General features: G+C 43.3%; 9 protein-coding genes and 1 long non-coding RNA gene across 32 annotated transcripts; 6 read left to right on the top strand and 4 right to left on the bottom strand.

Annotated features, from left to right (window-relative positions):
- Positions 1-23,618: 23,618 nt before the first annotated feature.
- Positions 23,619-65,208, bottom strand: LOC130457324 (uncharacterized). The gene is made up of 5 exons (XR_008916503.1): positions 65,082-65,208; positions 51,744-51,862; positions 51,385-51,467; positions 27,534-28,230; positions 23,619-25,038 (listed from the first exon to the last, which is right to left on the bottom strand). It is a non-coding gene; the product is annotated as an uncharacterized LOC130457324 (long non-coding RNA).
- NOTCH4 (notch receptor 4) lies at positions 35,260-66,136 on the top strand. Of its 4 annotated transcripts, none has more exons than XM_001376521.5 (30): positions 35,260-35,489; positions 36,364-36,445; positions 36,780-37,060; positions 39,025-39,369; positions 39,476-39,598; positions 39,745-39,981; positions 41,639-41,794; positions 42,779-42,973; positions 47,642-47,755; positions 48,365-48,478; positions 48,610-48,732; positions 49,014-49,164; positions 50,652-50,797; positions 51,079-51,231; positions 51,446-51,563; positions 51,742-51,829; positions 52,262-52,415; positions 53,507-53,691; positions 54,345-54,594; positions 54,918-55,030; positions 56,084-56,616; positions 57,233-57,616; positions 57,703-57,878; positions 58,221-58,446; positions 58,696-58,777; positions 58,889-59,027; positions 59,373-59,674; positions 60,998-61,145; positions 64,476-64,573; positions 64,811-66,136. In XM_001376521.5, exons 1-30 carry the CDS (start codon positions 35,429-35,431, stop codon positions 65,459-65,461), a joined length of 5,928 nt encoding a protein of 1,975 aa, XP_001376558.3. In that variant the 5' UTR covers positions 35,260-35,428; the 3' UTR covers positions 65,462-66,136. The 4 variants fall into 4 exon arrangements, 3 of the variants coding, with proteins under 3 accessions (XP_001376558.3, XP_056673927.1, XP_007483686.2); XR_462410.3 differs by having other exon boundaries at positions 35,276-35,489; positions 64,476-64,668; positions 64,811-64,946; XM_056817949.1 differs by lacking the exon at positions 57,233-57,616 and having other exon boundaries at positions 35,279-35,489.
- A 1,943-nt stretch (positions 66,137-68,079) lies between these two features.
- On the top strand, positions 68,080-70,553 carry GPSM3 (G protein signaling modulator 3). Its single transcript, XM_001369119.4, has 4 exons — positions 68,080-68,544; positions 68,705-68,801; positions 69,099-69,298; positions 69,594-70,553. The coding sequence occupies exons 1-4, from the start codon at positions 68,500-68,502 to the stop codon at positions 69,729-69,731; spliced, it is 480 nt and encodes a 159-aa protein (XP_001369156.1). The 5' UTR covers positions 68,080-68,499; the 3' UTR covers positions 69,732-70,553.
- A 564-nt stretch (positions 70,554-71,117) lies between these two features.
- Positions 71,118-76,978, top strand: PBX2 (PBX homeobox 2). 2 transcript variants are annotated; one of them, XM_003340363.3, is made up of 9 exons: positions 71,119-71,640; positions 72,655-72,728; positions 73,072-73,319; positions 73,420-73,610; positions 73,976-74,111; positions 74,284-74,437; positions 74,838-74,926; positions 75,133-75,219; positions 75,355-76,978. In XM_003340363.3, the coding sequence occupies exons 1-9, from the start codon at positions 71,420-71,422 to the stop codon at positions 75,445-75,447; spliced, it is 1,293 nt and encodes a 430-aa protein (XP_003340411.1). In that variant the 5' UTR covers positions 71,119-71,419; the 3' UTR covers positions 75,448-76,978. The 2 variants fall into 2 exon arrangements, with proteins under 2 accessions (XP_007483687.1, XP_003340411.1); XM_007483625.2 differs by lacking the exon at positions 75,133-75,219 and having other exon boundaries at positions 71,118-71,640.
- Positions 76,979-77,599: 621 nt separating this feature from the next.
- AGER (advanced glycosylation end-product specific receptor) lies at positions 77,600-80,852 on the top strand. 2 transcript variants are annotated; one of them, XM_001369091.5, is made up of 11 exons: positions 77,617-77,790; positions 78,075-78,175; positions 78,272-78,464; positions 78,602-78,666; positions 78,780-78,867; positions 79,041-79,229; positions 79,385-79,515; positions 79,744-79,885; positions 80,215-80,241; positions 80,340-80,469; positions 80,549-80,852. In XM_001369091.5, the coding sequence occupies exons 1-11, from the start codon at positions 77,739-77,741 to the stop codon at positions 80,643-80,645; spliced, it is 1,215 nt and encodes a 404-aa protein (XP_001369128.2). In that variant the 5' UTR covers positions 77,617-77,738; the 3' UTR covers positions 80,646-80,852. The 2 variants fall into 2 exon arrangements, with proteins under 2 accessions (XP_007483675.2, XP_001369128.2); XM_007483613.3 differs by lacking the exon at positions 80,215-80,241 and having other exon boundaries at positions 77,600-77,790.
- Positions 80,853-80,963: 111 nt separating this feature from the next.
- On the bottom strand, positions 80,964-85,738 carry RNF5 (ring finger protein 5). 2 transcript variants are annotated; one of them, XM_001369066.4, is made up of 7 exons: positions 85,510-85,738; positions 84,957-85,279; positions 82,229-82,247; positions 82,007-82,119; positions 81,840-81,894; positions 81,630-81,747; positions 80,964-81,523 (listed from the first exon to the last, which is right to left on the bottom strand). In XM_001369066.4, exons 2-7 carry the CDS (start codon positions 85,094-85,096, stop codon positions 81,426-81,428), a joined length of 543 nt encoding a protein of 180 aa, XP_001369103.1. In that variant the 5' UTR covers positions 85,097-85,279; positions 85,510-85,738; the 3' UTR covers positions 80,964-81,425. The 2 variants fall into 2 exon arrangements, with proteins under 2 accessions (XP_001369103.1, XP_007483668.1); XM_007483606.3 differs by lacking the exon at positions 82,229-82,247 and having other exon boundaries at positions 84,983-85,279.
- Positions 85,739-85,924: 186 nt separating this feature from the next.
- AGPAT1 (1-acylglycerol-3-phosphate O-acyltransferase 1) lies at positions 85,925-97,098 on the top strand. 12 transcript variants are annotated; one of them, XM_056817935.1, is made up of 8 exons: positions 85,925-86,319; positions 91,663-91,871; positions 92,177-92,310; positions 92,847-93,022; positions 93,205-93,300; positions 93,504-93,576; positions 95,035-95,045; positions 96,722-97,098. In XM_056817935.1, the coding sequence occupies exons 1-8, from the start codon at positions 86,299-86,301 to the stop codon at positions 96,953-96,955; spliced, it is 954 nt and encodes a 317-aa protein (XP_056673913.1). In that variant the 5' UTR covers positions 85,925-86,298; the 3' UTR covers positions 96,956-97,098. The 12 variants fall into 12 exon arrangements, with proteins under 12 accessions (XP_056673913.1, XP_016286459.1, XP_016286461.2 ...); XM_056817937.1 differs by lacking the exon at positions 85,925-86,319 and adding an exon at positions 86,377-86,546; XM_016430971.2 differs by lacking the exon at positions 85,925-86,319 and adding an exon at positions 86,834-86,981.
- Positions 96,846-100,506, bottom strand: EGFL8 (EGF like domain multiple 8). The gene is made up of 9 exons (XM_001376488.4): positions 100,426-100,506; positions 99,584-99,719; positions 99,275-99,397; positions 98,961-99,073; positions 98,756-98,851; positions 98,482-98,652; positions 97,851-97,930; positions 97,565-97,718; positions 96,846-97,236 (listed from the first exon to the last, which is right to left on the bottom strand). The coding sequence occupies exons 2-9, from the start codon at positions 99,682-99,684 to the stop codon at positions 97,187-97,189; spliced, it is 888 nt and encodes a 295-aa protein (XP_001376525.1). The 5' UTR covers positions 99,685-99,719; positions 100,426-100,506; the 3' UTR covers positions 96,846-97,186.
- Positions 100,507-101,557: 1,051 nt separating this feature from the next.
- Positions 101,558-106,545, bottom strand: PPT2 (palmitoyl-protein thioesterase 2). 3 transcript variants are annotated; one of them, XM_007483602.3, is made up of 9 exons: positions 106,429-106,545; positions 105,235-105,425; positions 104,822-104,975; positions 104,322-104,417; positions 103,961-104,068; positions 103,294-103,377; positions 103,041-103,125; positions 102,794-102,848; positions 101,558-102,395 (listed from the first exon to the last, which is right to left on the bottom strand). In XM_007483602.3, the coding sequence occupies exons 1-9, from the start codon at positions 106,448-106,450 to the stop codon at positions 102,252-102,254; spliced, it is 939 nt and encodes a 312-aa protein (XP_007483664.1). In that variant the 5' UTR covers positions 106,451-106,545; the 3' UTR covers positions 101,558-102,251. The 3 variants fall into 3 exon arrangements, with proteins under 3 accessions (XP_007483664.1, XP_056673921.1, XP_001369081.1); XM_056817943.1 differs by lacking the exon at positions 106,429-106,545 and adding an exon at positions 105,821-105,983; XM_001369044.4 differs by lacking the exon at positions 106,429-106,545 and adding an exon at positions 105,574-105,770.
- Positions 106,416-117,606, top strand: PRRT1 (proline rich transmembrane protein 1). Of its 4 annotated transcripts, XM_056817945.1 has the most exons (6): positions 106,440-106,534; positions 113,538-113,704; positions 113,838-113,948; positions 115,008-115,546; positions 115,992-116,177; positions 116,534-117,606. In XM_056817945.1, exons 3-6 carry the CDS (start codon positions 113,930-113,932, stop codon positions 116,708-116,710), a joined length of 921 nt encoding a protein of 306 aa, XP_056673923.1. In that variant the 5' UTR covers positions 106,440-106,534; positions 113,538-113,704; positions 113,838-113,929; the 3' UTR covers positions 116,711-117,606. The 4 variants fall into 4 exon arrangements, with proteins under 4 accessions (XP_056673925.1, XP_056673923.1, XP_056673926.1 ...); XM_056817947.1 differs by lacking the exon at positions 113,538-113,704 and having other exon boundaries at positions 106,416-106,534; XM_056817948.1 differs by lacking the exons at positions 106,440-106,534; positions 113,538-113,704 and adding an exon at positions 106,552-113,408.
- The last annotated feature ends 8,379 nt before the right edge of the window (positions 117,607-125,985 follow it).

Raw genomic sequence — 125,985 nt, 5'->3', positions numbered from 1 at the left:
ACAGAGCCATTGTTCCAACATTATTTTTGTATGCTTGTAAAACCTGGACAGTCTACTAGAGCCATACCAGGAAATTGAATTGCTTCCATTTAAATTATCTTGGGAAGATTCTGAAGATCACATGGCAAGATAAGGTACCAGACACTAAGGTCCTTTCTTGGAGCTGAACTGCCAAGCTGACTTTACTGCAGAGGGCTCAACTGCAGATGACCTAGCTATATTGTTCAAATGCCAAAAGTATATTTGCTTAAAAAACTATTTTACAAAGAACTTACAAGAGGCAAGCAGTTACACAGAGGTCAGAAAAAGTGATACAAGGACACTCTCAAGGTCTCCCTAAAGAACTTCTAACCCTTACCTTCTTTCTTAGAATCAATAATAAGTATTGGTTCTAAGGCAGAGGAGCCCTCAAAACTAGGCAGCTGGGGTTAAGTAACTTGCCCAGGACCCCACAGCTAGGAAGTATCTGAGTCCAGATCTGAATGCAGGTCCTCCTGACTCCAGGCCAGGCTCTCTATCCCCTGAGTCACCTAACTGTCCCTCTGAGGAACTTCAATATCAATTGTGAGACATGAGAAACACTGGCACAAGACTCTCCTTGCATGGCATGCCTGAATCAAGGCACTGTACTCTATGAGTAAAACAGAATTACAATAGCTCAAAGCAAACTTGAGGCATGAAAATTTAGGGACATATGTTGACCCCAGCATTGTGATGTCATTTTGGTCCTCTTCAAGTATAAAAGACAACAACTAACCAATCTGTTCCTTTGAAATCCTTCTTTGGACAAGAAACTGACCTTATCATAAGGATCAACCTTACCATAACTTCAACAGGAGACTCCCTCTGCTTTCCTCCCTCAGTCTTGACCCAAAGGTTTTCCTACCTCCTGAAGAAGAGATTCCTGACTCCAGCCCCAAACCTTGTAGCCTATTACCCTGAAAGCTAGCCTTTTTCCTCGCTATTATTTGCTGTTATAGGCAGTGTACTTTTGGTCAAAGATATCACCCTAGCTTATGGTGACTAGTTGACATGCTTCCTAGATTTGCATCTCTTTAGGCCAGACCATAACCCAGGTAATGGAGATTTTCCCCATAACCACAATACAAAGGTTCTCCCAGTTTTTACTTCTGAATTTCTCCCATTTGTAAAGGAGAAAAAGAACAGAGATCATCTTTGCCCAAGTGGTAAGGTTATGGTTATCTGCTAACCTCTCAGAGAATCTCTGGACTTTCCAAATGCAAATTATACCACTTAAGATATGAAAATAAGCCTTACCCAGAATTCACAAAGGAAGTATAGACAGATTTTACATCAGTAAAGAAGGAACTGTCATGATTTTTTAAAATGGGAGTGGGAGGAGACAAGGCAAAATGATCATGAAATTTAGCAGCACTGAGAAATCAATGAAAATTTTAATTAAAAATATGGACATATTAATGTCCCTGAACAATCTGCAGGGATCTAGAGAAAAAACACTATTCATAAGCAGAGGACAAACTATGGGAGTAGAAACACCGAGGAAAAGCAACTGCCCAACTACAGCGGTTGAGGGGACATGACAGAGGAGAGACTCTAAAGGAACACTCTAATGCAAATACTAACAACATGACAATGGGTTCGAATCAAGAACACATGTGATACCCAGTGGAATCACGCGTCAGCTATGGGGGGTGGGGGGAGGGAGGAAAAGAAAATGATCTTTGTCTTTAATGAATAATGCTTGGAAATGATCAAATAAAATATTATTTTTAAAAAATATGGACATATTGAGAAATGAGATTATTCTCATCGTGGAGACATTTTTTCACCAGAATAAGTAAAACTAATCATTGAGCAAGATCAAATCAAAAGTCAATTCTAAGAAGACAATAATTTTGCATCAAAGGTAATAGAAACAGTAGACGAGCTCAAAAAAAAGTAATTTAGAAGTTATAAGATTTCCTAGAAAATGTGAGAAAAACTTATCTCACTACTATATTTCAGAAAACTTCTGAGAACTATTAAAAGGAAATGACAAACTATGGATTGGGAGAATATATAATACCATTAAACACCAATAGAAATGACTGCCAAATTAAACTCATCCACTTACACTATCAGTCACTAGATACAATGAAGACAATTTTATAATCAGCTAGGAAAAAGAAACTTTGTTGTCTAAGAACACCCTACTAGAACATTCAGAATTATTCACTAAAGATAAAAGACATAAAAAGTTGACATTCAATCTTTGAAAAAATCAAAGACTTCATTTCAAGATTTACTTTCCTTGCTAAATTAATCATAGTATTTAAGGTCAAAACAATGATCATTCAGCATTCTAAAACTTTTCCATAAGTAAATAAGAAAATTTCACATACAAATTAAATTAGTAGCAGAACCTCAACTGGGAAATCCTTAATACAGTCCTAAATGGTTAATGTTTGATTTATTATACATTCTACTCAGGTATAGAAAAACAATTTCAACTGTTTTCATCAATTAAAAATCCTAAAATGATCACAGAAAAGGGAACAACAATGATAAAGGAAGTAGGTCAATCAATCAGTAAACATTTGTTATATACCTACTATATGCCAGGCAGTGTGCTAAGACCTGAGGATACAAAGAAAGGCAAAAGACAGTCCCTGCTCAGACTCTGTAAAGGAAACAACTATATACAAACAGACTAAATACAGGAAAAGATCAAAATAATGAACAAAGAAAAGCATTCAATGTAAAAGGGTTGGGAGAGAGTTTCTAAGATAGGATTTTGGCTGGGACTTGAAGGAAGCCAGGGAAGGCAGGATGCAAAAATGAGGGGGGAAAGAATTCTAGACTTAGGGGGTCAGACAGTGATTTAAACACCCAGAATAAGGAGATGAGGAATATAAAGGAAAATAGTATCAATGGATTGCAGGGGGATAGAGGTAGGGAGAATGTGGGTAGATGTAAAGAAAAGAATATTGGGAACAGGGGAAGGAAGAAAAAAGGAAAGGAGAAAGGGAGAGGAGGGAGGAAAGAAGGGAGGGAGGGAGAGCAATTCCAACATATTTGCTGGGTAGTCATATGCTTTGACCCAATGATCAACATATGTCACTCTTCCCAAAATGATTAAGTAATTATTCACACCTAATTTATGCCTGTGATTGATATAGGAACTTGTTCATAACTAATTTATTTTATTTTTTAACACTTCTACTTTATATGTTAGTACCAATTCAAAGACAGAAGAATGGCAAGGGCTAAGCAATTGAGGTTGTATCTTGCCCAGGGTCATACAGCTAGGAGGTATCTGGGACCAGATTTGAATTTAATTTAATTAATTAATTAATTAATTTTTTAAAGAATCAAATTTAATTAAATTTGAATTTAATCTCATAGCAAGCAGTTTTGAAATTGAGTATTCCAGTAGGAGGATTCCAGCCACAACCAATTTGTTAAGGCAATTGGTCTTGGAAGAACTGAGTTTTGTCTCTTTGCCCTACCCCCATTTACTAGAATATAACCTTCTGAATTTCAAATGGTCAAAAGATTTGAATTTTCCATTAGCATCAGTAGCAAGGTCCCCCAATAGCTGTGGCTGATGGCAACCTCCTCCCAGCATCTTCTTTGAGAGCTGAGAGAATATAGGGTACAACTAAACACACTGAGAAAATAGAGTTCCAGAGGTCTACAAGGGCTACAAAATTATACTTAACGAAAACTTTATGAAACTTCCATAAAGAAGAATAGGAGTCCCAGGAACCAAGAGCTCTGCTTTCTACCCTTTGCAACATTACTGTCTAAGTTTGAACCCACTGATCCTTTTTGTAATCATAAGAGAGGTATATCCTGAAATTTCTTTGGCGGGAGTTTTATTTTGGTAACAACTATCCTTGCTATATCTGCCTTAGTAAAAGCCCCGCCCCCCCATTTTCTTTAAGACCAGGTCTCCTGATCTTTCCCAGAGTGGAAGTGCAAAAACTACTCATGGGCCTAATTCCAATGCTGATTGGCCCCTGAGCTTTGATCTATTCTGTTTCTGACCTGAATCAGCTAATTCCTCTTTAGGCTCATCATATTAATGCAGAACTTAGTGTGAACACCTAATCAGAATAGTCTACTACCAGTCAGAATTCCTGAGCTCAAGAGATCTGCCAGCCTCAGCTTCCTCCACAGCTATTATAGGCATCCATGTCCATGACTGAGTAAAACCCCTTTTTCAAACCTAACAGATATCAAAAGGTTGATCAACTATTGAGGGGGAGCACACTAGGCTCGCAGGTGGGGTGGGGACTTGTTAGCAACAACATTAGAAACCTCAGCCCCTTAGAGTTACCCTGAGACTCCTGAGGGGAGCAGGAATATGCCTTTTAGGAATCCAAGGGGCCACTGTCAGTGGGATTGGGAAAGTAGCCTTTCAGGTAGAACTGTAGCTAAATAAAGCATTAAGAGGAATTTAAGACTATGTGCAAGCACTAGATGTCACTGTTGCAAAGGTCCAGTGGTCAGGCCATGGAATGATAGGCAGGCGATGAGGGAAATCCCACCTGTGGGAATTTTCCTGGTCCCTGTGAGTAAAAGTGGGGAAGAGTGCTTTAGCAGTTAAAGCATACAGGAAAATGCCCATCCTGGTTGACAAACTTTTATAGAGAGAAAAAACATAAGTATAAAGGAACAAACAGCTTAGCCCACAACCAAAGGAAATCAAGCAAATGCCCTTTGATGCACATGCAAGCAGAGAGGATAGAGTGGTCTAGTCATAACTCAGTTCTCCATTCCCAGTCATGCCTCTGCCCTCGGACCAGAGCCTAGGATATAAAGGCGAATTATTACATTCCCTCCCTACCTCTACTGAGGCTTCTCCACATTGTTAGCTCCTGCTTCTATCGCCACGGCTTCAGCTGAAAAGAGAAAAAATCCAGACAACCGCCTATTTTTTAGTGGCCCTGTGTCTTTTCCCCTTCTTTCTTCCAGCTCTAACTCCCTTATTTTGAATCTGGGATGACCCCTCCCCATCTATTCCCCCTCATTGATCCATTAAACCCCTACAGAGACCTGGCTGCTTCAGCCTTTTTGTATTCCAAAGATCAGCCCTTAAAAAGGACTGATGACTAAATCAAGGATTTACAAATATTACTAGTGCTTTGTTTATTGGTTTGGATCTGAAATTGGCAATGGGAGGGGGAATCCTGTCATGAAAACTCCCTTCTACTTTAACATAGTCTATAACTTCTGTCAGAGTTGCCCAGGGTACTGAGACAAGAATGAGCATTAATTAAATACCAACTATGTGCTAAGTGCTTTTAACAAATACTATCTCTTTTGATTCTCTCCCAACAACCCTAGGTAGGTGTTATTATTTTCCCTATTTTACAGGTGAGAAAACAGAGGCAAAACGGAGATTAACTTTCCTCCGGTCACACAGCTAGAAAATATCTAAGTTTAGATTTGAACTCAGGCCTTCCTGACTTTAGACCTAGTACTTATATCTACTGTGCCACCTGACTGCCTGAAATTAAATGACTTACTAATATGTATTGTGAAAACAACTTTAATATTCCTACTCAATTTAATCAGTAATTATTCGATTCCTTGTGATTTGAGGAGTATCAGTGAGTATATTAGTAAGAGTTATGTAGAATAAAATTAACTTTGAGTTAGTTGTGTTGGTTAATTCTATGGAATAAGGTTAGGATTTTGGCTAGGATTCACTAACCCACCATGTATTCATGATATTTTTCATGAATCAATGATTGTATTAACCACATTTGATTTATAAGACAGATTTATGCTAGTTAGTTAGGCCTATTATAAGATTTATCTTAGCTTGTGCTGCTGTATTTACACTGACACTTCCTCCCCTCACCCTATGAATCATTATCACTGGCTTTAAAACCACAACTTCCTAAGGGCCCCATCTTAGCGCTCTTGAATCCAAGAATGTTGTTGGCCCTGCTGAGATGGATGGATGGATGGATGGATGGATGGATGGATGGATGGATGGATGGACTGCAGAAGGCCCAGAACCTTGCTTAGAGGGACTCATGACTTGTGGAAAGTCTTATAATAGGATATTAGTCATTGATGACCTGTGAAAAGACCTGCTGACAAAATAATTATGGTTGATGAACATTTTCCTTGGCCAAATATGGGAGTTCTTTTAGCCTAATGTTGAGTTCCACTTCCGCCCCTTGACCAATCACGTAGACTCCTCCCTTTTGGAATTGACTAATTGAAGAATTGTACTGCCTGGATCTATTTTTGGCAATAAAAGAAATTTTCTCTCAAGCAAAAGGGTCCTTGACCAGGAGAAAGGTCTTTGATCTCAGTTGATTAGGGACCACTGACCTCCTTAATAAATTGAATATGCTTAGAGCTCTGCCTCAGTGACTTTTGTTACAATTTGGATATTTTGGCCTAAAAGTATCAGAGACATGATTTGAACCCAAAGCTTTCTGACTCCAAGAGTGGGCTCCTTTTCCACTTCACCATGTTTTTGTTTTTCAGCTGTGTCATACTCTTCATTTTGGAGGGGTCTTCTTGGCAAAGAGACTGGAGTGGTTTAACATTCCCTTCTCCAGATCATTTTAAAGATGAAGAATCTAAGGCAAACAGGGTAAGTGACTTGCCCAGGGTCACTCAGCTAGTAAGTGTCTGAGGCCAAATTTGAACTTGGCTCTTCCTAACTCTAGGCCTAGCACTCTACTGCAGCCACTTAGCTGCCCCATTACTGCCTCTCAAATGTCACAAAGGAATAGTAAAACAATCATTTTTGGAAGAGGGCATTGAAATAACCAATTAAACACTCCCAGTTTGGAATTGCTTTAGGAATGTATCAAAAGAACATCTTTGACTTGACTGACTAATTTAAAGTCCTACAAGGGAGAAACAAGCAGTAGCAAGGTCTTAATTAAAATTTAAAAATTAACAAATATAAAAGTATACCTACACATATAACATAAATGCATAATTGTAAAAGAAAAGAAAAATTAAAAGGGGGATAAAAGGGAAAGGAATATTTTGATAGTATAATAAAGAATGAATAACCAAGGTAGAAAGAGAGAAGAGAACAATCAGTATCAAGTGGCATTGTACTATTACTCCACTTTACAGTTGAAGAGTCTCAGGCAAACAAAGATTAAGTAATTTGCCTAGGGTTGCACAGTTAATAATAATAAGTAACACTTATATAGTACTTACTATATGCCAGGCACTGTGCTAAGCACTTTACAATTACTATCTTATTTGATCCTCTCAAAATCCATTTTGAATAGAGTAAAAGATTTGGAATCAGGAAGAATTAGATTTAAATATCCCCTTCCTACCTCACACCCAATGAATTGGCTAAAATGACAGGGGGGGAAAGGAAAATGACCAATGATGGAGAGGATTTGGGAAAATAGGTATACTAATGTACTACTGGTGGAACTATGAACTAATTCAACCATTCTAGAAAGCAATTTGAAACTATGCCCAAAAAACTATTTAACTATTACACTCTCTGACCCAGCAATACCAATGCTAATATACCTCTATACCCCCAAAGAGATTAAAAAAGAGGAAATGGAATATTGCAAAAAAGTACTTATAGCAGCTTTCTATGGTGGAAAAAATTGGAAACTATGAATGCAATGGAACACTATTGTGCTATAAGAATTAAAGAAGGGGATAGTATCAGAAAAACCTGGGAAAACTTATATGAACAGAAGAAAAGTGAAATGAGCAGAACCAGGTGAATCATGTATATGGTTAACTCTATTGTAAAGATAATTAATACTGAAAGAATTTGAAACTCTGATAACACCATGGTCAACCATAATTCCAAAAGACTTATGATGAAACATGCTATACACCTCTAGATAGAAAACCAATGAAATCAAAGAGCAGACCAAAGCTTATTTTCTTCTCCCTCTTTCTTTCTCAAAACACGATTGATGCAGAAATTTATTTTGCATTAAAAATATTTGTAATGAGTTTTGTTTTTCTTGCCTTCTCAACAGATAGGGAGGGAAAGGGTGGGGGGGGGATTAGATTTGAAAATAAAATGAAACTATCTTAATAAATAAATGAATGAATGAATGAGTGAGTGAATAATGCCACATCAGCTAATCACTAGCTATGTGTTCCTAAGCAAATGCTTAATATTTTAGCCTCAGTTTAGTTATCTGTGAAATAAGGATGATAATAATAACATCTTTCTCACAGAATTATTATGAGCATTAAATGAGATAAAGAAATTTACAGAACTTAAAACTATACAAATGTAAGCTGTGTAGGATTGGAGGAGGGCAGAAAAATAAAAAATCTTTGAAAACTTAATAGTGGTAATGGTAGAAATTTAGGAACAATGTTTGGTACTGTATATGTATGTGTTACTGAGAGTGGTTGTACACAGTACTAGTGAATTCAAGTAGATTGTACTCCTTATTGAAAAACAAATAATATTAATGGAATATAATAAAAACAAATTTAATCATTATAAAATGGAAAATAAATTAAATAAATTGCCCTATAAAAAGGAAAATGATTGCAGAATGACTAAAAAGCTAAAACCCAATAATATATTTCTTACAGGCAACATACATGATGGAAAAATGAAAATTTCATCTGAGAAGTTGAAATAAAATTTACTATGCTTCAGCTAACTCCTTGGCATGGACATGATATCAGGCAAAAATAAATCCATTAATAGAGATAAGCCTGAAAACTATTTTATAATTAAAGATATCATTGACAATAAAAGCAATATTAAATATATACAACTCTAATGGTATTTGTTCTTATTCAGTCATTTCAGTTGTATCCAACTCTTCCTGACTCCATTTGGCGTTTTCTTAGAAAAGATATCGGAGTAGTTTGCCATTTTCTTCTCCAGCTCATTTTACAGACAATGAAATTAAAGCAAACAAAATCAAGTGACTTGCCCAAGGTCACCCAGCTAGTAAGTGACTAAGAACTAGAGTTTGGTCAGACTTCTAAGACACCAAGATTATCCATTGCATCCTGGGACATTACCAGTCATCCTGACTTTTCTCTTGCCATTGCACTTCAACGACTCTGAAAGAGATCATGAGTTTGACAACTTTGTGCAACTCTACTTCACTTAAATCCAGTTCATGAGCAAGTTAAGATATCACCCCATAATATCACTGGTCCTCTTTGAAAACAAAGAAAGAACAACAATTAGTGCTGAAGATTTATAAAGCACATGATTCTCACAAGTATTCACATTTCACAGAGAAGGAAACTGAGGCTGAGAATGATTAAGTAACTTGTACAGGCTTACACAGCTAGTCAGTTCTTGAGACAGAATTTGCTTTCAGCACTTCCTCACTCCAGAGCTGGGATTCTATAAACTCTGTTGTCTAGATGCCTTTTTGTCTTGACCTGGTTTCCCAGAATTATGTGCCTGGCACATGAAGTACATTAATCTTATTACAAGTACAATGATTGTTCTGCCTAAGAAGTGAAAAATGCTTACATATCTTAAATAAACAATGGCTAATGATGTAAGGAAACTAAAACTTTAATTTATAGTTCCTTTCATCATAAGCTTAGGAAATTAATCATCAATCAGAGCTTATGTGTAATTTGTAAAGACCCTTAACCAGAACCATAAAAACCCACAGGAGGCCTCCGTCCTCAGCCTGCTTCTGGCTCACAAGTAGGCCAAAGAAAGCCTTTCCCCAAACTCAGAAATTTGAACATCCAAGGGCTCTCATGAGAATAATGTTGAGTTCGGTTGTTTTATTCCTCTGTCTTCGTACACAGTTTGGGTTTTCTTGGAGAAGATTTCCATGAGAGCAATGCTGATGACAAAAGACTTGTCAGAATATCACCTTGAAAGGAGGAAAACATAAGGCCTCCAGCTAAGCAGAGAGTGAAATGTATGTGAGCACCAGTACAAGATAAGCTTAGTAAGACTTGTAGGAATCAAATTGGTGATTTCTTCCTTGAGAGACTGATGTTTATTTTGTTGAATCTTTTAATTTTATTATATCCATTGATGAGTATAAGTCTTATTGGTGTACTATCAGTCCTAATAGAATGCCTAAAAGTCAATTAGTTTTACCTGTGCATCATGCATTACAATATATTTTATAGAGTTTATAAAACAAGATATAAAAGTTTATTTATTGAGATCTCTCTCTCTTTCTCTCTCTTTCTCTCTCTCTCTCTGTTTCTCTGTCTGTCTCTCTCTCTGTTTCTCTGTCTCTCTCTTTCTCTCTCTCTCTCTTTCTCTCTCTTTCTCTCTCTCTCTCTCTCTCTTTCTCTGTCTGTCTCTGTCTCTCCTCTCTCTCTTTCTTTCTCTTTCTTTGTGTCTGTATGTGTGTGTCTCCTCTAAACTCAGTATCCAATGAATAGATTAATATTCACACAAAGGAGGGACTTCTCAGTACTTCCAGGGTTGGAATATTGCCTTATGAACTGAAGAAAGAATCTGCAGGCAATTGCCCTTGTCCATAGAAATAAATTTAACAATCCCAAAGATGAGGCCATATGAATAGGTTATGGCAGTACCACTTGAATTTTGATGGTGTGATAGCACTTCCACCTTCTTAAAGTCTGCAGTTGTTACTGTTGAGTCATTTGAGTCATGTCTGATTCTCCATGAACCCATTTGAGATTTTCTTGGCAAAAACATTAGAGTAGTTTACCATTTCCTTCTCTGGTTCATTTTACAAATGAGGAAACTGAGCAAACAGGGTTAATTGTCTTGGCCAGGGCCACACAATTTGACCACAATATTTGAGGCCAAATTTGAACCCAGGAAAATGAGTCTTCCTGACTTCTGGCCCAGCATTCTATCCACTGTGATACTTGGCTGCCCAAAGTTTGCAGTAATATTTACCAAATGCAAACTGACAACTCAAAGTACATACTTAAATACTTAAGACTATCCTTACCAAAAGAGAACTTGGTTTGCCAGACTTTTCTACTATGTAATGGTTCCTAATTCATAAATCAAACACAGTATTCTGATCAAGGAGCTAACTTACTAATGTTACAAAAGAATCACATTATATATCATTCCAAAATCAAAAGTACTTCTATTCAGTAATTCCAAAGTCACATTGTAAGAAACTTATAATTTAATATCAATATAAAATAATCTCACAAATTTAAAACAAACATCAAATAGAACTGATAACAATCCAATAACATTAATTCAGTTGAATGTATCTCCAAATTGGCCACATGGAAAAACTGCTCCACTCATCTACTAACACTGATATTCTACACTAGATGAATTCAGAAACCTGTACTGTGCAGTCATCATTTTTGCTCTCACAACTCAAAAAGTGTGATACCTGAGGGCAGCTGGGTGGCCCACTGGATTGAGAGCCAGGCCTAGAGACAGGAGGTCCTAGGTTCAAATCTGGCCTCAGACACTTCCCAGCTTTGTGACCCTGGGCAAGTCACTTGACCCTCATTACCTAGCCCTTACCACTCTTCTGCCTTGGAACCAATACACAGTATTGATTCCAAGTCAGAAGGTAAGGGTTTAAAAAAAAAAAAGTGTGACACCTATGGTTACTATTCGCTGCATAGATCAACCATGTTATCAATAATAATTTTCCTTAATTAATTTATCCAAACCAGTATAAAAGTCCAAATTTAAACTTCTCGGCTTTAACGATTGATACATAATTCCAGCTACTTTTCATCATCCATAAGAACATAATAATTTGTGAAATTAAGCTTGAAAATCATTAGCAAAAACAAATCCCAGTTTTCTGAGGAGAAAATCATCATTTCTCCAAGTGGCATTTCACAGCTTTAAAGGCATAAAAATTTGTCATATCTTGACGAGTCCTAAAACTTCCTCAAAGCTGTATTTCTGCTTTCCAAATTATGGTGCTTTCCCCCCTCTGTTGTTTCTCTAAATTGGCCCTTATTACACAGTCTGATAGCTGGCAAAATGATGGCCTTGTAAGCCACTCTGTTTTGAGTGAAAAATCACTGCTTCTATTTTCTGCAGTCAGGAAATGAGGAATTGAAAACATTTCCCTAGATTCTAGATGAGTCTAGTACCAATATATGCAGAAGTGTACTTTTCAGAATTTTCTCCTTTTAAGAGCAACTTTATGCACTTCTCATTGTCTTTTAAATGAACTTCAAGTCTATGTTACTTCAATGTAAACCACTTCCTATTTCCTTTTTCACTCTATTTTACTTTTTAACTGACTATAATTAATATATTCATCCAAACTGAACCTAGCAAATGACAGAACTGTCTTTCCTCCTATACTGAATCAACATTTCACTTTCTAATAGTGTTAATTTCTTAACTTCACACTTTCCTGCTTTCAAATTGTGTCTCAAATTCTTTTTGGATCATTTCCTTTTTTCCATTGAATCTCTTTTGAAAATTAGTACAGTTTTTTCGTGCATCTCAAAGTCATTTCAAAACTTTTACTTTTATTTAGGTGACCAGAGCTGAAACTTCCAGATTTACAGACAATTTTTCATTTTGCCAAATAAAAAAACATTTCCAGTTTGGCTTTTTACTTAAGAATCTGAAAATGCATAATTTATCCTAAACTCTTTTAGATGACTTTGCTTGCACTTTAACCAAGCAATTAAATTCTACCAAATCCTTCAGAAGCTCACTGGGATCAGGCAAATCAAAATCCTAAAATGAAATTTTTCCTTTTTCAAAATTACCAAATTTGCATTTTCTGCGGCAAAGTCTTCTTGAATCAAGATTATTTAAATTGAAGAAAATGTAAGAAAACAACTAACTACTAGGGAATTCTTTTTTTTTTTTAACCCTTACCTTCTGTCTTGGAGTCAATACTGTGTATTGGCTCCAAAGCAGTTGTAAGGGCTAGGCAATGGGGGTTAAGTGACTTGCCCAGGGTCACACAGCTGGGAAGTGTCTGAGGCCAGATTTGAACCCAGGACCTCCCATCTCTAGGCCTGACTCTCAATCCATTTAGCCGCTCAGATGCCCCCTAATCTCATTTGAGCTTCACAACAACCCTGGGAGGTAGGTGCTAAGATTATTCCCATTTTATAGTTGAGAAAACTGAGGCAGACATAGGTTAAGTGACTTGCCCACGATTACACAAAGTAATTACATTAAGTACCTGAGGCTGAATCTAAACTAGGGTCTTCCTGACTTCAGGCCCAGGAGACCCATTAGGTCTCTTGATTTCTGATTAAGGCCTGATTCCACTAAATCATTATATTACTTTGATTAAGCCACTTTACTATTCTAAGATTATACAATATAATTATTATATTTATATGTAATGCATATTATATATATATATATAAAATCATCTAATACTTTATAGATGTAACCCCAGTTCCAAAACCCAGGTAGTATGTGACTCTCTCCTCATTAGTGGAGATCAAAGCTCTGAGCCTTAATGAGGATTGAGGCAGAGTTAGAGAGAACAGGGAAGAAAGGTTTACTCTCTTTGTGTTCAAGCGTCTCTTTGAGCCTCTTGGTCTCTGGTGGCAAACCTATGGTACACGTGTCTAGAGGAGGGGGGACTCAGAGCCCTCTCTGTTGTCAAGACACCATCACCCCAGCACAGAGTTCCCCAGAGTTTGTTACTAAAAAGCCAGAGGGGCGTGGGGCCAGGCTGCTTTCCTCTCCCTCTCCACACACTTGAGGACATCACCCATTCCTCTAGAAGGTTTGCAATCACTGCTCCAGATGCTGAAGGAGTCCAGGCACTTTTGGCTTCCAGATTCAAAAGAGAAAGATGGAAGATATCATCCTACTCCAGGTTGCTAAAGGAAAAGATTGGGAAGATATGAAAGGAGCTAGCAGTCTCCATCATGTCCCTATCCCCAGCTTGCTACATTAGATACTTTGGGAAACTTTCCCTCCAGTAAGATCTAGGATCTTTTTTGTCTTAGTTGAACTGAGTTACCTAATTCCTAAAGGAAGACTTCCTTCATTTTGTATTGTCTGGCATGTGTTCTCCTATATACACTTTTTCTGATTTCTGCTTGATTATAAAATTGGACAAATTAGTTTCTTAACTAATTGCCATGTGTGTTCCTTGTGGAACTGCTGTTTGTTGGGAAGGGAAATCAAGTCTTGGACATAAAGCTTGGAATCTGTTTTCCCCCGATATAAATAAACAAAAATAAGAAGTTAATTTGAATCTAAAAACCACATCCTCTAGGCTAATAATATTTAAGGGAACAAATGAATATAATTCTAGTCTAGTTCTCTGAGGAGAGCAGAGTGACCTCAGGCCTCAACTTCCTGATTCCCCTCCTGGAAAAAATTTAAATCTCTCTTAGAGAAGGGTGGGACAAGAAGAGGCTAGAAATATCTATTTTATCTCCCTTTGAGAACCACACAATGACATCATCATGTTACATGTAAGGGACCACACATAGAATACATCTAATAATATAGAAAAGTGGACAGGGGAACACATGGCATATACACATCTGAAAAGGGGTTATTATTTATAATGATCAATATTAAAGGGGAAAAGAGGAGGAGGAATATGAAGACAAATTGCCCTTCACAATTTTTTTTTCACAGTTGCCCTTGGTCTGGTGGTTTCATCTCTGACTGTCTTCCTCCTCCCACTGACTCACACCTTCTCCTATTTTTAGCATCTTCCTGACAAGTGAAACTTAAGTTCAAGGATCATCATCTTCCTCCCTAAAATCTGATCCAGACTTGCCCCAGGGGAGTCGAACCCAAGTTTAATCCACTATAACAAGTCCTACAATAACAACCAAACAATATAGGAACCAATGCAGGTTGTTGCCAAGTGCCATAATGAGCTAAAGTTGAATCAAATTGGAAAGTGCATTTGTAATCCTGATCTAACAGTTATAACTGCTGTTGGATCCATGGGGCTAACATGTAGTTACCTTACTCTCATCAGTAAGGGGCCACTCTTCTCTAGGCCCAGGGTCTGATCAAGTTAGGAACCTAGCCTCTCACAAGAGGGATTAATCTCTGTCACTCTTTTTGGCTTTTTATACACCATCCCCCAAAGAAAATTATTTGAACCTTTGGTCTAGTTCCTACATAGGCTCTCCCTCAAAGAGGGGGGAAGAAGAGAACTCAAAGTAAAGATGAGTCATATTTGGGAGAATTATTTATTTCTAATATACATGTACATATATACACATAAAGGTATTACATATAAGATCCACAAGTGCTCATTGAAACAAAGATAGACTCCAGAGAAAGAACTGTTGGAGTTATCTTCCACATCAGTGTATTTATGGTTTTATTTGGGGGTTTTGGTTATATGTGTGTGTTCTTACAATAATGAAGTGTGTTTTGCAAGACAATAAAAATAAAATTTTTTAAATAAAGATATTATTATATTCCCCCAAGAGATTGATACTTAAAACTATCAAAACATAAAGCAATTTGTTAGATTGTAAAATTGACACTTCACATTTCACTTCAGCTCTGCAGTGTCCAAACAATTCCTTCCAAACTCATGTCTTCTAGCAAGTCTAGCCAGAGCTGAGCTTCTCCTCATGTCAGTGGAATTTTCCATAAAGCAGTAACTCCCCTTGTTCCCAGTCAGTTCCAATCGAAGGACCCAAGAACTCTGAAGCCCTTAAACTCACAAGGTAGCCTCCATGGTAAGAAATATCAATCTCAGAATTTGTGCTTGCTCACAAATTGGGTAGATAAGTGAATAGTGCATTGGGCCTGGAGTCAGAAAGACCTAAGTTCTAATCTGATCTTAGATGCTTATGTGTGACCCTGGGTGGATCACTTAACCTCTGTTTGCCTTAATGCACCAGAAGAGGACCATTCTAAGTATACTTGCCAAGAAAGTATGGTCCACTGCCACGGGCAAGGTCCAGCCTCACTCACAACTCCAGGGTTTCTGGACAGGTGGCGAACTATCAGTCAAGAAAATGGCAAACAGAAGATAGCTTAATCATTACAGCCATGGAACTGCTTTGCATCTGATAGCTGCTCCACCATCCCCATGCCTGGTTTTTATTTTTATACCCATTTTCTTGGCATGCAGATACATTACCTAACACACATGTTCAAAGAAAGATCATTGGAAAAGTGACACATTAACTTTTAACAAATCACTTGATTAACATTCTATATTCTTATATTGTGATTACAGACAGCATAAAGGTTCTACACAAGATAAATGATTTCGTCACAGGTGGCTTAATTTTCTCATTACCCTGTGAGAAGTTTTGAGCTTTCAAACAATCAAGGAAATTTACTTATTACTTTTAATAAAATGGAATAATTAATCAACAGTTCTTAAAAGATAATTCAACAATCGTATCATTGAGGTTAAGGGGTACTGGGAACACAATTCAAATTTAATATTAGACTGGTCATTTCTCAGGGTTTTTACTAGGGAGTTTCCCACTGGCAAGTTACTGGTTTGTGAAGTCGAGTCACTGAGGCACATTGAAGCTTAGTGTACTTGTACATATTGTACACCATTGAACTTGACGTCCCTCCTTCAATAGAGGAAGTCCAAAAAGCCATTCAACAAATAAGTGCAGGCAAGGCACCCGGTAAAGACAGGATCCCAACCAAGGGGTACAAGGCCTTAAATGGAAAGGTGCTCCAGGCATTCCACATAGTGCTGACCAGCATATGGGAAGAGGAAGACATGCCCCCAGAACTCAGAGATGCCTCCATCGTAGCCCTATACAAGAACAAAGGCTCATGAGCAGCCTGTGACAACTACAGAGGCATCTCACTACTCTCCACTGCTGGAAAGATCCTCGCCCGTGTTATACTCAACAGACTCCTGTCATCTGTTTCGGAGCAGAACCTGCCTGAATCACAATGTGGCTTCCGACCAGATCGCAGCACCATCGACATGGTCTTCATGGTGAGGCAAATGCAGGAAAAATGCCTTGAGCAGAACCTAAGTCTCTACATTGTCTTCATAGACCTGATGAAGGCGTTCAATACAGTGAACAGGGACACATTGTGGGTGATCCTCAGCAAGCTCGGTTGCCCAGCAAAATTCGTCAAACTGATCCAGCTCTTTCATGTCGACATGACAGGGGAAGTCCTATCTGGTGGAGAGACTTCCGATCGCTTCAACATCTCCAATGGCATGAAACAAGGCTGTGTCCTCGCTCCGGTATTATTCAACCTATTTTTCACCCAAGTATTACGACATGCTGTGATGGATCTAGACCTGGGCATCTACATCAAATACCGACTGGATGGCTCACTATTCAACCTTCGCCGCCTGACCTCAAAAACAAAGACAACAGAGAGACTCATCCTGGAAGCTCTCTTTGCAGATGACTGTGCTCTCATGGCCGACCAAGAAAATCATCTCCAAACCATTGTGGACAGGTTCTCCACCACAACAAAACTGTTTGGCCTGACTATCAGCCTCAGCAAAACAGAGGTGCTATTCCAACCTGCACCAGGGAGGCCAACTAACCAGCCATGCATTACAATCAATGGCACACAGCTTTCTAACATCAACACTTTCAAGTACCTGGGCAGCACCATCACCAACGACGGGTCCCTAGACCTCGAAATCAATGCCAGGATCCAAAAGGCCAGCCAGGCACTTGGGTGGCTGCGCTGCAAAGTCCTCCAACACAGAGGTGTAAGCACTGCGACGAAGCTCAAAGTATATAACGCAGTGGTCCTCAGCTCGCTCCTGTACGGTTGTGAGACATGGACACTGTACTGGAAGCACATGAAACAGCTGGAGCAATTCCACCAATGCTCCCTCCAGTCAATCATGAGGATCCGATGGCAGGACCAAATCACCAATTAGGAAGTCCACGACAGAGCCCACTCCACCAGCATCGAAGTCATGGTCCTCAAAACCCAGCTACAATGGTCTGGACACATCATCCGCATGGACCCACAGCAAATACCAAGACAGGTATTCTATGGTGAACTGTCAGCTGGACTCAGGAAAAAAGGCCGACCAAAGAAAAGATTCAAGGATCAACTAAAGTCAAACTTGAAGTGGGCTGGCATTACACCAAAGCAACTAGAACTTGCTGCCTCTATCAGAAGCAGCTGGCGAACCCACATTAACCATGTCGCCACCACCTTTGAAGATGAACAACGTCGACGTCTTGCCGCTGCGTGTGAATGCCGACACCAGGCCACAACCTCACCTCCCATAAGAACTGGAGTTCCATGCCCCATGTGCCACAAACTTTGCACCTCAGCCTTTGGACTCCAAAGCCACATGAGGGTATACCGTAGATGAAACTGAACAAAGATAATAGTCATTCTCGGTCACCGAGAGACTACCACTACATATTGTATGGGCCTTTATGATTGACTTGTGTGCTGGCTTCATGAAAATAGCTTTCTGTGAGTGGGAAAGTTTGGGGCTTGGCCTGTAGCTATGGTTTCACTGGGGATTGTGTAGCTAAGTAAAAGTTAACCCATGATAGTCTTTTGGGATAGGGTTTGAGGGTCTGATCTTTTGATGATGTTTTAGAGAATTAGGGTACAGGTATTTTGCTCTTGCATTATTCCTTTTGAGACTAGGGGGAATAGTAATCATGTCAATTCCATAGGTAAGGGATATAGATGAGAGAGGTCATGCAAGGGGATAGAGTGGGAAGTCACATCTTGCCAAGGGCCACTCTGTGGCCTCCTTAGCTACCACGCGTGACTCTGTCAAGGCATCATGGTCTGATGACTCCCAGCAGTCCACCAGGCCACATAGAGTTAAACATGACTGATGTGAATCTTAAAACTGCTCAGACTCTACCTTGGAACATATGGTTAAGGCTATTCCCCATTTAAACAATGGAGGTACTTGATCAGGAATGTATTGGGAATTTAGCATTACTTCACCCATACTTAGGCATACTTTAGGGGAAGATAAAGTTGTAAAACTCCTAACTGAACAATGAAAAAGTACTTAACTCATACTTATAGTGAGGCCAAAAGCCCTTAAGCTAGGTCTATTTTTAGATCTAATACAAAAGGGCGCTAAGTACATATGAAGGTCAAATTAATCACTAAAGGGTCAAACAACTTACAAAGGGCAAGCTTAGCAAAGAGGTATGAAGTTTTAGTCTACTCAGATGTGAATTAAGAATGGTCAGTCCTATGGAAAGTGTCTACTGTGATTGGTAGATGTGAAAATTTAGGGGAGGTGACATAGGAGAAAATTCTCTTTAAAAGGAGGTCAGGGCCTCTGAACTTAGTGGAGCTTTGGAAGCTGAATTGGAGGGTCTCTCTGAACACTAGAGTTTTACTTGGGACAAAATCTTGTAGTGAGTGATAAAAGACTGACTAGTCTCTCTTAAAGCTCAGGCCTAGGCCAATGGCCTATGCCCTTTCCTACTATTTCCTCTTACTCTGTCTCTCTCCCTTCCCTTAATTCCTTCATTTGTATTAATTAAAATCTCCATAAAACCCAGCTGACTTGGGTATTCATATGTGGGAAATTTTTCCCATGGCAACCACTTATTTTTTTTATTTAATTCCAGACACTAAAATTATCTTTACAGTTTTGGCAATTCACAGTCTTGAACCCACATTTTTGTGGTCACACTGAACAACAACAATCAGGCAAAAAAAAAGCCAAAGCATAAAAAGCAGCGAAGGCTCTGAAATCTGTACCCAAGCAGAACATAGATTTTAGCTACCATGTTTTCACAGCCACTATCCCACTGATAGTTTCTCTCACTCCTCACAAAAGAGGCTGAGATGATCCCTACAGATCTGAAGGTAGAAGAAGAAGAGAGCAACCAAGGGCAGGTTAGTCCCTTTTAAAGATCTCCTAAATATCTTCTCTACTAGTAGCAATGCAATGATCCAGAACAATTCGGAGGGACTTATGAGAAAGAACGCTATCCACATTCAGAGGAATAACTGTGGGAGCAGAAATACAGAAGAAAAACAACTGCTCCATCACATGGTTCGATGGGGATATGATTGGAGATATAGACTCTAAATGATCACGCTAGTGCAAATACTAATAATATGGAAATAGGTCTTGACCAATGGCACATGTAAAACCCAGTGGAATTGTGTGTCAGCTATGGGAGGGAGTTGGGGGGAGGGGAGGGAAAGAACATGAATCTTGTAACCATGGGAAAATATTCTAAAAAAAGTAATTAAATAAATTTTTCACCAAAAAAAAATAAAAACAAAGATCCCCTAAGTAGTCCTTCCTGCTTAGTGGCCAGTAAAGAAACCATTTTATCAGTTCCAAAGCATTTGAGTCCTTCAGCAAATGCCTTTACTCTGAAATAATTGTGTTCTCTGGCTGACTGCAGGGAAAGGTAAATATACCAGTAGGAACTTCTGAGTTACAGTTTTCAAAGTGTGAACCCAGAGTCCTTTTGAACCTTAAGTAATTGTCTCACTAGAGTACACACCCTTTGAATTCCAGGAGGAGAGAAGAGTTCCAAGTAGTACTGTAAATACTGGCATTGGCTACCTCCAATATAGTCATAAGTATCCAACGAGATAATGTATGTGAAGGCAGGGCAGTGTTTTATTTTGCTTTTTTTGTTTTTCATGCTTAGTTACTAGTTCTACCCTTCCCTCCAATGTAACTAACTGAAGCTCTGGAAGGGTGGTCTGTACAGACATTTGTAGCATAGAAAAGAATTTGAAAGGAACTAACTCCTTCAAAAGCCAGGGTTCTTTTTCTGGGGTTTGTGAACTTTTCTTTTTTGAACATTATTTTATTTGTTATTTCCAAACATTATTCACTGGAAACAAAGATCATTTTCTTTTCCTCCCCTCCCCCCTCTCCCCTCCCACCACCTTTCCCTCTCCCATAGCCAACGCAAGATTCCACTGGTTATCACATGTGTTCTTGACTCATGGGTTTGTGAACTTTTAACAATATTTGATAACGGTATTTCAATATGGTTTGTTTTCTTCATAATTTTATGAATATTGTTTTATGCATTTAAAAGCTTTATTCTGAGAAGGGGTCCATGAAATGAAAGAAGGTTCTATACCACATAAGGGATTGAACTCAGAGTGGCATCTCAGAAAAGACAAGTTGTGGAGGCAGCTAGGTAGCTCAGCGAATTGAGAGCCAGACCTAGAAATGGAAAATCTGGGATTCAAATTTGACCTCAGACACTTCCTAGCTATGGTGATCCTGGACAAGTCACTTCACCCCCATTGCCTAGCCCTTACCTCTCTTCTGCCTTGGAATCAATACACAGTATTCATTCTAGGACAGAAGATAAGAGTTTAAAAAAAAAAAAAGACAGATTTGACCTAACCAAGAGGAACTCTGCTGAGGAATACCAGGCAACGCCTGTAGAGTTTGAATTACAAAACATATAGAAATAGTCCTGGATTTATATGGTAGAAGATAGCAGTAGCATTTCATTAGAAGAACAGCAGGTGACAGTAGAGAGCAGCAGGACTCTTCACAAGCCACACTTCCAATGTTGTCTAGGCTTTTCTGCAAACCCATACCTCCTCTGACGCTGCTATCACTTAGTGCAGGTCCTCAACGCCTCATGCCTGGGCTACTGCAATAATAGCCTGCTGGCTGATCTCCCTGCTTCCCCTTTTCGAGTATTGTATGTATATAAGAGTTTATGTGCCCAGCTCACTCCCAAATTACAAGCCAAAAAATCTGAGAATCTAGTCTGAGAAGTCTGCCACAAAATTTAAAATTATGAAGATTATTTGAAATGTGAATTTGCTTACACTATCATTAATGATGAACCTTGCCCTATGTATATATTTTGCCTTGAGATATTACCTAAAGATAGTATGAAACTATCACAATTAGTAATTACCTAAGATTAGTCAATTTAAAACTATCTCATCATTGCTGAAAGTGACGTATTTGCTCACACATTAAAAAACGTTCCTAACTGCACATTTAATTTAGAGAATGTTGTTAACCTAATACAAAGCCTTCCAAAGAGTTTCACTGAGTTTAGAACTCATTTGTTAAAAATATAGCACCTCATTAGTTTGCAAGAAGAACTGACTGACATTAATGAAGATAAAAATGTACTTGTCTAATTTCCACAGAAATTTTTGCAGAATTGGTAGATGTGATTGAAAGGCTAGCAACCTGATTTAAATAGCATAGCCAGCAATGCACTTCCATGTGGATCTACATTCATGGGGTATAATTTCTATATAACCAGGCTTTGAGAATGCCCAAATCACCCAAAATGGAGGAACCATGTAGGAGACATCAGGGACCTGCTTTTGGAAGGTCATCCTGCTCTCTCCTACCACATGGGAGAGAGTAACCTCTTTCCATTAGCTGCATAGCTAAACCGGACTACATCTTTACGGGTGAGACAGTCTTGCTCTGTCTTTCTGACAACATTGGGGGGAGGTGTACAGGTGAGGGGAGAGGGTTCCTACGAACTGAAAGCTCACTCAAAGTAATGGAATTGTGAACTGAACTAGGTGTGGGAAGAGGATCTACTTCCCCCTTCCCCTAGCCCTGGCCCTGGCCTCGTGGCCCCAAGAATTGGCCTTGGTTTTGATCTATTTTGCTTTTCCTTTTAAGATCTAGGTACATCCATTAGGATTCCTAAACCTAGGACCTTAGTAAAAACTACTGTTATGTTTGGTTTGGTTTATTTTTTATTCAGTCTCTCCTCCTCTTCCCAAATCATAGAAGGCATCATATATCAGATGGATTCAGTCCCTCCCTCCCTCCTCACACCCATCAGATTGGCTAAAATGACAAAAGGGCAAAATGACACATGTTGGAGGAAATGTGGGAAAATGGGGACACAAATACACTGTTGGTGGAACTGTGAACTGATCAACTATTTTGGAGAGAGATTTGAAATCTCAGAGTGCTATAAGACCTATCCTTAGAGCCAGCAATACTACTGTTGGGTTTATTTCCCAAAGAAATGAGGGGGAAAGGAGGAACTTATTTGTTCCAAAATATTTATAGCAGCTCTTTGTGGAGGCAAAGAACTGGAAATCAAGATGTACATTAATTGGGGTATAGCTAAACAAATTGAGGTACATAATTGTGATGGAATACTACTGTGCCATAAGAAACAATGAGCAGATTAATTTTTTTAACTTTGAAAGAACTACATGAGATAATGAAGAATGAAACAAGTAGAACCAAGACAACATTATAGATTTAGCTAGAAATTTAATATTTGAAGGATAACTTGTAAATGTTCACCTCCACAGAATGAAGTGGGGAAAAAAAACATGAAAGACATAATCTATGTTCTAAAGTTATTCTGTTAAGTGGTTAAATGGAACTGAGATGTAAGGGACCTCTAGAGTTCGGGAACAATCTGTAGGGCCTTGAACCAGTGGCAGAGAACAGACATTCCCAAAGCCCTTAACATATAACATGCTTGGTTCTGTGCCCCAGGTGGTGGGGGGCACCAGAACAGTAACTTAACATTTATCTGAGAGCCTTTACACCAAATATAAAAATAAATTGAACTTACAGCTATATTTTCAAATCAAATCAAATCAGAGGTAGCCAGGAGGCACAAAAAATAGAGCACCAGACCTGGAGTCTAGAAGATTTAAATTCAAATCCCACCTCAGACACATATTATCTCTGTGACTCTGGCCAAGTCACTTATCCTCTGTTTGCTTCAATTTCTTCATCTGTAAAATGAGAATAATCACACCTGTTTTCCAAGGTTGTCATGAAAATAAAATGAAATAATTGTAAAGCACCTAGCATAATGCCTGGCACATAGGAAAAGCTACATAAACATAATCTAATATTATTTTTATTAAATCACTGGATTTCAAATTGTTGAACCAAGAATTTTATAAATAACATAGCACATTCAATCATACTGCTCTCACTAAAAATATTGTAATTAAATTTTTTTCAAATGAAGACCTGCCTTCTCCCTCCCTCCACACTCCCAACCCTATCCCCAATGGGAAAGCAAGGGGAAAAAATCCCTTGTTACACACATGTATAATCCAGCAAAACAATTGATTATTTCCAAAAAAAAATGTTTCAAAGAGCAGCTGAGTGGCCCAGTGGATTAAGAGTCAGGTCCAGAGATGGGAGGTCCTGCATTCAAATTTGACCTCAGACATTTCCTAGCTGTGTGACCCCTCCATTGCCTAGCACTTGCTGCTCTTCTGCCTTAGAACCAATACACAGTATTGATTCTAAAATGGAAGGTAAGGGTGTAAAAAAATTTTTTTTAATTAAAAAAAAGTTTCAATCTGCACTCTGAATCCATCCCCTCTCTTTCAGAAAGAAAGTAACCTGTTTCACAATGAGTCCTCTGGGGCAATTTGGAATTATGCCCAAAGGGCTATAAAAGAATGCATACCTTTTGATCCAGCAATACCACTACTAGATCTGAATCCCAAAGTGATAAAATAAAAAGTGGAAAAGGATCTGTTTGTACATAAATATTTATAGCTGTTCTTTTTGTAGTGTCAAAGATTTGGAAACTAAAGGGATGTCCCTCAGTTAGGGAATGGCTGAACAAATTGTGGTATATAATGGTTATGGAATACTATTGTGCTGTAAGGAATTATGAACAGGGTGATTTCAGAAAGAGCTGGAAAGGCCTACAGGAACTGATGCAGAGTGGAATATATAGAACCAGGAGAACATCATACTAAGTAACTGAAATATTGTGGGACCATCAAATGTGATAGATTTAGCTATTAACAATGATCCAGGACAATTCTTAGGAACTTATAAAAAAGAATGCTATCCACCCCTAGAGAAAGAACTATTGGAATAGAAATGCAGATGAAAACACATCACTTGTTTATCTGGGTATGTGATTTGGGGTTTTGGTTTTATAAGATTATTCACTTTCAAAAATGAATATAGAAATGTTTTACATGATAATACATCTATAACCCAGATTGAATTATTTGTCAACTAAGGGAGGGAAGAAGGGAGTGAGACGACATGAATCATATAACTTTGGAAACCTTATATATAAATTTGTTATTAAAATAAAATATTTTTTTAATGAGTCCTCTGGAACAGTGGTTGGTCCTAATGTTCATCAGTGTTTCCAAGTCTTCAAACTTGTTTTTCTTTACAATATTGTTGGCAATGTATAAATTGTTCTGGTTCTGTTCACTTCATTTTTCATCCATTTAAAGAAGTCATCCCAATTTTCTTTGCACCATTAAAATGTTGTAAAATACTATTTTAGAAAGAGAAAAAAGGTTTTTGTGTCATTAACAAATAAAATAAAAAATATTTGTAATTTTTGCTTATTTTTTGCTTTAATTTGCTTATTTCATTTTATCTAATCATTTTTTACTTGTTTTGCATGTTTTATACACATAATACATTGATACAGTAGAACATATGCATTGTAAATAAATCTGCAAAGATTGGGGATATCTGCTCAGAAATATTTTCCTAACTGGGGTGCAGGGTTTAAATTTTTTTTTTCCATCAACAAAAATCTGTCTTCTCACTATTCCACTTCTTGTCCCCTCTCCACTTCAAAAGTAAAGAAAAACAAACTGTATAAAAATGGAGATTTGAACCCCGGAATGGCCACTTCCCGAAATGCCTTGTAACCTCACCTGAATTCCCACCTGGGCCTAGAACAGAAATTGTATTTAGGCTGACTCTCCACCTACTTTGGGGCTCTCTCTTTCTGCTTCCACTTGCAAGCACATGCATCTCCCATGATATAGTGAGTAAAATTGAATAGGCCTTTTGGCCCTCCTAGCCACGTGCTTTCTTATTTTGTATTTTCTTTATTTCTTAATCTTTAATAAACCTCATAAAAATATAATACTTTTATTACTAGAAACTAAAAATTTTAATCATAACAACTGTTATAAACTTATATCATCAATCAAAATAAATTTTCACATTGGTTAAAGCAAAAACAATCTCATTATACACTGACTCTTTTACATCTTTCTATCAACAGGTAGCATATTTTATCATTTGTCTTCTGAAATATTGGTTGATCATTGCCCCATAAGCATTCCTAATCTTTCAAAGGCAAACACCTTTACCACATTATCATTGTATACATTGTTCTCCAGGTTCTGATCATCTCATATGACATCATATTATATATCTTCCCAGGTTTCTCTTAAATCATCTTTTTCATCATTTTGTACAACACAATAGTATTCCATCACATTTATATGCCATAACTTTTTTTATCCATTCCCAAACTTATGGGCATGGGGAGGGGGATATAATTTTTAAAATTTGGAGACCACTAACATACACATGTACCCTTGAACACATTACCCTCACTATATGTTTCCCACACATATTCCCTAAGCTTTTTTTCCTGGCAATATGTTTGCTTTGTATATGTGGCCCCTCTCCCACCAATGATATGGCAGCCTGTAGAAACATATACCCCTGTAGATAAGGGAACTTCCCTTTGACATTTATTTTGCTGGGCTTTCTAATTAAATGTCTTTAGCTTGGAACTAATGTATCTTCTGGCTAAATAGGTAAAAGAAACACCTATGGAGATCCCTGAAGCTGGTATAACCCTTAATAGAACTTTTAGGCTACATATGTAAAAGATTTTATAATAAAACAAATACTATATAAGCACTAGTTATTATAACAATAAGCACAAAGAGAAAGTAGGCCCAAAACCTCCAGGCAGCACCGGCCTAGGATCTCAGATGAGATTCCAGTCTGGCTGAATTCATTACCTTGCCTACAGTGTACAATTATTCAGATTCATCTGTCCATAAAGCAAGTTTACAGATGTTTTTAGGTTTTCTTGGAATTTATACAGTAAATTATGCATGATAAATTTAAAAGATCTGCTGGGGCCCCCAGTAATGGTATAGAAGAGATCCTAGGTTCTCCAAGACTCTTCGAGTGAAGAACAAAGTTTAACCATTCTTATCAAACTGAAGAGGTAATGGGTAGACTCAAAGAGATATTTGCTTTAGTTACCTGAAGACTATCTAGGTATATAAAGGTTTATCCCAACAAGTTGGTCACCAAGTGATGAATCTCTGGTCATGAGATCTAAAAAAACAGATATATATTTGGTGGGAAAAGGCAGAGAAATACTATGTCTCTCCTGCCATGCACAACAATGTCAGGGTGTGTTTGACTTCATCTCAAGTGAATCCCTCTTCCCTAAATGGCACAGACAGTCCTGAGAAATTTCATTAACTTTACTAATTGGCTCCAGAAGAAAGGAGCTTGGGTCTCAGCAACCATCTAGTCTAAGCAATACCTATAGAAAAACCTAATCCATACATCCAACAAGTGGTCATAGAGGCGTTGCTAAAAGACTTCTAATAAGGGGGAACCCGCTACCTCATGAGCCAGTCATTCTACTTTGGAAAGCTCTAATTGTTTGGGAGTTTTTTCCTGATATCAAATTGAAATTTGCCTCTTTGAAACTTTGACCTGGGACAACTAGGTGGAACAGTGGATAAGTGCCAAGTCTAGAGTCAGGAAGACCTAAGTTCAAATCTGGCCTCAGATACTTACTAGTTGTGTAACCCTGAACAAGTCACTTAAACCCTGTTTGCCTCAGTTTCTTCATCTTTAAAGAGAGTTGGAGAAGGAAATTGCAAACCACTCCAGTATCTTTGCCAAGAAAACCCCAAACAGGGTCATGAAGAGTTGGACACAACTGAAATGACCCACCCCTCTGATGCCAATGAGAGAAAAAAGTACACTTACTCTTCTTCATGACAGCCTTTTAGATACTTGAAGACAGCTATAATGTCCTCCCTGAGTTTTCCCTAGGCTAAACATTCCTATTTCCTTCAATCGTTATATATAGGACATGAGACTGAAGGCAGCAAGGTAGTAAAGAGGACAAAGCACTGGACCTAGAATCAGAAACACCTAAGCCAAAATCTGGCCTGAGACACTTACTAGCTGTGTGATCCTGAACAAGCCACTTTAATACTTTCTGCCTTGGATTCATCAAAAGTAAATTGGAAATAATAATAGCCCTACTACCTCCCAGGGTTGTTGTAAGGATCAAATCAGAGAATATTTGGGAAATGTGTAGCATAACATGTCACACAGAGGAGTTGCTTAATAAATGCTTATTCTCTTCTCTTATGAAATCAAAGCCTTTTGCCATGCTAGTTGCCCAGCTCTAGACACTCTGCCAGCTTATCAATGCCTTCTTAAACTGACCAGGACCAGAGTACAGAGGAATTATTTCCTTATTCCTGGAAACCATGTCCTTTTAAATGTAGCCCAGTGTCACATTAGCTGCCATTTAACTCAGTTGATTCATGTTGATTTATATTTGCAGTCAACGAAAATCCTATGTGGTTGTTTGTTGTTGTTGATTTTTTTTCAGACAAAATGCTGTATTGCTATGTGCTTCTCCCATTTTATTCTAGTGACATCCATCTTGGTCCTGTAGGGGATAAAAATGAATAAATACTATTAAATACTAAATAGTATTTTTAAAACATAGGATTTTTTTAATGTCACAAGAGAAGAAAAAAGAAAAAGGGTTCTTTCAGCTAAGTGAGCAGAGAAAAGAGAGCCAGAGACTCACACCTGCAGCACTTTACCAAAAGCACAAGCTCCCAAAAAAGAGCCCTGCAGCGTGGGTCTCAGCCAAATTTATCTGCCAAGCATCCTTATGTAAAATGAGGATGTAACTTAAAAGGATGCTGGGAATATAGCTCAGGTGTGGCAAATTTTCCACCTGCACAGTCCTAAGTGTAAGACTTTATACACATTCTTATTAAACCATATCCTATTAGATTCAGCTCTTGATCCTACTTCTTAAGATCTTTTTGGGATCCTGATTCTATCATCCATTATGCTAGCCATTTTTTTAAACCTTTACCTTCTGCCTTAGAATCAATACTGTGTATTGGTTCCAAGGCAGAAGAGCAACAAGAGCTAGACAATAGGGGTTAAGTAACTTGCCCAGGGCCACATAGTTAGGAAATATTTGAGGCCAAATTTGAACCTAGGACCTCCCATGTCTAGGCCTGGCTCTCAATCCACTGAGCCACACACTTGCCCCCGTGCTAGCCAATGCATATTTGATAAGAATGCCACCTATGATTTGTCCAAGTCATTGACACAAATGTAAACAGTGCCTACCAACTTGACAGATATTTAACTAGATTCTAACTGATTTTGAATTATACCATAATCTGGAGTGTATGGGGTATTCAGGTAGGACTACCACCTCTTCTGTGAGGGTTTACTGAGCCCTTTTCAGAGCTGCTCATCCTCCTTTGCTGTCCACTTCTCACTCAGCTCTCATTTGTGGCTTCAAGCCATGTGGTAATATGAAGTTCTGTTGGTCTGGAACTGTGGAGATCTGGACTTTACATATTAATGGCCCGGGAATGTTGACAAGCAATACTTAAATGACTTCTTCTGTTTCACCATATATTACCAGAATGTGATTTTTGGTTAAAATGTGATACAATTTGTAAATGATGTTCCTTTGATCCTTGGGGTGTTTTGTATATAACTTCTAGGTTCCCTTTTACAATCTTATTTCCTGCTATTGCCCTTTATACTGGCTACTTATAAACTTACTATACTGACTAGAAGTGGAGAAGTGGGAAATAGAACAAGATGTATTTTTAACACAATGGCCCTTCTGGCTGTTTCTACAATGTAGGTCTTTTATACAGTCAGCAAGTCTCTGCACCTCTCAGAAGAGGCCTTGAATTGTTACTCCCCACTGTCACTTTCCATCATTGTTCCTCTGAATCTCTCTGAAGTTTCACTTCACCTTCAATTTTCCAAATATGACCCTGACACTGTTCTGTGACATTCAACCCAAAATGTCCATTGCTATTGCTTCTGAAGTTCTCAACTATTTAGAGGCCCTCTCCATAACGTCAGAGTATAATATCCCAGAGCTCCCTTGTCTGGTCAGAGACTCCTGGCCTCATTATGTTCTGTTCTAATCTACTATCAAATGAAGGATTTCTTTCTTAAGGTACAGATCTGCTAATCTAGAAGGATCTCTAGTGGTCAAGAAAACACTGCCCTTCTCAACTTCCAAGCAGGTGGCTTTTCACAGTATCAGACTGATTCTGAATGAATTTTATAATCTAGTATTCTATTTCCTCCAGCACCTGCCCATCTTCAGCACCTCACATAGGTGTAGGATTTCATAGAGATCCTAATTTCTCTCCAGTTGTCCCTTTATGCATCATGACTAGAGGTTCTAATGCAAGAAGACAAATTGGTATCACTGAGACTTAGCAGGATACAATTCATGACAGGAATATCATTTTGTATGGATACATCTTAGTCAAAAGAATAAGAAAGGTTTAAAGGGGAAGGTGACATTGCATTTTATATTAAGAAACTATACTCATGGAAGACAACCCAGGGAAAAAAAAAACAGAACTCTGGGTAGACCTAAAGTGGACAAATTTGGGTAAAGATCAATGGGAAAAATACCAGAAATGAGAGTAGACTATATACTACCCAGGTAAAAATAAGAAATAAATGTTCAATAAATGGATTACAAGACCATACAGAGACCTGATATAGTAATGATGGGGACTTCAATTAGTCAGAGTTCTCTCCTTATTTTTTCCCAGTTGCATATAAAAATAATTTTTAGCATTTTTTTTTAATTTTTGAGTTCCAAATTCCCACCTTCCCTTACCCTCTCTCTGAGGTGGTAAGCAATTCAATATAGGTTATACATGTGAAATCATTCAAAACATATTTCCATACTAGTCATGTTGTAAAAAAACCAGATTTTTTAAAACATGAAAAAAATTAAGAAAGTTAAAATTAGTAAGTTTCAATCTGCATCCAAATGCCATCACTTCATTCCCTGGAGATGGATAACATTTTTCTTTCTTTTTTTATTTATGTTTTTTCCAGTTACATGTAGAAACAATTTTTTACAATTGCTTTCTGACATTTCAGGATCAGACTTTCTCCATCCCCCAAAGGTGGTAAATAGTCTGATATCAGTTATACCAATATTTTCCTGCAATATATATATTTCCACATTGATCATGTTGTGATAGAAGACATATATCACACGTACAATAGAAGTCTCATGAAGGAAATATAGTGGAAGATGGTGCACTTTGATCTACACTCGGACTCCAACAGTTCCTTCTTTGGCTGTGGAAACCATTTTCATCATGAATCCCTTGCAATTATCTTGGAAACCTGCTTTGCTGATAAAGATTTAGTCCTTCACAGTTGTTCATCATATAATATTTCTATTACTGTATGCATTGTTCTCATGATTCTACTCACTTCACTTTGCATCAGTTCACATAAATCTTTCCAGGTTTTTCTGAACTCTTTCTGTGTGTCATTTCTTATGGCACAATAGTACCCTTACAACCATATACCACAACTTGTTCATCCATTCCTCAAGTGACTGACAATCTCTCAATTTTCAATTCTTTGCCACTAAAAAAAGAGCTGGTAAAAATATTTTTGTATAGGTAAGTCCTCTTCCCTTACCACTGACCTCTGATACAGACCCAGTAATGGTATTGCTGGGTCTACTAAGTATCTAAGGTAAAAGCTGAAGTCAGGTCTTTTTGAAACCAGGCCCAGCACTCTATCTATTTACCACCTAGATGCCTTGATATGTCATATAGTCAAGAGTGCAGGAGAGCAGATCTTAACAATTTAGCACAGGTCTCCATGGTAATGTAAAAAGCACAGGAAAACCTCTAGAACACTCCATAGATCTCTACAGAAGATTTACCAAAGGACTTCAACATGAGTCATTCACACAGGATGGGATGACAAGGAAGAGTCGTATCAGTGACATCACGTATCCTTCAAAATACCAACGTATAACAGGGAAGAAATAAAAATAACAAGTGTGGGAAAGTTTTCAAAGTTGCAAGGAGTCTAAGGAAGTCTCATGATACAGTCTTCACTGTAGTTACAAAGAGAGCTTAGACTTGTAAAAATTAAATTATATCTCTAATAATAAAATTAATTAAAATTATAAACAGACCAGCTATGAAATTACAATAATTTGAGGATAAGAGGAAAAGAGAACAAAACCAATAATTGCTAGGCACATTGACAAAAAGCCAGTTAGGGAGCAGTCCCCTTCAGCATAAGAGTATACATACAAAACAAATGCATTCAACCCCACACAGTTCAAATCACCACATCCCAAAGTTCACTCTGGATCTTCTGGTGCAGCTTTTGGTCTATGGAGGCATCTTCATGGTGTCTTCTCGAAACAGTTCACTTTCTGGATTCAGAGAGGTAGCATATTTCTTAACCTAAAATTACTCTCAAAAGGAATTTAAACTTTGCAATTTAGAATAATAATAATTATACATCCCCCCCAAGAGGGTGATTGAAAAACACAGGGATCACTTAGGGGTGCATGGCTGAGTTGTTTCAGTACACTGGAAGTTCTTTATATACACCTTGTCTCCTAGGTTCAGGTCATGAAGTGAAAAAGTCTAATACTGCAGCTCCAGATTCATGGAGTTCACATAGTTTGTGCTTCTAAGATAGGGCCAGAGGGAGAATTTCAGACTATTTTAAATGTGTCTCCGTGAATAATTTGGGGTGGGCAAAAAGCCTTGGCAGGAGAAACGTGGCTTAAAAAAAATTATCTAGGCTATCTTTTTAAAAAATTGAGAAGTTCTAGTCCCTTCATGGTCTCCAAAACTATAAAAATTAAATTATATCTCTAATAATAAAATTATTATATTTTATGAGGTTTATTAAGGATCATTAGAAATCAAGGAATAGAGGATACAAAATAAAAACCACATGGCCATGACTGGTTAGCCATTTCAGCCATCCCCACTTTACCACTGTCACTGCTGATGCTACATCATGCAAGAAGAGGGAGTCTTGGAGGTCTTACTGCCAGTTAAATACCAATAATGTGATCTCACCAACCTGGAGACACAGGAGAGAGTATAGGGAATTCTGGGAAATACCAAGGACTTCTGGGGAATGAAGTCTAAGGTTCAAAATCTCCATTTATATAGACTAATCTCAGCTCCTTGGCTCTCTCACTTCAGCTACTTTTTGGCAAGAGATCTCCCTGCTAATGGCTTCTACATTTCTTTCTATATCTCACTCCAGGAAGATTCTCCTTTCCCTTTGGTAAATAAAACTTTACCCGAGGCATGCCTTCTCTCATGAGCCAAACTGTAGAGGATAAAGTAAAAATTTGATTCTTTCTGAGCATTAATGGCAAATCTTTGGGTGCTCAAAGGAATCAGAAAATCAAAAGTTGGTCATTTGAGCTGGAAGGAACCTTGGACATTTAGTTCAACAATGTTCTTCTTTTACATATGACTCCAGTGAGAGTAATTCACATCATAAGGGAAAGTATAGACTATCATGTTAGTCAGTCAACAAGTATTTATAAGTTAATAAGTATGTTTACAGTCTTGGGATGGGGGAGGGTAGGAAGGAGGGAGAGAATTTGGAACTCAAAAATTATTTTTAAATGAATGTAAAAAATGTTTTTACATGTAAGTGGGGAAAAATAAAATATTTTTAAGTCAACAAGCAATATATCTTCCCATTTTACATAGGACATGTTACACCCTTGACACCAGTGCTCAAAAACAGACTCTCTATTCTCTTCTCTTATTCATTCTCTCCTTTCTCCCCATGCTATTCCTGCCCCTGTAACTCTCATTCCTACAAGTCTCCAGATTTCATCTAAGTGTAGAGAACAGGGAAAGCTATCTCTGCTGTCAAACGGCATGAAATATTAAATATAATTATGCTTGTTACAAGTGTCTAGGCACCTAGTTAGCTCAGTGGATAGAGCACTGGACCTGGGGTCAGGAAAATCTGAATCCAAATTTGACCTGTAGCATTCCAAGCATATTCACATCTATGAAATATGAATGATTATATGTTTACTATATCTTCAGGCATACGGTTATACCCCTGATATTTGTGGGTGGTCCCTTGACCGGGCCATGATGTTGCCTAAGACAAACTCATTAACATTTTGGCTCAGAGTCGCATTCCTTTGAGAAAGCTCGGGTTGAAATCTACACGCCCAAAAGGTGTCACCTTTACCTTGCCATCCAATCTGAATTATTTATGCTTTGTTATGTGGTCATTGATCCTGTCAATCCCCAAAAAAGCCTGGGGTAAAGGCATGATTCCTTCTCTCTCTCTTGTTCCAGCAATCTTAGAGCTTCACTACTGTCTCTTTACTAAGGCCTCTCTGAGCCGCATGCTTTCTATCTCGGAATCTTTACTTCCACATGTCTGCAAACTTCTCACATTCTCCTACCTAGGAGAATGTCATAGGGGTCACTCCTGCCCTATCAATTACTTTGACTTGTCTGTGTCTCTCATTCTTCACTCATATTCTCAGACTCCTCACTCCTTCTCGAGTCCCAACCCACAAAGGAAAAATCCCTTTTTGTAACCACCACTAGCAGATTACATGACCTCAGAAACTCAACTAGCTGTGTGACCCAGGGCAAGACACATAATCTCTGGCTGTTTGGGCTTTCTCAATTGTAAAATGGGAATAATAATAGTATCTACTCTCACAGAGTAAGGATCAAGATAATATTTATAATGTGTTTACATTTATAGAGTCCCTGGCACATAGTAGGTATTTAATAAATGCTAGTTCCCTTAACCCCATTTCCCAAGAGATACCTCCTTCTGTTTGGTTTCATATTCAAATGACTTGGTATTCCCCAAACACAAAGGGTCCATTGAGAGCAGAGAATGGTGGAAGAAGTGCCAAAGACTGGAGGCAGACCTGGAGTCAATGCTAATTGACTTCAATGCTTATTGTAGGTTATCCATGCCTAGCTGTGTCATCTGTAATGACCCTGCTTTTTCTGGCATCTATAAACAACTTCCTTCTGGGCCACTGTTTTCTAGAAGCATCAGGAAGGATGCTCCATTTTCCAAAGACCAATCCTTCTTCTAATCTGTTCACCATATGGGAAGAGATTAACATTCCTACTACAAGGGATGTTGATGTCCCCACAAAAGTCTCCTTCAGCCCCTCTAGGATAGCTGGGTAAAAGTAGTTAGCTGGCTCTGGGGAGGTGTCCAACCTAAGCATTCAAAACAAGTGCCCTGTCCCTACAGCAGCCCCCCAAGAAGAGGAGGGGTCTTTACCACTCCCTCATAACTATTTTTTTTTTCAATCTCAGCTTCTGCTGAACGGTTGAGATCTTCATGGTTCTACAACCAACTAGAGCAGCTAGAAAGATGTGTGATTTCCCTTGGGGGATGGGGGTGGTTACATAAAACGCCCCCATGAATTCTGGTCCCCTCCCAGCCTGAATGCCATGCCCACTGCCCTCTGGACAACCCACTCATCCCTGCCCGAGACAAGGGGGTTTCAGGGATATAAGGCCCCTCCCTTCTTCCCCCATCATGTTCAGGGCTCCCAACTCCCTCCTTCCCCCTCCCCCACCCATCCCAAGGGTGTCCAGGACATTGTGTGTCTCAGGAAACAGTTCAGACGTGGAGCCTGAACTGGTTGAGAAGGAGGAGGAGGAGGAGGAAGGGGATGTGGGAACAGAAGAGAGTCTCCTGCCACAACGAACCAAAGGCTCTGGGGGGGTCCCTCCTGGAGCAAGGAGGGTGTGGAGCCTGGGGGAGTGTCAGAGATGCAGCACCCTTCCATGCTGCTGCTGTTGCTGCTGCTTAGCTCCCTGCCACTGACCAGAGGTAAGGATGTCGGGAAGGATGGGAGCAGGGGGCAGTTCTCCCCCTTAAGACTGGGAAATGAGTGGAGGGAAGAGAATGCCAGGGCAGGGTGCTGCAGGAGATAAGTGAGAACCACCAGGGTGACTAGGGAGTTTGACAAAAGACTACAGGGGATGCTGGTCTTGCACCTGTAGAGGAAGTGAGACGGTGACCAGGGAATGTGAACTGCAAAGGTAAGGTCTTAAACCTTTTATTTCACCACCTTACCACCCACCAGCCTCACCCCATCTCTTCCCAGAAGAATGAACGGAGAAAGGAGAGAGTCTAGTTTGGGGAGCTACAGAAACTTTCCCCCAAAGACTCTAGCTACACAATTTCAAGGGTGAGAAAGGGAGATGACAGGAGTTGGGAATGCAAAAGTCAGAAAATACAAAGTCCCCCCATGCTTGTTGTTTCCACCCCTGGTTAGCTCAGAACTGGGTCTTTCCGGTAGGATATCCCTTCAATGTCTCAACCATTCACCTCCCAGGTCCCTCTCAGGCCCCCTCCCTAGCCCTGTCATCTGCTTCCGAGGGACAGGCCTGGAGGCACAGAACTGGGAAACCAGGGAATAAACAGGAAGGGGGTGGGGAGACAGAACCGGGAAGACTAGGATCTAGGGAGCTGCAGAATTAGGGTAGGGAGTGGGGGGGAGGGGTCATGGAAATAAATTAGGGGGAAGGGTATCAGTGGAGAAAGTTCCCTATCCTATCAGGGATGGAGATTGAAAGAGTCCATGAAAGGGGTCCCCAGGGAAGACATTTCTCATACTCAAAAGTAGAGGACCTCAGAAATTAGAATGGAAAGGGTCCAGGCTCCTTCCCCAATATCCCAGCCCTTATCTCTTCATTCCTAGGGCTGTCATGTGAGAACCTCCCAGAGCCCTGTGCTAATGGGGGCACCTGCCTGAGCTTGGCCCAGAGTCAAGAAATCTGTCAGTGAGTGTTGATTATTGGAGCTGGGTAAAAGGAAATGGGAGAGGCGAAAAAGAAAAGATGTGGAGGGGGAAGCAAGTTTAGAAAGGAGGGGAAAAGAGAGATGAAGAAAGACTAAAAGAGGTGGGAAGACATAGGAAGAATAAAAAGAAAGAAGAGAGAGAAGAAGAGGAACAGAAAGCGGGAAGAGGCGAGACCTGGAAATGGGAGGGAAGCATTAGAAAGATGGGATGAGAAAGGCAAGATTGGGGAAGAAAAGAGAAAGAGAACTTATGGAAGGAAGAGGAATGGTGGAGATTTGGATGTATCTCCTCTTACATCTCTTCACTATTCTCAGGTGTGCCCCAGGCTTCTTGGGTGACAGGTGCCAGTTTCCAGATCCCTGCCAGAGTGCCAAGCCATGCCAGAATGGAGGCAGTTGCGAAACCCTGTTCCTCGATTCCCAGGGCACTTCCTCCTCCCAAGTTCCCAGTTTTTTCTGCTCCTGTCCTCCTGGCTTTGGAGGATCACGGTGCCAACTCAAAGATCCCTGCTTGTCCTATCCCTGTTACCATAATGGCCGCTGCCATGTCTTACCCTCTGGCCAGCCTCGATGTCACTGTCTGTCTGGATGGACTGGTAATGGAATAGTGCCAGGAAGGGGAGAAGTAAACTATCTCTTATTGCCTCTACCTCCCAGTACCTTCCTATTTCCCCCTCCCTTCCTTCTCTATATTTCTGTGACCTAATACAGGTAATAAGAATCTTGGAAGGGTAAAAGAGGATCCTCCCCAAAGGCAAAGACAATGTCTTTTGCTTCCTGATACTTCAATCATCAAACACTTCATTTGTTTAACAAATAATTATTGAGTTTACTACATGCTATTTAGTAGCTGCCTGCCTTCAAGGAACTTAGAATCCAATGAAAGACTAGGGCATGTTCATAAATGGTATAATACAAAGTAGAATGTATTAAAAGCAAATTTCTATATGAAATCTGAGGCAAGATAAATCACTTCTATTTGCAGGGATCAGGGAATGTTTTATGGAGGGGCTCATAGCTCATATGGAAGCCTTGAAAGAAAGGATTTCAACAGGCAGAAAAGTCTAATGGAATATAAATAAAACATCATCATAACAACAACAACAATAATAGCTAACATTTATATAACATTTAAAGGTTTATAAAATGCTTTATAAATATTTGTTTGATCCTCCCAACCACCCTAAGAAGTAGGTACTATTATTATTCCCATTTTACAGATGAAGAAACAGACAGATAGCCATTAAATGACTTGCTCAAGGTCACATAGTATGTGAGGCTGAACTTGAACTCAGTTCTTCCTGACTCAAAATCCAGTGCATTATTCACTGTGCCATCATTTCATTCTCATCTTTTTTGATGGGGTCCAACTAGTACTAGGACAAGTCACTATCTCACTATTATGCTTTTATTATTAGTGGTATATAAATTGCAGCAGAAATGAATAAAATAATTGGAGTTTTGTAGTCAAATAAAAGCATAGTAAGTAAAAACCAATAAATTCTAATAAAAACAATAAATAAAAATAATAAAAACATAAGGATATGAGGTACAGATCATTCAGAAAAAAATAAAAATGCTTCTATAAGCACATTGAAAGTATCTTTGGTACAACTCTAAGAGTAGGTGGAACAATAGGGATGAAATATACCCTTAATACATTTCTTTTGTTCCCATGTGATTTTGATCTCCTCTGTTAGGTCTCTATTTTTTTGAAAGCTCTTCATCTTATATAAGGTTAGAGATTGTGAACATTTGGTATGGTGACTACTAAAACATTGCTCTTTTTTTCTGTGGATCAATGTTATGTCTGGGTGGGAAACAGTTTGGTCTATGATGGTCCATTTCCAGTACTACAATACTGTCTATTGGTTGAGTTGTTCCTGTTATAAGAACTACTAGTATTACTACTACTACTACTACTACTACTACTACTACATAAGAAGTTTGGTGGAATCAGCTTTCAAAGACCACTAGCTAAGTTTCAGAGAAGCAGTCATCATCTTCCATAGAAAGACTTCTCACACTAATAGGTAGAAAATGAGCTCCTTGAGGAGAGGAACTGGTGCCTTGCATATATAGTAGTGGGTGTGGAATAAATGCTTATTGATTGATATACAAAACCCCAGATTCTTGGCATCTTAAAGTATATGCTATTTGATAAATAAGATATTATAATATCTGTATGATATAAACAGGGTGTGCTATAACCCAGGTTCCTAATTCCAAGTATTCCAAGTGAGATACAACTCAGACAAGATGTGATTAAAATAGAATGAAGTGATAGATAGAACTCAGAAAAGTATGATAGAAAAAATTATGATTACCAGGCAAAGCAGAACAAAACTTATAAGATTGTAATAAAACTGAGATATACATATAAATATATATATATACATATATAACTAGGAAAGAGAGATTTAAGCAATAATGGTTCTAAAAATTAATGTGAATGTGAGATAAATCAGTGTGCTACATTCTAGAAAAAAAAATAGGATATACTCATGCAGGATGTTCTTTCCCCTTCTCTCAATTTTTTCCACCAACCCCCAAACTCTAGGTGAGCACTGCCAGCAACAAGACTTCTGTAAAGCAAACCCCTGTGCCAATGGGGGAATCTGTCTGGCTACATATCCCCAGATTCTGTGTGACTGTCCCCAAGGCTTTGAGGGCAATAGTTGTCAACATGATGTCAATGAGTGTTTCAAGGATTCAGAGCTCTGCCCCCCAGGTGCCACTTGTCATAATACACTGGGCTCCTACAAGTGCCTCTGTCCCCCAGGACAGGATGGACCCCAGTGTGAATTCCACATGGGACCCTGCCCTGCAAGGGGCTGCCAAAATGGGGGTACCTGCCAACTAGCTCCTGGGTCCACTACTTTCCACCTCTGCCTCTGCCTCCCAGGTGAGTACTTAATCGAGCCTTTCCCCTGTGCCCTTTCCATTAAGGCACAAAGACATTCTCCTTTAAGACCCCCATTACCCAAATGACCTCCATAATCCTTATGTAGGTTTCACAGGCCAGGAGTGTGAAGTGAATCTAGATGATTGCAGTGGACACAGATGTCAGAATGGGGGAACCTGCCAAGATGGATTCAACACCTATACTTGTCTCTGCCCTGAGACCTGGGCAGGTAAGTTATTGAGGTCATAGGGTAAGACTTATGACCCAAGTATCTAGTCCTAAGATCTGGGACCCAAGTGTCCACTTCTTCCAACACCTTTTAATTTTCAGAAACCATGGTATTAGGCACCACAGCCCTATTTTTATTCTCCATAGGTTGGGACTGTTCAGAGGATGTGGATGAATGTGTAACCACTAGTTCCCCACAATGTCAGAATGGAGGCACTTGTCAGAACACACCTGGCAGCTTCCATTGTGTGTGTGTGAGTGGCTGGGGAGGTCCAAACTGTGAAGAGAACCTGGATGATTGTGCTTCTGCCACCTGTGCCCAAGGGTCTACATGCATTGATAGAGTGGGCTCCTTCAGGTGCCTCTGCCCCCCAGGTCTCACAGGTAAGAGGCTGAAGGGACATTGTAGGAGTGGGGGAAGGAGCACTAGGATATGTTAGAGAACAAATAAGATATTCATAAAGTCATCATTAGCACAATGCCTGGCAAATAGCAGACACTTAATAAATTCTTCTTTCCTCCTTCCATCCCATTGCAAAAGATATAAAATAAGGATATGGAAGCACAGGAGAGAAGAGAGGTACACTGTCTGGCAAATAGTGGGTACTTCATGCTTACTGAGTGGTGATGGGGCACTGAAGAAACTCAGAAGGCATGAGAACAAGTGAACATGAAGGGTATGGATATACATGAAAAAAACATTTGATCCATCAACAAGTGTTAATTAAGTATCTTTTATGTATCAGATGCTGTACTAGAGATAAAGATAATGAATAAGTAGGCAAAAATTGCTACAAAAAAGCTTGGATCCTAAAGGGGAAGACTGACATATAAGGGCATATAAATATATACAGAACAAATATAAGGAGAACAGAACAACATAATTAAGTACAAGTTAGTTTGAGAAAGGTAGCTAGGTGACAGAGTGGTTAGAGCACCAAGCCTAGAGTCAAGAATACCTGAATTCAAATCTGGACTCAAGATGCTTACTAGCTATGTGACCCTGAACAAGTCACTTAACACCTATTAGCATCAGTTCCTCATTTGTAAAATGGGGACACACTGGAAAAGAAAATGGCAAACCACTCTAATATCTTTACCAAGAAAACCCCATGGACACAACTGAACAACTAAACAACAAAAGTTTCAGAGGGAGAGTACATGCTGCTAAGGAGATAAAGAAGGCATCATACAGAAGATGGTACCTAAGTTGGATTTTGAAGGAAAAGAGAGGTTCTATTAGACAGAGTTAAGGAGAGAGCGTATTTCCAGGTAAGGGTGACTGCCAGTTTACGGGCATGGAGATGGGAAATGGAGTGTTATATGTGAGGAAGAGAGAAAAGGCCAGTTTGGCTAGATCGAAGAATGCAGGAAGAGGATAATGTTCCATGAGACTGGAAAGATAAGTTGGGACCAGGTCATTTGAGTTTTAAAAACTAAACAGAAAAGCTTACATTTAATCTTAGAGATAAGAAGGAATCACCAAAGTTAATTGATAGGAAAGTAACACAACAAATGTGCACTTAAGGAAAATATTTTTGGCAGTAGTGTGTAGGATGGACAGGGGTGGGAAATTAAGGAAAGGAGAGCAATTAGGAGACTGTTATAATAATCTAGGCAAGAGGTGATAAGGGCCTAAACAAAGGTGGTTAGCTATGTGAGTGAACAGAAGGGATGGGATACAAGAGATGTCACGGAGGTAGAAAAGGCCAGATTTGGCCATTAAGGGAGGGTAAAGACTCAAGAAAAACACCTAGTCATAAATCTGGAGATTGGAAAAATAATGGGTTCTTCAACAGAAATAGAGAAGTTGGGAAGATTTAGGGGAAAAGATAATGAATTAAACCAGGAGTCACAGGGAGATCACAAGAAAGAGGGAATGTGGCAGAATGTGGAGGCAGAAGACATTTGGGGGGAAAGTAGGTAAAAAAGAGAAAAATAGGGAGTGACAAGAAAGAAGCAGGATGACACAGAAATCTCATGGGAAGATGTAAGATGACATAGGGACTTCAGTTTATTCCCTCCTCTCTTTCCCCTCTAGGTCTTCTATGCCAGCTACAAGATATGTGTCTGAGTCAGCCATGCCACCCCGAAGCCCAATGCAGTACCAACCCTATATCAGGAGCCATACTTTGTCTATGCCAACCTGGCTACTCTGGGCCCACCTGTCATCAGGATCTAGATGAATGTCAGATGGGTGAGTCTTCAGTCCTCCAACTAAGCCTGTTTCCCACCCAAGAAATGTGAAGGTCAGGGGGAAGAGGAAAAGGTAGAGGATCCTTATCCTTCCTCAGTTTTCCCAATGTTCCCATCTCTACTCTGTACACTCTCTTTTGATTTTCTGCTGTCCAACACTGTGGACGTCCCCTTTTCCATCCCTATGGATGTTGTCCTTCTTTGTCCTCTATAAATACACCCCCTCTTCCCTGTTCTCTACAGAGGCAACGTGGTATAATAGAAAGTGCCCTGGAGTTAGAAGCCAAGAATGTGAAGCTAATGGACTCTGGACAAGTTAGCTATAATCTCTTAAGTGTTAAATTTTATATTTGGTGGCACACTGGATACAGTTCAGGTCTTCCAAGACAATTAGACCCACTGGCTTCCTGGCTTCCCTATCCCAGCAGATGGGGGGAGTCTCATCCCTTTCCTAACCTTTCTAGAGGAAGAGTTATTTCCAGAACTACCCCTTATTCCAGCTAAGCAGCCCAATGGATGACACATACTAGCTGAGTGACTTTGAACAAGTTATTTAACTATCTCAGTTTCTTCATCGGTAAAGAGCTGCAAAAGAAATGGCAAACCACTCCAATCTGTTTGCCAGGAAAACTCTAAATGGGGTCACAAAGAATCAGACATAGCTGAGAAGTAGCAGCAACAAAAGTTATTATTAGTATCATAGATTGAACTAGAAGCATATTCAGAGAGTTCAATCCTTCCCCTTTTTTATGGATAAGGAAACTGAGACTTAAGTACAACCACCTTGCTAAGTAAATGACAGAGCTGGAATTTGAAGTATGATCCTCTGACCCCAGACCAGTATGCTATCTACTACAGCATCATAAGGTTGCTTATCAGATATATTCCATCTTCCCTCTTCTGTCCCCTATCAACATGCCTTTCTCTATGTCTCTACATATGTTCTTCCTTGTCCCCTAAAACACATCCCATTCTCTATTCTCAGTCCACCAGAGCTTTAGTCCCTGTGAGCACGGAGGCTCCTGCCTCAACACTCCAGGCTCCTTCAACTGCCTCTGCACCCCAGGCTACACAGGCTCCAGATGTGAGACTGACCACAATGAGTGCCTATCTCAGCCCTGTCACCCAGGCAGCACCTGTCTGGACCTGCTGGCAACTTTCCGCTGCTTCTGCCCTCCAGGTATGGAACAGGAATAGACAACCTGTGGGGAAGGTGGGGAAGGGGTTCTGGGTAGGGGGTTCTGGATAGACTGCAAACCGGGGCAAAAGCAAAATGGAATCTACTCTCCATTCAGTTGGACAGAACTCAGCTCGGTTTCCAGGGGCTCCCTCCCAATCCCAAGGGCCAGGGAAGGCAGATAGAGCAAGTACTTCACCTGAAATACAGTTGGCTCCCCATCCCCACCCTACCGGACACGAATTGAATTGCCCTCTGGGGGAATTCCTCTGTGAGGAGATGTAGATAAAATGAGAATGGGAAATTGGGGAGGGGGTGGGGAGGGAGGCTAATGGCCAAGCTAAGGATGCCGTTGGGACCTAGTGCTTCCCTAGTCCTAGAGTCCTAAACAAGTTACTATGCCCCCAAAGTACTTATTTCCTAAGATTCAAGGTGAAACCAGTCCCCCCCACTTTCTCATTGCACCACCCAGTACATCCAGCTAGGAATGAACCTTTTCCAGCCCAGCTGTGAATTCAAATCACTATATTGACTCTCCCCTCCACCCTTTCTCTTTTGCCCTTCTAGTAGAGAGGTCAGGTTTAGGTTTTTGTAAGGATTTACTGTATATAGTGCATGGAGGTGAAATGGTTTTTAAAACAAAGGCCTGGAGTCTTGTGTTGAAAAGTTTTATCTGTTTTCTGAATTACCTAGAGAACAATCTGTATGTGTTTACATACACACACAATCTGATGTGATTATATATCTAATGTAAAAAAATTCTTACTTAAAATTTTTTTTTCATTCAACCAAGACAGCCTTTATCATAAACCAGCCAACTAAGTTGCCCACAAGGCATGGAAGGAAACCGAACATTCCTTAACCCCAATCTATCTGTGCCACTGACTCATGTGTCATTAAACAACTCACTTCCTCTCTCTGTCTTTAGTTTCCTTATCGGTAAAATGAGGGTTTTAGACTGGATGATCTAAATGGGCCAGGCTTTTTTATGCCAATTTCTGTTAGATAAATCTAGAAATCCCAAACCAGGGTGTTAGGTAAGCATCCAAAGTGAGATAATATTTGTAAAGTGGCTTGCAAACCTTAAAGTTCTAAAATAAGTGCTAGTTATCATTATTATTGTTTCCATATAATCTATGCCCAGTTTTTATATTTTATTCTACCTGAATCCACAAACTATTTGTGATACCCTAGGGCTTATAGGTATGGAAATTATTTCCAACCCTTGTCCTTCCAAGCACTTTTCAGCTAGGTTGTTAGGATACCATCATTCACCAGAAATATCTATGTCCTAAAGGAGTTATTGACCTCTCACTTTTCTTTTGATAACCATATTTGTTATGCCTCATTTGTCCCAGAGAACATTTTGAAACTGGTTTAGAATAAACATTAAAAGGGCAGCTAAGTGGTTCAGTGGATTGAGAACCAGTCCTAGAGATAGGAAGTCCTGGGTTCAAATGTGACCTCAGATACTTCCTACCTGTGTGGCCCTGGACAAGTCATTTAACCCCTATTGCCAAGAAAACCTCGTGAGATCATGAAGAATCAGATACAACTGAAATAACTGAACAACAGCACTCCAATTTGCTTTAATATTGGATCCCAAACACAGCAGGAAACCAATTTTTATGAATTTAAAAAAACATAAAATAATTCCAATTAAAGAAAATTACAACCAGGATACAAGATTAGGTAATCTGATTTCTAATTGGGGAAATGATTAGGGACTTTTTAAAATAGGAGAGAAAGAGTGGATAAGTACAATTCCCTGAGATCAGAAAAAGAGGTGCCCCACTACCCCACAAGTGTCTGTATTCAATCAAAGGAAGAAGGAAACAGTAATTGATTGACCAGTATAAAGTCAGTTTTCAGATAAAATGTATGGATTGCTTGAGATACATAATTGTGAGAAAACTCCTTACATTAATCATCAGGTCTGAATGGGTTTCTGGTCAGCATAAACTAGATCTTGAGTTAAGCATTAAAAAGATTTGGTCTCTAAACAACAAGTAGAGATGGTTCAGCCTGGCCACATAGGGCTTGGTTCAAACAATGCAATAGTTTTCTCACTGTTCCATTGATTGAGTTGTTTCCTCACAAGAAAAAAAAAATTGGACTAGGCCCATAATTGAAAAGAAAGAATAGAAAGGGAACTGAGCTAGATCCAGAACTGAGTCACAGGATAGAGTCAGTATGGTTTATTCAGTTCCTACAATACCCTTAATTCTCTGACCTGTGACCATTATAATATCGCCTCTGGCTCCATCTTCATCTTGTTTCTGCTGCTCTAAATCAAGGGTTTTAGGCCATCACACCTATGCTAAAGCAGTTGGGATCTCAATGAAATGGTTAAATGATCAAGTCATGACAAAGGTAGGCAACTAGTTATTATTTTTTTTTAGAGGCTGAGGAGGGATGTGTACTTACCAATATATCACTATGGCTATCTGTTCTCTATTGGTTGTTTGGTTTTAATTTTGGCAACTCTAGATATAACCTTTCTACTAATATAATCAGCTCACATGATTTCTTCTATCATCTCTATTCAGATGATCCCTGGATCTATATATATAGCCCTCATCTCTCCTGAGTTCCAGTCTTACATCATCAACTTGCAATGAGACATCTCTACCAAAATGTCTCATAAATATCTCCGAATCAATATGTACCAAACAGAACTCATTATCTTCTCCCCTAAATCTGCCATTCATCCAAATTTCTCCTATTGTTTCTGTTAAGAATTCCACCAATTTTCCAGTCATCTAGGTGCAGACCCCTTGCCCCTCGTATCTAATCAGTTGCCAAGACTTGTCAATTCTACCCTGCAATATATCTTATCTCCACTAACACAGCCACACTCCTAATTTTGCCCCCCCACCAATCTCTTACCTGAACCATTTATGAACTTCCAAATTGTCACCCCTGCTTCCATTCTCTCCTGCTTGTCAATCCATTCTCTACATAATTGGCAATTTGACCCTGTTGCTTAGCATAGAGACTGGCCCATCGTAGACAATAAATGTTTATTGACTCTTCAGAAACCTTCAGCGGCTAGCCATATCTCTAGGATAAAATACAAACACCTTAACTACAATATTTTTCCTATCTACCTATCTAGCCTCATTCCATACAATTTCCATTCACAAACTCTATATTCTAGCTAAACTGGATTACTAGTCATTTCCTGAACTCCATTCCCTTATCTACCCCTCCTGCATTCATACACACACACCCAAGCCATTCCCCATGCCTGGACTGCACTAATCCCTCCTTTTCCATATAACCCTAAGAGGTCACTTAACTCTGTTGGCCTCAGTTTCCTCATTTTTAAAATGAACTGGAGAAAGAGATGACAAACTCTTCCAGTATCTTTGCCAAGTAAATCCAAAAGGGGTTTGAAGACTCATTCATGACTGAAAATGATACAACAATAACAAATAATCTCTTGGCTAGACCTGTCTTCAAACCACCATTGTCTTCATCCAAAGCTTCCTACTATTCAGTCATTTCTCCTGCTATGGAAAAATTAGTTCTGCGTGTTTTCCACAGCAAAAGCTCTGTGCCCTCGCTGCCTGTACCTCTTCACCAGCACCAGGGTCTGCATGCTATCTAATTTTACTACAAGTTTGCCTATACAAACTCTGCTCCTCTGCAACTTCATCATAGCAATGAGAGATTCAGCTTCTCTCTTTAATTGTGAGTAGGGATCTCATATATTCTCAGAAAGCACCAAGTATGTGCCCAAGTGTCTTTAGATCCCACTACTATACCAGACTATACTCAGACCACCTACTTTTTCTTTAGCCCTTACCTTCCATCTCAGAATCAATTCTAAGCCTTGGTTTCAAGACAGAAAAGCAGGAAGGGTGAGCAACTGGAGTTAAGTTCATCTCATTTTCTCACTATCACAACCCAATTTTTCCACTTCATAATTAACATTTCTCTGCTCCAATGGTACAAGGCTCATACTGTTCTCTTCCCCTTTCCCTACTAGCCCCTTAAGGAACATAAAGGTATCTTGGGTTTTCTAAGTATATTTACTCCTAATAACAAGAGAATAGACAGAGAGAAACTCCCAAGATGTTTTTAGAATTCAAAGATTTCCAGATTGAATGTCAAATTTTCTTGAGTGGATTGGGAAATTCACTATCCAGCCTGATTTCCCTCAAGCTTCTTATACTGTTCACCTCCAGCTCAGTCTCTTAGATTCCTGGGCTTTCTTCAGTTTCTCATTGGAAATCCAGAATCTCTCTTTCAGATGGTGAGCTTCTGCTTCTGCTATCTTTTGCATTTTTATTATTACTAGAAGAAACTGGAAAGATTATTGTACTGGATGCTAATGCCTGATATTTCCTTTGCTGGAGCAGCTGAGGTCAGTTATTTGCATAGTATAAGAGAGACCAGACCACTATGCCTATCCCTGAACACAGGGAAATAATGGGAAGTATACCAATGAGCATTGGAACTGGTAACATAATAAATTTCATTTTATTTTCAGATCCCCATTCTTTCCTTTCCATATATACTCCCCTCCTCCCCATTGAGAAAGCAAGAAACCCAAAGTCTCTATTCTTCAGAATTGGGTAGAGGGTAAGAGGGATCAAGGGCCCAAATGGACCATGTTGGAGGGGATGCATGATCTCACTTAATTTATCCCATCCCATCCTGTAGGTTTTGAGGGACAGCTGTGTGAAGTGGAGATAGATGAGTGTGCATCAGAACCCTGCCAGCACCAGGGCATCTGCCATGATCAGCTGAGTGGCTTCCTGTGTGTCTGCCTTCCTGGTGAGTACTTCACACCTCTACCACCCCCACCACTGCTCTGCGTCCCCCCTAAATATCCCTTACTCTGGAGCTCCCAATATCTTTAATTCTGAACACCCCTTACCACACAACTTCAGTCCCTGACTCCCTACAAAACAACCCGAAAACCTTTGAGTCCCTTCAAAACTCCCATCCCACCATAAGTACCTGATCAGGAATTGCCCCCTACAAGTCCCCTCCATATTTCCCAAACTCTTTTGTCCCCAGTATTTGTTTCCTTCCATTTTTCTCTAACCATCTCTATCTTTTCTGGATCTCCTTAAGCTACTGCTCCCCTCCCCCTCTTTTCCTTTAATTTTCTCTCTCAATTCTGCCTGTACCTCCTCTCTGGTCTTTATCTAGAAGCCCTATCCCTTTACCCAGCCTCCCCTCAGTCTTCTGATAATCTGTTTCCTACCACCAAATACATTCCCAGAACTCTACTCATCCCTAAAGGCTATCTTCTCATGCCTGCCTTCCCTGGGAAACCCTCCCAAATATACCTATTTGCTATCACATAGTCAGGAAGGAGCTGAGTTCCTTCTCCTTCCTTGACCTTTAACTCACACCTCTCTGGCTTTTACATACCAGGTTTCACTGGCCTTCATTGTGAAGAGGATGTAGATGAGTGTGCCAGCTCCCCTTGTGCTCATGGTGGGAAGTGCCAAGACCAGCCTGGGGCCTTTCACTGCCAATGTCCTTCAGGTGAGAGCTGAGGAAGGGGAGGAAGGGGTTGGACACCCAGATGTCTTAAAATTGAATAGGGATAGGGAGGATGTATATTTCAAAAGTCTCAAATTTCCCCAACTTCCTTCCTTCTTTCCCTTTACATCCAGGATATGAAGGTCTTCAATGCCAGATAGAAGTAGATGAATGTCTTAGTGATCCCTGCCCCCCAGGATCTACCTGTCTTGATCTCCCTGGCTCCTTCTCCTGCCTTTGTCCTCCAAATGTTACAGGTCAGCAGAGAAATGAATTAGAAAATAAAGAATAAATATTTGAATCACACTGAGGAATAAAAGGGAGGGGAAGACAAGGGAGGCATTTTCAGAATGGGGTGAAAGGCACTGTGGAATCAGTGTAAATGTTAACTACCATTGTGCCCAGGATTCAGCTGGGAAAGACTATGGGGTTCTTAATCTAGGGGGTTTATAATCTAAATGGAGTTGATTAGAAAGTGTCTCAGTGAGAACATAGAGGATCCTGAGAATCTGGTCCTTCTGTCTCATCTTTCGACCAGGACAACTCTGTGAGTTCTCCTTATGCCCACACTCCCTGTGTCCTCCAAAGTGGGAGTGTCAAACAGAAAGCCAGTGCCTCTGCCCTGATGGAAACCCTAGCTGTCACCCTGCCAAAGACAATTGCACCTGCAAAAATGGACAATGCCAAGGGTAATACCTCCCTACATTTTGTTTCTAAACACACTTTTCAATTGGACTTAAAAGAGAGAGAGACAGAACCTAGCCAATAAAGGGACAATGGGAAAATGGTCAATGATGAGAGAATAAGTAGCAGGAATATCCCAGGCTATGTCCAGAGTGTTCCATCCTTTGCAAAATTTCTCAGACAGTGGAAGGTCATAATTGGGTCATCCTTCAATTTTCTGAGGACTATATTATCCCAGTATGACTAGATTTTCTTCACAAGTCTTTTTTTCCTTTATTCATCTTTTCTGCCATCCTCTGAAGTATTTCAAATTCTCCACACTTCAAGATATCAAGCCCCAGGTTAGACACTTAGTGAGGAAAAGTCCAGAAGTGATCAAAATGGAAGGATGATCTCAATGTCTATATCTTATATACGTTCATTTCTGTACCTCATTATCTTCATGTATATAACCCAGGACCAATGTTTAGGATAAACAATTAATGGATTTTTTTCATTTAAAAAAATTCTCTGTTTTTATTCTGATCAATTCCTCCCTGTCTTACACTGACATTATTTATATAAAGGAGAAAATTGCCAAGTTTTCTTGACTAAGAAGACTGAATTGTAATGTCTGTTTAGGAAGTGTCTAAGAATAAACTTGGTTCACTTTGGTGAACTTTAGCCAAGTTCATCTAAAGTAGAAAGTGTCAGAGGGAGAGGAAAGCCTCTGTCTCTATCCCAATGGAAGCCAAACTAGACACCCTACCCCCAACTTTTCCTCTTCCACCAAGGACAACTGCACCTGTAAACATGGACAATGCCAAGGACCATAGAGCTAGAAGGGTCCTTTAAAGATCATCTAGTCCAACTTCCTCATTTTACAAATGAGAAAACTGAGGCTCATAGAGGTTAAGTGACTTGCCCAGGGTCGCATAACTATTTAGTGTCTGAGACAGCATTTGAACCCTGTTCTTCCTGATTCCAAGCCCAATACTCTATCTACTACACCATGCTGCTTTTACCATGATTAGGCAAAATATATTGGGTCAGAGCTAAAACTGGAAGAGATCAATCAATTGATTAGTTCTAGAGTCAATGGGAAAAATAGTTAGTTGAGATCATTTGGGAAAGGGAAAGTCATTGAGAAATGAGGTCAATAACTTTTCAAAGCCAATGGAGGTAATTGGTCATTTGGAGGGAAGACAGGAAAGTAGGGGGAGATTTGTTTTTTTTATTTGAAAATTTTTATTTAATTCATTAATTTAGAATATTTTTCCATGGTTACATGATTCATGTTCTTTCCCTCCCTTCTTCCCACCCACCTCCTGTAGCCAATAAGCAGTTCCACTGGGTTTTATATGTGTCATTGATCAAGACCTATTTCCATATTCTTAATATTTCCATTAGGGTGATTGGTTAGAATCTATGTCCTAGGGGGATATTTAAAGGAAGGAGCTGAGTCCCCACACACACATGGACCCAATATGCATACTTCTCCTTCTAAACCTAGATCTTCATGTGTGTGTGATGTGGGCTGGACAGGGCAAAGCTGTGAGGAGGAGCTGGGAGGCTGTGTTTCAGAGCCTTGTGCCCATGGAGGTACATGCTATCCCCAGTCCCATGGCTACAACTGCACCTGCCCTACTGGATACACAGGTGAGACCCCTGTGACTCATATTCCAACAAAGACCAAATTGCTCAATTCAGTACCTGGGGTGGGTCCTAGTTACCACAAAGGAAAAGGAAAGAAGTCTGAGTGGAAAAGAGCAAAAAGGGGATGGAAGACATGTGAGAATGGGGAAATAACAAAAAGAGAATGAGTGAAAGGAAGGTAAAATGGGGCAAGATGAACTGGAAGGAAGGGAGGAAATGAAGAAGCAAAAAAAAAAGACAAAGAACAGAAACTCCTGGGTTAGGTCCTTATCCATTTATTCTAGGACTTACCTGCAGTGAGGAGGTGACCAAATGTGACTCCAGGCCATGTCTTAATGGTGGCTCCTGCAACCCTACCAGTGAAGGTTACTCCTGCACCTGTCTTCCTAGCTACACTGGGTCCCATTGTCAGACCCACAAGGACCACTGCACATCTGGTAAGTGTCTATCATGGGCTGAATGAGAAGCATTGACTGAAATCAACTTGTGCTAAGAACAATTTAAGTATTGATTTGTATTGAATGAATAGGAGGGACACTGTCCTAAACTATGTTACATTGTCCTGGGTGTGAAGTGAATAAAGTTGTTACCTCTAGAGAACAAAGTGGAAACCAAAATCCACACCCCTCTTCTCTCCATTCCTTCTTCCAGTCTCATGTCTTAATGGGGGCACCTGTGTAGACAGAACCAGTACCTTTATCTGCTTTTGCCCCATGGGATTCAAAGGAACATACTGTGAAGATAAAACTCCCCCAAACTGTGCAGACAAGTGAGTGGTAGGGGAACTCTTTCCACTTCTCCCTTCCCTACTCCCCTTGGGCCCTGGTTTTTCTTACCATCTATATTCTGGAAGCTTCCCTACTGTCCCTTCCCTCTCTGTCTCACATTTCCCCTGTATCTGTCTCCTCCCTTTCCTCCCATATTTTCCCCGTCTTCATCTTATACAGACCGTGCAGGAATGGAGGAACATGCCAAGATGGCTTGGAGGGGCTTCATTGCATCTGCCCCCATGGTTACACAGGAGAGAGATGCCAGGTGAGGGGGTCACAGGGATTCCAAGGTCTTCAGCTGGCAAAAAAAGAGATATGGAGGGGAAAGGTTTTTCTGGTGAGAAATTCTTTTAGAGAAACTAACCTTTTAGGGTTTGTGAAAATTAGGATAATGTGGGAATTAGTATCCCCATGGATTCAGGATATTAGGATATGTCTGAGAGTTGGAATGATAATTTAAGATTAGAGAGAGCTTTCTCTAGGCTTAGATGGGGGAAGATAAAGGAAGGTCAAAAGGGATTTTAGATATAGGAAGCAGTTGTTGAATCAGGAGTATCCCAGAGAATATAGGAAACTTGCAAGGCTGCACCATTGTGAATGCATTTGAAGTTGGAGAGAGTTTTCCAGGGTGGGAATCAGGAGGCTAAAGGTATATGATGTCCCTGGTCAGACTTATGCATCTTCCTTCTCTTTATAGAATCCCCTGGACCTCTGTGCTCCAAATCCCTGTCAACACAATGCCTATTGCCTCCAGTCTGGCTCCACCTTTCAATGTCTTTGCTCTAGGGGTTGGACAGGGTCTCTCTGTGAACTGCCTCTCTCTCCCTGCCAAGTGGCTGCCTTTAACCAAGGTATCTTATCCTAAGATCAACTTCATACCCAAAAGGCTGGCCTAGGGTATCTGTCTCCCACTATCAATCTAGATGATGATTATTATTATCATTATTCACATCCTAATTATATAATCCTTTCAGGTTTAAAAAGTACTTTCTCACAATGATCTTTAAGGCAGATGATGCAAATATTATCCCCATTTTACTGATAAAGAAACTGAAGCTGAGTGAATAAATTCCTTATCCATGATCATATAGCTGAGTCAAGACTCAAATCACAGCCTCCTGTTTCCAGACCCAACAGTTTCCACTATCACACTAAAAGTTAATACACCACAACTCAGCACAATTCACTTCTAAATCAACATAGTTCAAGTTCATACACACAGCAGCTGAATACAATTCACCCATATCTAACAAACTTCAACACAACACAACTCAATGGTACTCCCAAATCAATATAACTATACTCAAAATATTAGAGTTAGAAAAGACTTTTAAACTTACCTGATTCAATACTCTCATTGTACAAAAGAAGAAAATAAATACCAAACCCATATAGCTAGTTAGTGGAAGAAACTATAGGATTCAAAGTCAGGTCTTAACAATTCTAAGTCTAGGGCCCTTTCAGTACAACCCAGCTAACCCAAACCAACTCAACTAATAGCATTCCCATTCAGTGCAACTTAGCACAAAACAAGCACTATTAATGTAATTCAATCTTAGTCAATACACTTCATCAATGATTTTCAATACAAATCAACCATAGTCAACCACATTAGGCCCAGTTATAAATAGCCCAATACAATATAACCACATCTTATGTTCTTGGTGTTTTCAGACACCTTTTATCTCTTATTCCCTCATAATCTTGGGGTGGGGGTGAGGGTAAATTAATGGGCATAATTGTGATTTTTAACCTGTTCCCTGCCAGGGTTCCTCAAACTCAGGAAGATCCTCTCCTTTTACTAGAAATGTTACTGATACAAAAGGGAAGGGTTATTTTCCTTTTCTAGTTAAATTTTTCTCCATTCATCCCATTGGACTACTCCTACCTCACTTCTTCAATTTCTTATCTCTCTCTTTTATTTCCATGTCTCTCTCCCTAGGCAAAGAGGTCTCCTCCTTGTGTCAGAATGGAGGGCTCTGCATGGACAATGGTATGTCCCATTTCTGTCAGTGCCCACCTGGGTTCCAAGGCAGCTTATGCCAGGACAAAGTGAATGTGTGTGAGTTGGGGCCCTGCCAGCATGGGGCTACATGTATGACCCATCTCAATGGGTACTTCTGCCAGGTGAGAGGGACTAAGGTGCAAAGAAGGTTCAGGGAACTTGGAGGAGTGGGAATATAGTCATATCAGGACACTGAAGAGATATTTGATTTGGGAAGAGTTGAGAGGGTTGTTGAAGAAAGTACAGAGACTAAAGTTCAGTTGCATAAAATAGTTTTATGTATGTATGTGTTGTGGTTATAATAAATTCAAAAGAGTAAAGCTAAGTTTGGATCCTGAGTTGAAACTAATTGATGGTGGTGAGATATTGAGTGAAGAGAAGAATAACTGAGCTGTGGTAAGATAGGGGTAAAAATCATTTTATTTTAGAGCTGAGAAGAACCTCAAAGATCATCTAGTTCAACTCACTTTACAGCTCTGGAAAGAGCCAATAAAGATAAAAGTGACTTGCTCAAAGTCATACTGCAAGTTATTGGTGGAACCAATACTAGAATTCAAGTCTCCGTGACTCAATTCCCAGTTTGGTGCCTTTTTCCATATACCCATTTGTTCAACTGCCTTTAATCAAGAGTTGTACTATTGGTATTGAGTTCTGTGAAAATACATTGAATTATATTGAACTGCACTAAATTATATTTGGCTGTGGTGATTTGTGCTGGGTTAATCACAGATTCACATTCCCTGCCTCAGCCTGAGCTACCCTCCTGACCCCACAGTGTGCCCCTGGCTATCACGGACAAAACTGCTCAGAAGTGGATGCTTGTCAGTCCCAACCCTGCCATAATCACGGCACCTGTTCCTCAGTCCCTGGTGGTTTCCACTGTTCCTGCCCACCTGGCTTTGTGGGGCTACGCTGTGAGGGTGATGTGGATGAATGCCTAGATCGGCCTTGCTACCCTGTAGGCACTGTGGCCTGCCATCCCCTGGCCAATGCTTTCTTCTGCCAGTGTTACCCAGGATACACAGGTGAGAATGGAGACTGAGGATGGAAATCAAGAATAGGAAGACTGTAGTGTGGGTAACTCTGAGACACAACAAAGGAACAAGGGAGCACAAAACAATATTCTCAACCTACCCAACCCAACTCACTGCTGGGTTGGCAGAGACGTTTTTTCCATCTCCTCTCCAAGTTCCATGCCATACATTCCCTCTCTTCCAAAGAAGGAGACTCTACCCCACCACCATTGTGAATTCCTTTACCTGAACTCCGAGATCCCCAGCAGGAAATAGGAGAGAAAAGTAAAGGAAAAATTAATTTCTTATAGTGGATATCATCCTCACATCCTCAGGTAAACGGTGTGAGGAAAAGTTAGATGCCTGCAAGAGTCAGCCCTGCTCCCATGGTGGGACCTGTGAAGTAGAAGTTGGAAGTCAACTTGGTTTCACTTGCCACTGCCCTTTGGTAAGTGATCTCTCGTTCATCAAACAGCTCACCTTGGTCACGACAAATAGCAAATAACCAAGGAGATCAGAACGTATTTATAGGAGAGAACATAAGCAAAGGATTCAAAAGGTCAGGGGGTTTGGACAGTGGGAAGCAAAGATCAAGTCCTCAGGGAGGAAGCTATAGGTGAGTGCTCAAGTCAGCCAGTAACATATATGGAATATATATATATATATATATATATATATATATATATATATATATATATATATATATATATATATATATATATATATATAAACTATGTAGAGAGGTCAGGAAATCATGAGCAAGTGGATGGTGATGATCAGAAAAACATGTGTCACTAATCAGTGAGATTCTGTGACTGATAGATAGGAGCCCTGAGTGTGTAGACTCAACTCTACAACCAGTAATAAGAAGGCATTTATATATCACTTTTAAGTTTTGCAAAGTGCTTTACTATATTATCTCATTTGATCTTCACAACTACCCTGGGAAGCAGGTGCTATCTATTATTTCCTCCACTGTACTGAGGAAACTGAAGCTCAGAGAATCCATACAGTCATTGTCTGAGTCCAGTCTCCCTGAATCTGAGCCCAATGGCCTATCTACTTGCATTCCCTAGCTGCCACTAACTAGCTTTGGGCCCTCTGTGTCCACTTTACCTATTTGGGTCTTAGCTTCTTTACTTGTGAAATAAGGAAGTTGTATTGGGTGGCCTTTAAGTTCCTTCCAATTCTGATATTCTTACAGCATAATGTATTGGAAAGACCCCCAGAGAAGTAGTCACAAATCCCAGTAGGCTCGAATCCAGGTACCACACTGTGACTGTAGTAGGCAAGTCACTTCAACTTCTGAGCCTCAGTTTCCTCAGCTGTAAAATGAACATAATAAAACTTCCCCTACCTACCTCACAGGGCTATTGTAAGTTTTTGTCAACCTTAGAATATCACAGAAGTTGGTTATAGAAGCTGGCTTGGAGGTGGAAAGAGATAGTAGATTAAGTCAACCAGAGTTCTTAGACTTAACTTTTTTCTTTCTTCCACCCAGGGCTTTGAGGGTCCCACCTGTCTCCATGGGGCCCCTTCCTGTGGCTCCCACCACTGCCATCATGGGGGCCTCTGTCTGTCATCTTCCCAGTCAGGGTCTATCCCTCACTGTGCCTGCCTTGAAGGCTATGGGGGCCCTGACTGCCTAATTCCTCCAATCCCACAAGGTTGTGGATCTCCTTCCCCTTGCCTACACAATGGCAGCTGCACAGAATCCCATGGGGTGAGGGGCCCTGGTGGCTCTGGTTTCCATTGTTCCTGCCCCCCTGGTTTCCTGGGGCCCCGGTGCCAAACATCTGAGGCAGAAGGATGTAAAGGTCGAGGTGGAGATGGGACCTGTGATCCCAACTGCAGTAGTCCTGATGGAGGCTGGGATGGGGGAGATTGCTCGCTGGGGATCCCAGATCCCTGGAAGGGCTGCCCTCTTCATGCTCGATGCTGGCTCCTCTTCAGAGATGGGCAGTGTCACCCACAGTGCAACACTGAGGAGTGTCTGTTTGATGGCTACGACTGTGAGACCCCCCAAACCTGCACGTGAGGCTTCTGAGGGACACTGGGGGAGAGAAGGGGTGACATAGGGGTCAGGGCAGGACCCAGACTTCTGATCTTACTAGGCTTCTTGTACTAATGTCTCCCTCCCTTGTAGTCTCTCAGCAGGGAGGCAGGGGAAGGGAGAAAGGGACTCTGAGACGAAAGAATCTGGGGAGCAGGACACAAGACATCAGAAGCCACAAAAGGAACCAAGAAAATAGAAAGGGACCTGTGGGCACCTCTTGGGTACTGTAGACATCCTGACTAGGCCCCACTGGTACATAGTATGTTCTATCTCCCCTCACCCCTAACCCCCATCAAATAGAGTCACTGAGGGAAAAGGGCCTGTAGTTCCTATCTCAATACTTTAGGCAGAGAAGTGACCTTTAGGAAATAGAAAATGAGGAACCCTAGGTCTAAGTCTTCAGGAGATGACCAGGACTTACTAGATACCATTATTGATGAGTTTCTCCCATTTAACTGTCAAGGGGAATAGTCTGTGGAGCTACTGGTATCTTCTTTAGTTGGGAACAGAGAACGTGGTACCAGGAAGGATGTAGCAAGGGAACACAGTTTGGTGGGAGGAGGGGTCCTGAATCCTCTTCTCCCCATCTCTCAGTCCAGCCTATGACCAGTATTGCCGGGATCACTTCCACAATGGACACTGTGAGAAAGGCTGTGATACTGCAGAATGTGGCTGGGATGGGGGGGACTGCAGGACAGCAGTCTCCAACCCTGAAGCAGGTCCTTCCCTGGCCCTGCTAGTAGTTCTGAACCCTCCCATCCTAGACCAGCAGCTCTTCACCCTGGCCCGAGTCCTCTCTGTGGTGCTGAGGGTGGGTCTATGGGTAAGGAAGGACCAGGAAGACAGAGAGATGGTATACCCCTACCCTGGGGCCCAAGCTGAAGAAGAGCTCTGGAGAAATAAGAACAACCCCCAACAAGAGAGAACAGCGCCTCCCACCTACCTCTCAGGCAAAGAAAGTGACAGCCTCCCTGCAGGGTAAGGAAGGCTAGGAGCTAGGGCTAAGGCCTGGGACAGAGAACCAGGGCCCAGGTAACTAGGTCTTCATGGTTCTGCCCATACAGATTTGTGGTGGTGCTGGGTGTAGATTCATCCCGCTGTGGCTCTACCCCTCCTGCCCAGCAATGTCCCTGGGACCCAGGCTTCATGCTCCGCTTCCTAGCAGCAATGGCTGCCGTTGGGGCCCTGGAGACTCTCCTGCCTGGACCTCTGCTAGTTGCCCATCCCCAGGAAAGCTCAGGTACATGTTATCATTCCAACTATTAATTTTCCCTTGGACCAGCCACAGGTAGTCAACCATTTGAGTCCTACCCCATACTTATCCACAGCCTTTTCTAGATATGTCTGTGGTCTCTCACTTATTCTTGCCCAGGAGAAGGAATGGGATGACTAGAACCTCATTGTAACTAGTAGTAGGGCTGTTCCCCTTCACTGATCCTCTGCCTCTCATTCCATCCCTACATAACTTACCTATCTGATTCTAAATTCTCTGTATTAGATGCACCTTCACTGTAGGAGACACATTTGCTTCTTTTGTCTCTTTCTCAATCTTTCTGGTTCTGTCTTCATTTCTCTTCTCCAGCACCTCCAGCACCCCAGCTCCCCTGGCCTGTGTTCTTTTCCCCAGTGGCTGGGGTAATTCTCCTGATTCTAAGTGGGCTCCTGGTCCTCCAACTTATCCGGAGAAGGCGCAGGGAACATGGGGCTCTCTGGCTGCCCCCTGGTTTCTCTAGTCGGACTCGGCCTCGAACTAGGCCTGCCCCTCGTGGACGCCGGCCACCTCTGGGAGAAGATAGCATTGGACTAAAGTAAGAGCAGGAGGGACCCGTCAAAAATGGCTCTGGAAGAATAGGGAAAGCTTACAGAAAGAGAAAAAATAAGGGAAACGAGGAATTATGATTTCAGAGAAACAATGAGTTCTAAAGGCAAAAGAAATCAGCATGCAAGATTGGATGAGAGAGGTTATCTATGATATAAAAATTGGATTTTGGATTCTTAAGAGTTTTGTGTTAAATCTAATCACAGGGACTCATTCTCTATCCCTTCTCCCCTCCCAGGCCACTGAAACCAGAGACTGAGGCTGATGAGGATGGGGTTGTGATTTGCTCAGGCCATGAAGAGGGAGAGGAGATGTATCAGGTGAGATGTATGAAATGGAGATGGAGCCAAGAGCAACTTGGGATCTAGAGGAGAACTGAAGGATAGAGAAGTCAATCCTTTTTGCCTACTTTTCCTCTGCCCCAACCCCAGGCAGAGGAAAGGGCCCCATCCCCCAAGAGCCAACTCTGGCCTCTGAGTGGAAGAGGACAAGAGAGTCTCCAGATGGCTATGCTGACCCCTCCCCAGGAGCCTGAGAATGAAGCCCCTGATGTAGATGCCCGTGGACCTGGTATGTGAATAATCTTCAATATTAAAAAATATATCCAACCAATCTTTCTCCCCACCCTTGCCTCCACCCACCCACTCCCCACCCCCAATCAATGTTTAGAATCACTGAATGATAGAATGTTAGGCCTGGAAAAGATCTTAGAGATCATCTAATATACCCTCTCACTTTCAAATTAGGAAAACAAGGCCCAGAGAATTTAACTGCTTTGTGCTAGGTCACATAGGTAGTTTGTAGTAGAATTTTTCCTTTCTAACACCTTAATTTGTTTGTTTTTTTTTCCAAACCACCAAATCTGTCATTTTGATCTCCTGTTGTCTTTTTTCCCTTAACCCCTCTCCTCTGCAGATGGGGTAACCCCACTGATGTCAGCTGTGTGCTGTGGGGGATCAGAGCCTAGAATACAGGAGGGGCTGTGTCCAGGGCCAAAGGGAACAGAGCCCTGGGAGCCCCTCCTGGGTGGTGGGGCAAGCCCCCAAGCCCATACTGTGGGATCAGGGGAGACCCCACTACACCTAGCAGCCCGATTCTCCAGACTACCTGCTGCCCGACGCCTCATTGAGGCTGGTGCCAACCCCAATGAGCCAGATCGAATGGGGCGTACCCCCCTTCACACAGCTGTGGCTGCTGATGCCCGAGAAGTTTGCCAGGTTAGACTCTTAAGGGGAGCAGAGACTGGGGAAAAGAGATAGTAAACACAACTGGGGATTAAGAGCAAAATGCCATACAGAGAGAACAGTTAAAAGGGAAATAGGATGGGACTTTATTTGATCCAACCCTTATGCCTCACTGACCTTAATGCCAGTTTCCCAAAGCACCAGCTCCACTATTTGGAAATGGATCAGGCACTATTTTAAACCTTCCCTGATACACAGTTCAAGGCATTGAGCCTTCTGTAGTTTCTTGAGTATGGAGTTACCTTTACTATCTGAATTTAGTGATCTGCATCACCGGGAATCTAATTACCTAATCTTCCCCTGCTATCACAACCACCCTTAAGCACCCAGTTTTAGCACCCATTTCTCTCTTACCCTTTACAATCTTACACATACTCCAGATCACGAATAAAATTTTTAGGATTTATCTGCAAGGGAAAGGAAATTAAATAGAAATGATATATAAAGATAAGAGGAATGTAAGGGCACATAAAGAAAAACCTTTTAATCCAGAATGTGTAGCATTTAAACTTTTTTAACCTAATCCTTAAAGTTCCTCTAGACTAATATGGACCTTGATGCCATCCATCCCCATGACATTCTACTTCCTCCAGGAAAATTTCCTCTTTCTTCCCAGGATAAAAACCCAAGGACATCACTCCCCAACCAATCCCTTCTTGGGTCATCCTCCCATTCCCAGGTTTTTATGTCCACTAAATGCAGATTTTTAGATGGGTTTTGATGTAGTAAACCAAAAAAAACATTATTAAAGTAGGACAACAAATTTAGAGAGTGTTTGTACAGTCTTCAGCAGCTAAAAACAACAGGCTTTGGTATCTAGTAAGAATAATTAACTAAAAATAATAAAAATTCCTAGTTTTACCCATATTACTATGTAATCACTTAGTAACTAACTTTTACTAACATTCCTTCCCCTTAAGTCCAAAATGGACAAAAGAATAAAAAGAATTATCAAAGTTTTTCCTCATCATAATAATTCAACACAAAGATAATAAAGTTAAATTTAATAATAAAGACCAAAGTTATAATAAAGATCCTTTTCTTTCCTTCATAAGGAGATCAGAGAGAACCAGAAGCAGGTGAATAGATAGATGACTTGGGGGCTAAAGGGGAAGGATTTCAGATATGAAAGAGAAGGGCAGAGAAGAGAAATAAGAGAAGGGTGAAATAAAAATGTGTATAAGTGAGAAAAGAAAGGCAAGAGAAGGATAGGGAAGTTAGGCAAAGTAGGGCTGTATGGGACTCAAGCTTGGGAGTTTAATCCTTCCGCTGTCCTCTGCCCACCCACTGCTCCAGCTCCTGCTTAGGAACAGACAAACTTCAGTAGATGCAAGGACAGAAGATGGGACAACGCCCCTCATGCTGGCTGCCCGACTAGCTGTGGAGGACCTAGTAGAAGAGCTGATTGCTGCCCAGGCTGATGTAGGAGCCAGAGATAAATGGGGTAAGGACCTAGAAAGACAAATGTAGCTTCTAAAAAGGCTGGTATAATGGGGATTACTAGCATGGGAGACAGGAGAAAGAGGTATTAATAGTGATAACAATGATATTCTTCCAAATCAACACAATGATTAAGAACTTACTGTGTGTGTAAGACATTGGGCTAGGTGGTGAGGGTTCAAAAGCAAAAATTAAAATCCTTGTCCTCCAGCTTCCATTATAATAAGGAAACACTACAAGTTCATACAAATACAAAGCATTTGAAGAAGTAGCAGTCTTCTTATAGGGAATAGCAACTAAATTGAGCCTTGAAGTTAGGAATTCTAAGAGATAGAGGTAAAGAAGGTTTCCCTGGGGAACAGTCTGGAAAAAAGCAGAGATGGGGAATAGAGTATCAATATTTAGGAAAGAGATTATAGGATAGCTTGCCTAGAACATTTTGTTGTTGTTCTTGTTTAGTCATTTGTCAGTCATGTATAACTCTTTGTGACTCCATTTGAAGTTTTCTTGGCAAAGAAACCAGAGTAGTTACCATTTCCTTCTCTCTCTCATTTTTACAGATGAGGAAACTGAGACAAACAGGGTTAAGTAACTTGCCCAGGATGACACAGCTAGTAATCGTCTGAGATTAGAATTGAACTTGGGAAAATTAAACTTCCTGATTTCAGGCCCAGCATTTCATGCACTTTGCCACCTAGCTACCCTAACATATAGCACATTAAAGGAAATAATATGCAATAAATCTGAAGTGGTTTGTAGAAATACTGTCTTATCATACAGTTTACTAAGGAGCTACTGAAGTCTATTTTTTAATCCTTCTCTTCTGTTTAGAATCATTACTAAATATTGGCTTGAAACAGAAGAGTGGTAAAGGCTAGGCAACTGGGTTAAGTGACTTCTCCAGGGTCACACTGGTAAGAAGTATCTGAAGTCCAATTTGAACCCAGAACCTCCTCTCTCTAGGCCTGGCTCTCTATTCACTGAGACACCTAGCAGCCCTACTCCTGAAGATTTCTGAGCAGAGTGATGATATGTTTGATCAAACTTACTTATGTCTTAGAAAAATTATCTTAATAGCAGCATGACAAATTGATTAGGAAAATGCCTTTAGATTCATGCCATTTTTGTAAAAAAGATGGGAAGATGTGGGCTAAATGTAAATACAGTGAGATGGGTTTAGAAGTGGTTGAATGCAGGTGTCAACCTGAAAGAAAGTCTACAAGTTGATGACCTCTATCTTTCCTAACTTTGTGTAATCTACCAGAATCCAGATCTAAAAAGAGTTTGTCAGAAACCAGAGCATGAGGGTGAATCTAAGATGGAATTCAATAAGGATAAATGTAAAGTCTTATACTTGGGTTGAAGAAATTAACTCTCCTAGAACAAAATGAGGGAGGCATGGTTACATAGCAATTTATCAGAAAGAGATTTGGATGTTTTAATGGACTACAAGCTCAATATGAATATTTACCATGCAAAATGGAAGCTAAATGAAAATGACAATATGACTTCAGGTTGCATTGAAAGAGGCAAAGTTTCCAGAGATTAAATAAATGATAGTCTCTCTAAACTCTGCTCTAAGTCAGATCATATCTGGAGTACTGTTTTCAGATTGGGAAACTACAATTTAAGAAGGAAATTGATAAACTGGAAAGGATAAATAGTATAGTAAAGGGGGCAGCTGAGCCAGACCCAGATGGGAGGTGCTGGGTTCAAATATGATCTCAGGCACTTCTAGCTATGTGACCCTGGGCAAGTTACTTAGCCCCCATTGCCTAGCCCTTACCACTCTTCTGCCTTTGAACCAATACACTGCACTGCATTGATTCTAAGATGAAAAGTAAGGGTTAAAAAAAATAGGATAGTGAAAAAGGCCTTAATCCATGTCATATGAAATTGGGTTAAAAGAACTCAAGGGTGCTTAGCTTGAAGAAGAGAAACTTCAAGAGAGAACAAGATAGCTGCCTTGAATTGAAGCCCCTGAAAGGCTATCCTGAGGAAGAAAAAGTAGACTTAATCTATTTGGCCTTAGTGGGCAGAACTATAAGCAATGTACAGAAGTTTTAAGAAAGCAAATTTAGGCTTCATGGTACAAAAAACTTCCTAACCATTAAGATAAAAGTCGAATGAGGCACCTCAAGAGAAATGAGTTTGCCTCCATGGATATAGGATGTGAGTTGAACTAGTTGACCACTGATATGCATTTTATCATTGGAATGCTATGAAAAAGGAGAGAATGGAATCAGAAACCAATTAGGAACCTATTGCAGAACAATACAGAAGATGTGAAATAAGATCATAGCCTTGATTTAAGAGAAGCAGCAGCAAAGAACGTTGTAGGGATAGAATCAATAAGATATGATAACTAATTGAATACAATGTTGATCTGTATGAACAAGAAACTTCCATACTAAGATTCTTATGGGGGGAAAAATTAAGAAATCAATGACATATCCAATGGACAAGTGTATACAATTAATTGGTGATACAGAAAAAGCCATTCTTGTAGAGATAATAACTGAACCTGTGGGAGCCCAGGCTATCACCAAGAGAAACTGTAGGGAAGAGAATCCTGGTCAAAGAATGAAACCAATGCTTACAGGGCATGACATGGATGATGATCATCCAGGTAGGAGACTTAGAAGCTGATCAAAGGAGGGAAAAGGACTGTATTTAGGAGGAAAGGCTGCTGAACAATACACAATTTGTCAAATGTTTTAGAGGTCAAGAACGAGAACTGAAGGGAAACACCACTGATTCAGCAGTTAAAGAGATAATAAGTAACCTAGGAGGGCACAGTTTCAGTTGAGTGGTTGAAGGTGGCAGTCAAGACAGAGAGTTGAGTTGTGGGAGGTCAGAAGTGTAGATAATTTTAAAAGAGATAAGGGATAATTAAGATAGATTGGGATAGTGGCAGGATCTCAAGAAGGGTTACCTAAGGGCTGGACCAGAGGGAATCCCGAAGGTTATACCTCCCCCTAAACACATAATCTGCCAGCCACAGTCCAGCGGAGAACATCGAGCAGTGGGGACGGATGGGGAGGAAGGAGGAGGAGGCCATCCCCTAGGTCCCAGAACAATGCCCCATTGTCCTTTCGGGTGACGTCACCAGGGCAAAGCTTCCTGCCCGTGGCTGCCATCTCCATGGTAACGCTTCCCGCCATTGACCTGCAGAAGGGTCCACATGCCAGCCGGAGCAGTCCCCTTCCTCCACTCCCAATGAGAAAGTTTCTCCCGTGAGAAATTTATCCCAGACGTCTACCCCCAGGGGATCCTGGCTACTATTCCCCCAACCCTGGAATGACCCCTTTTTTCTCTATCTCTGCCTCTCCAGGAAAGACAGCCCTACACTGGGCCGCCGCCGTGAACAATGCTCGTGCCGCCAGCGCCCTTCTCCAGGCCGGAGCGGACAAGGACGCCCAGGACAGCAGGGTCAGACGGGGTGAAGTCTTTTAAGGGAGGAGCCAAGTCCAAAGGGCGGCTGGTTGGGAGGAGGGGAAAGAAGGTGGAGAGAGAAGAGAGAAGAGGTAAAATTGGAAGAGGGAGAAGGGGAGAGAAGACCAGCTTAGAGGAATTGGGCCGAGCCAACACGTGACGTGGGGGAGGGGAAATCAACCTCCTGGGGAGTGGCCTTTCTCTGACCCCACCTGCCTACTTCCCCTCCCCTAGGAGCAAACGCCGCTCTTCCTGACTGCCCGGGAAGGGGCGGTAGAAGTGGCCCGCTTGCTACTGCAGGCGGGGGCGGCCCGAGGACTGCGGGACCAGACGGGGCTCGGACCCCCAGACATTGCTCGTCAGCGCGGACACTGGGACCTACTGACGCTCCTAGAAGGGGAAGGGCTTCCGGAGTCCCGGCCCTCTCTGCGTCACAAAGCCTCCTTAGGTTCGGCGGGTGGAGCCAAAAGCAGCAAAGGAGCCTTCCCGCGCACTAAGACCTTACCTAAAGGCGGGGCTTTTCCTCGAGGCCGGACGACGTCAGGAGGAAGCACGCACGGGGGTGGGGCTTACTCCGGCCGAACAATGTCAATGGATATGGCCCCACATGGGGGTGCAGCCTTCCCCCGTAGCCCGAGCGTCTCAGGAGGTGGAGCCCCGCCCCTTCGCATTCTCAGGTCCCCAGCAAGCATGCGCGGAGCACTACACGACCCTGGGTTACTTTTGGATCGATCCCGGGGACACACAGGCGGCTGGCCTTCTGATTGGGTGGCTTTGGGAGCCTGTGGCCCCACCCCCAGGACTCCAGTCCCGCCCCTTTGCCTTACTCCTTGCCTGGAGGAACCTTCCCCCCAAACTGCCTGTGTACCCAATTCCTCGGAGTGATGCCCCTGCATCGAGAAAGTACTGAGGATAAGGTTGCTGGCTGAAAGGGAAGGCTATTCCCACAAGTTAAAGCTCCTCGCAATATGGGGACCCTCAAATCAAGGTACCCTAAAACTAGGGAAACAGCTGCTCAAGTAGCAGAGTTTGGGAATCCCCCAGATTCTAGGATGAAGAGACTCAAGTGCAGGAAGATTCTCCCCCACAATGAAAATAGAATAAGTCTGTTCCTCATATCAGTTTTTGCCCCCTTGAATGAGCCAAAGCTTTCCCTAACAGGAGAGAGGACCTCAGCTTTCACTCTCCTGTACTGGGATGAAAACAGCATCAGCTTATAGAAATGGAAATTATTTTACCTCCACCCTCCAAGAAAGATTATAAGACTGAGGAGAAGGAACATAAAGGTGAAAGACAGAGCAAGCAAATCAAAATGCGGAGATGCAGGGAGAATCCAAAAACTGAAATGAAGGTTGCCTCAAGAGAAGGGGAAAAAGAATATGAATGTCCCTTGGGGGACCTGCTGCTAGAGCCCCAGTTCAAAACCAATGACTCCTTGTGTTTCTCTTCCCCCTCTAGATGAGATCACTTAAGGATGAAGCACCCTACTCCTCCAACCTTTTCCCCATTATCCCTGATGTACTAGATTCTATTATCTAATAAAGTTTACTTTCTCCTGTTTCTCGTTCTAATCTTAGGATTGAAGTATTGTGGAGAAGGTGGTGGAATGGTGGCACAGCACTGCAATGAATACTAGCTAGTCTTCTAGGGCTCCTTTCCCATTCCCACCCCCACTTGTCCAAGAATGAGTGGTTCAAGTGCAAATGTAAAAGCAAGCGATCACTTTGGGGAATTTAAATCATCTGCAATCACAGCAGTTAGATGTAACACTCTTCCCAAACCATCTACTTGACTCAGTGGAGGAATTCAAATGCTACCTTACTCTCTGCTGACATCTAATACAAGTGCACAGTAGCCACTTAAATAACCACAAGGGCGAATTTAAGGAGAGAATTTGGGCACCTTGGATAAGGAGAAGGAAGAGTACTAGACATATTTAAGGAGATATTTACTAGTCTTCAGAACTACAGCCATCCTGTCCAGGAACTAGAAATCACCTAATACTTTTAGGAAACTAGCAGACTAAACATTAGGAAAAAACTCACCTGTGTATTCTGAGGGGGACAAGTCCTGGAGGCCACATTCTCCATTACCCTCCTTCGAAGCCCATGCTGTTCACCATCTAATGACTTCCACAATCCATAACAGACATAAAAGGATTCTTTCTACCCAAAAGCAATCCATATCCTTTTTGTTCCCAGTTTCTTGTCCCTGACTCCTGAGAAGTCAGTTACCTCTGACCCAAGACCTTAAATTGATCTATCTTTTGGCTTTCCAACTCTTTGAGAGAAAGAGTCATCCTATCTTACATTGTATCTCTTAGCACAAGGTTGGGAACATATGATCACAGGATGGTAGACTTAGAGTCATAGAGGATATCACAGTATAATATATAACATAGTATCACAGGATGACAGGTCTAGAACTAAAGCCATCTAGTCCAATCCCAAAGACATAGGAAGGGAATGAAGGACACACAGGCCAGAAGCAATATTTGAACACTAATCCTCTGATTGTAAAGCCCATGTCTTTTCTCTACCCTTATTATGTGGAAGAAACTTAGATGGGTTTATGATCTCAGTGGTGTGGAAATCCCTTCAGTGATACAGATCACCATCCATTTAGGACTTCCTATTCTCTGTCATTCTTGTTCATGTCCTCTGTAGTAAATAATGGGAGAGTTGGTTGAACAAGGTTATCTCTGTCGTTACATCATAATTTTGACATATGCATGGGAAAGACATTGTTGAAAGTCTTCAAGAGTTGTTGTTTTGTACTACCAAAGCACAATCTATATTCATACAAGTTGTCATCTTGTTTTTTTTAAACCCTTACCTTCCATCTTAAAATCAATACTGTATATTGGTTTCAAAGCAGAAGAGTGGGTAGGCAGTGGGGATTAAGTGACTTGTCCAGGGTCACAGATATCTGAAGTATCTGAAGTTACATTTGAACCCAGGAGCTTCAGTCTCTAAACCTGGCTCTCTTTCCACTGAGCTACCTCACTGTCCCCTAAAAATTGCAAATACTTGTGGATTAATCAACTAATGCATAAACTTCTCAGATTGGAATTCTTCACTCAGGTTAGGAGGTAATCAGGAGAGAACAAGAGGTTCTGAGCCAGAAGAATTCAATTCCATTGACATTAGTTGCATGACTGTATCATTGTATCACTTAGCCTCTCTGAACCTCAGTTTCCTCATTTGCAAAATGGGAACATAATATTAGCAACTCCCTACTCAGTTTTTTTTTAATGAAGAGAATAACATAAATGTGAGATTATCACCATTAATCTCCTGTTTCTGAGCAAGAATGAGTCTCCCTTAGCTCAGGTGGATATATTGAGGGGGTGGGGGGCACAGAGAAAGAATCTTCTATCTGGTCAGAGCTATTCCCCAGGGGAGAGGAAGGACTTGGGGGGAGGGGGGCTCAGCCTGAGGAGTAAAACCACTTCCTGTGTAGCTAGTTCCTGTGTTGACAGAGTCAGCTAGGAAGGATAAAGGACCTGTTATGGAGGGGGTGGGAGGAGGTAAAGAGACAGGGGGATCAATGTTGAAGACTGATAGAGTCCCTCCAAAAGCTATTTCTCCTGGTCAACATCCACTTCCCCATCCCCACAAGGAGAAAAGTAGTTTTAATGTATCCCTCATACTCCCTTGAGGATAAGAGACTGAGGGCAGTGGAGGGTGGGAAAGGGGAACAGGAGGAAGTTGGTGGGGGGGGACGTCACTAAGAAGGATGGGCGGGGCTCAGGATGGGGGAGGCTAGCCCAGAACCCAGCTTCCTTCTTAGAACCCAGCCATCTGGCCCCCAGCTCTCCCCCCACCTATTCCATCTCCTGCTACCTTTAAAGGCTCAGGTGTCCCAGCCTACAACCACCACTACTGCCTCCAACCCTCTTCCCACCTCCCCTACTAAAGGGGATGGAGACAAAGAGACTCCAGGAAGAAGAAGATGAGATTGAGCAGGTGAGTAGGGGAAAGTTGGGAGAGAGACAGAAAAGAAGAAAACAGGTACAAGAGAACAAATCAGGACATTTAGAGACAGTCAGAGATATACAAAGAGACAGAGAGGGTTTAGGATACCCAGATTTGTCTGTCTGTGACCTGACCTATCTATCATTCTCAGTGTCTTCCCCAAGATGATCAAGGCTGGCCCCCTCTGAATACTATCAGGCCTTGGAGATCTGCACCCCCAACCCCTCCCCATTCCAGGGACAACACAGGTAACCCTAACTATTACTCCTCTGTGCCACTTTAATCATGACTTCAACTTTTATTTCTGGCCTTAGCACCAAATGTGTTTACAATTTCAGACTCAGTCCTAACCCCAGCCTCATTTCTTACTGGCATCCACCCTCAGTTGTTTCTAGGCTCCCTATTACCTCGTTCCCAAGCTATGGCAAGTGTGTATCACTGCCCCCAGTATTCAATCTTCCCCATCATATTTCCTACCCGGACTCATGCCCCTAAATCCTCAGCCTCCCAATCTCTGACCATCACCCCTACCCATACTTCTCTAGCCCTAGGACCCCGCTCGGCCTCCATGCTCTCGCTGCAAACAGAGCTCTTCCTGGACTTAGTAGCAGAAGCTCAGTCCAAAAGACTGGAAGGGCAGAGAGCCACCTTCCACACTCCCCCTGGCTCCCTAACCACAGCCTCAGCCAGCGTCCAGGTTACAGAGGACAGAGACCAGCTCTACAGCACCATCCTCAGTCACCAGGTGAGATCAGAGGCTCCCTACCTCCCTTTAGGTGGCCAGAATCATCCTGCCCGCCCCATGGGCCTCAGGTTGCCCTTTACACAGCATCTACTCTTCTCTTAGATTCAGGAATCCACACCACCCCCAGTCCTTCTACCCCTGCCTGTCCTTATCTCAACCTTTGCTCCCTAGGTCCAGGCCCAACCAGGTCCTGAATGCTCAGTTTCCCTACCCCAGAACACCATTCCCTCAGGATCTCAGGCATCCAAGTCCACCCTCAGATGCTCACTTTACCTCTGCCCCTCCTTCTCCCCAGTGCCAGCGAATTGAAGCTCAGCGGTCAGATCCCCCCCTTCCACCAGGAGGGCAAGAACTCCTGGAGTTGCTGTTGAGGGTGCAGGGAGGAGGCCGAATGGAGGAGCAAAGGTCCAGACCTCCGGCACATACCTGCTAAGATCTCCCATCTCCTCCTGTTTGTCAGGGTGGGGTAGGGGGAAGGGGCTGAGAACACAGCAGAATTGTCTCAGCACAAGTCTGTCTCAGGGGACACTAGAGACTACAGGAGGCCACGAACAACTTCAGAATCAACTTCCCAACTCCATCCTCTGTGGGTGTAGTGATGCTGAGACCCCTGGACTTTCCCCACTGAGGCCAGGACACCTGGAATTCCTCCAGAAGAGGGGGATAGGAAAGACAAGAGCATTGAGGGGGAAAGGGAGGGAAATGGGGAGTCCTGGTCATTTAAACCCTCTCTGGAGGACACTTGCCCCCTTTGTCCCACTTGGATCTGAAATACTGAGGTCAGAATGGAATTCAATCTTAAGGAAGAACTGAAAGTCTATCCAGTCAACAAGATGTGTACTGCCAGAAAATGTTAGTATCCCAAAGGTTTCTCAGCCCTCCTAAGAAACTCGCTGGGGAAGTGCAAATAGGACTCTCCACTAGACCCCAAGGGAACCATCACTGCCCCCCACCCCCCAGCAGGACAAATCTTTGGCACTCCCACCCCGCCTTCAAGGAGACAGGAGGGGGTTGCCTGGATCTACAACTGTGGCCTCTTTCCCAGCTTTCCTTCAGTAAGAGGAAAGGCTTGGGGGTGTCTGGGAGAAGAAATTAAGAATCCTCTGGCCCCTCACCCTGCCCTAGAGAGGACTGGATAAAGGGGGGGGGGGAGGCCCAAAGACTGAGGGATCAGAGACATCCCACCCTTTCTCCTTCATCCCACCTCACTGGATGCTCCATGTTTCAGTTTTGTGAATAAATTGAATTTCCTTCACATTGGAAGCCTGGTTTCTTAGTAAAAGGTGGGGTAGGGTCGGGGGGAGTGGAGCAAAGGGGAGAGGCCTGAGGCTAGGGCTGGGGAGCTCTCTCCTTTGTCTGGCGGCCGGCCAGCGCACCTCCCAGGCTGGTTAATTACTGGCTCATTAAGCATCGGCTGGAGACCTCCCTAATTACATGCCCATCCCCTCCCCTCCCCACCCGGCTCCCACTTTCCCGGGCTTAATTAAGTAGAACAGGGAGGGGAGTCTTTAGGACAAGAAATATGAACAGAGCTGTCCAAGAACCCAGCTCCTGGCCCCTTGGCCCCTTCCCTTCTTTCTCAGGATTCAAGTGCTTCCCTCCCGCCCCTCCTCCTCTAGCTCCAGTCTTCGTCCCGACTGAGCACCCAAATAAGCATCAGGCCCCCAGTTCTCTCCTTCCCAAAGATCCTTCTCCCCACATCTTCTTCTCTTTTTCCCCTCCTCCTCTTTGGTCTCTGTTCTTTGGTCTATCTCTCCGCCCACAGCTCCTCCCTGTTCCTCCTCTCCTCTCTCCTCCTCTTCCTCCTAGTCTCCCCTCCCCCAGCCTCCCCCCTCCTCCCTCCCTCTCTCTCACACACACCCCCGCCTGGGCCTCCTCTCTCTCCGGCTCCATTTTCTCCGCCGCCGGGGGCCGGGGGCTCCTCTGGGGGGGCCCAGCCCATATCCCAGAGCTCCCCCCAGGGCAGGGGCCCCCCAGGGAGCCAGGAGAGGGGGAGACAGGCGGGGGGTGGTGGCAGTAGGAGCATCGGCCCAAGCAATTTTTCAAGAAAAGGGGGAACCCGGGAGAGAGGAGGGGCTGATCAGGGAGGGGGCTCCGGGGGGAGGGGGGCCCCCCCCAGCCATGGACGAAAGGCTACTAGGGCCGCCCCCTCCAGGCGGGGGCCGTGGAGGCCTGGGGCTAGTAGGTGGGGAGCCAGGGGGGCCTGGGGAACCTCCCGGTGGTGGAGAACCTGGAGGGGGTGCTGGGGGGGTCCCAGGAGGACGGGGAAAGCAGGACATCGGGGACATCCTGCAGCAGATCATGACCATCACCGACCAAAGCCTGGATGAGGCCCAGGCCAAGTGAGTCCTCCCTTAAACCCTTCTCCAAATCTAAGACCTCTTCACACAGATGGGCTTTGGGGACCCTCCCCCATATCCCTGACCCCCTGGGGTCCTCTCACTGTCTTTTCAACCCTCCTAAGTCCCCCAATTACTCTACCTCTTCCCCATCCCAACTCTAAGGACCCCGTAGTTAGCTAGACCCCCTCAGACTTGTCCTCCACAACCTCTTTAGATGCTTGCGAACTCCCTAAGTGCTCAATCCCTCTCCTGACCTCTCAGTAACCCCTAAACCCCTTGAAATAACTAATCCTCCAAGATCATCTTTTGGCGCCCAGTCTGGGATTTTCTCATCATCACAGCTTCTAGTACCTCCCCCCCAACAACCCTCCCCAAATCACTTGGTCTCAACCTCCTGGCCACCCCCACCCCACCATTTTACTTAGACTCTGGGATCCCCAAACTTTCCCACTTGAGCTCCTGCTCTTCTGTTCTGAGATCCCACAACCTATCTTTGTACTTAATGCTCGCTTCCCCATAGCTTTCCTCTAACTCCCACCGAGGGACCCCCCCCAAATTTCTAACCTCTGTGTCCTGGCACCTGGTCTGTCTCTCTTAAAACCATTTATCTCTCCCATTACTCTCAATGGCCTTCTCAAAACTCTTCCAGGTCCCTTTCCAATTCATTTCCCCTCGACCCTGTCAGTCTTCAGACATTCCCTCAATCTTCCCATAATACTCTCCTGCCTCCCCTCACTCCCCACACACACACACCCATCCCTGGTTTCCACTTAGTCTGTCCAGTGTTCCCCAGAATCCAGGTCAGGCCCCCCTAGTCCATAGAACCTAACCTCTCACTTCCCTGACCCCCAACCCAACTTCTTTCTACCATTCTCACTTCTCCCGGGAGTTTGCTTTCTGCTTTTGTCCCTCATCTTATTCAGCCTCTTCCCTAATCCCCCACATAGGTCTTGCAATGACTTTCCTATCTTTTTTTCTCCTTCCCTCTTTCTTCCTCTCCTCCCCCTCCCTCAGGAAACACGCTCTGAATTGCCACCGAATGAAGCCTGCTCTTTTCAGCGTCCTATGTGAGATCAAAGAGAAAACTGGTATGTATGCCCCCCTCCACACCCCTTTCCTGGGAATGGAACTCAGCCCCCAATAAAGGCAAGGGGCGCAGGGTGATGTCCGGATCTCTGAAGGGCAGAAAAAGAACTGGCGACTCTTTGCAGAGTTCCCCGAAGAGGATTCTGCTGGGTAGTTAGATCCCATAGACCTAGAACTAGAAAGGACCTCAGAGGCTGTCTAGTCCAACCCCTCCTCATTTTACAGATGAGGTAAACGAGGCCCTGGAAGGTTAAATGAAATTGCCCAAAGTTAAACAGAGAGTAAGTATTGGAGATGGGATTTGAACCCAAGCCCTGAAGCCCAATGCTTCATCCTGCACCCCAGGCCTCAGTATCCGAAGCTCACAGGAAGAGGAGCCTGTGGACCCCCAGCTGATGCGTTTGGACAACATGCTTCTGGCAGAGGGGGTGGCAGGACCAGAGAAGGGAGGAGGGTCTGCAGCCGCAGCTGCAGCAGCAGCAGCCTCGGGGGGTGGAGTGTCTCCTGACAACTCCATTGAGCACTCCGACTATCGAAGTAAACTGGCCCAGATCCGACATATCTACCATTCTGAGCTGGAGAAGTATGAACAGGTACAGGGAAGCCCCTTGGGCCAGGTCAAGGAGAGGGGCATCGGGAGGCTGCGGAAAGGGTCTCCTCCTAACCAGCCTAACCCTCTGCTCCCCCTCCCAGGCGTGTAACGAGTTCACTACCCACGTGATGAACCTGCTTCGGGAGCAGAGTCGTACACGGCCTGTGGCGCCCAAGGAGATGGAGCGAATGGTTGGCATTATCCACCGAAAATTCAGTGCCATTCAGATGCAGCTCAAACAGAGTACCTGTGAAGCCGTCATGATTCTTCGCTCACGATTCTTGGATGCCAGGTGGGGATTTTTGAAATCAGGATCCCAGGCCTTGCCTTTTGCTAGCCCTCTTCCCCTTACTGACCACCACCCACCATATGCCTGCCCCCCACCGACACACTGATCCATCTCTTAGGGACTCGAGCATTTTTTTTTTAAACCCTTACCTTCCGTCTTAGAATCCATACTGTGTATTGGTTCCAAGGCAGAAGAGTGGTAAGGGCTAGGCAATGGGAGTTAAGTGACTTGCCCAGGGTCACACAGCTGGGAAGTGTCTGAGGCCAGATTTAAACCCAGGACCTCCCATCTCTAGATCTGGCTTTCAATCCACTGAGATACCCCATTGCCCCCACGCATTTTCACAAACCCCTTTTCTGTCCCCGCAGAAGAAAACGCCGCAACTTTAGCAAACAGGCCACTGAGGTCTTAAATGAGTATTTCTACTCCCACTTGAGTAACCCCTATCCCAGTGAAGAGGCCAAGGAAGAGCTCGCCAAGAAGTGCGGGATCACAGTCTCCCAGGTAATGGAGTCAGATGTTGTGGTTATAAAAGGCTTCTGTCGCCTGAGGAGAGGGGAAAGATTTGGCTACAGAAGAGTAAGCTAAGGGGAAGGGAGGAAAAGAAGGGGAACTAAGTCAGGAGGTTTCTGAAACCACTATTCTCCCTCATAGTTCTCTCCTCTGCACTCCAAAGGTCTCTAACTGGTTTGGCAACAAGCGGATCAGATATAAGAAGAATATTGGGAAGTTCCAGGAAGAAGCAAATATCTACGCAGTGAAAACTGCTGTGTCTGTCACTCAAGGAGGGCATAGCCGTGCCAGTTCCCCTACACCTCCATCATCCGCAGGTTGGATCACCCACCACCATTCCTGTTGGTTTGCACTCCCTGAATTTGCTTCCTTTTCCCATCTAATCCAAATCTTAGCAGGAAGGGGTCGGTATCAGGGTGAGGGAGACCAAAATGAGACACGGGTTGGAACATATCAGAACATAGAGCTCATCTTATGGAGCTTCTCCCTTGGCTTCTCTTCTAGCAGAGAAGTCCCATGGGAAGAATCCATTTGGAGGGAATGAGAAGGCAAAATCCTCCCTTTCTGGACTGACAATAGTTTTCACCCATCACTTACATTCAGAAGTAAATCCCACCAGGGAAGCAGTCCTGTGGGGCTTTGGGGATCCTAGGTAGGAGTGCTAAAATCCAGATAACTGAGTGTTCCACCTTCTTTTATTCTTCTGCCTTCCCATAGGCTCCGGTGGCTCCTTCAACCTCTCAGGATCTGGAGACATGTTCCTGGGGATGCCTGGGCTCAATGGCGACTCCTACTCTAGCTCCCAGGTCAGTTGCACAACAGCATGAATCTCCTCCTTGATGCCTTCCCCCATCCCCCCAACCCCCTGGAATATTTCCACTAGTATTTCATCTTATAAGTCTTTGGTGTAAACACCACTTCTCATGCCCTGGTCTCCCTTTTCCCATGGGACTTAGGTGTCTTTTCTTTTGCAGCTCCCTCTTCCCCTCACCCCTCCTTTTGCCTCTCTCAGGTGGAATCGCTCCGTCACTCAATGGGCCCTGGGGGCTACGGGGATAGCCTTGGGGGAGGCCAGATGTACAGCCCCCGGGAAATGAGGGTGAGTCTGTATATAGAATCACCCCTAATCTCCCCAGAATTGGAGAGACATCCCCTACACCCTTTCTTCTACACCCTTTCTCAAAACATGGGAATCCTCTCCCTTACCACCCTCTATGTCCCTCTCCTTTCCTAGGCTAATGGTGGCTGGCAAGAGGCTGTGACCCCATCTTCAGTGACTTCCCCAACAGAGGGACCCGGAAGCGTCCACTCTGACACGTCCAACTGATCCAGTCTCTGTCTCAGGGGTGGGGGGTATATGGGGTGACTCTTGGAGAGGCCCCAGACATGTAGTGGACAAACCCCATCCAGAGAAGAAGCACAAGGCAGAGGGGCAAATGGGGTTTTTCCTCACGAAGAAGGTGTCTCAGAGTTGGGAGTGCAAACCAGAGTTGGAAGAGTCTCCCAAGAGACCCTCCTCTGTTTCCTCCCTCGTCACTGCCCTCCACCCCATTTCTTTCCTTCTTTCTCTTATTTAGTGTCTCGCTTTATCTCTTTCTCTGTCTCTCTCTTCTGACATGACATATTCCTCTTGTCCTCTCCACTCCACCCCACCCCACTTATCCACTCTAAAATTGGGCAGAGACGCCACCCTGCCTGCCTAGTGACGCCAAAAATGGGGACAAAATTTCTGGACAGAGGACACAGGCCATGCCCTCTGTGCACCCCGCCCCCTGCCCCCTAAGACAGCTCTTATTACCTCATATGCAGCTCATCTTAAACCAATAGAATCGCTCGGTGGACAAGAGTGTCTGACTCAGATATCTACCTCGGAGGGAGTTTCTGCTACTTTAGAGAAATGTTGACTGGGCTTTGGATTTTTTTTCTTAAAAAAAAAAAGAAAGAAAAAGAAAACCTGGGATTCATCTGTTTTGTTTTGTTTTTAATTTTTAACTTACTTTTTTTTGTGGGGGGAGGAGGTTAAGGATATTGATTCTTTTGGTTTCTTTCTTTCCCATATTAGAGTTAATTGCCAGAAGTGTCCTGTTAGGGGAGGGATGGGCAAACAGACTAAGAGGACCCAGCCAACCCCACTCCCCAAACAGGTCCACCAGGGAGACTGATCAACGGGGTCTATTGAAAGTGGAGAATAAAACTCCCTTCAGACCTTGCTGAGTTACTGGGGCTTTTTATTTGCATGTGCAAACTAGACTCCTTCATTCTCCCAGATGTTTGGTAAAGGGGATAAATTACCATCCCACCCAGGACATTAATTGTGGAGTGGGTTAACAGAGCTAAGGATTTAGTGGCTTTGAAAAAGAAAAAGGTAAAATCACCTGCTCCCTCTCCCAGGGACTAACACATCTTAATATGTTTTTGCATTTTTCTTTATTTTATTATCTTAGCTTGGGGGAGGTGGGAGGGAGTTTGGGGGGGATGGGCTCGTTGCCAAATATATTAAAATAGGAGGGTATGCTTGTTGTCTCTCCCTCAGTTTCCCCAGAGATGAGGTTTCTGTTCTCACTCCAAAATCAGGGGTTCAGGGGAGGAGGGAGGGCAACAGGGGCCAAGTGCGGGGGAAAGGAATATTAGAAATGTCCCATATGTCCACTCCTCTCCCGTCCTGGCTAAACCCCTCAAACATCCTCAGGATTTGGTGTGTGTGTTGGGGTGAGAGGACTCCTCCCACTGTAGGTTGTTCTGGGGTGGGGTCAGGGAGCAAAGGGGATTGTTGGGGGGCAGTTATCTCCTCACTTGTAAACTTGTAGTTTCACAGATCAAATGGCAGTTTTAAATAAAGAAATTTCTTTTTTCCCTGGGTTTGGTGGAGAATTTTTTTCACACATGTGAGAACTTGAATTTCTCTTAAGTTCATCATCCTTTACCACACAAAAAAATCTGCAATCTGGTGTCATGGTTTTATCAGAATCTGGACTGGGAGGCCTGAGTTTGATATTTGGTTTCACCGTTCACTAGTTAGGTGGCTTTAGGTCAAGCCATTCTACCTTCTGATCTTCAAGTTCTTCATCTGAAAAATGGGGACATAAGCACTACCTACCTCACAGAGTTATTTTGAATTTAAAAACTGTTCATCAACTATAAATGACTGAAAAATGTTATCCAACTTTCCTTGCTTGATTCCTCTCCTAGTTTCTCCCAATTCAACACCCCTTCTCCCAGGGAGAATATAACCCATCCCTAGTCCTGTTATTGGGTAGCCTCTGTTAGGACTGGCTCAGGTATGCCCACTGGTCTAGAGTAGCTTGGCTTGGGTGTGAGAGGAGGTTGTTGAGGGTGCCAAGATTTAGAGTATGCTTCTTCCCACTCCCACCCCCACATAGGTGTGGCCTTGCTAAGAGTCAGCAGTGCCTGGGTGGGGGGAGAGGAGGTGGGGGACATGCAGTTTCTGGTACGTTAAGGGCCCTTGTTGGGAGTTGGGCTGGATTCCTGGCATTCCCCAAGGACCAGACAGGAGATTGGGAGAAAAAAGGGAGGGGTGAGAAAGGGTGCTGGCTTTACCTGGGGTAGCGGCAAAACACTAAGAGGATCAAACAGTCAGGAGGCTGAGGTGAAGACAGGATGGCATCTCTTACATCTTCAGGAGCCTGGTTGTTGATCCTTAGCCTGGGGGGTGAGGAACTCCCCCAGATAATAAACTCCCCCCACCTCCTTGAATACAGTCCCTCTTCCCTGAACCCTAACTCCCTGCTACTCTGTCCAGCCACTACTAACTCCTCCACTATTCCTGCTCCTTTTCAAAACCTCTCCTACCTCCCAGACCAGTCCCTCACATAGTCCTTTCCTAATGGTTTCCTTGGCTGATCCTATTAGTTGCCCCCAACCTTGTCCTGGCTCTGTCCCTTATCTCTGGCTTTCCCTACCCCTCAACATATCATGCTTTCTCCTTGAGCATAGTGGTTGGCAGTCAGAACATCTCATCCAGGATTGGGGAGCCCTTGGTGCTAAACTGTAAGGGGGCTCCTAGGAAACCACCCCAGCAACTTGAATGGAAACTGGTGAGTATGGATCCTCCCTTAAACCTTCTTGCTTTCTAGTCCACACCACTTTCTCTCCTGCTGCTCATCCTCTGAAGTCTCCTAACCTCTCCCCAGAATACACGCCGAACTGAAGCTTGGAAAGTCCTGTCTCCTGAAGGGGACCCTTGGGAGAGTGTGGCCCGAGTCCTTCCCAATGGCTCCCTCCTCCTGCCAGCTGTCGGGATCCAGGATGAAGGGACATTCAGGTGCAGAGCAACCAACCGCCATGGGAAAGAGATCAAGTCCAACTACCGACTCCGTGTCTACCGTAAGGACAAAAAGATCTTCTCTTTAGTATTCTCTAGCCTCCTCAAACCCGGGGCTTCCTCCTCCATGCCTATAGTGTCTTCTGCCTAGCTTGTGAGAACCATTCCCTGAAGGCTTCAATCTCATTTTCCCCTCCAGAAATTCCAGGGAAGCCAGAAATAGTGGAACCTGCCTCTGAGCTCATTGCTGGGATCCCCAACAAGGTAGGAAAATTGATGAGGGAACCAAGAAGGGGAATAGTGTGTGATGGGTAAAGAGGGCACTCGGGGTGAGACATCAAAGTTGGAGGGTAATAGAGGTCACTCTGGTGTACCAGGTGGGAACATGCCTATCAGAAGGGGGATACCCAGCAGGGACTCTTAGCTGGCATCTGGATGGGAAGTCCCTGGTGCCTGATGGGAAAGGTGAGTATTTCCTTAAGCAAGAAAACCTCCTCTTGTAGCCCAAGATAGAGTACTTCTCTCTCTCCCAGTAATCTCCTCCATCCTGAAAGCTGCCTTCTTTTCCATGGCCTTCTCCTCCACTATACCTCCTCCAACTTTTTTGGAACTTGACAATCTCCCTCTTTCCCTACCAGGAGTGTCTGTGAGGGAGGAGACCAGAAGACACCCTGACACTGGACTTTTCACAATACAGTCCGAGTTGACAGTGACCCCAGTCCCAGGTGGCCCTCTGAACCCCACCTTTTCTTGCAGCCTTAGTCTTGGTCCTAGGAGCTCTGGACAACGGGCTCTCCACACAGCTCCTATCCAACTCAGTGTTTGGGGTAAGATTGAGTGGAAGAGAAATTTCTATGACCACAGGGACAAAGAAAGAAGCTGTAGGCTTGTGTATACAGGGTCTTCTGGTGGGACAAGGGAGGATCTCAAGAAGGAAAGGCATGTGCTGCAAAGGGGATATAATTATCATTCCCATCTTCAGAACCTGAACCCTTGGAGGAAGTTCGACTAGTTGTAGAGCCAGAGGGTGGAGCAGTGGCCCCTGGAGGGGCAGTAACCCTGACCTGTGAGGCCCCTGCCCAGCCCCCACCACAAATCCACTGGCTCAAGGATGTAAGTGACCCAGTTTCTTGGTGGTACTGTGAGTTTAATGAAAAGGAGAGCAACCTGAAACAATGGTGAAAGATGAGCTGGAACTGATTTGGGTTGGGGAGGCAAGAGTTACAGAAATGCAACGGTGTGAGGAGAAAAAAATGGAAATGTGAAAGACAAATGGGAGAATATGGAGAGGAGAAACCCAAGTAATCACCCACTAACTGTCCTTTCCCCATCTTTTCCCAGGGTTCTCCTCTAGCCATTGCCCCCAGATCTGTACTGTTCCTTCCTGAGGTTGGAGTCCAAGACCAGGGAATATACAGTTGTGTTGCCACTGACCAAAGTCATGGGTCAAGAGAAAGTCCTGGTGTTAGCGTCAGCATCATTGGTGAGAGAAAGTCCTCCTGCTCAATCCCCCGATCCCAGAACAGACTGAAGCATGTATCGGAGACCAAGCTTCAGATCTTAATTCTCCATCTTTTAGCAGCTTCCATTAACCACACTGCCCCCAGGAAGTATCTAGACCCTCTGCCTAACAAGTTCCTGCTCCACTGATAGGAAAGCAAAGGTGTTTGTTTAGGGGGAGGGGGACAGAGGAGGAGGAATTCTTCACCACAAAACTGAGAAAAACAGGTCCTAAGTTCAGTGGGACCTTTTCTCTGCCCTCCTTCACATTCTAGTTCTGTCCCTCTTAACTAAGACTCATTTAACTTTCAGAGACTGGAGAAAATGGCCAAGAAGAAGGTAGGGATCATGGACCTGTGGATGGCTGGGGAAGCAAACTGGGAATTAACAAAGAAGCTGTACCCTCTCTGTCACTGAGTTTTGTCATCTCTCCACAGGTTCTGTGGGGGGCCCAAGACTAGGCTTACTGGCTTTGGTTCTAGGAGTTTTGGGTGGTCTGGTCACAGCTGTCTTGCTGGTGGGAATCCTTTTGTGGAAAAGACAGCATCGGCTCCGCAAAGAAGAAAGGTAAGTAGAAGAAATAGGAGACCTAAGGCCAAAGGGCAAGAGCTAACATCCAGAGCTTCCTTCCATCCTCCTCCTATAGGAAGGTTCCTGAGTGTCCAGAGGAAGAGGAAGAGCGAGCAGAACTACATCAGTCTGAGGAACAGGAAACAGCTGAGAGCAATGCAGGGGGGCCCTGAGTAACCTTTGGCTGCCCATCTAATCCCACCTTCTATCTTCTTCCCATTCCCCTGCCTCAAGGCTATTCCCTCGTACCTCTGCCTCCCTTCTCAACCTCCCTATTTCCTCTCAAAAAGTCAGTCTTTCTCACATCAATTGAGAGCTCAGTCTGTCCCCTGCTTGTGCCCATTCATCCGAACAATGATTATTAAACACCTGACACCCTATCCCTGTGTGTGTCACTCCTTCACAGACTTAAAAACCTCAAAAGAAGGTGTCAAGGAAGAAAGTTATTGAGGAGAAAGAAGCAGTGGAATGTAGGGGGAGAGGCCCAAAGACACATTTTGCATTTTTTTTATTTAATTCCTTACAAATTATGGAGTGAGGGAGAGGATGAGGGTAGGAAGAGAGAACCCATCCTGGGCACAGAGGAGAAAATTAAATTAAATCAAATTGGGGAGAATTAAAGAGCACTTTCTCTTTATCCCAAATAGGGGAACTTGGGAAGAAATAGAGAGAAAGTAGACAGTCCCCTTAGCCCATCTCCTCATCACCACCACCACCCCCCACCCAAGCTGGGAGTGAAGTTGCATCTGAGCTTAGCAACTAGAGAGGAAAAGGCTCTCTGGCTCTCTCCCTCAGCACCCAGCTGGTTTCCTCTCCCTCACTTCGAGGGATGGGGTGAGGGAGGTTGTGTCTGGCTTCGGCCAGCAGAGAGCAGAAACCTAGAAGAAAAGGTTTTGGGGTCCCCCAATACTGATTCTCCCTCTGGTTGGGGGAGGGCCCTACGAGGGGGCAGCTCAGACACTGAGCAGCCAAAAAAAGAAGAAGATGGCGAGAAGCAGGAAGAGGGAGTCCTGCCAGCCAGAGCCTGGACGTCCTGGTCCCAGGTCCACACCTATAAGGGAAATCAAGAACTGTAGAAAAAAGTCTCTTGTCCCAAGAAATGGGGCTAGAAGACTCTCATCCTGGGGAGAGGGGACTTCTGGGGAGAAGACTCTTACCTGGACCCCGGTAGAAAGGCTCATGGGCACTGAAGACAGTTGTGAAGAAGCCAAAGGGAAAGGCGCCAACACCAAAAGAAAGGTGGAAGCCTCCAGCATCTCCATATGTCTGGAATCCCTGTGTAGATGAAGAAATGATAGAAATAAGATGAGTGATAAGATGAGGAATCTTTGGGATACAGGGCCATGGTGGGAGAAGTTAATACTTACCCCTCTGCTTTCAGGGGCAGGCCTCTGGCCCTGTGGACGGGGCGGTGTTTTCAATCTGTTGAAGATGAAGTAAAGATTACAAAAAAAAGTGTTAATCTTTTTTTTCTCAAGACTTAAGAATCTTCTTCTCCAGTTTGGCCATTTCCCTTTTTACCACTCCCTCTTACCTAGGGTCCTGCTGTTTCTGGCTTCCCCTCCCATACAGTGGGACAACCTTCTCTCGGCTTATCCCAGCCTTACATACAGGGCACTCTTGTCTTTCAGGCCGAGTCTCCAGCCACTGAGGAGAGAAGTGGAGTATATGGTAAATAGGTAGGGGTTTCCATTTCCCAGGCTTCTCAGTACCCATCTCCCACTCCCCATCCCTCTCCAGCCACTCCAGTACTCACCTGATGGAGGCAAGGCCAGCTTGGTGGGAAGAGAGATCAGAGGTCAGAATAGCTGAAGATAGAAGACACACAGAGGCCCCAGGCCCCATCTGCCTCCCACCCCCCTCACCCCATCATTCATTACCTCTGCACATTCCTTCACTTCTCAGTCTTTTTCAGTGTCTATTCTCACTTCAAAATCATCCTCCTGTCTCCCTTGTTAATCTCAGTAATTCAAATGGTTTAAGCTTTCACCTCTACAGAGCCAACTTCTAAATCCTTTTCTCCAGCCCTGATTTCTCTCCTTACCTGTATCTACAACTATATACATTGCTCTGCACCTAGCTGTGTGTTGTTCAGTCATATTCAGTTGTCTCCATTTGGGGTTTTCTTAGCAAAGATCTTAGTGGTTTGTCATTTCCTTCTCCAGTTCATTTTACAGATGAGGAAATGAGAAAAACAGGGTTAAGTGACTTGTCCAGGTTCACACAGCTAGTCAGTATCTGAGGCCAGATTTGAAGTCATGAAGATGTCTTTCTGATTTTAAACCCAGTGCTTTATCCACTGCTTCACCTAGCTTCCCCCTAGTTATTCCACCAAAATTTCCAATTCGAGAATTTAGTTAAATCTAAATTTATTTATGTAGCAGAAAGAGTATTAAATCTGAAATCAAAGGAGTAGGTTTGGATCTGTGCTGCGCTATATTCTATATAACCTTAGGCAAAGGGATCTGACTTAGCTGGATCAGTTTCCTTATCAGTAAAATGAGGCTGAGCTAAATGATTTTTAAGGCTCTTTCCAGCTATAAATCTTCTGATCCTATCTTCCCCCAAAACCTATTCTTCCTTTAACTTCATTATTTTTGCCAATGGCAACAAATATCATTCATAATCTCCCATATTCAAACCCAGCATTACTTTTTATTCCTTCCTTTTCTTCTCCTTTCATATCCAATCAGCTAACAAAACAGACCTGTCAACTTTTACCTCTACATTTTTCCTTTTATCAGTGCCCTCCTCTTTATTCTCACTATTTCCCCCAAAATGGAATCCCCCCTCATCTTCTCTAATCCATTTTCATACTACTGCCAGGCTAATAATCTTCTTTATACACAGATCTGGTCAATCACTTCAATGCTCAAAATTCTTTAGTGGCTCCCTAAAATCTCTACCTAGAATTCAAGGATGTCTACAGTTGGGAAACAACTCACCTTTCCAATTTAATCTCTCATCATTCCCCTCCATATATTCTACTCTCCAATTAGCCTGGACTACCAGCTTCACAATTCCATACATTTACTCAACTTGTTTTGGGAATGTCCTCTCCTCCAAGTTCAACTACTTGAATTACTACTTACCTTTTAAAACCCCTACCACTATCCCTACTTAGGGGATCCCCCTCAGCAATAACACATTCACAGAGCACTTTTTTCTGAACCTTTCATGCATTTTTCATATATTATTTTGTATATCATTTCATATATTATTTGTATATATGTCATGAAGCTCCATGAAGTCAGGGACCATGTCTTATCTAAACTTTATTTCCCCCAACACCTACTAACATGTTGCTCTGCACATAATGGACATTTAATAATTTTAATTTATTCAGTTGTTGTCCACCCTTGGGCTATTAGAAATATAGATTGAATGTGCATCCCAGGTGTCACCAGCACAAGTATCTTATTTTTTTCTTCCATTCCCCCCAACTGGAGGTAGAGGTGTGTGTATGTCTGCATCCCATGGCTGTCAATAGCAGAGATATGTGATCCCCAAGTGCTTATCAACAGAACAAGAATGTGTATGTATATGTCTCCATGGTTGTTATTAGGACAAGTATGTGTGCATATCCCAGGGCACTGGTACAGGTGTGTGTGTGTGTATGTATTCCTACATACTTCCTGAAATTTTCAGCAGTATAGATAGGAATGGGGTTCAGAATAGGGTATTTAATAAATCACAGACCAATAAGAGTATGTATGTATGTGTATTCACCCATCCTAGGGCTCAGTAATAAAAGTGGGTCTGTGGGTATGTCAATGAGTATCCAAGAAGCTGCCCAAAAGTATACATATGTATGTGATATATATGTATGTGTGTGTGTGGAGAAAGGGAGGTGAAGAAACAAGTAAATATCTCAGCGCTCTCACCACTAGTAGAAGGCTATATCGACTGTGACTTTGGATTCTCACCAGCACAAGTATAAGATATGTAGATAAGTATCCTGAAGCTGCTAGTACAGGTTGAACTGTGGGTGGTGAATATCCTGAAGTTTTCTCTCTCTCTCTCTCTCACATTACTAATATAGTGTAATACTCCTGTATCTGTCTCCTGGAGCTCATGCACGAGCATGAGAAGAGATGGGCGTTGTAGATGTGTTGCAATCTTACGTCATCATGTGTCCAGTGCATGTTAGTGTCCTGTCTCCTGGGGCTCTCCCCAGAGTGGTTAATATTGGGAATGGGGGAAGGGAGTAGTTTCTGTGGCGCAGGACAGGTAGAGGGGTCTGTATGTGTCCCAGGGTTCTCTCCAGTAAAGGGGAGGAAAGTGTGCCTGTATGTGCCCTGGGGGTCTCAACAGTAAGATGCGGAAATGGTATGGAGGAGGGTGTTCCAGGGCCTTCTCTAGTAAGTGTGTGTGAGTGAGAGAGTGTGTGAGTGAGAGTGTGTGTGTGTGTGTGTGAATATGTCCCGGGGTTCTCCCCAGTACAATGGGTAGTGTGGGGTAGGTGTGTGTCCCGGGGCTCTCACCAGTACAGGTGGCCGCACATACTGACCACCGCCTCCCGCGCTGTCTCCAGACAGATGTTACACTCGAAGGCCGCACTTGCCCCTCCCCGGTCGCGATTTGGCCCTTCGGAGCCCCCGTCCTCCTTCTTGGCCGCTGCCATGGCCCCTCAACTGTTGCCCCCGCAACCCAGGTCTTCCCCCACTAAACACATACACAAACCCCGATGATCCGAAAAGCCCGCCCCCCTGTTCGTGCCCATTGGTCATGCGTCAAGATCTTCGAGACTTCATTGGCGATCCTGCCTACCAGTCACATCACGTTCGGAAGGAAAGGATTGGACAATCTGGGGAGAGAGAGAGAGAGGCACGTATTGCCCCGCCCCTGAATAGTGATTATTGGCCAAAGCAGTCGCCAGTCAAAAGGCTGCGTCATAGGATTGGCCGTAAAATGTGCCCAGGCAGGTCAGTGAAGGAGGATCCACTCCAGCAGCACCACTATTTGTCCCCCACTACTAAGTGTCGTACTCAATTGGCTCCTACCTACTAAAAACCCAATCAACTCCCGCCCCCTTACTTCCTTCACTTCCTCTTCTGGAGACTACTCGATATCCTATTGGACGAGGAGCGTGCAAGTTCTGAAGCAGTCGATTGGTTGGAAAATAGTCGCAAGCGTACATGTGCGGAATAAGGCGGGTCTAAACGGAGGAGGCTGTGCCGCCCTGGACCCGCCCCTTCCTCTCCGCCTTCTCGTTTCTATGGCTACCGGATCGCAATTGGTCCTGGCTTGACCACCACCCCAGCCTTAAGTTCCTTCTCGGCTCGCCTCTCTCACCCAATCCTCGAATTTGATTGGCTAATTCTAGGGCCAGGTTTGGGAGCAAAGGGACATAGGCTAGTCACCGGGTTCAAGATGGCTTCAGCCACCCTCGGTGACGTAAGAAACCGAATCTGAATTCGCCCGGCGCCCTTTACAATGATGTCGCCAGGAGAATGGCGATTGGCCCCACCTCCTTGACGTCACAGACCCATCGCGTGGCTTATTACACCCTCCCCCCAGACCATTCCCACCCCCACGAGCGCACACGCAGTCATTCCCCCTTATTTTGGCCGACCCACGGAGCCGAACTCGACTCTCCAGGTTCCTTTCTTCGATGACGCACCAAACAGAAACGAGTTTAGCTCTAGTTCAGCCCGCGTGGTGCGGTGGAGAAAAGAGTGCTGGATTTGGAGTGAGGGAATCTGGGTTCAAATCCTGGCTCTGCCTCTGACTTGTCTGGGTGACCCCAGCAGTCACTGGACTTCCCCGAGCTCCCAGTATCTACGTCATCTGTGGAAAGAGGAGCTGGACGGTCTTGTCTCCGTCATGCTTTGGATGATCGATAAGGTCCCTTCCAGTTCTGATACTCTTTATGTTCCTACCATGACCCGCAGAGCTAAAATTAGACCCGCCCCTTCCTCCCTGTGACACACCAAGCAGAAATGGGGTCTTCTTCCTGATCCCCTTCCCTACCCTACCCACTGCAGCTCAGCGTGGCCATCCAGGTGCCTGCTGCAGTCAGCCAGGCTTAGGCAGTGAGTCTCCCTCCTCTGTGGCCCAAACACACCAACCTGGTAATAGCCCACCCTTTTCCCCTTCTCCCAACCATTCCATGTCCAGTTTCCTCAAACCCTAGCTTAGAGGCCTGACCAATTAGAGACTGGGGCTGACTCAGGGCCCACAGGCTGTGAGGGGGAGGGGAGGAGGGGAAGGAATTTAGAGATGGAGAGAGGGAGACAGAGAAATTTGTGGTCTCCATCTAGTTGTTGCCTCCCTGGGCCTCAGTTTCCCTAGGTCTTTGTAAAATGGGGGTAGATGGTCTCCAAGGCTGCTTCCAGCTCCGACATTCCATGTTCTATGATTCTATGGGAGGGAGGAGACAGACAAGAGGGGCCCTTCAGAGAGAAACCAAGACATCTGGGGGAAAGAATCCCAACATCTAGGGGGAATTGGAAAGTAAAGGGAAAACAGAAGACTGACCCCAAATTGATGGAGCTCTTTAGTTGAAGGTAGGGCCCTTATCAGAGAGTGGGGAAATAGGCTCAGGAAAATAGCAGGAAGAGGAAGTGATAGTAATGTTTTTGGAAAGAGAGAATTGGGTGAAAGGGATGAAGCTGAGTAAGTAGAAGAGGGTCAATTGGGGTGAGAGAAGTTGTGAGAAGCTAGGGCCAGGATTCCTTTGGGCTGTCAGAAAACAAGTGTTAGAAACTGGGAATGACAACCCTAAGGGGTTAGTATGCTCTTGCTCCCTATTCCATCCCAAGCTACAGGATCTACCAGTATCCTTAGGAAAAAGGAATAGCAGTGATCTGATCTCATTGGTGAGGAAGGCATACACAATTCATCTTTGGGGTGAAGGTTAAGGGGGCAGCTCCTAACTTGGCTGAAGGAAAGAGAGACCCTATAGGAAAGGCCCTGAAGGGAGTAGGAAGGAAAGGAATAGGGAAATTGTTGAATTAAGAAAAAGAGGCAATCATCAGGAAGGTAGGAGGATCAGAGTGAGGGGTAGGATGAAGGAAGGGCTAGAATTCTAAGAAGCCATAGTGGAAGAAAAGGGGAGGAAGGCAAGAAAGACAGCCACAAGGGAGGGATGGAAACATTAGGAGAAACAAAAAGAGAAGGTAAGGTTGGGAGAGGCTGAGATGGAGTGAGGGGGAGGTAGCTGATGAATAGGATGAAGATAAGAGGAATGGAAGAATAGAAAAAGAGGAAAGGGGGTGGAAGGTTAGAGCCTATGGGGCAGAGAAAAGAAAGAGAGAAATGGAAGGAGAGAGGGATATAAAAGCAGGAAAAGCTCAGGAAGATTGGAACCAGGACCAGAGAAAAGGGTTATGAGAGACCACTAGGAGTAAGGCAAAGCCTTCAGCAGGAGGAGCTAACAGAAAAAAAAAGATGAGGCAGGGAGGGCCAAAAGCTGGAAGGAGGGAATGCTTGGGTCCTTGTCCAGGCTATTGGCAAGACAGTCTGCCTGTCACCGCCCCCCACTTCCTGGCCGGCCCCGGAAGCAAGCAGGCGTTGGTGGGGAGGGGGGGGGCAGCAGCAGCAGCATCGGCAGCCCCAGCCCTCCGAGAGAGACAGCAGTAAGGGAGGGAGGGAGAGAACGGGGGAAACACCCCCCCTCCCACCATTCTCACCACTATGGGTCCGGCCCCCCACTCCCACAGCCCCTCCACCAGCCGGGGCTAGGACACCCCCAAACCCTGAGGGCCCCCTGGCACCGACTCCCCACCAGAGACAGAGACACAGCCGCCACCACCGCTGCCGCAGCCTGGCTGGGGAGGGGGCCGGCCCCCTAGGCCCCCTACCCCACTGAGGTGGGGGAGGGATGGAACTGGGGAGGGGGGGATGACAGATGGGTTGGGGGAGGAGGGATCTGGGAGTTGCTGGGAGGTCATGGAGGTGGAGAATGGGCTCTGGGGAGAGAGTGCAAGGTAGATTTGGGAGAGGAGCCGCTGGGAAAGATGGAGAGATTCCAGAGTGACAGAGAAAAGGGATGGAGGAGGGATGGGCTGAGGCCTGGTGAGTAGGGGGCTGGCCTGATTTAGGGGATAGTAATGGGGTGGGGATGAGGTGTACTGGTGAGGAGAGAAAGGAATTCCCCATACCCCGCCCCCCCAGTTCCTCTTTCTGCCCCTTGTATCCCTTGGAAGGAATGTAGATTATAAACTACATTCTTGACTCCTCCTCCAAGAGAATATTGGTTGCTAGGATCATACCAGGACATCCCTCTATTTCCATGCACAGGGCTTAAAATCTTTACCTATCCTGTGTGCATGTTAGGCCCTTCCTGACACACATTTGTCTGTTGTATTTCCTTGTTTTCTTCATGGAGTATGCATGCTTTAGCTAGTTAATGTGCGGTTGAGTATGTTCCCATATGATCCATGGTCATGGCAGATGTGCTCACATTAGTTGTATGTTGAATCCATTCCCTGTTGGGAAGGGTGACTATAGTGCTGTTGTTTTTCCTGAGCTCATATTTGTCCAATCACATCGTACAATATAGCCTGTCCCTTGTGTCAGATCCATTTGGAGTATGTTTACATACTTTAGCTTATGTATCTTCAAATGCTGTCTACCTTCTTTATCACATCTTTCCAATGCATATTGTGTGTTTGTGTTCCTATGCTTTGCCCATGACCACCACTGCCACAGTAGTTGTCGTCACGTGTTATATACGTACATGTTGTGTTTGGGGTTCATATGTTGTACCTGTTATTATTGCCCTGTGGTGTTACCCTCATGTGTCTGATTCCATGATTTAGCCTTAACACATATCTTCATGTCATATTAACGCTGTATATTGCATGTGTTTTTCTAAGGAAGTTCTAGCATTGCCTAAACATTTATGTTATACTGACATAGTGTTTCTGGTCATAAGATAACATCCATTTCACAGTTTCCTTCCTGTAATATTTCATAAACCATATGGTTGTGTAACACATCTGGGAATCTTGCATGGTTAGATAGCCTTTGAATATCCTTAGGTATGTGTGCTGAGGCAATCAGAGGAGCGGAACTCCAGGCACTCAGGAAACTCATATGCATATGTTTTTGCATGTCTTTTTCATATTCTATGTGGCCCATATTTTCTGCATGATATTATCTATACCGTTTACTATATTTTAATAGTGTAAACTCATGTAACATGCAGATTAGTATGTATGTTAGAGGTTTCACTCCCATCTTATGGTTCATGTTTTTATTAATGTATCATTCATCCACTGCTTCCATCATTTGCATGTTTAATAATTTAGCATGTTATTTTCATCCCATGTGTTATGGCTATTCTGTATGTTTTTCTCCTGCATTTGTTATTTCCATATGATTTACATTTGTTGTATTCCTTAATTGTTATCACCCCTCTGCTTCTTCACATTATTGAATATTCCCCTATGCACTTTCCCATACCCTCCCCTAACAGTCATAACATCCCCATGATTTCTGTGTTTCTGCTAGTAGCATGTTATTATACCTTTGGCATGTTGAGCATGTGCTTGAAATATATATCATATTCCTTGTTAGAAGCAGTGTCCATGGGGCTATACTGTATTAAATACTGGTGTTCTTGTTATCAACAGTGTGAGGATGTCTTCATTCTTGTCTTCACATGGTATGCGTGTATGGAGGGGATGGTGGTGTGTGTTTATATGTTTGGGAGATTGTTGTACATAGGAGTTGACTTCTGTCATCGACATCATTTCTTTATTCCCAAGTCCTACTTACTACTCTGATCTGGTTCCCACCTCCCTGCTGCCTATTCTCCATTTTTGGTCACCTATGAAGTGTCTGTTTTGTGTGTCCTAAATCAGAATGTGCTACTGTCACATCTGATTCCATCAAGCAAATACGCATTGTGTGCTTAGTGTTATTACCATCCTGGGCATTGTTGACCATCCCCAGGGAAGAAAAGAGAGGTAATATATTATGACCATTTTGTGCATGTCCCTATTCAGAAATGTCTTCTCTGCCAGCCTACTTGAAAATATGTATGTCTATGTCACATGTTTCTTCCTTGTGATATTATCACACTGGGCCAATGGGATAATCCCTTCCTTTTACCTTTGAATCTCAAGTCAGTCACTGCCTATTCTTAATGAGGTAGAGAAGGTGGGAGGAGGAGAAGGAAGATAAACTGTGTCCACTACTAAGAGAGAAGTCACATTGTCTTCTTTTTCCTCCAGAGCTGATTCTTCCTCCTAAAGCAGGTAGTGTGATCTTACACAAATACACACGCACAGTTTTCCTCAGTTTTTATATTTTTACAGATTCTTCACCATTCTATAGGATTCTTATATATCATCTTGTGTAACCCTCACCATGTTTCCTCTGATATCTAGAGAGGGGTGTATATTAGGTGGGAGCAGAGGACAAGAGGAACATCGCTTTCTGTCCCTGGGACAATCTGTATCTGTCTGTTTGCCCTTAGATTTATCTGTGTACTTTTAGGGGGATAAGGGGAAAAGTTGGGGTAGAATAGGAATTCTCTGGCTATGTGTGTGTCTCTCTTTGCCTCTGGGAAAGACAGTGTGGCTGGGGAGCAAGGAAGACCTGGGTTCATATCCTGCCTCTGGTACATATGGCTTTTTTACCCTGGGCAAATAATTTAAACCTTTCAGAGCTCTAGGTGATTCAAAAACTATGATTTGTTTTGAAGTTGCTGATTTAGATTGATAAAGGGAATTTTCTCGATTGGGAGTTCTCTGCATTCATGAAATGATACATCTAGTCCCTATCCCTATGTATCTATTTGTTTGTCTCCATATACATCCAAGTATGTTTGTACATGTGTGTGTTATCTATCAGGTTGTTTCTGGGTGTGGCTATCTTGCTTTCCCTCTGTTAGTCTATATTCCTATGTGTGGTTTTTATTTTTTTAATCTCTATATCTATGTGTACCGTTTATATGTCTTTTTGTATATGTACTTTGGGGCCAAAGGAACTACTTTATGTCCCCACTACCCCTCTGGGTGGCTTAGAGGGGTGAGAATCTAGGAATTGAAGGCCCCTGCCCCTAATGAGTTTGTCCCCCAACTCCCCCCCAATCTGGCCCTCTAACCCCTACTCTCTACTTGCACTCTTGTTCTATTATTTCTCTGCTCCTGCCCCTCTTGGCCAGATCCCCAACATTCTCCCCTTTAGTGCCCCAGGCCCATTGTCCTTCCCCTCCCTCCCCCCTACTCCTTACAGGTGGCCAGCATGGAGCTGTGGCCAGGGCCATGGACAATGCTGCTGCTCTTTCTGCTACTGCTTTTGCTGCTGGTGCCTGTGCTCTGGGGTTACAGCAGCAGCGCCAAGTACTTCTGCAAGATGGCATTCTACAACGGCTGGATCCTTTTCCTGGCAGTGCTGGCCATCCCTGTGTGTGCTCTTCGAGGGCGAAACGTGGAAAACATGAAGTGAGAAGGGAAACCCAAGGAATAGGAAATGGAAAGAGGGCGGGAAGATGGATTACCAGAGGTACTAGGCACAAGGGCTTAAGGAGTAGGGAAGACATAGAAGGACCCATAGGAGAAAGATCATTGATATAAGGCAAAGGAGAAACAGAAAAAGGTATAGCTAGAGAAGGGGAAATGAAGATGGAGCAAAAGTCAGAAGGCAAGAGGAAAGGGGGAGGGCTATCAGAAGAATCCTGGAGAAATAAGGAGAAAATGATGTGACACTAACAATCCCTCATTGTGTTTTACTGGGCCTGTCCCCATAGGATCCTTCGACTCATGCTGCTGCATATCAAGTACCTATATGGAATCCGGCTGGAGGTTCGAGGGGCCCATAACTTCCCCCCCTCACAGCCCTATGTTGTTGTCTCCAACCACCAGAGTTCTCTCGATCTATTAGGTAAGACAGCCCTCTCACTACCATGGGAATATTCCTTCTCTTCCTCTAGCTCTTTCTCACCCCCAACAAGGCTTCTATCCCAAAGCTGCTTATTATCCCACACCCCAGATATCTTGATTCTCAATAGGATATATTCCTAGAATGTCTCATATTAGAAAGTCCTGTTGCCCCTCTTTGCTAATGTTTCCTCCCTCAGAATTTCCTCCCCACCTATATTAAGAACTTCCTTTCTTCCCTCTTCCTCCTTCCTGCCCTTGCTGTTACTCCTCTCTCTGCTCTCTCCTTCCCCTCCCAGGTTTCCTTTCTCTTTGGAGAACCTTTCCTAGGAAGTAAATCTCCCTCCAACCTACTTCTCTCCCTTCTAAAATTTCCTTAACACCCTTGGGGGATCACTTTTCTATTATTCCACTCCCCCTCCTTCAAATATAGGCATTTCCTTTCCTTATTGCCCTCCAACCTCCTATTTCCCACTCTCAACCCTGAAGGGGAATATTATATTCCCTGAGTTCACTAAACCACCCACTCCCCTGCCCCAGGAATGATGGAGGTACTCCCTGGTCGCTGTGTACCCATTGCCAAGCGGGAACTGCTGTGGGCAGGGCCAGCAGGGATAGCATGCTGGCTGGCTGGAGTCATCTTCATTGACCGGAAGCGGACTGGGGATGCAATCAGTGTCATGGCTGAAGCTGCGCAAACACTGCTTAGCCAGAATGTGAGTTACCTCAAAAGAGAAAAAGCCTTGGGAACAGGGGATTAGTTGGCCTTACAGAAACATCTCTAACACCCCAGAGTTACGTCTATTCTCTGGCACTGATTCCTCTGCTCTGATTGCCCTGGCTCTATTTCTGGCTTGTTTTCTGTCTCTTCTTATCTCTGATCCAGTTTCTCCCATAGGTCCGAGTTTGGGTTTTCCCTGAGGGTACCAGGAACCACAATGGCTCTATGCTTCCCTTCAAACGTGGCGCCTTCCACCTTGCTGTTCAGGCCCAGGTCAGAACTCAAGTTTCCCCATTTGACCACAACTGACACACCACCTTCTCTTGCAACTTGCCAGCCAACTCCAGACCCCTTTCTGATCAGTGGGCTGATGAGCAGAGAAACTCTCTAAGGAAATGATCAGATGAAGGGACTCCTAGGGGAGGAGAACCCAGAAGGGAAGCTGATTTCTGATTCTCTTCTTCCCCCTTCCACAGGTCCCCATTATTCCCATCGTCATGTCCTCCTATCAAGACTTCTACTGCAAGAAAGAACGGCGCTTCAACTCGGGTGAGAGGGCCAGATTGCTGGTCACTGAGACTTAGTATAGAGAGGGTAGAGCAGCCAGTGGGATTGTAAGGGAAGGATAAAAGATGAGTCTTTGAAAGGCCAGGAACTCATTCATTCATAGAACCATAGAATGTCAAAGCTGAACCATTTGAACCATTTGGTCAAATCTCTGGAAATCAGTCAAAAAATACAGAATGTCTTCTATATAAATCATTGTGCAAACCCTCTGGGGAACAAAAGATGTCCTTCAAGGAGCTTATAATCTATTTGGGAAAACAAGACATAAATATATCAAAAAATAGCTAACAATACAAGATAGTTAAAACATGTTAATGTTTATGGAGTACAGAAAATATGGATCCTTTTGGGCTAGAGTGGTAAGGGAAAGCTTCAGAGAAGAGATGGGATCTGGAACCCAGCTTTAAAAGGAAGAGCACTGGCCTTAAGAGACTAAAAATCTGGATTCTGGTAATGACTGCACTAACTCATTGTGTGACCTCAAGAATCCTCTAAAAGGTCATGTTTTCTTCCTTTTTTGAAGAAAATTATGAACTATTCTGAATGTTTTCTTTCCCCATAGGTAGGCGTAATGATATTTCCTCACCTTTGCCTTCTCTCCCCTCCATGTTTTTACTCAACTTTTACTTCTCTATGAGATTCTTCACAGATTATTTAGATAACCCTGGTCAAGTAACTACCTGTATTTGTAGAGGTGTGTCTATCTGGAAGGAGGAGATATATCATTTTATAGAGGAAGAAACTTGAGTTGCAGAGTAACAGGGAAGTGTGATATTTTATAAAGCTTCAGTTGCTTTCTTCAACAATCTTGTGAGGTAGATAATTATTATAGTCATCTCCATTTTGCAAATGAGGAATCTGAGGCAGAGGTGATTTGCACAGGGTCACATCTCAAGTAAGACCTGAGTCCAGTATTCTCTTTTCCAAACCACAATGACTTTAAAACATACATCCCTATTTCTAACAGGAAGCACCTTTGTGTTTATTGATTGAATTGATAACATATTTTCCAGTAAAAAGAATAATGGACTAGCTGTCAGGAACTCTGTGTTCTAGTTCCATTGTTCCTACAGACTTAACAGTTGGGAAAGTCATTTCCTTTCCCTTTCTGTGTGCCTCCTTCTCTCTATCCCTGTGAAGTGAGTGGGCTGGACTTGATTTTCTTAATGATCCCCTCCAGCTCTGGCATCTAGTGGTTCTTTGAATGAGTTAGATACTGGAAGTAGAGGAGAGAAAATAGCAGGGGCAAAGGGGCAGAAGGGAAAATGTTTAGGTCGGCTGGGAGGAATGTGTAGGCGAACAATGTCGCTTCAGCAAAGACTTTTTTTTTTAAGTATGGAGTATAACGGGAGATAAAACTGGACAAAGGGAAGCCAGGAGGGACTGGGGGAAACTGAAGAGGAACCTAGGATGCTAGCCTGTGTGTCTCCCCATCTCCAGGGACATGTCAGGTACGGGTGCTGCCCCCAGTGGCCACAGAAGGGCTGACCCCAGACAATGTGCCGGACCTGGCTGACAGAATCCGCCACTCCATGCTCACAGTTTTCCGGGAGATCTCCACTGACGGCCGGGGAGGGGGTGACTATCTGAAGAAGTCTAGTGGGGCTGGTGAGGCTGGCCCCTGAGCCTTCCTCCTACCGCCCTGTCACAATCCCTCTCCCCCAGCCCAGTGGTCCCTGGACCTTCCTCCCCTCCCCCTTCACTTCTCCTATCTCATTTCTACTTTGTGGTACAGCCAAGCCTCTCCTCACCCCACTAATTCTCTACTCTGAATCTTCAGCTTCTGAAGTGGACATGGACAAAGCGCTTTTCCTCCACCCCTTTCCTTCCCTCTTTCCCAAGCCTTCTACTCTGTGGACTTTCCCATCTTGGTGCAGCCTACACTCCCCCTTCTTGTCTGTGGAACGTTTCGCTCCCCTCTCTGTCTCCTGAGTGGTATGTTCCACTAGGCGTAGACCACTCCCACCCCATAGTGGACACTAAGTGGGCGCTTTCTCTGTGGCTCTCTTCCCCACTCTTGATTTGTGGTCTCATCCACCTCAATGGAAGCGCTCTGTTTTCTCTCCCCTGCCCCCACCCCGAGACTCTGTGGATGCGAATGGACTCATCCAACTGGAGGGGGGGTGGGGAGGACCCACCTTATGAATGGAAGTGGACCCTTCCAGCCAGCTCCTCTTTGGAACACTCCTCTCCAATCTGGCTGTCCAGCCCAGCCTCACTCCTCCCCACCCACCCCAGTGGATTTATGTGGAGTCCTCTTTTTCCAGAGACTTGGACCTTTCCCTTTCCTTGGTACAGTCCGTTTTACCAGCCCTCATCCTTATTCATCCTGGCCCAGTTTTCCCTGTGACACACTGACACATACAAACTGGTCTCCACAGAATTCCTTCTTCTCCCCCCTTCCCTTTCTCCCCTCCGGCAGCGGGTGGTACACTCCAGTGGTAGTCCACTCTTCAATTCCCCTGGAGTAGCTGGGGGGACCAGCCCAACCCAGCCGGTCCCTAGGCCTCAGGCTGTACCATTTGGCCCAGACGGCAGGGAAGGGTGGAGTTACAAGGTGCTGCATTCATTTCTTACTCCCTGAGGTGGGGTAGGAAAAGCTGAGACCTGGTTAGAGGGAGCTGGAGTAGATTTAATTTATTTTTCTTTCCTTTTGCTGCTGAGGAGCTGCCCTGCCCCCACCTCCTTAAGTCCAGATTAGCAGCCAAACCCTCTCAGTGTTAAAAATTCAAAGGGAGGGAGAGGATCACCCCCTGGGCCTTGGGGGAGTGGGAGTCTGTTTACAAAAAGGGGTAAGGGGAGAGACCCAGCCAAACCCAGGCCTCCTTGCCCCATTTCCAACCTAGAAGAGGATCCCAGCCTTAAGTAGCACATCCCCATTGGAGTGGGGGGAGGGGCCAAGAGAACCCCTTTCTTCCTTTGGAGGAACCCACAGTCCTGCTGACACCCTTCCCCCAATCTGACGAGCATTAATGAGAAGATGGGGCATTGGGGGAAAGAAGGACATTTGTTGCTCCAGTTCTCCCACCTCCTCCCCCCCCCCCAGCCCAGGCCAGTGTAACCCGGGGAGGTGAGGGGACTCCCCGGGACTTCCTTTCTCCCAACCAGTTCTGCTTTTCCTCCCAAGGCATTAGCTGGGCCTCCGTATTCCAGCCCTCTCCTCCCCTCTCACGGGTACCAGGACTGTCTTTTCCTCCTCACCTCCACCTGGAGAGGTCAGAAGGGAGGGGATGAAAGGGGCAGTCCAAGGGTTTGCTCCGCTCCGATGGTTTTTATTATCTGGATTAACAGCGAGATTACGGAGAATAAAGAGAGTTGGAAGGACTCTGACTGTGTCTGTACCTTGTTGGGGGGAAAGTGATCTTTGTGGTCCAAACCCTATATTAAACTAAAAGGGGTTGGGGCTGGGGCTGCAGAACATTGTTTTTGCCCCTACCCTTCGCAGCGGTTTCCATTCCTCTAGCAACTCCTGTCCCCTTGTCAACTTGGCCATCCAGCTTCTAGTCTCCGAGGAATTAGTGGTTTTCACTATAAATTAACCGAGTGGGGGAGAGGCACTGGAACTAAAGAGGGTTGATATCCAAAAGGTCCCTTATCTGCGACTGTTGAGACCTGGACCCAGGCTGTTGTCCTCACAAGAACCTGTTTAGAGGCAAGTGGAGACCAGCAAAAGTTAGTTACACTTTTTGCTAATGATTTCGGTCTCTGGCTGTAGGGAGACTGAGGAGGGCAGGAACACTCTTCCTTCCAACAAGAATTGGCCCTCTACCCGATGGAGAAGAGGTTGTTATAAGTAAGAATGAATGGTGGGAAAAGGCTAATGAGTGGCAAGGTGCTGTTGGTTGAAGGTTCCATAGGGAACAGACACGGGGATATAAGGAATGGGCGGAGCAAGGGTAGAGAAGTGTGTGCAGGGGACACAAGCTAAATTGACAGGGTCCTGAGAAGAAAAGTGGAGCAGCCGACTCACAGGCACCCAGTTTCTCCTCCAGAAGCAGCACCTGATCGCTAAGGGAGTCGATTCGGTCTCCCCTCCCCCACAGCTCGGCCACTTGCTCGGGTCGGATGGCTTCGGGAGACACAGGTAGCATGGCTCGGACCCAGGCAGACGCATGCCCTGCCCACTGGGGAGAGGGGATGAGAGGGGGGAACAGAACGATGGGAGTGGATGCTAAGACCTGGTCCACTAGAAAGCCACGCCCCTTTGCCTGCCCAAAGAAGCCCCACCCTTTCCTAAGGATTCTCCGTCTTCTCACCTGCTCCAAGACCTCCAGCCGCCCTCGTAATTCCCCGATCTCCTGCCTCAGAGAATGCTCCTCTTTCTCCGCCTCCCGAACTGTAGATTATAGTTCAGCAAACATGAAGGGCACTATACTTGGGAGACTGCTTTCTTTGGGAACTTAGTCAAGGGGTAAGACAGGCACAAATAAGATAGAGGAGTGCAAGAACTGCATAAAGGAAAATGTCGAAGTAAATAAAGGGTCTTCGAGAGTCAAATATGACACCAGTTGTAACGGAGCACCAGTTTCCTCATCTACAAAATGGGCCTTTAAGGTCCCTTCCAGCCGTAAATCTATGCCCCTGTGAAATGCTATGAGAAATCAAAAAGATTCCTCTCCTGAAGGATCATAAAATTATAGATTTAAAGTCAGAAGGGCCTTTGGAGGCCATCTAGTCCAGAGGAGGGGAATTATCAGGCACCTGAAGTTGGGATTTGAAAAAAGGGAAAGTTTTGGGAAGCTAGAGATAAGGGTGTGAGATGGAAGGGAGAAGAGGGATGGAAGGGAGCATGGCAGGAGCCTGATGGTGGAGTGCCTTGAATCGTCCTTCATATGATCATTAATAAGAGAGGGGAGTAATGTTTGAAGCATGGAATGTTCCCCTTACCTGTCAAGCTAAGGATACTGGGACTGGGAAGTGGCTCAGGGTGGATCTCCTCGCAAGTCCTTCCATCTGACCCTAGGGCTAGACCTTTTGGGCAACTGCAGATGAAGCTGCCCAGGGTATTGGAACAGCTATGAGAACAAAGAGTGATGCCAGTCCTGCATTCGTCTACATCTAAGAGAGAAAGGAATCCTGAGTCGCCAAGGTCTAGATTCCCCAGATCAGGGAGTCAGAGAGTGGGGATGAGAAGTCAGAAGGAAGAGTGCCTCACGCTTACCCACGTGACAGTGCTTTCCTCCCCAGCCCGGGGTGCAGTCACACTGGTCAGGTTGCATGCAGATCCCTCCATTCTGACAGGGCTTAGCACAGATGGCTGGGAATGGGAAGAGGGGGATGGAGTCAGGGCAAAGAATATGCTCTCTTCCATCTTCCCAGCAGTCTCTCACAACAGTTACCATCATCTTCCCCTCCTTCCAACACACCTTCTTCACAGGTCAGTGCCCCCGGGTGCTTCTTCCTCCAGCCCTGACAACATATGGCATGAATTTGCTGCACTTCTCTCCGAACCTCCCTCCATGCCACACGGTATGTGGTCCTAGAGGGGGTAACTGGCTTAAGATCCTGCCATGTGGTTCCCTAGGGCCATTAGCCACCTCAGCCCAACCCACGATCCTCTCAATGACCCAAGATGTTATCCCATCCCATTTTCAGTTCCTAAGCAATTTCTACCCACTGTAGCTCATGCTCTCTTCTGCTCCAAGTCAGGCATCCAGGTACCCCCAATTCCCTAACTGACCTGTAAGTGCTGCAAACCCGTCGTCCTGCACACAGTGTCAGGTAGGGTTTATATATTGGCTGGCTGTAGGATTCATTGTACCGAAGTGGAACCACCAAGGTCTGCCTGGAACAGACTCCCTTACTGCACCAGAGTGGAGGGAGACAAGAGAATGGAATTTCAGACCCCGCATATCCCTAGAGAGCCCTTTCACAAAATAGTTCTTCCCTTCTCTTGGCTGGATCTTGGTGTTACCCACCCTCAATAATGCCCCACCAAGATTCCCCCTAATCCCCAACAATGTCCCCACTTAGGACCCAGTGTCCTCACCTGAATGGAAGATCCCCATTCAGCCTCTGCCCCCCCAACAACATCAGGACTGAGAATCCCACTAGCAGAGAGCACAGCAAAACCCGGTCCCTGGACCCCATGGTCACTTATACATCAGGAGTCACCGGCTGCTCTCCTGGAAGGAGTAAGAAGGGTTAATGGAAGGGAGTACTCCCACTACCTAGTCCTCCACCAGTCTGCTCTTAGCCTCTCAGATCCCCAGGAAAGAAACCCCCATTCATGTACTTCCCAAGAGGTTGAATGTGATGTGAGTAGGAATGTCCACTCACTCACTCACTCACTCACTCACTCACTCACTCACTCACTCAACTCACTACCTGGAGCACTTGTCTCCAGCCATATACTTCTCTAAAGCATAACTTGAACACTTTACATATACCCTTAACTGTCTTCCTTCTCTTCTTACACAGGCTTGCTAGCCAGCCACAGAAGAGACACACATACATAGCCCTCATTTAGGATGCTTCTCTAGAGACACCTGTGATGTTTACTCTTTCACTCAAACCCTATGCCCACCTGGTCCATATTTCCATAAGCTCATCACCCAGACAACTCTCCTGGCATAATGGCCTGATCTTGCTACCAAGACAAATATCTTACATGGTTGGTGCTTTGCACACAGTAGGATCTTGAAACATGTCTGTCAAATTGAATTACATCTTGCAAATGCCACCCACACCCCAAGCATCTTCACACCTGTAGTTTTTCTAAATGTCTCATCCATACCACAATCTTGCAAGCTATCAACACCCCCCTCAGACTCACCTCTGAGAATACCATTTCCTCCTCTGCCCCACTCCCCACCCCCTGCCCATTCCCACCTGGTTTTCTGTCTCCCTCGGGACACTAGGAATTTCTGCAGGCAAGTTACCCTGACAAGCAGGCACAAGGAGGAAAGAGAGAAGGGGTTGGGCTAGCCATAGAGGCCTCCCATCTCTCCTCTCTCCTCCCCCCTCCTCCTTATTCACTCTCCCAACCACAGGCTGAGATGCTGTGAGTGTTAGCACCAGCCCAGGAAGTTTAAGGTCAAGTTTTCACATACCTTCTACTCAACTCCACCAAACCTTTGCCAAGGATCTTTCTCCAACCTATACTGCCCCCCACCCTTTATCTGCTCTACAACCCCAGAAGTCCTCTTTCTTGCTATCTCTGCAGGGTCCAATGGAGACAACCCCACTTCCTAACTGTAAGACTGAGAACTGTGTTAAGAGGTCAGGAAATGATTTAAAGGTAAAAAAAAAAAAGGGAGGCAGATGTATAGGTAGACCTGACAAAAGAAACATGGGAATATAAAAGGGAAATAAATTTGGGCCCAATAAAGGAATGGCGGAAAGATAACTCTCCCCTTCCAAAAGAAGTGTAAATGGGGCTAAGCCGGGCCCCAGTGGGAAATGTTTCTAGCTCCCTCTGACATTTGTGGGGGGCATAGGAGCTGTGAGTCAGTCTGCCCCCCACTCCAGAGCAGACAGGGCCCCATTGTCTGGGCCAACATTCCTTGCTTGGGGGAAAAGGAGGCTTATTGTCTAGTACCAACCCTCCCACCCAGGCCAATCCTACAAAGGTCGGAAAGGGTCCAGATGATAACCGCCCTAACTCCCACCCCACAGCCCTGACTCCCACCCCACAACCTCCATGTCTAGCCTGGGGGGATAGGAGATAGACATTCCACCCAGTAGGCCTCAGCCTGCTGGCAGATCTTTGGACCTAGGCATCTGGTGCCTCTAGCCCTGTTCCCCAATCCCAGGGCTGGGACAGGAAGAGAATTGTCCTCAACAGGAAAGAACCCAGGGAGAATCAGGAACCCATACAGAATGAGCATTGAGAGGGCGGAAATACAGAGCAGGCCTCCACCCAGGACCCTGGCATCCGGGCACCCTACTATTAGGTTCTTTCTCCACCCCTTTCAGGGAAATAGGTATTGAGCCCCATAACTGGTGAATAAGCCAGATTATATTGAGCAAATGTAATTTTATTTCCATAAATACAAGGAAAACATCCCCTCTACACAAAAGGAGAGTTTAGAAGGTGGGGTCCTCAGAGAAACTGCTTCTAGGGGAGACCCCAACACTGAAGACAGGGGGTAGGGGTCACCCCAAACCTGAGACAGGCCTCATTGGCCATAGATACCCCAATACTGACAGTTCAAAAACAGATTTGTCCCTGGGATCACCCCACTGGGGGACACCAGATTTCCCACCCCAGGTTGTCCTCCTGGGGACTCAGGGGAGGAGGGGGAAGAAAGGGAACATGTGGGGAACATAAATTTAAAATGTCCTGAGTCACTTGGAGGGAACCCCCACTGTGGGGGAAATGGCTGGGTTCTCCCTCCATATCCCCAGAGTATGGGGACAGCAGCAGCCAAGAGATTAAAATCCTAATTTTTTACTACCCTCTCAGAATTGAGAGGATATAGGGATGAGAGAGGGAGGAGGGTTAGATAGCTGGGGGAGTGGGGGTGTTTCTAGTTTATAAGTGATACAGGAAAAGACAGATCTGGGAGCCCTCTTTTAGGGGAAAGGGCAGCTCGGTAGAAGTTGGGCAGCAGGTGATAACAGAAGATCCATTACTGGATCCTCAAAGAGATGGGTGTAAGAGTTCCAGTTCTGGCATCCCCAGGCTTAGAGTTCTTGATTTCCTGAGGAGGGGCTCAGGAAAGCCAAGGTTCAATGCAGGCCTCATAGAGTGAGCGGTTGGAGTGCCATGCAGTATGGGGGATCCCAGGCGTTGAGCACCTCACAATGGCCCCTCGGGCAGACAAAGTCTTCAACCCAAAGGAATCCCGTAGATAAACCTTGGGCAGAGGAACAGAGGCAGAGAACACAGGAGAGAAACACAGGAAGATATGAATGAAGGGCAAGATACTATGGTCCAGGGCTGCTAGGTAGTTCAGAAAATAGAGAGCCAGACCTGAAGATGGGTTCAAATCTGGCCTCAAATGCTTGCTAGCTTTAACCCTGGGCAAGTCACTTAACCCCCTATTGCCTAGCTCTTATCACTCTTCTGCCTTGGAACCAATACTAGTTAGCATCAATTCTAAGACAGAAGGTAAGGGTTAAAAAAAAAAGGAAGAAAAAAAATATTGTGGTCCCAGGGCTGGAGTTCTTTCTAGATTGCAGGGAAGATTTGGTGTCAATCAAGGATTCTCTCAGGAGAGCATTGGAGGGGACAAGAGTTAGAAGAGGTTCTTACCTGCTGCTCTTCCATCTCCAATACTGTCTCATTTGCGTCATAGAAGCCAAAAAAGCTGAAAAGATTTTGGAGATGGAGAGAAAGGGAGTATCAGGGAAGCTCATGAATTTTCTTCCCTAGGTGACTTGAGTTCCTCTCACTTTTCCTGTACCAAGTAACTTCACCTCCCCCAGGTAGCTCTTCCATCCCAGAAACCACTGGATACCCCACAGCCCACCATATGCTCCCTCCTTCTACTTTCTCCAACCTGGACTGCCAAGGAGTAATAACACCATCATCTGGCCCCCCGATCAGAATCACACGCTTCACTCGGAGAAAGTTCTTCCGCCACACTGCCCAGGTAAGAAAAAAAAAAGGAAAAGTAGATTTAGCTGCAAGAATCAAGTAGAGACAGGATAAAATAGGACTGAAGCCCTGGAAGAAGAGAGAAATATGAAGTGGTAGGGGTGGTACAAGTGGAGGAAAGGAACTTTGGGGAAGGGGTAGGAGTTGTATCTCACCAGTGGCATTTGGATGGTCTCTTTCCCCATTAATTAGGGCCAGGAAGCTGCTGGCATTGAGGTACAAGTCAGGGTGATGGGGATCTGAGGAGAGACCAATAAGAGTGTGTGTGTATGTATTATGTGTGTTTGGGTGATAAGAGAGGCATTATGGTATTATAGATAGAAATCTGGCTTTGACCCAGGAAGACCCGAGTTCAGATTCTGACTCCATACATACTGGAGAAGTCTGATCTTCTCAGTTCTTGAGGCAACTCTGACCATAAGTTAAAGAGAAAATATAGACATCTATTAAATAGATATTCTATATATTATAAACTATATTAGCATGTACAAATATTCTATATGATATACATAATTACTTGGCAATATTTGTATATGTTTTATATTAATTATTATATTATTACATGAGGAATATCATCACCAGGTTGACTAAAACCTAATGAATTTTTCAGCCACATTAACTGTAAGACCATCTACTAAGTCAGAGAGGTTTCCATTTGAATTGGTGAAGACAGGTAACCATAAATAAGAAATTATAGCCTTCTGAAGAATTTAAGAAACATATAGATTCATAAAAGAGACATACAGGAAAATACACTGAAAGACAAAGAATTGGACTCTCCCACTCACTGCCACTCTCACAAGACCCCTTTCCTCTCCTCACCGTGCCAGTAGTTACAGATGGAGAATTCCTGGCCCCAGGGGCTATAGCAGACTCGATACAAGTTAGACCTCATGGAGGTAGGGAACAACCATTTCAGGTAGTCTGTATCTGGGAAAGGAAAGCCACAGCCATTTGGAACTAAGGCATTTGCCCATTCCATTCTCTTCAGAGGATGACCTGAAGAAAAGTCTTTGCTCTCTCCACAGGGACTTGGGAAACCCAGCCCAGAATCATACCCCCTCCAGGTCCTAGTTCCCATTCTCTTCAAGGGCTTGGGAAATCCAGCAGGTGTTTCCACTCTCAACCCCCACCCCTACTCCCATGAGAGATGAAGGCTTCAGGAGTTTGAGCCTCCACTCACCTCCATACTGCCCCATCTGTGGAGATGAGAGGGAGATGAAAGTATCCACATTGTGCTCATCCATGACAGAGAGGAGTGCCCGGCAGATAAGGCCCCCTATAACATGGTGGGGGAAGCAGTCATCTCATCGGTCCAGGATAGCAAAGAATATAGGAATTAAGGAAAAATATGGGAATGTGGAGACAGAGCTGGGTGCTCCTCTGGGCAGATGTATAGAACCAAGGACAAAAGAATACAGTATAAGCTGAATACATAAATGATGATGGGTGTGGGGAGGAGGAAGAAGAGGAGGTATAAATGACTGATCAGAGACAGAAAGTCTAGGGTCAGGAGAAGGGGGCTGGAGTAGTCAAAATGGGACCAAATGCCAAGGCTGCTCAATGGCATCACAGATCAGTTCAGAGGTGGGGTGAGAATCAAGGGAGGGATGGTCACAAGTGAGAGAGTTGGAGATTGTATCAGAGGTCAGGGTTAGCGGTCAGGGACAAAAAGAATCATACCCTGGGAATAGCAGAGGAGATGTACTCCATGGGGGGACTGCTTCATGATAGGGGTCACAGCTTCCCGGAATCCTTGTACCTGTTCCCACAGTGGCCGAAGACTCTCACCCCCATCAAAAAGATCCAATACTGTCACCAGTGTCCCCGGATGTGTCTAGAGAGAGACAAAACTAGGACACCTGTAAAGCAATACAAAATAACCCTCCCCTATCAGCCACGTTCCCATCCCTAGACCTTTCCCTTCTGTCCCACGATCAGGGCCCAAATGTCCTTTTTTCCTGCCTTTCTCCATATCAACATCAGCTTTAGGTGGAGAACCCAAAAGGAGGCCCAGAATGAGCTTGATGGGAACCTCTGTGTGGCTCCCCAACACCAAGGTGCCCTAGCTTCTTCCTCCCTCCCTGACTCCACACCTGGTTGATGTATTGCAGCAGGTGCCTAAAGGTGGAAGAGCTATCAAAGAGTCCATGCACTATGATGATAGGTTTGTAGGGAACTTTCGGGGACGTGGGAGCCACGGGCAGCAAGAGAGGCAGCAAAGGCAGTAGCAACACGACTCCCAGTACGGGGAGCTGAGGCCCCCAGAACCCCAGCATGCTCCAGCCTGGGAAGGAGGATAAGATGGACTATCAGTAGTGGGCAAAGAGACTACTCTTCTCCTGCCTCAAAAACCCAGACGACTTGCATGCTATCCCCCTTCCCTAACTGTGCCCATGCTTCCCGATAAACTGCACCCGATTTTGCACCTATACCCAGTCATTATCACCGACTCTTCTCCCAGCTCCAACTCAATTCAGGGCAGCCCTCTATTCAGCCCCTCATTTCCAGGTCCCGCATCTTCCTACAGCGGGGCCCCCACCAAAGATGTTCCATGCACTCCCTTCCCCCCACCCTCGTTCCCATTTTGCAGTCTCAGCAGAAGCCAAGGCCCCCGGGGAATATGCAAGTTCCACGCGCCCCCCCCCACCCCCGCTCCCCGTTCCGCATCATCACCCCCACCCCTTGCCTGGGTCTGTGAGCTTCGCTCCTCCCCTTGTTTACTTCCCCCAAGTCCAAAGGTTGGGGGGGGTGGGGGGAGGGTGAAGAGTGGGGGGGATGGGCGTGAGGTGAGGAGAGCGTCCTCGCGTAGAAAGGGTGGGGGAGGGATCTTGGGGCGGAGAGAAAACCTCGCGTCACATCCGGGGCTTTCCCTGACAACCGTGGGAGCGTTCCTAGCAACCTTTTAAGGGATCGGGGTCCGGAACTGACTGGAAGGTTCCATTTGCTAAAAGAAGTGGGAGGAAGGAAGGGATAGGATGGGGAGACGATCCATTTGGGAAAGGAACGTGGTGTCTGGAAAAGAAAGCTTAAGAAGAAAATATGAATAGTCCCTGGTTCCGTTCCAGCCAAGGAGCCCTAGGGCCGGGTTCCCTTCACTCTTTCCCCGGCATCCAGCCATCAGCTTTCCTTGCTAGTTCCGGTGGCACATATTCGACCTGACCTTCACTAGGAGGACTGGGAAAAAAAGAATCGATTTGGTGGAGAGGACCCTAGGGACCAAAGCGAATACGATCCCCGCCCCCCCACTTCCCCGCCCCCAATCCCCTGCCCCGGGGTCAGAGCCTTACACCTCTTCAGCCTTAAGTGCATGTCGGGGATACAATCTTCAGTCGCTCTGAGAGTACTCGAGGCCCCTTGAGAAGAGTGCGGAAGCTGGTCTGACCTGTACCTCAGGTACTACCTCCCCTACCCCAATAATCACCCCACCCCCAAAGAGTGGAGAGCCTTAAAGCAACGCCCTGACTCACTCTCACACTCCCTCCCAGTTCTGCCCAGCCCTTTCATCCCAGCTGCCCCTATGCTCAAAATTCTGTCTTCTTTACTGGATCACCTAGTCCAGCGCTTGGGCTAGGCCCCTCTCCTTGTTTTTGTTTCTTACCGAGCCTGCCAGTCTACTCCTTCCCAAAAGCAGCTTTATGACTATCTTTTGCTTCCCTCATGCCTAATCAGGGAAATCATGCTGATTTTGCAAGAAGTCAAAGTTTCCATTGCACATGTTCATTTCAAAATAAAACCAGTTTCCTCTCCAGATTGGGCAAAAAGGGGATGGGTATATTTGGAGAGAGGGGAAGCGGAATGGAAGTGTGTGTTTAGTGGAAAAAGAACTTCGTAATCTCTGCTGGACCTGGTGGAGAAACACTTGAAATGACCATAGAGCTATCCTGGATCTATGAGATAGAAGGGGAAGCCCTACTCCCCCTTTGGATGAAGTGGGGGGTAGGCATTAACCTCATTGTGGCTACTAGGTTATTTTGTGATAGAGAAGGAAGTCCTTGGTTCAAATTTGGCCTCAGGTACTTCCTAGTTGTATGACCCTGGACAAATCACTTAACCCTAATTCTTTAGCCCTTATCAGTCTTTTGCCTTGGAACTATTACTTATTTTCAATTCTAAGACAGAAGGTAAAGTTTTCTTTAAAAGAAAGGAAAAAATTAACTTAATTAAGCTACAATACCACCTCTCTACCTCCCTCCATAAACATCGCCATCACTAAAGCCAACTCCCTTCTCTCTAACCCCAACATTAGGCAAGCCAGGATACAAATAAACTTTAAAGATAAACACTGGACTAAATATAGAAAGCCTTTTCAATATGGAATTTGCAGCATTCTAAAGATCCTTCAATAGCCAGAGGAATCGAATTGGCCCCAACATAGTAGATGGATAAAAGTGGGGATTGGGAAAGTGAGATTCAAGTATTGGTCTGACCTGAGAATCCCACCCTCCCCATCCTTACTCCCTTTACAACCCAGAAAACCAAAGCCAAAAGGAAAAGCACTAAGCCTATTTCTTCTTGTCTCTGAAGTATTATCCTTGCTCTGCGTATAAACATTTCTAGCTCAATATGCCTAAAATCAAGCTCATTGTTCAGTCATGTCCACCTCTTCATGGCACCCTTTGGGATTTTCTTGGCAAAGATACTGGAGTGATTTGCCATTTTCTTCTCCAACTAATTTTATAGATGAGGGAACTGAGGCAAATAGGGTCAAGTGACTTGGGGTCACATAGGTAGTAAAAGTTGGAGACTGGGTAGGAACTCGGGTTTTCCTGGCTCTAGACCCAGTACTTTATCCACTGTGCCACTTAGTTGCCCTGAAGATAAATTCATTATCTTTCCCCTACAAAACCCTCCTCTAATTCCCTATGATTATGGAGAGCAACAATTTGGAGGAATGTGGGTATTCTAGAACTAAGCACCTCAGATGTGAGGGCTTGCCAAGCCCTTTTCAGGGCTGCTTATCCAGCATCAAAATGTCCATCTGGCACTCAAGTCTCACCTTTGACTCCATGAAGCTATAGCATATGAAGCAGTCAGCCAGGTAGAGGGTAACAGATGGGCTGCAAATCCAATGGTAAGTTAGGGGATGTCCACCCCAAGCATGTGAATACTTTACATGGAAGACTGGCCAAACGAAAACAGCTTGTTCCAACAAGCTACTAAGGCAGCTGAAGCTGGTACTGTAGAGCACTTAGAACTTGGTCAGACATCAAAGATGCCAAGATCATCCACTGCATCCTGGGCTGTTGCCAGCTGTACAGACTTTTGTGTTGCCACTGAACTTTGATGACTGAAAAAGAGTGAAGCTAATGACTTTGTGTAACTCTGCCTCACTTAAATCCAGTTCATGCTCAAGTCAAGATATAATTCATCATAATATAATTGGTCCTCTGAAAATAAAGGACAAAATGCCACAAAATCAAGAGAAAAAAGTATCCAAGTAAAATGAATCCAAAGGAAACTCAAAAGGAGATGTTTATATTAGCACACATAAAATTTAGTTTTGCACAAAATGTTTTCGCATTCGTTTAAGAGTTATTTTATTTTATTTTTGGTGGTAGTAATGGTTGCTAAGTAAAAATTTTTATAAACTGAAAAGAAAATAAAAGACAAACAACAATGAGAGCAACACCATACTCCTAATCGGTTAGGCTCAAACCTAGGTGTCACCATCTACTCATATCTCTCACATACACATATCTAATCTGTTGTCAAGACCTGTCAATTTCACCTTTGCAAAAAAAATGGAGGGGATTTGAGTTATTAGATATTATTAATCAATTAGCATTTATTCCATACTTATGTGTCAAACACTGTACTAGGCAAGGGGGATACAGAGACAAAAGACAGTCTCTTCCCAAATGAGACAGAGAACACAGAATAAGTGTATACAAAACAGGCCTAAAAAAACCCTAGGGCATTACAGGGAAAGGAACTAGGAAAACCTTCATGATTAAAGAAAGAGGAAAGAGACACATATGAACAAACATTCATAGCAGCTCTTTTTGTAGTGTCAAAGAACTAGAAACCAAGAAAGTTGTAGAAATGTCTGAAAAAATTAAGATATATAAATGTAATGGAATATAATTGTGCCATAAGAAATTACCGAAGAAACCTTTTCAGAGAAACCTGGAAGCAGTCTATAAACGGATGCTGAGCAAATGATTAGAATCAGGAGGATAATCTGTATATTTATATGTACATACATAGTATTTATCTGTAACCTAGGTTAAAGTCTGGATTGTTTGCATAACACTTCTTACTGGTACAGAGGCTACTAATTGAAACCTGAACCAAGGACCCAAGAGAGGGGCACTTAGCGTAAAAGCTTGGGAGAAAAGAGGTTCTCTTTTTTAGTTTTAAGGACAGAGTTTTAAGGACATTATTCCTGACTCCTTGAGGAGAAATATGAAAAGAGAATGAGCTTTCAAAGACAGGTGCATAGAAGAAAGCTGACCTTCCAAAATATCCCTAATTTCTAGATTGCCTCCCTAAAGATTTTGGGAAGTCCCCCCTTGGGTGAGATCAAACACTCCCTTGGTTGAATTAAAAGAGCTCCACTCCCAGTGATTGTATTAAGATACCTCTACTCATTGACTCTGTATTGTCTGGTATATTTTAATCTATATAACTTTTTTTTATCTCATGGATTTATTGAATATTCATTCTTTGTGGTGATTTTATGTATAACAACATAAGTGAGTGAAAAGCAGTCAAGTCCTGGGAAGTAAGCCTGGGATACTCTTTCCCCTTAAGGGATAGCAACCAGGGAAGTAGCTTGAACCTAAAAATCCTTTCCCCTAGAAATATTTAGGGTATAGGCAAATAGATATAATTCTAGTATGGAACCTCTTTTTTGAAGAGAACAGAATAGCTGACCTAGTGACCCCAATTCACTGCTCCCCTCCAGGCAAGAATCAAAGGCTCTCTCTTAAAGATGAAGGTTTAGATTTCAAAGAGAGTTTTTCTTGTCCCCTAGAAAGCCACATTAAGACAACTAAAGTTGACATACAGAACCTACATACACAACACACATATGCCCTACATATCCAATAACAACAACACTAAAAACAAACAACTATGAAGGACTTAAGAAATTCTGATAAATACAATAAAAATGATGGTCCCAGAGGACCAGGTATAAACAATGCTACCTATATCCTGGTAGAAAGAGGAAATGCTCAAGATGTAGAATGAAACATATATATATACATATTTTTTTGAGATGGCCAACATAGGGATTAGTTTTGCTTGACTATATGTATTCATTACAACTGTTGTCTTTTTATTTTAGTTGGGGTGGCAGAAAATAAAGTTGTCTTCATGAAAATTTTTTTTAATTTTAAAAAGAACTGTCATGCAGAAGGTGGCAATCGATTTTGATCTAGCCATAGCACTGCTAGGTTTCATAATAAGGAAATAAGAGATAATAAGAAAAGAGACTTGTACAAAAATATTCATAGCTGAGCTCTTTGTGGTGGCAAAAAATTGGAAAATATGGGTATACACCCCATTGGGGAATGGCTGAACAAATTGTGGTATATGTTGGTGATGGAATACTATTGTGCCCAAAGGAATAATGAGCTAGAAGAATTCCACACAAACTGGAATGACCTCCAGGAATTGATGCAGAGTGAAAGGAGCAGAAACGGGAGAACATTATACACAGAGACTGATACACTGTGGTACAATAGAATGTAATGGACTTCTCTACTAGCAGCAATGCAATGATCTAAGACAATTCTGAGGGACTTATGAGAAAGAATACTATCCATACCCAGAGAAAGAACTGCAGGAATAGAAACACAGAAGAAGAACAACTGCTTTGATCACATGGATTGATGGGGACATAATTGGGGCTGTAGACTCTAAATGATCACCCTAGTGCAAATATCAATAATATGGAAATAGGTCTTGATCAATGACACATGTAAAAACCCAGTGGAGCTGCACATTGGCTACAGGAGCGGGGTAGAAGGAGGGGAGGGAAAGTACATGAATCTTGTAACCATGGAAAAATATTCTAAATCAATTAATTAAATAAAATCCTCCTCCCCCCCAATGAAAAAGAAGAAGAAGGTGGCAATCAAGTTTAACCTTGAAGGAAAGCAGGGAGGTTGGGATGAGAATGGACTGAATTTTAGGCAAAAGATAAAGACTGCAAGATGGAATGTCATCACTGAGGAACAACAAGCAGGCCAGTTTCACTGGACTCTAGAGTTCATGGGAAAGGAGTAAAATACATAAGAATAAAATGGGAAGTTGGGGTTAGTTTGTGAATAGTTTTAAAATGCCAAACAAGAATTTCTATGTAATCCTAGAGGTTATAGGGAACCATTAGAATTGACTGAATTGAGGTAGTGTGATATTATCACATCTGTACTTTAAGAAAAAGACTTTGGCTGCTATATGGAAGATAGGCTGAAATGGAGTGAGATTTGAGGAGAAGAGAACAATTAGGAGGCAATTATAATAGCCTAAGAAAGAGGTGAAATTCCTAATTAGGATGGTAGCTATGTAAATTAAGAGAAAGGGTCAGGGACAAGATTTTGCAGATTGGCAACTGGTTGGGTCTGTGATATGAGTGAGAGGGGATTTGAGAATGTTTCTCAGATTATGAACCCATGTGACTGAAAAGTCATTTTGTCAGAAATAAAGTCTGAAAGAGAAGTCTGAGGGACAAAATGAGTTCAGTTTTGCACAGGTTGAATATGAGATGTCTATAGGACATTCAGTTCTAAATATCTAAGAGGCAGTTCATGATATAGTACTGGAGCTTAGGTGAGAGACTAGAGATATATATCTACATGTAGATATAAATAGATATGCTTTACTTATATACAAACATTCTATTGATAGTTTTAATATAATATAGTAACATAATGTTTAGATGTATATATATATACATATGCTGTATGTATTATTATATTATCTAAGAACCATCTGCATAGAGGACTGATAATAATGATGAGGTCACCAAGAAAATATAGAAAGCTGAGAAAAAGACCTAGGACACACTGACATTATGTAAATGATAAATCACCAGAAGAGATCTAAGAAGTGGTTAGATAAATAGGAAGAGAGCTGAGAGTAGAATCCTGAAAATCCAGAAAGATGCTATCTAAGAGGACAGAGTGGTCAAGAAAATTATCTCATTTACATATTAATTTATTATTAAAGAGACTATTGCTCTGGAAGGTGAGCAGTACAAGTATTATCCCCATTTTATAAATGAGAAGACCAAGGTTTTGAGATGAGTAATTTATCTACTTGCCCAAGGTAAAAAAGCTAATGAGTGATGGAGTAAGGACTGGAACTCAGGCCTCCTGACTTTAATATTTTTTCCACTACATAATCCATCTCTTCCTCCTAATATTCATCTGTACTCTTACTCAATCCATCTCTGAATGCTAGAGGATAAGGGATTTGACCCTATAGTTGTTGCCACCTTTTATGAACCAATGAGTTCATATCATGCAACAGAGACTCCCAAGTATTTTTGTCCCTGGAATCTTATTTTACTAGGAAGAACCCCAAGGACCAAAGATTTCCTAATCAGTGACAAGCTTTGGTCTCTTGCCTCCATGTCATACTTATAAATAGATTCCCAAAGTGCTTGTCTTCTCAGCCAGTGGATAGATGGAGAGCTATTGTGACATGGAGATGAAGGTGAGGAGTCAGTCACTTGTGAAGTAGATTAACTTGAAGTAGATTAATTTATTAATCAGAAACTGGAATTCCCATGAGAAAGTCAGGTAACCTGTGAGAAAACTCAGAAGCTGGAATCCAAAATGACTTATGGTTAAATGTATGTGAGGAAATGACTCCATGATAACAAATGGAGAGCCAAATACAGTATAAGGCTTTAGCCTTTAATAACAATGAACTATACTGAATATTCTGCACATAATGCCAATGGCACATCTGCTTCTGTGAGATAAGGCTTACTTGCTTTTGCCTAGAGAATCCCATAAGGAAATATACCATTAAACCCTATAAGGAAAAGTATGCATGGTATTGTTTAAGCCCATCCATTTCCTGCACCTCTGTAACCCCATAAAAACTGCCTGCAACTTCAATTCAGTGCATCTTTCAACAGGAATGATTGTCCTGGCCAGTACATTAATTTATTAATCAATATATTAATTTATTAATAAATACCAGTTTCACTAAATTGAACTTCTGGGTGTCTGAACTCAATATATGAATTGCCCCTCTTCACTTGGAAGAAGGTTGGACACTTCAGTCCCAGTGGAAAGCTTCAGGTAATGTAAGTAAAGAAATGGATATCTGTGCGCTTGAAGAAATCTCTTAGCCTCTTCCCTTTTTGTCTTATTTGTTCCAAACTCAGTTACTTCAGTAGATTATTAGAGACTGAAAAGACCCTTCCTCTCTCTAGTTCTCTCCTCCCTCTACTCCACCTGCTTCAGTGCCAATTTGTTTCCATGGCAACATCAGCGAATCAAAATCTTGAGGCCAGAACCCGTGGATCCCCCCCCCTCCCCAGAAGGGCCAAAGGAAGAAAGAGGCAGGACTGGAAGTGGTGCCAAGAGAGAGGGAGTAGGGGTACGTCTGAAGGGTGCCCCCTCCCAGCTTGGTCCCTTTAAGCTCCCCCTCCTCTCTCCCCTTTTCCTCCGCCCCTCCTCCCTCCCCCTTTCTCCATCTCTCCCATCTCTCCATCTCTCTTCTGCTCTCTCAGGCTGCGCCATCTGTGCTTCTGGCCTCTGGTGCCTGCTAGAATCCCCAAATTGATAAGGAGACTGCATCCACGGCGTTCTGGATCCCACAGTCATGACCTCAGAAAAGTCAGGTAAAAAAAAAAATCTTCCTTCTCTTGCTCTTTCCCCCAGCACATAAATCCTCCTGCCTTCTCTGACCTCCACAGCCTAGGCTCCCCTCCCCCCATTTTCCTGGGTCCCCAAGACTTGGTTCTAGATTCATCCTTCCCTCTTTCCCTTCTGCTTCCCTAATTCCTCCATTTCTCCTTCCTCTTTCTCCTCATTTCAGGTTCTCTGCTTTAATTCCCAACCTTTTCCCTTTCCTCCTGCCCACTTTTGCTTCATCTCTTCTCTTCCCCAGGTTGGTGGGGGGAGGGGGGAGAGGGACGGGAGGAAGGTTGAGGGAAAGATAGTAAGGACCACAGGTGTCCATATGTCAATATAAAAGGGTATCCACATGTATCACAACATAAAATAACACAATGACGGCTATGCAGATACACTAACATATAAACAGCCTCATTCACTTATGGAGAATCATAAATACATGCTCAGATGGGAAAAAGAGAAATCTAGTACTTTTTCTTCTCCTTTAAAAAACTCCTCTTAGAGTCAGACAGGTAGGTAAATGGGAATAGTACCCAAAGACAGACATACTCAGACAGCTGAGCACATACTAATGCATAAACTGTCATGTGTTGTCATGGTTTTTCATGGCCAGATCCAAGTATGTAAATTTTAACACAAACATATAGAAAATGGCTTTCACAGATTGACAAGGCGCATTAAGGTGCATGTGGTAGGAACCCAGGGAACTGATAAGACTTTGGGGGAATAGGGATGATATAAGCAGGGAGAGCACAGTGACCTAAAAAATAGATTAAGAAAGGAGGCTTTGACTGAGGTGGGCTGGGGTTTTGTTCAAAAATTGAGAAAAGCCTAGATCTAACGCCTTCCCCACCCCCAAGCTGAAGGATGGAGACTTACATCTTTTATTTTCTCTTCCTTTCTTCCTGTCTCCCTGACCCTATTTCTATCTGTGTCGGTCTCCCCATCTTTCTCTGTGTCTCTGACTCCTATGTCGTCTGCATCTCTCCGTATTCCTGTTTCTATCTCCTACCACTGGTTTCCACCTGCCCGCACCACCTCAGGTCTCCCGGACTCCGTTCCTCATACTTCTCCTCCCCCTTACAATGCCCCACAGCCGCCAGCTGACCCCCCTGCCCCACCTCCTCAGGCACCCTCCACCTCCCATCACCACCATCACCACCACTATCACCAGTCTGGCACCGCCACACTCCCAAGATTAGGCGCTGGTGGGCTGGCTTCCCCAGCAGCCCCTGCCCAGCGGGGCCCTTCGTCCTCAGCTACGTTACCCCGTCCTCCCCACCACGCCCCCCCTGGACCTGCCCCCGGGGCTCCCCCTCCCGGGTGTGCTACCCTGCCCCGCCTGCCCCCAGACCCCTATCTCCAGGAGACCCGCTTTGAGGGTCCGCTGCCCCCACCCCCTCCGGCCGCTGCCGCCCCGCCCCCACCTGCGCCTGCTCCTCCCGCTCCTGCACAGGGCTTTGTGGTGCCCACACACCCAGGTACCGTGGGTACGCTGCCCCTTGGAGGCTACGTGGCCCCTGGGTATCCCCTGCAGCTGCAGCCCTGCACCGCCTATCTGCCCGTCTACCCCGTGGGCGCCGTGAGTGCAGAAGGGTAGATGGGGGAAAGGGAGTTGGGAAGGGGCAACTTGGGGTGGTCTATGGAGGGCATCGAAACCTGAAGAGGTAAGGGGGCCAGAAAAAATGGGAACCGGGATGAGGGTGGGGAGGGCATGGGGGCACTGGCAAGAATAAAAAAGGGAAGGGGCACATCCAGAACATGGAATGAGGAGGGGCATTGGGGAATAGACGTGGGAGGCACTGGAAGGGGGTACCCTAGAAGCTTGGGCGCGGAGGAACTGGGAATAGCAGAGATTTGGTTCCCTAAGGAACAAAGGGTTACACTAGTTTTGATCAGAGTGACTTTCAAATGAATGGAGTGCTCACTGCAAATTGCACTCTCTTTCGGCCTAGGGAGGGGTGTTGGAGGGGATCAGGTCGAGGTCCTGTCCGTGATCCTGCTTTCCCTACCCTTTCTTTCCTCAGCCATACACAGGAGGAGCGCCGGGAGGGACAGCAGTGACTCCTACGCTTTCCCCTCCACCCTTGGGACCAGGTCTAGCCCTTTTAGAGCCCAGGCGCCCGCCCCACGACTACCTGCCAATAGCCGTGCTCACTACAATTTGTTGCTTTTGGCCGACCGGCATCATTGCAATCTTCAAGGCGGTGCAGGTGAGGGGGTGGAGGTAAAAGGGGCCGGGAGGAGGGGTCGGAAATGAAAGGATGTGCAGTAGGATCCGAAGGGGGAGGGAAGACAGGCAGAGAGGGCGGGGACTAAGGAAGCCTAGAGCGTGGTACCTCTCTGACTCTTACTATGGTGGATGGAGGTGGTTGGGATTGGGACTGTGCAGGCTCGGGGTTCTCTCTCTCTCTCCCAGGCCTAATATGGCTAATGGGGAGAGACTGGACCGTTGGGAATCAACGAGGATCTTGAGAGGAGGCTCCAGATTCACATTTCTCTGGTCCAAGGCTGAGGCATTTGTGAGGTGTTTCCCTGACTTTAGGCCTTCCTCCTCCCTCCCGTGCAGGTGCGGACCGCTCTGGCCCGTGGAGACATGGTGTCAGCAGAGATCGCATCTCGGGAGGCTCGGAATTTCTCCTTCATCTCCCTGGCCGTGGGCATCGCAGCCATGGTGCTCTGTACTATTCTTACAGTGGTGATCATCATAGCTGCGCAGCATCACGACACTGACTGGGATCCTTAGGGATTTTTCTCCTCCTCCAGCCTGGAGACTCCCTTCCCCAAGTGATGATCCCCTAATCCTACCTCCCACCCCCAAATACTCATCAACCTATGGGGACTCCAAAGCTGGAAACAATCCTAAACCTGGCCACAATGTTTTCCACCAAAGGAAATTCCAAAACTAGATCCCCAGGAATTTCCTAAATATGGCCCTTGGGATAGCTCCAAAACCCAGTTCCCTTGAGCCTCATAACCCCCATGGTCAAATACCGAAGCTTGCAACTCCCCATTGGTTCAAATTATCAAGAACCACAGCCTCCCCAGGGTGAAGCACACAGACTTCCCTTGTCACTCCGGGTTAATTTAAGCCTCAGAGCTCAGTCCCCAACAGGGTCTGTCCCCAACCCTGGCAAAGCTTCTCCTTTGGCTCCCAGTGTTGAACTCTACTTGCTTTTCAGATCTCTCCCAACTTCTAGGGTGTGATCTACCAATTCTGAGTCTGCCTGTACAGCCCCAAGCTCCTGTGACAGCCTGGGAGGCCCTTTTCTCCTTCACGATCCCAGTCTTTGGGTTGCCCTTTATATGTGGATTTAGACTTTGGGGTTTCTGGCTCCTTGAACCTCCTCCACCCCACCCCAAGGAATAAGTCCCCCTTATCATACCCCACCACCCATTCTCCCCAGGCAGAGGAGCCAGAAAATGAGAGATAAATCTTTGAACTTTACTCCCTTTCAGGCACCTAGGGCCACCCCCTTATCCTCTGAGGACCCTGACTCTCTGGTCCTCATCTTCCCACAACCTGCTCAGGCTGCTCCCTACCCTTCCCCATACAGTGTTTGACAAACTGTACAGTTTCAAAGATGGTGTGATATTCCCAAAGATGAGATTAAAGAGACCTTGTGATTTTATTGCCCCCAATTCTGGAGACTACTGATGAACTCCCCAAACTACAACTCCCTGACAAACACTCAACAAACCTTCAGGCTCATACCCTGAATCTGCCCATCCTCACCACCTACCCCATCCATATCTCATCAGTGTGGGAGGGATACAGAAATTAATGGAGAATAAGGGAAAGAAATACAGATTTCACCTGAAATAGAAAAGGCAGTATGGGTATGTTGGAAAGATGACTGCAGCAGGAGAGTTAGTACTCTCATTATGTGGCCTTAAATAAGGCACTTTCCTTCTCAGTGGCCCAGTTTTCTCTTTTTGTGAAATGTTGGTCTCTAGGTCCCCTCTAGTTTTGACTTTCTATGGTTCTATGAGTCTCAACCAGGAATGGAAGAGAAAGGTTGCAAGTTGGTACATGCAAATTGTCTAATGTCCTCATGAGTCCACTTGAACTTCCCCCTTCTTTTCTTCATTCCCTTTCCATCAGGGAACAGGCATGTTGGGAGACAAGGATAGTGAAATAAGAACAGTGTACAAAGCTGACCCAGGATCTGACTGTCAAAAGGAGATAAATCCAACATATGGAGTAGTAATACTGAAGTTGAGAAAAGAATCAGATTATATACAGACATTTCCAAGTGGAGATAGTGAAGGTCAGAGACAACAAAGAGTGAGAAAATGCATTACAGAGTAGAGTTGGAGTCAAAGGTAGAGTCTGTATGGGTAACTCTTACCACAGGCATGGGGATTGGGGAAAGTTAGGTGGGACTGATGATTCTTCAGTCATATTGGACTGTGTACCAGGTCATCCTGGGCTCAACAAAGGGAACTTTGTGTGGAAGCAAGGCCTTGGATTACATCGAGGGCAAAAGAGGAAGCTCAGCCCAGGACCTCACATTTTCCTTTATCTTCTAGAAACTTCTCCCTTACATCATCCTCTCCTATATCTTCAATCTCTCCCAATCTATTGATATTTTCCTATAAGATTAATGATTTTAAAACAAAATTTTACCAATTACATTTGATAACAAATTTCCACATAAATTTTCTGAAGTTATATGATCCAAATTGTCTCCCTCCTTCCTTCCCTCTCCTCTCCAGGAGCTGGCAAACAATTCAATCTGGGTTATAGATGTCTATAATATTATTGACAACATTCATTTAAATAGTACTTTAAAAGTTTAGAGTGCTCTATATACATATATAAAGTGATTACATATGTATGTATAGGTATGCAAACATATAACTTTATATATACATATATATATATATATCCACAAAGGCCTTCAATTGAGCATATCATATTCTCAGGTTCTATATATTTTCTCCCTTTAATAAAATCCCAGAAAAAAGACATCTCTTTCTTTACCTGACATTCCTCTACCAACTGTTGTCTGCAGTTCTGACCCCACAACCCAACTTAAACTCAATGAACCAGTTTCTTTTCTATCTTCAACCAGACTTCTTTGTAACTTTTATATTAACAACCATCCACTTCCTTCTGGACACTCTCTTCTTCATAGAAATTCATAACACTACAATTCTCAGTTATTCCTACCTGTTTGCTCACTCCTCAGTCTCCTTTCACATATCCTGACACAGTAGTGGAGATCTCCCCAGGCTTTGTTCTGGACCTGTTCTTTATACCCTGTGCCTTTACTGTTTTGTCTTCTCATTGAGTAATCATCTCTTTCAGAACATGCTTTTATTGTCTTCTTTGCATTTAAAACAATTGTATAATGGTCCCTTTAGGGGGAGTGGGAGGGGGTATAGTCTTATTGCTAACCCTGCCTATACTTATACACATATACACTCACTCATCTCTGACCCTTTCCCCTAATTAAAAACTGAAAGAGAAAAAAAATGCTTAAAACAAATAAATATTGTCAAGCAAAAAAAAATTCACGCAGCAGTCATGTAAAAACATGTATGTCTCTGTACTCGTGTAATCATTACCCCTCTTCCAGGAAGTCTGTAAGTGCTTTACCATAGGTCCTCTGAACACATCTGGTCATTGCATTAATCAGAGTGCTTAAGCCCTTCAAAGTTATTTTTCTTTATAATATTTCTGTCCTTATAAAAATTGTTCACCTGGTTCTGCTCATTTTACTCTGTTAGTTTGTGCTACAATCTAAGGCACATTATCTCTCTACCACCGCATCACTTTACCCCTTAGTCTTAAAGTACTTTTCTTTTACCTTTTTTTTTGCCCTTTTCATCCCCGCTTTAGAATACCTGTTGAAGGTAGGAATTGTTTCCTTTTTGTTGTTTTGCTTGTGACTATTAATCCCCAAGCATTTCTCTCCTTCTTAACCAACCCTCTACATTCCCAATTTCTTGCCTGTGAATTTGAATTTATTTTTTAGATAAGTTTTATATTTTCTGTTTCTCATATCACCAATTATCCCAAATATCCTTCTCCCTTCCACTCCCAGACAGAGGTCAATATGACAAATAGAATTTTTACAAGAAAATAAATCAGCATAGCTGATCAATGCCAAGTAAAATGATTGATACTCATATGTGTTCCTTTGAGTCTTTCCAGAACTTTATAATTTTGTTACATTTACTTTTTATTTTTCGGTAAGTAATTGTTCTTTCCATTTACATTGTTATGGTTACTGTGCATATTTTTTTGGGCTCTGCTTACTTCACTCTGCATCAGTTCATATAGATCTTTCCATGCTTCTCTGCCTTTATCACAAGCATCATTTCTTACAGTACTCTAATATTCCATTATATTAATGTAGCACTATTTATTTAGTTATTCTCTAATTTATTGGCATATATTTTTGTTTCCAATTCTCAAATAATACAAAAAATACTGCTATAAATATTTTGGAGTATGTTGTTGTTCAATCATTTTATAGATGAGGAAACTGAGGACTACAAGGTTAAATGATTTGCCCAGGGCTGCACAGCCAGCAAGTGTCTGAGATAAGATTTGATCTCAGGAAGGGAAATCTTTGTAACTCTAGGCTTTGTACTCTATCCCACTGTGTCACCTAGTTGCCCATTTTGTAGCACATGGGGGACTTTTTTCTTATCAGTAACTTCTTTGAGGTATAAGTCCAATAATTTTATTCACTTTACTTGCATAATTCTGGATTGCTTTCCAAAATGGTGTTAACTTGGAAATAACATGGAACTATCAAATAGTCAGAAAATCCAAGTCTTTAATCAGGATAGGGATAAGTCCAGTATTTGATTCTGTACTCAGAGTCTGGCCCCACAACTTTTACAGGGTATACACCCTGGACTCTGGGGATATTATCCCTGGGAGTGGCACTGTGCTAGATGACCACTCCAAGGAACAAAAGAATTTGGGGACTCTATATACCATTTGTGAGATTCAGTGGCAGGGAAAGATGATTGATTGACATTACTATGGTTACAAGAAAATAGGAGTGTTCAAACTATACTGACAGAATACAATCAATCTTGGGAAAAGAATCATAGAGGCAAGAGCAGGGGTCCCCAAACTACCACCAGTGGGTCACATGAAGCCCCCTGAGGCCATTTATCTGGCCCCCACCGCACTTCCAGAAGGGGTACCTTTTTCATTAGTGGTCAGTGAGAGAAGCATAGGATGTGAATGTATGTAGTACTGTATGTGGCAACACTGAAAAGTGTGGCAGCACTCACGTACAGTACTACTTCTGGTGACATAATCCTTTGTGTGGTGCCTTGGTCTGAGAGTAACTGAACAAGAACAAGGCGCTGTGCAAAGGATTATGTAGCTGCACAATGGAAGATGTCAGCATGGTGAGTGGTGATCTGGGGGAGGGGATTCCGCATTGTGTACACTGCAGCCTGGTACAGTGGTGGTGGTGATGGGCCTGTGCAAGGTGTGACAGGCCCATGACAGTCAGCGCTGCAGCCTCCACTATCCCAGATAGCAGTATACAGATTTGTTTATAGTTTGTTTTTTGTTTTTTTTATAGTCCAGCCCTCCAACAGTCTGAAGCACAATGAACTGGCCCCCTGTGTAAAAAGTTTGGGGACTCCTGGGCTACAGTGTAAGGGAAGGGACTGCTTACAATGTATACTAAAAGGGTGGTTGCTGCACAGGTGTGGATCTTCTTGGGAAAGGGTCTCTGATACAATAATGTCCATTATTCAGTCTGAAACTGCTAGCCTGAGAGTCCCTTCAGGGTGGATTCCTATAGGAACAGGGAACAAGTACAAACTTTGGGGTCTCCAACTTATAATCTAAGTCCTAAAACTTGGGGTTTATCAGATCTTACTAGGCTACAAGTTTGAGGTTTCTAGATTCCATGTTGACAATGATAATACTGTTTCATAGCTCCACCAAAAATGTATTATTGTGCCTATTCTTCTATAACCCCTCCAATACTGAAATTGCCAATTTTTGTCATTTTTGAAAATTAGCAGAGTATGGGTGAAATCTCCAAGCTGTTTTGATTTGAATTCTCTTTATTATTAGTGATTTGGAGCATTTTTTTTTCATGTGGTTATGAATGCTTTGTAGTTCTTTTGATAACTTCATTCAGATTCTTTAGCCATTTTTCTATTTGGAAATAGCTATTAGTCTTCTAGTTATTGATACATATTGTTTATCTTGGATATGAAACCTTTAACAGAGAAACTGGATACAAAGATTTTCCCCCTCATTTTGAATACTTCCTTTTTATCCTAGGTTCATTAATTTTGTTTGTGCAATTTTTCAATTTCAAGAAATCTAACTTATCTATTTTATCTGTGGTACTTTGGTTAAGAATAGATCTCCTATTCAGAGCTGTGAGAGTTGGTTGATCTATTTCTCTTCTATTCCTTTATAGTATGTTATTTAGCAATAAGAGCCTGAATTCATTTAGAATGTATTGTGCAGTGTTGTGCAAGGTGCTAGTGTAAGCTTGATTTTTGCCTGGCTGATTTCCAGTTTTCCCATTTTATCAAATAAGGAGTTTATTCCTCAGTAGTTTATGTTTTTCACTTTATCAAACAATGGATTATTTAGTTTTATTGTTTCTGAATCTCCCACTTTTAGACTGTTCCATAAACCTGTCTTTTTTATTCTTTAGTCAGTACTGGATAATTTTGATGAATTTGCTTTTGATATATGGAACTGCTGTTCCTCCTCTGTCCCTACTTGTTTTATAATTTTCCATTATATTTAAATTTTAGTTATTCCAAATGAAAATTTTATTTTATTAAGTTCTATAAATTAATATTCTATATTAATAATTTGGTAGATATACCACTAAAAGTGCAAATTCATTTTGGTAGTATGGTAATTTTTATTACATTAATATGCCCTAGTCATGAACACTGTATATTTCTCCAACTATTTAAGTTCTTTATTTCTTTAAGACCCAATCTAGACACTTCCCAGCTGTGTGACCCTGGGCAAGTCACTTGACCCCCATTGCCTAGCCCTTACCACTCTTCTGTCTTGGAGCCAATACACAGTATTGACTACAAGATAGAAGGTATGGGTTTAAAAAAAAAAGACCCAATCTAAATCTTTTGTGCTATGGGGTAGGTCAATCCTCAAATAGTTTATATAGTTTATGGTTATTTGGAATGAGCTTTTGCTTTCTTTTATTGCTTCTTGTGTTTTGTTGTTGTTAACTCCAGCAAGCTAGAATTGTTTTTTCTCCTCTTTATCTATCTTTATGCCTTTAATTTCTTTCTTCTTTTTATCACTGTTAGCATTTCCAGAATTATATCAAATAATAGTGAGAGAAGTGAGCATCTTTGCTTCACTACCATATTTATTGGAAAAGGTTATATATGATGCTTGCTTTTGGTTTTAGATACATTCTTTTTAAGATATTAAAAAGGTTTATGACTATACTTTGTAAGATTTTTTAGCATAAAAGAGTGCTGTACTTTGTCAAACCTTTTCTGCATTTTTTGAGATGATTATGGGGTTTTGATGCTCTTATACTTAATGTGGTTAATTATGTTGATTACTTACCTAATGTTGAGTCACACTTATATTCCTAGTATAAGTCATGCTTGATTGTAATAAATTATTTCTTGGATAAATTACTTTAGTATTTTTGAAAGGATTTTGTTCCAAATTGTTGACTGAGTGTTCATTAATGATTTTGGCCTCTAGTTTTCTTTTCATGTCTTATCTTTCCCTGGTTTAGGTATCATGACCATATTTGTCTCAAAAGAATTCTATAAGAAAGCTCTTTATCAGTATTTGAGGATAATTTGTGAGAATAACTGTTCTTTAAAAATAAAACATTTTTCCTGTGAATCCATTAGGACCAGGAGCTTTGTAATTGTTTAATTTGGGGCTTTCTAATTTTTTTAAGCCTTTCCCTTCCATCTTAAAATCAATACTGTGTATTGGTTCCAAGACAGAAGAGCAATAAAGGGCTAGGCAATGGGGGTTAAGTGACTTGCCCAGGGTTACACAGCAAGGAAATGTCTGAGGCCAGATGTGAACCCAGGACCTGGGTTTAAAGTATGTAGGTTGGAGCAGCTGAGTGGTTCAGTGGATTGAGAGCCAGTCTGCCACTGATCTGTATGATCAGAGTTATAATCATATATCTTGTATTATTATACCAGGTAATCTTTTTTCTCCATTTGCATCAAAATTTCTATTCCTTAGACCAGTGTTCTCTTTTCACAGACACTCTCTCTACCTTTTGGAGCATTATCAGTGGAACCTCCTTCCGTCACCAAAGTAAGACCTCCTGTCCCACCATCCTTCAGCCTTTTCAATTCTTCCCCACTTTTCTCTTACTCCTCTTTGGGCTCTTCTCTTTCTGAGACCATGAGTCACTTTCCTCTCATTGCTAAACTTCTATTGACCCAAACACATCAAACATTCCTTGTTATCCCGCTATTCTCCTCCCTTACCTGAAATGTACCCTACCATGTTGTAATAAAATCTGACAAAACAAAAACAAAAATTGATTCACAGGGCAAGGCTTCACCCTGTCACTAGGTTCTATCCCCTCTCTGCCTCTTCATTGTTACCTCCACCAGATTTCCACCCTTATCTCTTTGTTCATATTTAGTAACAAATCTCTTAGTAGTTCCTCTCCTGCCGCTGTTACTGTTGCTGCCTTTGGTTGTTGCATTTTTTCAGCTCTCTTGCATTTCGGTTGGTTGGAATATTTAAAAAGCAAATTTTCTCTTCAGATCTGATTTTTTCTCTTAAAACGTTTCAAGTGCCTCTTTATTATTGAACATCCATCTTTTTTCATGTACAGTTAAGCTCTGATTTATAGGGTAGATCATCCCAAGTCGCATTCTGAGTTCCACTACTCTGTGGAACACATTTATTCTGTTCATTCTCATGTTTTCTAATGGGTGTAGGATAGCCTTTCGTTATTTTAATGTCCTTTCCTTTGTATTTGAAGATTTTTCTCCTGTTTGCTTTAAGAATTTCTTGTTTCTTAATTGAATTGTTAAATTTAACCTCTATATTTCTTGGACTTTACACCCTTGGGATTTTTTCTCCAGTTAATCTGTGAATTCTTTCAATCAGTATTTTATTTTCTTTGTTCAGGATTTCAGGAGTTCTCTTCTATTTCCTTCATCATGAGGTTAAAGTTTTTTTGACCTATCTTCTGGGAGATCCTTCAATTATCTCTATGCATTCTCTCTTCAAGATCAGTATATATTGCTTGCAAAATGAGTGTATTTTCTTTTAATGTTAGTATTTTTTATTCTCTTCTTCTAGATCATTCCTCACTTCTATGTTTTTGTATTTCCAAACTATTGTTCTCTCTTTTGTTTCTTTGGTTAGGCTTGCAGTTGTAGATCCCAGTTTTCCTAGGCTACCCATTTTTTAAATGAGCAGGACATAAATTCAGCTCTTGTAATTCTTGTGTCTCTTTTGAACCACTCAGGAACAGTGTTGTGTTCATTTAACCAATCATTTAATAAGCATATTTTAAGCACCTACTAGGTGGCACCATGGATAGAGTGCTGAGCCTGGAATGAGGAAGACACATCTTCTGGAATTCAAATCCAGCCTCCAAGGCTTACTAGCTTTGTGACCCTGGGCAAGTCATTCAACTGTGTTGAATTGTCTTACAATATCTTTATTGTATAATACTATGAAATCAGTTGAAAAATGAAATTGCAAACCTCTACAGTATTTCTGCCAAGAAAACCCCAAATGTAGTCAAGAAAAACAACTGAACAAGAACATGTGTTAGGCTAAGCTCTGGAGTATTAAAAAAAGGCAAAAGACAGTCCTTGCCTTCAAGGTATTTACAATGTAAGGGGGGGAAACAATGTGCAAATGCATATAGAAAGCAACCAACATACAGGATAAATAGGAAATATTTAACAGAGAAAGGCATTGGGTAAGGCTTCCAGTAGAAGATGAGATTTTAGTTGGAACTTAAAGAAACACGGGAAGATCAATAGAGTGAAGGAGGGAAAGAGTTCCAAGAATGGGGGTAA

This window comes from Monodelphis domestica, chromosome 2 (genome assembly GCF_027887165.1).
Source record: "Monodelphis domestica isolate mMonDom1 chromosome 2, mMonDom1.pri, whole genome shotgun sequence".
Lineage (NCBI taxonomy): Eukaryota > Metazoa > Chordata > Mammalia > Didelphimorphia > Didelphidae > Monodelphis > Monodelphis domestica.
Note: the sequence above shows the minus strand (reverse complement) of the source record. Positions and strands in the feature narration are given on the sequence as shown.

Excerpts from the sequence above, each read along its gene's own strand:
- RNF5 (XM_001369066.4), bottom strand. The coding sequence starts at position 85,096 with ATGGCAGCGGCCAAGAAGGAGGACGGGGGCTCCGAAGGGCCAAATCGC. Across the intron at positions 81,748-81,839 it reads CTGCCCCTGAAAGCAGAGGG|GGATTCCAGACATATGGAGA; the intron begins GTAAGTATTAAC and ends TCATCTACACAG. Across the intron at positions 81,524-81,629 it reads GCCTTTCTACCGGGGTCCAG|GTGTGGACCTGGGACCAGGA; the intron begins GTAAGAGTCTTC and ends TTTCCCTTATAG.
- PPT2 (XM_007483602.3), bottom strand. The coding sequence starts at position 106,450 with ATGCACTTAAGGCTGAAGAGGT. Across the intron at positions 105,426-106,428 it reads GCACTTAAGGCTGAAGAGGT|GCTGGAGCATGCTGGGGTTC; the intron begins GTAAGGCTCTGA and ends CCTCCTTCCCAG. Across the intron at positions 102,396-102,793 it reads TGGAGATGGAAGAGCAGCAG|GTTTATCTACGGGATTCCTT; the intron begins GTAAGAACCTCT and ends CCTCTGCCCAAG.
- AGPAT1 (XM_056817935.1), top strand. The coding sequence starts at position 86,299 with ATGCTTTGGATGATCGATAAG. Across the intron at positions 86,320-91,662 it reads TGCTTTGGATGATCGATAAG|GTGGCCAGCATGGAGCTGTG; the intron begins GTCCCTTCCAGT and ends TACTCCTTACAG. Across the intron at positions 91,872-92,176 it reads CGAAACGTGGAAAACATGAA|GATCCTTCGACTCATGCTGC; the intron begins GTGAGAAGGGAA and ends CTGTCCCCATAG.
- PBX2 (XM_003340363.3), top strand. The coding sequence starts at position 71,420 with ATGGACGAAAGGCTACTAGGGCCGCCCCCTCCAGGCGGGGGCCGTGGA. Across the intron at positions 72,729-73,071 it reads TGAGATCAAAGAGAAAACTG|GCCTCAGTATCCGAAGCTCA; the intron begins GTATGTATGCCC and ends CCTGCACCCCAG. Across the intron at positions 74,438-74,837 it reads TACACCTCCATCATCCGCAG|GCTCCGGTGGCTCCTTCAAC; the intron begins GTTGGATCACCC and ends GCCTTCCCATAG.
- EGFL8 (XM_001376488.4), bottom strand. The coding sequence starts at position 99,684 with ATGGGGTCCAGGGACCGGGTTTTGCTGTGCTCTCTGCTAGTGGGATTC. Across the intron at positions 99,074-99,274 it reads CGGGTTTGCAGCACTTACAG|GACCACATACCGTGTGGCAT; the intron begins GTCAGTTAGGGA and ends TACCCCCTCTAG. Across the intron at positions 98,653-98,755 it reads AGGAAAGCACTGTCACGTGG|ATGTAGACGAATGCAGGACT; the intron begins GTAAGCGTGAGG and ends TTTCTCTCTTAG.
- PRRT1 (XM_056817947.1), top strand. Across the intron at positions 115,547-115,991 it reads CCGTCTACCCCGTGGGCGCC|CCATACACAGGAGGAGCGCC; the intron begins GTGAGTGCAGAA and ends TTCTTTCCTCAG. Across the intron at positions 116,178-116,533 it reads CAATCTTCAAGGCGGTGCAG|GTGCGGACCGCTCTGGCCCG; the intron begins GTGAGGGGGTGG and ends CCTCCCGTGCAG.
- NOTCH4 (XM_001376521.5), top strand. The coding sequence starts at position 35,429 with ATGCAGCACCCTTCCATGCTGCTGCTGTTGCTGCTGCTTAGCTCCCTG. Across the intron at positions 54,595-54,917 it reads GTGTTACCCAGGATACACAG|GTAAACGGTGTGAGGAAAAG; the intron begins GTGAGAATGGAG and ends TCACATCCTCAG. Across the intron at positions 58,447-58,695 it reads GAAGATAGCATTGGACTAAA|GCCACTGAAACCAGAGACTG; the intron begins GTAAGAGCAGGA and ends CTCCCCTCCCAG.
- AGER (XM_001369091.5), top strand. The coding sequence starts at position 77,739 with ATGGCATCTCTTACATCTTCAGGAGCCTGGTTGTTGATCCTTAGCCTG. Across the intron at positions 77,791-78,074 it reads GTTGATCCTTAGCCTGGGGG|TGGTTGGCAGTCAGAACATC; the intron begins GTGAGGAACTCC and ends CCTTGAGCATAG. Across the intron at positions 78,465-78,601 it reads CTACCGACTCCGTGTCTACC|AAATTCCAGGGAAGCCAGAA; the intron begins GTAAGGACAAAA and ends TTTCCCCTCCAG.
- GPSM3 (XM_001369119.4), top strand. The coding sequence starts at position 68,500 with ATGGAGACAAAGAGACTCCAGGAAGAAGAAGATGAGATTGAGCAG. Across the intron at positions 68,545-68,704 it reads AAGAAGATGAGATTGAGCAG|TGTCTTCCCCAAGATGATCA; the intron begins GTGAGTAGGGGA and ends TATCATTCTCAG. Across the intron at positions 68,802-69,098 it reads CCATTCCAGGGACAACACAG|CCCTAGGACCCCGCTCGGCC; the intron begins GTAACCCTAACT and ends ATACTTCTCTAG.